Source organism: Salvelinus fontinalis, chromosome 29 (genome assembly GCF_029448725.1).
Source record: "Salvelinus fontinalis isolate EN_2023a chromosome 29, ASM2944872v1, whole genome shotgun sequence".
Lineage (NCBI taxonomy): Eukaryota > Metazoa > Chordata > Actinopteri > Salmoniformes > Salmonidae > Salvelinus > Salvelinus fontinalis.
Genome location: NC_074693.1, coordinates 7,146,581 through 7,286,636, shown reverse-complemented (window position 1 = coordinate 7,286,636; position 140,056 = coordinate 7,146,581). Strand labels below are relative to the sequence as shown.

At 49.5% G+C, this 140,056-nt stretch overlaps 2 protein-coding genes, 1 long non-coding RNA gene and 1 pseudogene across 5 annotated transcripts; 2 read left to right on the top strand and 2 right to left on the bottom strand.

The window, feature by feature from the left end:
- Window positions 1–20,227: 20,227 nt before the first annotated feature.
- On the bottom strand, window positions 20,228–51,269 carry LOC129827365 (androgen receptor-like). The gene is made up of 9 exons (XM_055888142.1): window positions 49,480–51,269; window positions 46,953–47,086; window positions 45,960–46,076; window positions 32,735–32,875; window positions 32,225–32,434; window positions 31,547–31,691; window positions 31,039–31,169; window positions 30,803–30,954; window positions 20,228–22,372 (listed from the first exon to the last, which is right to left on the bottom strand). The coding sequence occupies exons 1-9, from the start codon at window positions 50,331–50,333 to the stop codon at window positions 22,205–22,207; spliced, it is 2,052 nt and encodes a 683-aa protein (XP_055744117.1). The 5' UTR covers window positions 50,334–51,269; the 3' UTR covers window positions 20,228–22,204.
- LOC129827368 (uncharacterized) lies at window positions 22,356–43,423 on the top strand. Of its 2 annotated transcripts, XR_008755117.1 has the most exons (4): window positions 22,356–24,035; window positions 24,139–24,703; window positions 26,804–26,907; window positions 42,503–43,423. It is a non-coding gene; the product is annotated as an uncharacterized LOC129827368 (long non-coding RNA). The 2 variants fall into 2 exon arrangements; XR_008755116.1 differs by lacking the exon at window positions 42,503–43,423 and having other exon boundaries at window positions 26,804–29,507.
- Window positions 51,270–52,196: 927 nt separating the features above from the next.
- LOC129827366 (moesin-like) lies at window positions 52,197–67,848 on the bottom strand. Of its 2 annotated transcripts, XM_055888144.1 has the most exons (15): window positions 65,862–67,848; window positions 64,065–64,115; window positions 63,730–63,813; window positions 63,298–63,393; window positions 63,060–63,182; window positions 60,820–60,971; window positions 59,972–60,055; window positions 59,651–59,797; window positions 59,427–59,523; window positions 58,830–58,993; window positions 58,614–58,744; window positions 58,214–58,374; window positions 53,930–54,022; window positions 53,465–53,677; window positions 52,197–52,879 (listed from the first exon to the last, which is right to left on the bottom strand). In XM_055888144.1, exons 1-15 carry the CDS (start codon window positions 65,868–65,870, stop codon window positions 52,715–52,717), a joined length of 1,770 nt encoding a protein of 589 aa, XP_055744119.1. In that variant the 5' UTR covers window positions 65,871–67,848; the 3' UTR covers window positions 52,197–52,714. The 2 variants fall into 2 exon arrangements, with proteins under 2 accessions (XP_055744119.1, XP_055744120.1); XM_055888145.1 differs by lacking the exon at window positions 64,065–64,115.
- LOC129827367 (zinc finger C4H2 domain-containing protein-like) lies at window positions 63,109–82,726 on the top strand (annotated as a pseudogene).
- Window positions 82,727–140,056: the final 57,330 nt, after the last annotated feature.

Below are 140,056 nucleotides of genomic sequence, written 5' to 3'. Positions count from 1 at the left end.
AGCAACCAGCATGTTCCTTTTTCCTTTAAAGTACCGTTGGTGTGCTCTGTGGAAAGAGCATGACAAGGAACGTGCAAATGTTAAACCCCCCCCCCCCCCCTCTCCCTCATTTTCTACATCACTAACATAAGGTTGATGGCTTCTTTATGGAGACGGACACATGAAATTAAACATGAGCTGTGCCCCAAATGGAAACCTATTAACTATATAGTGCACTACAGAATCCTGTGGGAAGCAAAAACATGGTTGTTCATGCAGCTGCTGAAAAGTGCTCAAGCAGGGACACTCACTGTTATCTATTTGTTGTTGTTCCATTTGTACTGGGCCCGGTTGCATAAAACATCTGAAGCGTTTCTCTTAAGGATTTACCTGTAGGAATAATTTCCCCGTACCTCAGGGAATTGTTTAAGGGTGTGCATAGAGTCCCTCAACGTTTTCCCTAGGTAAGGGCATACTTGAAGGGTTTGAAGGTAGATTGAAGACATGTATGGTAGAACGAGTCTCTGGTTACCATGGAGATGACCTGATTCACTGGTCTTGTCAAAGAGGATTTATTTTGGAAGATCACAAAATAGAAGTTCTACATTCAGAACAGGAGAAACAAATTGATTCTGAAGATATTAAAACACGTTTCTTTTAGTTACTTTCTTCTCAACTTGTTTCTAGTACTTTCTAGCATGCCAAACTAACTTACAGAGTAGTTCGCTAGCTGGCCAGCTAGCTTTGTAGCCATTGATGAAATCAAATCCAATCAAATTGTATTGGTCACATACACATGGTTAGCAGATGTTATTGTGAGTGTAGCGAAATGCTTGTGTTTCTAGTTCCGACAGTGCACCAATATCTAACAAGTAATCTAACAATTCCACAACTACTACCTAATACACACAAATCTAAGTAAAGGAATGGAATAAGAATATATACATATGGATGAGCAATGACCAAGCGGCAGAGGCAAGAGATGGTATAAAATACAGTATATACATATGAGATGAGTAATGCAAGATATGTAAACATTATTAAAGTGACTAGTGATCCATTTATTAAAGTGGCCAATAATTTCAAGTCTGTATGTAGGCAGCAGCCTCTGTGTTAGTGATGACTGTTTAACAGTCTGATGGCCTTGAGATATAAGCTGTTTTTCAGTCTCTCGGTCCCAGCTTTGATGCACCTGTACTGACCTCGCCTTCTGGATGATAACGGGGTGAACAGGCAGTGGCTCAGGTGGTTGTTGTCCTTGATGATCTTTTTGGCCTTCCTGTGACATCGGGTGCTGTATGTGTCCTGGAGGGCAGGTAGTTTGCCCCCTGTGATGCGTTGTGCAGACCTCACCACCCTCTGGAGAGCCCTGCAGTTGTTGACGGTGCGGTTGCCGTACCAGGCTGTGATACAACCCAACAGGTTGCTCTCAATTGTGCATCTGTAAAGGTTTGTTAGGGTTTTAGGCAACAGGACAAATTTCTTCTGCCTCCTGAGGTTGAAGAGACGCTGTTGTGCCTTCTTCATCACACTGTCTGTGTGGCTGGAACATTTCAGTTTGTCCGTGATGTGTACGCCGAGGAACTTTCCACCTTCTCCACTGCTGTCCCGTCGATGTGAATAGGGGAGTGCTCCCTCTGCTGTTTCCTGAAGTCCACGATCATCTCCTTTGTTTTGTTGATGTTGATTGAGAGGTTGTTTCCCTGACACCACACTCCGAGTGCCCTCACCTCCTCCCTGTAGGCCGTCTCGTCGTTGTTGGTAATCAAGCCTACTACTGTTGTGTTGTCTGCAAACTGATGATTGAGTTGGAGGCGTGCATGGCCACGCAGTCGTGGGTGATCAGGGAGTACAGGAGGGGGCTCAGAACGCACCCTTGTGGGGCCCCAGTGTTAAGGATCAGCGATGTGGAGATGTTGTTTCCTACCTTCACCACCTGGGGGCGGCCCGTCAGGAAGTCCAGGACCCAATAGCACAGTGCGAGGTTGAGACCCAGGGCCTCAAGCTTAATGATGAGCTTGGAGGGTACTATGGATTTGAATTCTGAGCTGTAGTCAATGAACAGCATTCTTACATAGGTATTCCTCTTGTCCAGATGGGGAAGGGCAGTTTGTAGTGTGATGGCGATTGCGTCGTCTGTGGATCTATTGGGGCGGAAAGCAAATTGGAGTGGGTCTAGGTTATCAGGTAGGGTGGAGGTGATATGATCCTTGACTAGTCTCTCAAAACACTTCATGATGACAGAAGTGAGTGCTACGGGGCGAAAGTCATTTAGTTCAGTTACCTTTGCCTTCTTGGGTACAGGAACAATGGTGGCCATCTTGAAGAATGTGGGGACAGCAGACTGGGATAGGGAGAGAATAAATATGTCCGTAAACACACCCGCCAGCTGGCCTGCGCATGCTCTGAGGACGCTGCTAGGGATGCTGTCTGGGCTGGCAGTCTTGCGAGGGTTAACACGTTTGAATGTCTTACTCACGTCGGCCACAGAGAAGGAGAGCCCACAGTCCTTGGTAGCGGGCTGGTCAAACTAGCATTGAATAGTCCTTATCGCGGGTACATCCTGTTTGAGTTTCTGCCTATAGGAAGGGAGGAGCAAAATGGAGTTGTGGTCAGATTTGCCGAAAGGAGGTTGGGGCAGGGCCTTGTATGCAGTGATCCAGTGTTTTGCCAGCAAGAGAGCTACAATCAATATGCTGATAGAAGTTAGGTAGCCTTGTTCTCAAATTTGCTTTGTTAAAATCCCCAACTACAATAAATGCAGCCTCAGGATATATGGTTTCCAGTTTGCATAAAGTCCAGGGAAGTTCTTTGAGGGCCATCGTGGTATCGGCTTGAGGGGGGATATACTGTACACTGCTGTGACAATAACCAATGAGAATTCTCATGGGAGATAATATGGTTGGCATTTGATTGTGAGGAATTCTAGGTCAGGTGAACAAAAGGACTTGAGTTCCTGTATGTTGTTATGATCACTCCATGAGTCGTTAATCATGAAGCATACACCCCCGCCTTTCAACTTCCCAGAGAGATGTTTATTTCTGTCGGCGCGACGCACAACGAATCCCAGTGGCTGTACCGACTCCGACAGTATATACCGAGACAGCCATGTTTCCATGAAACAGGATATTACAATCCCTGATGTCTCTCTGGAAAGCAACCCTGACCCGAATTTCATCTACCTCATTATCTAGAGACTGAACATTAGCGAGTAATATAAGGGAGAAATTCACCTTAAAATGTTTTCTGAAACTGACTTAAAGTTAAGGAAACTTTAAGGGAAAAGATAAGGGGAAAAATAAATGAAGATGTTTTATGAAACCGGGCCCTGGTTTCATGGTTCCTAGCCAGAGCACAGACCTCTTAGTAGGTATCATTCAGTTTCACAGGAACCGTCTCTGCCTCAGTATTTTAACGTATAGCTTCTGCAATATATTTAACATTATCATATTAATATGCTATCTGATTATGACAAGTCATAATTGCAAATCACATTTGATGACACGCTCGCACACACGCGCACACACACACACACACACACCACAGGACGATGCAATATAAACATAATGTGGTCATATGAGTTAGATTATAATGACTTCATTGGACCATAACTGGTGAACAATACATCTCGATTTCTCAAAACTCTCTCTATTGTCCTCCTGTTAACTCATTATACTCCACTATATCTCCCTCTATTGTCCTGCTGTTAACTCATTATACTCCACTATAACTCCCTCTATTGTCCTGCTGTTAACTCATTATACTCCACTATAACTCCCTCTATTATCCTGCTGTTAACTCATTATACTCCACTATAACTCCCTCTATTGTCCTGCTGTTAACTCATTATACTCCACTATAACTCCCTCTATTATCCTGCTGTTAACTCATTATACTCCACTATAACTCCCTCTATTATCCTGCTGTTAACTCATTATACTCCACTATAACTCCCTCTATTATCCTGCCGTTAACTCATTATACTCCACTATAACTCCCTCTATTATCCTGCCGTTAACTCATTATTCTCAATATCACACAATAAAAGAAGCACATTTTTCTGCAGATGCTGCATTATCGGATTAGTATGAGGATCTTAGGAGGGTGGTATCAAATTGTATTGTCTCTGTGTGTGTGTTTGTGTGTGTGTGTGTGTGTGTGTGTGTGTGTGTGTGTGTGTGTGTGTGTGTGTGTGTGTGTGTGTGTGTGTGTGTGTGTGTGTGTGTGTGTGTGTGTGTGTGTGTGTGTGTGTGTGTGTGTTTGTGTGTGTGTGTTTGTGTGTGTGTGTTTGTGTGTGTGTGTGTGTGTGTGTGTGTGTGTGTGTGTGTGTGTGTGTGTGTGTGTGTGTGTGTGTGTGTGTGTGTGTGTGTGTGTGTGTGTGTGTGTGTGTGTGTGTGTGACTGTGTGTGTGTGTGTGTGTGTGTGTGTGTGTGTGTGTGTGTGTGTGTGTGTGTGTGTGTGTGTGTGTGTGTGTGTGTGTGTGTGTGTGTGTGTGTGTGTGTGTGTGTGTGTGTGTGTGTGTGTGTTCGAGGGCAGACGTGTGAGGATCCTGTCGGAATCACAGCTGACAAGAGACGATTGTTTTTTGCAGTCGCATTAATAATTCAATCATTTGACCCGTAAAACAATATGCTCCTCAGAGAGATAGACCGGATCCAACTAGGTGTGTGAAAATGTGTGTGTGTATGGCTCTGTTTAGACAGGCAACCCAATTCGGACCTTATTTTTTTCAATAATTTAGATTTTGACCGATCAGATCTGCCCTGGAAAAGATCTGATGTGAAAATATCTGATTTGATTGGTAAAAATACAAATAAGTGGGAAAAAAGGTCTAAACTGGGGTGCCCGTGTAAACATAGCCTGTGTGTGTTCTGATCTTCCCTGTTCAAAAGGGAGCCTAGACCTCAGACAAAGGTAAGCATATTCTGCCTCTGTTAAAATGTAAATGTGTGTTGACCCCCAAACACACACATAGTATTGTAATGATCAGCCATGCATCCTCTTGCAGTAGTAATTCTGCAGAAGGAGAATATGCAGCCAGGTCACCCGTGATACAAGTCAGTATTCGACGTCCATCTGATGATGTTGGGAGATGACGTGAAAACTGGTCACTAGGGGCAACAGAGAGCGCTGTTACTTTTAAGAAGGTTTCGGTTTTGCTAGGGTCTTAAAATACAATTGTATTTGTCACATGCCCCGAATACAATAGGTGTAGACTTTATAGTGAAATACTTACTTACGAGCCCCTAATCAACAATGCAGTAAAAAAATACGGATAAGAATAAGAAATAAAAGTAACAAGTAATTAAAGAGCAGCAGTAAAATAACAATAGCAAGGCTATATACAGGGGGTACCGGTACAGAGTCAATGTACGGGGGCACCGGTTAGTTGAGGTAATATGTACATGTAGGTAGAGTAATTACAGTGACTATGCATAGATGATAACAACAGAGAGTAGCAGCGGTTTAAAAGAGGGGGGCAATGAAAATAGTCTGGGTAGCCATTTGATTAGATGTTCAGGAGTCTTATGGCTTGGGGGTAGAAGCTGTTTAGAAGCCTTTTGGACCAAGACTTGGCGCCCCGGTACCGCTTGCCGTGTGGAAGCAGAGAGAACAGTCTATGACTAGGGTGGCTGGAGTCTTTGACAATTTTAAGGGCCTTCCTCAGACACCGCCTGGTATAGAGGTCCTGGATGGCAGGAAGCTTGGCCCAGTGATGTACTGGGCCGTTCGCACTACCCTCTGTAGTGTCTTGCGGTCGGAGGCAGAGCAGTTGCCATACCTGGCAGTGATGCAACCCGTCAGGATGCTCTCGATGGTGCAGTTGTAGAACCTTTTGAGGATCTGAGAACCCATGCCAAATCTTTTCAGTCTCCTGAGGGGGAATAGGTTTTGTCGTGCCCGCTTCATGACTGTCCTTGTGTGCTTGGACCATGTTAGTTTGTTGGTGATGTGGACACCAAGGAACCGGAATAGCATTCTCAACATAGTTGTTCCTTTTGTCCAGATGGGAAAGGGCAGTGTTGAGTGCAATAGAGATGGCATCATCTGTAGATCTGTTGGGGCGGTAAGCAAATTGGAGTGGGTCTAGGGTTTCTGGGATAATGGTGTTGATGTGAGCCATGACCAGCCTTTCGAAGCACTTCATGGCTACAGACGTGAGTGCTATGGGTCTGTTGTCATTTAGGCAGGTTACCTTAGTGTTCTTGGGCACAGGCACTATGGTGGTCTGCTTAAAACATGTATGCCTGTCGACAGGGATGGTGGATCGGCATAAGCATCTGCTTCTGATTCCAAAGGGCAAAAGGTTGAATCCAGTGATAGAAAGTAGTTTTTTATATTTTTGTTTTAAGCCTATCCCAAACCTTAACTCTTACCTTAACCATTCAGAGTTAATACCTAACCTTAACCATTCAGAGTTAATACCTAACCTTAACCATTCAGAGTTAATACCTAACCTTAACCATTCAGAGTTAATATCTAACCTTAACCATTCAGAGTTAATATCTAACCTTAACCATTCAGAGTTAATGCCTAACCTTAACCATTCAGAGTTAATACCTAACCTTAACCCTTCAGAGTTAATATCTAACCTTAACCATTCAGAGTTAATACCTAACCTTAACCATTCAGAGTTAATATCTAACCTTAACCCTTCAGAGTTAATATCTAACCTTAACCCTTCAGAGTTAATACCTAAACTTAACCATTCAGAGTTAATACCCAACCTTAACCCTTCAGAGTTAATACCTAACCTTAACCATTCAGAGTTAATACCTAACCTTAACCATTCAGAGTTAATACCTAACCTTAACCCTTCAGAGTTAATATCTAAGGGGAGGAGAGATATCTAATATCTATCATTGCATTGGTGTGTTGGTGTTGTTATTACAGTGTTTAACGCATCAGAGTCTATGCCGTGTTACATGTTATTTTTGGCACTAAACAGTCTCCATATAGACTTCCATTCATTTTCTCAACTGGTACCGGGGGACCTTCAGACCAGTCTTGTAAAGTATGAGAATATTTATTATGTATAATTTCTCCGTGTAGTAATTGAACCCACACCATCCTGTCGGATAGTTTACTCAGGGTAAATGGAGGAATGGAGGATGTGTAACCATGTACACTGAGAGTCGGGAAGCAAGTTCAGGGAGTGAATACATTTAATAAATAAATGAACAAAACAAGAAACACAAACAGCTCACCGACATGAAACAGGAACAATGACGACTGGGGAAGAAACCAAAGGGAGTGACGTATAAACAGCACACCGACATGAAACAGCAACAATGACGACTGGGGAAGAAACCAAAGGGAGGGACGTATAAACAGCACACCGACATGAAACAGCAACAATGACGACTGGGGAAGAAACCAAAGGGAGTGACGTATAAACAGCACACCGACATGAACAATGACGACTGGGGAAGAAACCAAAGGGAGTGACATATAAACAGCACACCGACATGAACAATGACGACTGGGGAAGAAACCAAAGGGAGTGACATATAAACAGCACACCGACATGAACAATGACGACTGGGGAAGAAACCAAAGGGAGTGACGTATAAACAGCACACCGACATGAACAATGACGACTTGGGAAGAAACCAAAGGGAGTGACATATAAACAGCACACCGACATGAACAATGACGACTGGGGAAGAAACCAAAGGGAGTGACGTATAAACAGCACACCGACATGAAAGAGCAACAATGACGACTGGGGAAGAAACCAAAGGGAGTGACGTATAAACAGCACACCGACATGAACAATGACGACTGGGGAAGAAACCAAAGGGAGTGACATATAAACAGCACACCGACATGACACAGCAACAATGACGACTGGGGAAGAAACCAAAGGGAGTGACGTATAAACAGCACACCGACATGACACAGCAACAATGACGACTGGGGAAGAAACCAAAGGGAGGGACGTATAAACAGCACACCGACATGACACAGCAACAATGACGACTGGGGAAGAAACCAAAGGGAGGGACGTATAAACAGCACACCGACATGAAACAGCAACAATGACGACTGGGGAAGAAACCAAAGGGAGTGACGTATAAACAGCACACCGACATGACACAGCAACAATGACGACTGGGGAAGAAACCAAAGGGAGTGACGTATAAACAGCACACCGACATGACACAGGAACAATGACGACTGGGGAAGAAACCAAAGGGAGTGACGTATAAAGGGCAGGTAATCAAGGAGGTGATGGAGTCCAGGTGAGTGTCATTATGCCCTGATGCGCGTAACACTGGTGACAGCAACCTGGCAACCTAGAGGCCGGAGAGGAAGCACACGTGACAGTACCCTGTCCCCGACACGCGGCTCCAGCCACAGAACGCCAACCACGTGACAGGATGTGTTGTCTTTAGAAAAGTTATTCTTTACCATGTGGATCATTACTGTTATAGGTCTCCGATAACACACTGAAGCTATAGGACCAATACTTCTATTGTTCAATATATGGATTTAGGAGGTGTGATAAAGTACTACAATAACAATAATAACAATATACTCCACTTAATCTAACACTTATCTAAAGTGACTTTGTAAAGTTAAGAAATACTGATATGAAAAATAAATTCTACATATTCAGTATGTTTTATTGAGCCCACAACCTATTCCCTCTCCCACTTAACTTTATTTGGCTCTCTCCATCCATCTCTTCCTCGTCTCCTTTCCCTTCCCAACCTTCCCAGTAACTGTAGCCCCAGAGGACATTCTCTCTCCAATGCGATGATGAACATGATTTTACAGTGCATTACCATCATTATCAGGACTCTCCTGATTAATCCAAGCTCTGAAACAGGCGGAAAGAGACACAGAGAGGACAGAGAGAGCGAGAGAGAGAAAGAAAGAGAGAGGGATAGATAGATGGAGAGAGAGAGGGATAGGGATAGATGGAGAGAGGGATAGATGGATAGAGAGAGAGAGATGGATAGAGAGAGATATGGAGAGAGAGAGACAAATGTATAGATTAAGAAATTCCACACTAACACATCCCCCATGTTTTATTGCATCACAAACACCCCATTCCAATAAAAACACAATTTAGAGAGGGGGGAGGGGTGTAATATCTGGTGCTGGGGGAAATTAAATCTGAAGTTCCTCGCCTCTGCTCGGGCACAAACACACACACAGACACACACGCAGACACACACACTTACTCACACACTCACGCACACACAGACGTTAATCAGCAGCCCAGAGAGAAATCTAAGACCACATCTACACCCAGTGGAGGAAATCTGATACAACCGCTGCCCTCTCTTCTCCATCTCTTCCTCAATCCCTCTCGCTCTGTCCCTTTCTTTCCTTTCATTCCATCTCTCTTTTTCTCTCCCTTTTGCTTTATTTCACTTCCTCTCTTATCTTCCTCAATCCCTCTTGCTCTCTTTCCCTTTCTTTCCTTTCCTTCCATCTCTCTTTTTCTCTCCCTTTTGCTCTATTTCACTCCCTCTCTTATCTTCCTCAATCCCTCTGACTCTCTCTCCATCTCTCTTTCTGCTGGATAACGATGTGATTATCATTCAGATATAATGCAATTTTTTCAAATGTAAGTAGCGAAACTCATCAAGAGAGAATGATAACTCCTTATTCAGTCTCCAGGCAAACATCAAACATTAAAAAACCTCAAGCCTTGAAACGTTTATTTTTTCTGCTAGTCTTCCAAACCTGTTTCAGTGCCAAACATAAACCTACTCTTACAGCTAGGAAAATAAATCATACTTTAAAGTAAAGACAAATACATGTTCCATTGGGACTTACTGAGGTCATAATGGGCCTTCTCTCTCTCCTCCCGCTCTCCCTCCTTCTCCATCTTCCCTCTCCTCCCTCCCTCTCTCTTCCTTCTCTCTCTCTCTCTATCTATCCCTCTCTCTCTCCCCATCTATCCCCCTCTCTCTCTCTTTCCTCTCTATCTCCCTACCTCTCCTCCCCCCTCTCTCTCTCTTTGAGACTGGGAGTTTCCCTGAGCTATATAGTCCTACTGTCCACCCTGATCCCAGTTCATAAAATAGGAACCAGTAAGCGAACATTCCAGTGTGAATGAGTTCGTAGGGCCTCATGCCTTTGCCCACATCCTAACGCTGTCTCAACACGCCCCAGACTGAGACCACCTGCAGAAAGCTGTCTTTCTCCTCATGTTGCAATCAGGTTGTCTCTCCAGGGTTGGGTAGGTTACTTTCTAAATGTAATCCGTTACAGTTACTAGTTACCTGTCCAGAATTGTAATCAGTAATGTCACTTTTGGATTACCCAAACTCAGTAATGTAATCTGATTACTTTCTCCTTAAGAAGCGTTAGAAGACAAAAAGCATCCATCAAACGCATTTTGTGTGTCATCATAGTGGTCTCTGATTGGTGGTTTTCATTTGGTGTGTCATCATAGTGGTCTCTGATTGGCGTGTCATCATAGTGGTCTCTCATTGGTGGTCATCATTTGGTGTGTCATCATAGTGGTCTCTGACTTGCTAAAGTGGGACAAACTTAAACTTCCGCCTTTTTGAGAAAACAGAAAGGTGTCATAATGGTTTTTTTTCTGAATTTTTTAAGTAATCCAATAAGTAATCATGTCGTTTTTGAAAACAATCTGTAATCTGATTATGATATTTTTTATAGGAACATAATTGATGACATTTTCTGTAATCAGATTACATGTAATCTGTAATCCCCAACCCTGCTCTCCATCTAATCCCCTCTATTCCCTTTCCACCTTCTCCAGACCATCTTCCCAGTCCTCTCCACCTTCTCCAGACCATTTCCCCAGTCCTCTCCACCTTCTCCAGACCATTTCCCCAGTCCTCTCCACCTTCTCCAGACCATTTCCCCAGTCCTCTCTCCCTTTTCACCTCCTCCTCCCCTCGGGACAGTAGTGGAGAAGGTGGAAAGTTTTAAATTCCTCGGCTACACTGTCACGACTTCTGCCGAAGTCGTTGCCTCTCCTTGTCCGGGCGGTGTTCGGCGGTCGACTTCACCGGTCTTCTAGCCATCATCGATCCATTTTTCATTTTCCATTGGTTTTGTCTTGTCTTCTCACACACCTGTTGTCAATCCCATTTATTACCTGTTGTGTATTTAACCCTCTGTTTCCCTTCATGTGTTTGTCAGAGATTGTTCGTTGTCTAGTGCTGTGTTGTTTGTGTATAGGTGTGCGTTGGGTATTCGTACCCAGATTTTGTATTATATTTTTCGTGAGTGTTATGGAGTTAATTACTGGGACTTCTATTAAAGTACTCCATGCTACACTCTATTTTGACTCTCCTGCGCCTGACTTCCTCTGCCACCTATACACGCCGCTGTGACAGAATCTCTGACCTTAATATATGAAGTCAGCAGGAGAGGACACGACGGCCATGGAGGTAGAAAAGCGCGTTATGGAACAAGCTAAGGAGATTGACTGTTTGAGCGCCATCATGGATCGTATTGTCCAGAATATGGATCGCTTTGAGAGACAGGGAGTTTCTCCAGCGCCTCCACTGCCACAACTGGGATTTACCGTTAACGCGTTTTCCCCACCTGAACCTAATAAAATCCATTTACCCCTACCAACGGGTTACAACGGAGATACTGCTGGCTGCCAGGGTTTCCTCCTTAAACTGAACTTATATCTGGCCACGGTCTCCCCAGTACCATCCGACCGGGAGAGGAGTTCCGCCCTCGTCTCATGCCTCACCGGGAGAGCCCGGGAGTGGGCCAGCGCTGTGTGTAGAGAGGAGAATGCGGCGTTGGACCATTTTGAGGAGTTCACCCGTTATTTCAGGAGAGTATTCGACCATCCTCCCGAAGGAAAAACGGCGGGTGAGCTTCTCTATCATCTGAGGCAGGGGACGAGGAGTGCCCAGGAGTTTGCTTTGGAGTTTAGGACCTTGGCTGCCAGCGCTGGATGGAGCGACAGGGCCCTGATCGACCATTACCATTGTAGCCTACGCGAGGACGTCCGTCGGGAGCTGGCCTGTAGAGACACCACCCTTAACTTCGACCAGCTGGTGGACATGTCCATCAGGCTGGACAACATGCTGGCTACTCGTGGACGTCTAGATCGGGGTCTGGTTGTTCCATCCTCCCGCACCCTCTCTCCCGAATCAATGGAATTGGGAGGGACGGTGCGTCGGGAGACCGGAGGGGGTACCCGCTCGAGCACCATCTATGATCGCAGAGATCACACTGCTGATCGGTGTCGGGTTGGTTCCTCTGGGAATAGAGAAGGCAGGCAGGGCACTCTGGCATCACCCCAGGTGAGTAGGCACCATACTCATCCAGAGCCCTCTGTTGCACTTATGTTTGTCTCTGTCACCTTTCCGGATTTTTCCCTGCATTCCCAGTATAAGGCGCTAGTAGATTCAGGCGCGGCTGGGAATTTCATTAATAAAAATTTTGCTCATAGTTTAGGGATTCCTGTTGTTTCTGTTGATATGCCTTTCCCTATTCATGCCTTAGATAGTCGACCAATAGGGTCAGGGTTTATCAGGGAGGTCACCGCACCTTTGTCTATGATAACGCAGGGAGGTCACAAGGAGAAGATTAGTCTTTTTCTTATTGATTCCCCTGCGTATTCTGTGGTGTTAGGCCTACCCTGGTTAACTACTCATAATCCCACTGTTTCTTGGCCACAGAGGGCTCTCACGGGGTGGTCGCGAGAGTGCTCAGGTAGGTGTGTAGGGGTTTCCGTTGGTGCTACTACGGTGGAAAGTCCAGACCAGGTTTCCACCGTGCGCATTCCCCCAGAATATGCCGATTTGGCACTCGCCTTCTGTAAAAAGAAGGCGACTCAATTACCACCCCATCGACAGGGGGATTGTGCGATAGATCTCCTGGTAGACGCTGCATATCCCAGGAGTCATGTGTATCCTCTGTCGCAAGCGGAGACAGTGGCTATGAATAATTATATCTCTGAATCCCTGCGTCAGGGGTTCATTCAGCCATCCATTTCACCCGCCTCTTCGAGTTTCTTTTTTGTGAAGAAGAAGGATGGCGGTTTACGCCCGTGCATTGATTATCGAGACCTTAATAAAATCACGGTAAAATATAGTTACCCGCTACCTTTGATTAATACAGTAATGGAGTCAATGCGCGGGGCCCGCTTCTTCACAAAATTGGATCTCAGGAGTGCGTACAATCTGGTGCGTATTAGGAAGGGTGATGAGTGGAAGACGGCATTTAGCACTACCTCAGGTCATTATGAGTACCTGGTCATGCCATATGGGTTGATGAATGCTCCATCAGTTTTCCAATCGTTTGTAGATGAGATCTTCAGGGACCTGAATGGGCAGGGTGTAGTGGTGTATATCGATGATATTTTGATATACTCTGCTACTCGCGCTGAGCATGTGTCCTTGGTGCGCAGGGTGCTTGGTCGCCTGTTGGAGCATGATTTATATGTCAAGGCTGAGAAATGCTTGTTCTTCCAACAATCCATCTCCTTCCTAGGGCATCAGATTTCCACTTCAGGAGTGGAAATGGAGAGCGACCGCATTACAGCCGTGCGTAATTGGCCGACTCCAACCACGGTAAAGGAGGTGCAGCGTTTTTTAGGGTTTGCCAATTACTACCGGAGATTTATCCGGGGTTTTGGTCAGGTTGCAGCTCCCATTACCTCACTGCTAAAGGGGGGACCGGTGCGCTTGCAGTGGTCGGTAGAGGCGAATAGGGCTTTTGGTAAACTGAAGGCTCTGTTTACCTCGGCGCCTGTGTTGGCTCATCCGGATCCCTCTTTGCCATTCATAGTAGAGGTGGACGCATCCGAAGCTGGGATAGGAGCAGTGCTCTCTCAGCGTTCGGGTGTGCCACCGAAGCTTCGCCCCTGTGCTTTTTTCTCGAAGAAGCTCAGCCCGGCGGAGCGTAACTATGATGTGGGGGACCGAGAGCTGTTAGCTGTCGTAAAAGCCTTGAAGGTGTGGAGGCATTGGCTTGAGGGGGCTAATCACCCTTTTCTCATCTGGACTGATCACCGCAATCTGGAGTACATCCGGCAGGCGAAGAGACTAAATCCTCGCCAGGCAAGGTGGGCCATGTTTTTCACTCGTTTTGTGTTTACGCTTACTTACAGACCAGGCTCCCAGAACGTCAAGGCAGACGCATTGTCTCGGCTGTATGACACAGAGGAGCGACCCATGGATCCCACTCCCATACTCCCAGAGTCGTGTTTGGTGGCGCCAGTAGTGTGGGAGCTGGACGCGGACATTGAGCGGGCGTCACGTGCAGAGCCCTCTCCTCCTGAGTGTCCAGCTGGTCGTCTGTACGTTCCGTCTGCTGTCCGTGACCGATTGATCTATTGGGCTCACACATCACCCTCCTCTGGGCATCCTGGGATAGGTCGGACGATGCGCTGTCTTGATGGGAGGTACTGGTGGCCCACTTTAGCTAAGGACGTGAGGATTTATGTTTCCTCCTGTTCGGTGTGCGCCCAGTGCAAGGCTCCTAGACACCTGCCTAGAGGTAAGCTTTTGCCTTTACCCGTTCCTCAACGGCCGTGGTCGCACCTGTCAGTGGATTTTGTGACTGATCTTCCACCTTCACAGGGTTACACCACGATCCTGGTCGTTGTGGATCGGTTCTCTAAGTCCTGTCGTCTTATCCCTTTGCCCGGTCTCCCTACGGCCTTACAAACTGCGGAGGCTCTGTTTACACATGTTTTCCGGCATTATGGGGTGCCTGAGGATATAGTGTCTGATCGGGGTCCCCAGTTTACGTCAAGGGTCTGGAAGGCGTTCATGGAACGTCTGGGGATCTCGGTTAGTCTTACCTCAGGTTTTCACCCCGAGAGTAATGGGCAGGTGGAGAGAGTTAACCAGGATGTAGGCAGGTTTCTGCGGTCCTATTGCCAGGACCGGCCAGGGGAGTGGGCGAAGTTCGTGCCCTGGGCAGAGATAGCCCAGAACTCGCTACGTCACTCCTCCACTAACCTCACCCCTTTTCAATGTGTATTAGGGTATCAGCCGGTTCTGGCTCCTTGGCATCAGAGTCAGACCGAAGCTCCTGCGGTGGACAATTGGTTTCGGCACGCTGAGGAAACTTGGGAGGCAGCCCACGTCCACCTTCAGCGTGCCATAAGGCGCCAAAAAATTGGCGCAGACCGTCGCCGCAGTGAGGCCCCGGTGTTCGTACCAGGGGACAGGGTCTGGCTCTCGACCCGAAACCTGCCCCTCCGCCTGCTCTGCCGGAAGCTGTGTCCGCGGTTTGTGGGGCCGTTTAAAGTCCTGAGGAGAGTGAACGAGGTATGTTATAGATTACAACTGCCCATTAATTACCGTATTAACCCCTCGTTCCATGTGTCTCTCCTCAGGCCGGTGGTGGCTGGCCCGCTCCAGGAGGCTGAAGTGCGTGAAGTTCCTCCGCCTCCTCTAGACATCGAGGGGGTTCCGGCGTACGCTATTCGATCCATTTTGGATTCGAGACGTCGGGCGAGGGGCCTTCAGTACCTCGTGGACTGGGAGGGGTACGGGCCGGAGGAGAGATGCTGGGTTCCGGTGGAGGACGTTTTAGATCCTTCCATGTTAAAAGAATTCCACCGCCTCCATCCGGATCGCCCTGCACCTCGCCCTCCGGGTCGTCCCCGAGGCCGGTGTCGACGCACTGCTGGAGCCGCGCGTCAGGGGGGGGGTACTGTCACGACTTCTGCCGAAGTCGTTGCCTCTCCTTGTCCGGGCGGTGTTCGGCGGTCGACTTCACCGGTCTTCTAGCCATCATCGATCCATTTTTCATTTTCCATTGGTTTTGTCTTGTCTTCTCACACACCTGTTGTCAATCCCATTTATTACCTGTTGTGTATTTAACCCTCTGTTTCCCTTCATGTGTTTGTCAGAGATTGTTCGTTGTCTAGTGCTGTGTTGTTTGTGTATAGGTGTGCGTTGGGTATTCGTACCCAGATTTTGTATTATATTTTTCGTGAGTGTTATGGAGTTAATTACTGGGACTTCTATTAAAGTACTCCATGCTACACTCTATTTTGACTCTCCTGCGCCTGACTTCCTCTGCCACCTATACACGCCGCTGTGACATACACATCACGGACAAACTGAAATGGTCCAGCCACACAGACATTGTTGTGAAGAAGGCGCAACAGCGCCTCTTCAACCTCAGGAGGCTGAAGAAATTTGGCTTGTCACCAAAAACACTCACAAACTTCTACAGATGCACAATCGAGAGCATCCTGTCAGGTTGTATCACCGCCTGGGACGGCAACTGCTCCGCCCACAACCGTAAGGCTCTCCAGATGGTAGTGAGGTCTGCACAACGCATCACCGGGGGCAAACAGGAAGGCCATAAAGATCATCAAGGACAACCACCACCCGAGCCACTGCCTGTTCACCCCGCTATCATCCAGAAGGCGAGGTCAGTACAGGTGCATCAAACACCTGTACTGACCTCGCCTTCTGGATGATAGTCAGTCTCTCTGTTTCAGGACAGAGAGACTGAAAAACAGCTTCTATCTCAAGGCCATCAGACTGTTAAACAGCCATTACTAACATTGAGTGGCTGCTGCCAACATATTGACTCATCTCTAGCCACTCTAGCCATCTCTAACCACTTTTTTCCTCTCTCCTCCTCCTCTTCTCTCCATCCAGACCATTACACCAGTCCTCTCTCATCCTCCTCCTCTTCTCTCCATCCAGACCATTACACCAGTCCTCTCTCATCCTCCTCCTCTTCCCTGCATCCAGACCATTACACCAGTCCTCTCTCATCCTCATCTTCCCTCCATCCAGACCATTACACCGGCTTCTTTATGCATCCTCCTTTAAACCACACACCCCCTCTCTCTCTCTCTCTCTCCTAGGACATCCTCCTTTAAACCACACACCCCCCCCCTCTCTCTCACTCCTAGGACATCCTCCTTTAAACCACACACTCCCTCTCTCTCTCTCCTAGGACATCCTCCTTTAAACCACACACTCCCTCTCTCTCTCCTAGGACATCCTCCTTTAAACCACACACTCCCTCTCTCTCTCTCCTAGGACATCCTCCTTTAAACCACACACTCCCTCTCTCTCTCCTAGGACATCCTCCTTTAAACCACACACACTCCCTCTCTCTCTCACTCCTAGGACATCCTCCTTTAAACCACACACCCCCTCTCTCTCACACTCCTATGACATCCTCCTTTAAACCACACACTCCCTCTCTCTCTCACTCCTAGGACATCCTCCTTTAAACCACACACTCTCTCTCTCACTCCTAGGACATCTTACTTTAAACCACACACTCTCTCTCTCTCACTCCTAGGACATCCTCCTTTAAACCACACACTCTCTCTCTCACTCCTAGGACATCTTACTTTAAACCACACACTCTCTCTCTCTCACTCCTAGGACATCCTCCTTTAAACCACACACTCTCTCTCTCACTCCTAGGACATCTTACTTTAAACCACACTCCCTCCCTATCTCTCTCCTTCCTAGGACATCCTCCTTTAAACCACACACCCTCACTCTCTCTCTCACTCCTAGGACATCTTACTTCAAACCACACACTCCCCCTCTCTCTCTCACTCCTAGGACATTCTCCTTTAAACCAAACACTCTCTCACTCCTATGACATCCTCCTTTAAACCACACACACTCCCTCCCTCTCTCTCACTCCTAGGACATCTTCCTGTAAACCACACACTCTCCCTCCCTCTCTCTCTCACTCCTAGGACATCTTCCTGTAAACCACACACTCTCCCTCCCTCTCTCTCACTCCTAGGACATTCTCCTTTAAACCAAACACTCTCTCACTCCTAGGACATCTTCCTGTAAACCACACACTCTCCCTCTCTCTCTCTCCTGGGACACCCTCTTTAAAACCCACAGTGAGATGAGAAGGGCTGTCTGGTAAAATTGTAACAGTCCGTTAATTGGTTGTTAATGGACTGGGTTGGATTAATAGTCCAGTTTATGACCATTCCACCACAGCCCTGTGAGCCCCGGCCACATAGTGTAGGGTTACACCTCTACAACTGGCTGATAAACCATGACCTTCGTCCCAAATAGCTCCCTATTCACCATATAGTGCACTACTTTTGACCAGGGCCCATTGGTGCACTATATAGTGAATAGGCTGCTATTTCTGACACACCCAATATGTTGTGTAATTCAGTGTGTAGATGTTAATCTTAGTATTGTTTTATGTGCTGCTGCTTTGGTTTATAATTGCTTTTTTTTTGTGCCCCAAGTCAAGTCGCCCAAGGGTTGACCACGTTGTGTAGTGAGATTTACTATCCTAAGCATTCCCCTAATCAATTATGTCGTGGAACATTCTGTTAGTACAACGCCTACAATAGCCCAACCGCACAGGAAATCTCACAGGAATGGGACTTGTGACAATCTTATATAACAATCATTTTTCTGCAACAACAACAAAAAATAATATACAACTGTTGTACATTGAAATGGAACATATGAAATGGAACATGAGACCATGTTGCAACCTAACGCATAACCAGTCAGGACTACTCCTTGGATATAAATGTGGACATTGATTCTGTTTCTACTGTATGTTCTACTCTGGTGTGCAGAGGGGGAGAAATATAGATCCGGTAGGAATGTAAATGACTTGGGCTATTTGTGACTGTGATGTCGCAAGCCTCGTCTCTACTCCCCAGTTCTTACACTACAGTGGAAATATAGTGATGTACAAATGACTGGAAAGTCACAAACACACACAAATCAAATGGAATCACATCTAAAAGTTCAAATGTCGACGTCAACACATGCATTTTTGATCATTTCAAATGTGGAAAACGCCAGTCCTTTTTAAGTCAAACCACAAGAGCAATGTTGCAGATAATATATTTAGAGAAGTGATATTTGAGCTCTCGATCACTCAGTTCTACGTCATTTATGAGGAGACATAGTTGTTAAGAGAGTTGGTTAGAGCAGGAACTGAGTATGTGTGTGTGTGTCTATGTATGTGTGTGTGTGTGTGTATATGTGTATGTGTGGGTGTATGTATGTGTGTATGTATGTGTGTGTATATGTGTGTATGTATGTATGTGTGTGTGTGTGTGTGTGTGTGTGTGTATGTGTGTACTTAACATGGCCGCAGTGCAGGATGTTACGCAGACAGATCTGGGCTTTTTACAGTCGGGTCTTTCAGACGTCCAATACAATGAACTCAATTAGACTCACTGTGGAGAGATGTACTAAAACAGTCAGAGTCATGTCACTCCTCACTGTGGAGAGATGTACTAAAACAGTCAGAGTCATGTCACTCCTCACTGTGGAGAGATGTACTAAAACAGTCAGAGTCATGTCACTCCTCACTGTGGAGAGATGTACTAAAACATTTCACTAACGGGATGTTTTTCATTTTTTATACAACCAGATAATCTAGATGGAATGTTTATAAAACCCACAGGAATCAGAGCGATTCAATGTGACATTGGTTCTGGTTTAGACGGGTCAGAGGTTACGTCCCAAATTAGACCATATTCACAAATTAGACCATATTCACAGTGCATTACTTTAACCAGAGGCCTAGGGTAAGTAGTGCACTATAAAGGGTTCCATTTGGGACAACACCTTGTAGACAAAGTGCCTGTTGAACTAGACTATTTAGGCCCTGTTCCAATCTCTATACTACCATACCACTTTGAGTACATGCTTCATACTAAGTGTCGTACTAGTGTGGACATTGGAATACAGTTTAGGGGTTGAGCCAGCCCTAAACCATATTCTTATCCGGTTTCATCAACATGTGAGGATTTCAACATAAAACATTGAGGGAAAGACAGATTGTTGAGGCATGTTCAAGAATAACACATTAAGAAAGTTATGAGATCAGAAAAGACAGTTTTCATTATAAAGAGTTCATCATTTCTCATTCCTCTGCCCAGCACGAGGATAAAAGATTGTTCCAGCATGTAGAACTAATGTGGTTGGTATCAACGTGGCAGACTGTCTGTCGTAACCCAGTCCTACATCACTGCCAGCTGGTCTTCAGTCGCCGCTTGTTGCAGTAACAGGGCCGTCCACTAGATGGCTGTAGTTGAACACTGAACTGCTCTATTCAGTTGTTGTTAATCATGTTTGCTGCGGGCTCTTTTTGGGCTGAGAAATAAAAACTACAAGACCCATAAGCAGATGATCACTGGGTTCTGTTCAGGATGCAACCTTTCCCCCCAGAAAGAGATAGAGATGTATTGTGTTTCTCAAGTAGAATAGGGAATTGTGTTGGCTTGGTTTGCTTTCTGCAACGTCGTGAACATATAACCTCACTGAATAGAACACACCTTTTGGAATAGTGAGGTACGGTATTTATTTGGTAAGTAGACATGTGAACTCAGATAGGATAAAGTATTGACGAAGCTCAATACTTCTATAGATGGTAACACCTTACCTGAGGGAGAAATATAAGGTTTTTATGGAAAATTACTGTGATTGAGTTAGAAATTGGCACCATATTCCCTATATAGTGCACTAGTTTTGACCAGAGCCCTATGGGTCCTACTCAAATGTGGTGCACTAAAAGGAATAGGATGTCATTTTGGATACACCCTGTGTGTCTGTTTCCCTCTCACTTAGAACACTTCGATACAAATCACATGATGCTAAATAAGCCCTCAGTGATGTGGAATATAGGTTGTTAAATTTGTTAGAACTTTGAAGTATGATTTGTTTTTAATAGAATATGCAATGTATAATGCATTTTATATTTACAGATATTGTGTTATATATAAATGTCTGTAGAGTATGAATGATGTGTTATTCAGAAGAATGATGTCTTATTTTGACAGTGTTAAATATACTACTACATCTACTGAAACTATGAAAGAGTATACAACAGTAAACTGAAAAGAGAAAAACAGTCTGAAATGTACATTCAGGATCAAACCCTAGCTTGAGATCAGAGGGTCTAACGTAATCAACACAAAGGAAGAGTATGGGTTGGGAGACCAACTGACCCTCCCTCTTCATGAAGCCATGAAGTTCAAGGCCGAGTGCGGTACTGAAGGCTGTAGTTTCTAGAAAGCAGGATCTCCCAGTATAGTGAATGGGAAAATGGCAATCTTCGTCGTCAATATTAGAGAGAGAAAAAAAAATAGCATTCAGAAACAACCATGTTACCAATAATTGCTTATATTAGAACAGATGTATGTTCTTGAACCGATTATATATTAAAAAAAAAAAATTGTACAAAGGATAATATAAGGATAATTGAGTTGCTATGGTAGCCTGCAGTACCCCGGTCGGCCTTCAACTTGAGATACTCAAGTTGGTTGCAGGCAGCACTGAGCTAGCCTGCAACGTCCCTTCCTGGAGTAGCTCACACTGTGCATGTTATGTCCACATACATATCCCCATGAGACGCCATTTTAGCAAGCTAAAACCGATTTCCTAACCTTCAAATGCGACATTGAGTCTTCACATAGGAATTAATGGTGTGACATCATTGACGGCTTTGTCCAATCATGTACAGTCAATGGTTGGTCCTCTAGGAAGGTGTTTTGTGATATATTGAACCAGGGCTGGCCCTAGATTTTTGGGGCCCCACACCATGCGGGTAAAACATTTTAGTGGTCCCCCTCTTGACAACAAAGATAAAGCAAATTTAAGTTTTAAAGTACATTTCCTGAAATTCAACACATTTAGCTATGGGGCGTAGAGAAAATGTTGTGGTTTTAAATCACATTTTCTGAAATTCTACACATTTTTCTTCAAATGGGGCAGCCAGAAAATATTGTCAGGGGGTGGAGAGAAATGATCAGTTTTAAAGCAAATTTCCTACAATTCTACACATTTTGCCATGACTTATGCCATGTTCATATGATATCTGAGTGAGAGTGACTGACAAAATCAATGGAGGCCCTCTGGAGGTCAGACGCCTGGATACATGCGAGCCTGGTCAATAGTTGGCCATGATTACTACAAGGTGGCTAGGCTAACTTACCAATCTAAATAAATGTTTGCTGACATGGGCTAATTGAGTACATTTCAGAGACTGACATTACAAAAGAAAAACTGCTGAAGCACAAACAAATTAAAATATGTTCTACTTTAACTCTCAACATAAAGTTGAGACCCCAACTAAGTCCCCCCCCCCCCCCATTAAAAAAAAGTAACTTGTGCCTAGGGCCTGCCCTGGGTTGAACCTGTAGCAGGAAGCTTTGTGATATGTTGAACCTGTAGCAGGAAGTTTTGTCATAGGATGAACCTGTAGCAGGAAGTTTTGTGATAGGTTGAACCACTTGCAGGTTGTTTTGTGATAGGATGACCCTCTAGCAAGGTGCATTGTGAAAGAGGATTGGCTGAACTATGCCTGTGAGTATCTTGGGCACGTGAACGCTGACGATCTCAGAGATCATCTCTGGATAGCTGACTCTGGTGGGCTGAGACTGGGCCTGGATAAACAGATCATAGGTGAACTGGTGCAGCTTCCTCACAATCTGAGAGCGAGAGAGAGAGAGTGAGGGGGGAGAGAGCGAGAGAGAAAGTGAGGGGGGAGAGAAAGAGAACAGGTCAGGGGTTAGTGGTTAGGGGTTAGTGGTTAGGGGTGGAAGCAGGGCCGGCCCTGGGCATAGGCGACATAAGCGGTTGCTTAGGGCCCCTGGCCGCTACGGCCCCCAACCCCCAAAAATACTTTAGGAACTCAGTCGGGGTCTAAACTTACTGTTGAGAGTTGTAATAGTAGAACACGCAAGAGCTGTTGCTAGAACGTGCAAAATTCTGACCGGATTACGTAACGAACCAAAGCGTCCGTTGCTATGCTGGTTGTTTGTTCTCTATTTTACCTCGTAACGGTCGCGTCATATTAGGGTGTCTAGCTATAAGTTAAACCTGATCAATCAAATGGATAGGTGTAAGCAATTATGGTTATTCCAAATGCCCTTAACTAGGTGTCTTCGCTAGACAGACACAGAGAGGGGGAGGAGGAAAGTGAGAAGAGAGAGGTGGGAAAAGAATAGAAGACAGACAGAGAGACAGACGAAGAGAAACAGCGAGAAAAACAGCAGTGTAAATGTACTTAGACTAGAGTATTTCAACACCTCTTCTCTTCCAACTTGTTAAGCAATCATAACCATATCTATGGCCAGCCGCACAGGAGGATGGCCAGCCACACAGGAGGGTGATCTTTACCAAGGAGGAGGAGGCGGCCGTGCTGACCAAGATGCATGCTGGGCATTTCGGAGTGAAGCGCATGATTGCCAAAATCAACCTACGCTTCTTCTGACAGGGAATTGTCAAGGAGGTGTGAAATAACCTTTTGTCTATCAATCACATTCTATTATATCAGAAATGATTATGATTTCAATGAATGTCATATCAGAGAGCACACAATGTTTCAATTTGTCACTTTGTGCTTAAAGGTCAGTACCCCGTCTAGTCAGGTCAGTACCCCGTCTAGTCAGGTCAGTACCCCGTCTAGTCAGGTCAGTACCCCGTCTAGTCAGGTCAGTACCCCGTCTAGTCAGGTCAGTACCCCGTCTAGTCAGGTCAGTACCCCGTCTAGTCAGGTCAGTACCCCGTCTAGTCAGGTCAGTACCCCGTCTAGTCAGGTCAGTACCCCGTCTAGTCAGGTCAGTACCCCGTCTAGTCAGGTCAGTACCCCGTCTAGTCAGGTCAGTACCCCGTCTAGTCAGGTCAGTACCCCGTCTAGTCAGGTCAGTACCCCGTCTAGTCAGGTCAGTACCCCGTCTAGTCAGGTCAGTACCCCGTCTAGTCAGGTCAGTACCCTGTCTAACCTGCCAGAAGTTTGAGAGGGCGAAGACTGTGGCGCCGGAGTTGAAGCACATCAAAGCTGTTTCACCATGGCACGTGATCGGTGAGTGTCCCAATTCAAATTTTGCCCTGATAAGTTGTTCTGTAATGGTTGCTTTATTTGATCACAACAGTATTATAGAATGTGTGTGTATGTGTGTCCTTACAAATATGCACATCTGCATACTGTATGAAACAGATATGGGTCAGAATAAAGTCATCTTCTCTCTAACACTTTATATGTTGGAGGTGGACCTCATTGGACCCTTCACGAAATCCAGGAATGACAACAGCTGCTGTCTAACGGCGACCGATCACTTTACCAAGAGGGTGGAGGCAATACCCATTAAGGTCAGTACAGGAAGAGTATGTGCTCTCAATTCCCTTCTGTAACCCATTAAAAAAGGTGCTTGGAACCAAAAATAGATTTTTGTTTTGTATGATACCAATCAAGGACGAGACTGGCGAGGCCAACTCCAAGGCGATGACGGACATCTTCAACACCCAGACCGAGGTCATGAACACTGGAACAGGTTACGGATGTTATAGATTATATTCTGTCACCAATTTTTTGTTTTGTTTATTTTTTACAATTTGTTTTTCCGTGGTACATAAACAGACATATTTCAATATCTTCCATTGTAGATAGATATCCGTTTCCTCCAGGTTTGGTGAATGGATCAACCAGACCCACAAGACTGTCATGGGCAAGTCCCTTGACTGGTACCAGGAAGGTTGGGAGAACTACTGGATGGTCCCTTTGCACACAGCAGCAGCCTGCAGGCCTCCACCGAGTACGGACGGGAGTCGCAGCTGTTGACTGACGTAAAACAATGCAATTCTATATACAATTATTGCATATACTGTTGTTGTTTGTCTATTGCTATTTCTATATCAGGTACTTTCAGATCACTGAAACCCCACCTGATGTGGTGGCAGCTGTCGAACCAGATCAGAACGCTCAAGGACTACAGTACCTTCAGGCACGGACCGAGGAGGATGTGGATGGTTTTGACCAGGTAAAAATGATTGTCCGCTGTCAACTTATGTTCTGTCCCTCCAAGAGATATGTAAGAAATGTATTTGTAATACGAAATAGAATAGCATTTATTCCTGTTATCAATCAATGTGAGACTGAACATGGACAAGGCGCAGGAGAAACAGAAGGAGAAACAGGAGAAACAGGAGAAACAGAAGGAGAAACAGGAGAAACAGAAGGAGAAACAGGAGAAACAGGAGAAACAGAAGGAGAAACAGGAGCAACAGAAGGAGAAACAGGAGAAACAAAAGGAGAAACAGGAGAAACAAAAGGAGAAACAGGAGAAACAAAAGGAGAAACAGGAGAAACAAAAGGAGAAACAGGAGAAACAAAAGAAGAAACAGGAGAAACAGGAGAAACAGAAGGAGAAACAAAAGGAGAAACAGGAGAAAGAAAAGGAGAAACAGGAGAAACAAAAGGAGAAACAGAAGAAACAAAAGGAGAAACAGGAGAAACAAAAGGAGAAACAAAAGGAGAAACAGGAGAAAAAAAAGGAGAAACAGGAGAAACAAAAGGAGAAACAGGAGAAACAGGAGAAACAAAAGGAGAAACAGGAGAAACAAAAGGATAAACAGGAGAAACAGAAGGAGAAACAGAAGGAGAAACAGGAGAAACAAAAGGAGAAACAGGAGAAACAAAAGGAGAAACAGGAGAAACAAAAGGATAAACAGGAGAAACAGAAGGAGAAACAGGAGAAACAGATAGAGAAACAGAAGAAACAAAAGGAGAAACAGGAGAAACAGGAGAAACAGAAACAGGAGAAACAGAAGGAGAAACAGGGGAAACAGAAGGAGAAACAGAAGGAGAAACAGAAGGAGAAACAAAAGGAGAAAGAGGAGAAACAGAAGGAAAAACAGAAGGAGAAAAAGGAGAAACAGAAGGAGAAACAGAAGGAGAAACAGGAGAAACAAAAGGAGAAACAGGAGAAACAGGAGAAACAAAAGGAGAAACAGGAGAAACAGAAGGAGAAACGGGAGAAACCGAAGAAACAGAAGGAGAAACAGAAGGAGAAACAGGAGAAACAGAAGGAGAAACAAAATGAGAAACAGGAGAAACAAAAGGAGAAACAGAAGGAGAAACAGAAGGAGAAACAGAAGGAGAAACAGGAGAAACAGAAGGAGAAACAGGAGAAACAGAAGGAGAAACAGAAGGAGAAACAGGAGAAACAGGAGAAACAGAAGGAGAAACAGGAGAAACAGAAGGAGAAACAGGAGAAACAGAAGGAGAAACAGAAGGAGAAACAGGAGAAACAGAAGGAGAAACAGGAGAAACAGAAGGAGAAACAGGAGAAGCAGAAGGAGAAACAAAAGGAGAAACAGAAGGAGAAACAGGAGAAGCAGAAGGAGATTTAAAAGGAGAAACAGGAGAAACAAAAGGAGAAACAGGAGAAACAGAAGAAACAGAAGGAGAAACAGAAGGAGAAACAGGAGAAACAGAAGGAGAAACAGGAGAAACAGAAAGAGAAACAGGAGAAACAGAAGGAGAAACAGGAGAAACAGAAGGAGAAACAGAAGGAGAAACAGGAGAAACAGAAGAAACAGGAGAAACAGAAGGAGAAACAGGAGAAACAGAAGGAGAAACAGGAGAAACAGAAGGAGAAACAGGAGAAACAGAAGGAGAAACAGGAGAAACAGAAGGAGAAACAGAAGGAGAAACAGAAGGAAAAACAGAAGGAGAAACAGAAGGAGAAACAGGAGAAACAGAAGGAAAAACAGGAGAAACAGAAGAAACAAAAGGAGAAACAGGAGAAACAGAAGGAGAAACAGGAGAAACAGAAGGAGAAACAGGAGAAACAGAAGGAGAAACAGGAGAAACAGAAGGAGAAACAGAAGGAGAGCTACCGGAGCAGAATCAAGAAGGGGACTAAGTGCTATGACATCAGGGCGAATTACCAGGTTTGTAAGATGGACGAAAGGAAGGTGAGACCTGGGAAACCTCGCTGCTCTTTCGCTCCTAGCTGGGGTCACCATCAGTTAGAGTGAATATAGAACATCTCAGATAACTATTTGCATTTGCACACAAAATAACTTGAAGCTAGTTTTAGTTCCCCTAACAGTGATATTTTTCTCTGTCTTCCTAGGGTTACCTCGGTGGAAGACAACAATCTTCTACAGTCGGAGCACTTGGACGGTCGACCACTGAAAGCACTGACGCCCTACACTTCAGTGAAGCCCAATAGACAAAGTATGTTCAGCTTTGGTTGACAGAAACAAGAAGAAAATAAATAGTAGTTATGCTAAACCTATAGAAATGTACTTCCCAATATCCTACTCTATCCTACACTATCATTCTCTATCCTACACTATCATTCTCTATCCTACACTATCATTCTCTATCCTACTCTATCATACTCTATCATACTGGGCACATAATATGTGAGATACACAGACTAACTAAAAACACTAGCACTTGCAGAACACTCAGAACAAAGAGAGCATCAGCGCCTAGACTTTGCAGTCTCCCTCTTCAAGTCTCCCTTCCGAGACTGACTGTCTGTTGAGAACAGGTGACAGGCAGAACCTCCCACCCATACAGCAACCCCTCCTCTATATTCCACACACCAGAAGTCACTATTTTAGTCTATGATTGCCATGTTAGTGTACAAAGAAATCTGTGAAGATAAATGAATGACACAACTCTACCAAAAACTATCGAAGTTTATGTATTAAAATCTTAAATCTTGCCAGGTTGGTTTTCACGGCTGTTTCACAAGGTGTTCATTATTGTAAGTTGTAAGATATGCTTTGATGTTATTTATTTGTTCCACATTATTCATTGTTGTGTCCTAGGACCTACAATAGATACATATATATTCAACCACAAGGGTGTACTAATGAGCTATGTGAGATATATTATTTCAGCTCAGATAAGGGAAGGGCAGGATCAAATTAAAACATGACGGCCAGACAAGCCAGTGTATGAACCAAATGGATTTGCATATGAATGGAGTGGAAATTAGCTGACTTCCTGGTCTGTAAGGTAAGTAATTTTAATGTGTCAAGCAGATTACACATTTTATTTGACTTTTCCAAAACGTAGTAATGTTTAAGACATGGATTTCATGTTGTAATGTTAACAAGGTACCCAAAAGTAGTTTGAATTAATGTTTTCATTTTGTCAGCTAAATTAAACTTGTTTAACTTCTCTTGGGTAGGGGGCAGCATTCGGAATTTTGGATGAAAAGCATGCCCAAATTAAACTACCAGCTACTCATCCCCAGAAGATAAGATATGCATATTATTAGTAGATTTGGATAGAAAACACTCTGAAGTTTCTAAAACTGTTTGAATCATGTCTGTGAGTATAACAGAACTTATTTAGCAGGCGAAACCCAGAGGACAAACCATTCAGAATTTTTTTTTTGAGGTCACTCTCTTTCCAATGAGTTTTCATTGGGAAACCAGATTTCTAAAGGGACGTTCTTGTAGTTCCTACCGCTTCCACTGGATGTCAACAGTCTTTAGAAATTGGTTGAGGTTATTCCTTTGTGTAATGAAGAAGTACGGCCAACTTGAAGGAGGGTCACTCGAAGTGTCCTGTTTGTTAGAAGCGCGTGACCAGAAAGCTAGCTACAGTTGGTTTTAATCCTGTATTGAACACAGATCATCCCGTCTTCAATTTTATCGATTATTTACGTTAAAAAATACCTAAAGTTGTATTACAAATGTAGTTTTAATTTTTTTGGCAAAGTTTACAGGTAACCTTTGAGATATTTTGTAGTCACGTTTCACAATTTGGAACCGGTGTTTTTCTGGATCAAACGTGCCAAATAAATGGACATTTTGGATATATATCGACGGAATTAATCGAACAAAAGGACCATTTGTGATGTTTATGGGACATATTGGAGTGCCAACAACAGAAGCTCGTCAAAGGTAAGGCATGAATTATATTCTTATTTCTGCGTTTTGTGTCGTGCCTGCAGGGTTGAAATATGCTTCTCTCACTTTGTTTACAATGGTGCTATCCTCAGATAATAGCATCGTTTGCTTTCGCCGAAAAGCCTATTTGAATTCTGACATGTTGGCTGGATTCACAACCAGTGTAGCTTTAATTTGGCATCTTTCATGTGTGATTTAATGAAAGTTAGATTTTTATAGTAATTAATTAGAATTTGGTCGCTCTGCATTTTCTCTGGCTTTATGCCAAGTGAGACAGTAGCGTCCCGCCTAAACTCTGATTTTTGGTTATAAATATGAACTTTACCGAACAAAACATACATTTATTGTGTAACATGAAGGCCTATGAGTGACATCTGATGAAAATCATCAAAGGTTAGTGATTCATTTTATCTCTATTTCTGCTTTTTGTTACTCCTCTCTTTGGCTGGAAAAATGGCTGTCTTTTTCTGTGACTTGGCTCTAACCTAACATAATCGTTTGGTGTGCTTTTGTCGTAAAACCTTTTTGAAATCGGACACTTTGGCTGGATTTACAACAAGCGTATCTTTAAAATAGTGTAAAATACTTGTATGTTTGAGGAATTTAAATTATGGGATTTCTGTTGTTTTGAATTTGGCGCCCTGCAGTTTCACTGGCTGTTGACGAAGTGGGACGCTACCGTCCCACATACCCTTGTGAGGTTAAACAGTGAAATTGCTGCGGAAATCCGCCTTGTTTGCATAGCGATGATGAAAAGAACGTAATTTAGGCTGTAATTAGGTAATCCCACCGTTGATATAGCAACGGACGCTAATAGTTTATCGAATTCCATTGTGACGCAGAAGGGGACACTATTTGGCCAGGGGACATTATTTGCCATGACATATCCCCAAAAAGCTAGGCTGGCCCTTAGTAGTAGGTCTATATTACCAGGGGAAGGTAGTCCACTGGCTGGGTTAGCTGGAACAGGTGTTGTGTACGGGTTACGGGTCAGAGGTCAGGGATAGGTCCGTTCTGTGGCTGCCATGGCGCAGAGAGCTCTGTAAATATTGTACATATTTGAAGTTTTAGTTTTCTTTTTTAATCAACTTTTTATTTTGTTAGCTAAGTAAGTTTTGATTGTATATATTGTAGCAACCCTGGGTTTATAAGGATATCGTTAGCTAAGTAAGTTCTGACTGCATATATTGTAGCAAAGCTGAGTTTATAAGGATATCGTTAGCTAAGTAAGTTCTGACTGTATATATTGTAGCAAAGCTGAGTTTATAAGGATATCGTTAGCTAAGTAAGTTCTGACTGTATATATTGTAGCAACCCTGAGTTTATAAGGATATCGACTGCAAGATGAGCATGTTTTAACCTCTGGGCTTCGGGCCAGAAGGTTGAGGGTTCGAGCAGCACTTCCTGCCTGATTCTTTAACAATATATTGATCCACGGCAGTGCAAGACCAGCAAGTCAGTTATTTTACCAACTGAACTGAGAAGCTAGCTATTTAGCTACCAACTTTATTTGAAACAACGAGAGATGGCAGAGGCTTGGAAATATTTGAAGATAGCAGAGGATCTCTAAGGTTTTCCACAGTAGTTTAATTCAAGGTGGACTATGGCTTTTGACTGTAGTGAGCTTCATGCCATAAAGCTTAGCGGCTGCATTGCTTCACCCAGGTTGGTGCTACATATTTTTCAGAGGAGTTTACCAAGGGAAGAGGTGACCTGACTTCTAACTTGTTTCCCCCCTGGATCTAAGCATCGTTTCACCCCTGCTTAACCCACATCTCGGCCAGTCCTTCATCTGGGCTTAAACCCTCCACCTGGGCCTCATCTCTTCATCTGGGCCTCAACCCTTCATCTGGGCTTCAACTCTTCATCTGGGCCTCGACTCTTCACCTGGGCCTCGACTCTTCACCTGGGCCTCAACTCTTCACCTTGGCCTCAAACTTATCTGGACCTCAAACTTATCTGGGTCTCAAACCTTCACCTGGGCCTCAACCCTTCATCTATGCCTCAACTCTTCATCTGGCCCCGACTCTTTTTTTAAATTACCGGACGTAGCTGTGTTAGCTGGAACAAACGTTGGTTAGGGATTAGAGGTCAGGGTTAGTGTATATTACCGGGTGTTGGAAGTCCAGTAGCTGTGTTAGCTGGAACAGACATTGTGTACGGGTTAGGGGTTAGAGGTCAGGGTTAATGTATATTACCGGGTGTAGGAAGTCGAGTAGTTGTGTTAGCTGGAACAGACGTTGTGTGTGGTGTTTTTCTCCGTGTTGGCTGGCCAGACGAACCAGCTCCTTGATGTAAGAGATCCTCAGCTCGTCAAAACACTTCTGATTCCTCAGACCCTCCACAGGGACTAAAAGACACAAAGCAATAAGCAAATATTGACCCAGATAATGATACAGTCACTTAGTTTCAGTGTGTCAGTGATGAGACTCACTGATGCTGAAGAGGAGCAGAGCCTTCATACAGAGGAACTCTTCCTGGGTGACTCTGAGCATACAGAACCTCTGGGACAGCAGACGGAATTGGACACAGTGCTCATACATACTGGACACACGCATCCTCTGACTGGGGGGGTGGAGAGAGGAGAGAGACAGACAGACGGAGAGAAAGCGAGGGAGAGAAAGAGGGTGAGGAGAGAGAGAGTAATGTTTACTAATGTTTCTCTTGTTTATTTCCATTTTTTAAATGATCTATTCCATTTGGTAATATGTGTTTCCCATGCTAATAAATTGAATTGAGAGGGAAAGAAGGAGAGAGGGAGTTAGGATGAGAGGGAGTTAGGATGAGAGGGAGTTAGAATGAGAGGGAGTGAAATTGATTGAGAGTGTTGTTATATAACCAATAATACAACATTTCAAATTTCAAACATTTCCCTTGTTTATTGTCTAGAGACAGAGAGAGATTGTCATCAATATTATATTCAGCAAGACAATAGTACTCACTCGTTGAAGATGAGGTCAGGAGCGAAGTAGAGCTCTCTAGCGTCTGTGTTTGTGTAAGACCTCCAGCCCAGAGCGAAAACCATCAACCCCAACCATGAAGACTGGATCACTGACATCTGGTCTTCTACATGCAGCTCTCTGAAACCTACACAGAGAGAACATCATCAATACCAGCCATGAAGACTGGATCACTGACATCTGGTCTTCTACATGCAGCTCTCTGAAACCTACACAGAGAGAACATCATCAATACCAGCCATGAAGACTGGATTACTGACATCTGGTCTTCTACATGCAGCTCTCTGAAACCTACACAGAGAGAACATCATCAATACCAGCCATGAAGACTGGATCACTGACATCTGGTCTTCTACATGCAGCTCTCTGAAACCTACACAGAGAGAACATCATCAATACCAGCCATGAAGACTGGATCACTGACATCTGGTCTTCTACATGCAGCTCTCTGAAACCCACAGTGCAGGAAGAATAAAATAGGTTATGAGTAGAGCCCCCTCTGGTGGGAAGGACATAGAAACTAGAACCGAGGCTACAGCACTGGTATCAGTCACACACAGACCAGCTGTTTGTACCCCAGCTCTCTCTATCACACCTGGGTTAGTGGGTTGGTACCATGTAGTAGTTAGGTAACAGTAGGATACAGGAAGAGTGGTTTACCTGGCATGGCTTTAGCCCAGTTCACCACAGACACCAGTTGTCTCTCTCCCAGCTCGTTGAGGCTGGACAGTAGGGAGGCGAAACAGTCTGGCTGGGAGGTGTCATGGCCTGCGTTGACCACTCCTGGCTCGATGGAACTCAGGACGTTGAGGAGGGAGGGGCGCAGGCTGGGGGAGAGGCCAAGAGCGGGAGCCTGCCAGGCAGCACAGCCTGCAGAGAGGGACATTACATTACATTACATTTAAGTCATTTAGCAGACGCTCTTATCCAGAGCGACTTACAAATTGGTGCATTCACCTTATGACATCCAGTGGAACAGAGATGAGACAAGGTGAATTAAGACATGAGATGAGAGACCAAATGAGACCAGACTGAATATGTGCTGCCTTGCATCCAGGGTTGGTGTAAATTCTGAATTGAGTTGTAACTGCTTTCTTAGTCAGGGCTCACTTGAAAAAATAGCATTCTGGTTATGAAAAATATTTTACATATGGTAATATTGATCCTCACATTTAGCCTGTGGGGAAACGGTGGATAACTGTAATCCCCCAGTCCTCTCTCCTCCCCTCTCTCCAGTCCTCTCTTTGCCGGGTGCCTGTGTTCCCCCCTCCACTACTCCTTTCAGCGGGCCAGCTCCCCTCAGCTTCCGGCCTGAAATGCACCACACACAGAAGTAGAACAGAGAGAAAGGCCCCATTACCACTAGGAGATAGGAAGGAGTCTGAGGAGCAAGGCGGAGAAAAAGAAAGCTATTTTTCCATTCACATTACATCATTGCCTTAACATTTCGTTGTGGCTGGCCATGTGACATTCTTCGTCTGCAGCTCAAATTAACCGTAAATATCACAGTAGCCACTAGCCAGAAGGTACAAACTATTTAACAATGACAGACTTTTCTTCAGAAATATTACACTACTTGATAATGCAACAATTCACAAGCATGTACAGAGCACCCAGAAAGAATTCAGAATTACTTATTCTAAAATGGATTAAATATTTTTTTCCCTCAACATTCTACACACAATACCCCATAATGACATAGCGAAAATGGGTTTTTAGAAATGTTTGCAAATGTATTAAAAAATAAATAAAAACTGAAATACCTTATTTACATATGTTTTCAGACCCTTTGCTATGAGACTCTAAATTCTGCTCAGGTTGATCCTGTTTCAATTAATCATCCTTGAGATGTTTCTACAACTTGATTATAGTCCACCTGTGGTAAATTCAATTGATTGGACATGATTTGGAAAGGCACACACCTGTCTATATAAGGTCCCACAATTGACAGTGCATGTCAAAGCAAAAACCAAGCCATGAGGTCAAAGGAATTGTCCGTAGAGCTCCGAGACAGGATTGCGTCGAGGCACAGATCTGGGGAAGGGTACCAAAACATTTCTGCAGCATTGAAGGTCCCCAAGAACACAGTGGCCTCCATCATTCTTAAATGCAAGAAGTTTGGAACCACCAAGACTCTTCCTAGAGCTGGCCGCCCAGCCAAACTGAGCAATCGGGGGTGAAGGGCCTTGGTCAGGGAGGTGACCAAGAACCTGATGGTCACTCTGACAGAGCTCCGGAGTTCCTCTGTGGAGATGGGAGAACCTTCTAGAAGGACAACCATCTCTGCAGCACTCCACCAATCAGGCCTTTATGGTAGAGTGGCCAGACGGAAACCACTCTTTAGTAAAAGGTACATGACAGCCCGCTTGGAGTTTGCCAAAAGGCACCTAAAGACTCTCAGACTATGAGAAACAAGATTATTTGGTCTGATGAAACCAAGATTGAACTCTTTGTCCTGAATGCCAAGCGTCACGTCTGGAGGAAATCTGGCACCATCCCTAAGGTGAAGCATAGTGGTGGCAACATCATGCTGTGGGGATGTTTTTCAGCGGCAGGGACTGGGAGACTAGTCAGGATCGAGGGAAAGATGAACGGAGTAAACTACTGAGAGATCCTTGATGAAAACCTGCTCCAGAGCGCTCAGGACCTCAGACTGGGGCGACGGTTCACCTTCCAACAGGACAACAACCCTAAATACACAGCCAAGACAACGCAGGAGTGGCTTTGGGACAAGTCTCTGAATGTCTTTGAGTGGCCCAGCCAGAGACCGGACTTGAACCCGATCGAACATCTCTGGAGAGACCTGAAAATAGCTGTGCAGCAACGCTCCCCATCTAACCTGACAGAGCTTGAGAGGATCTGCAGAGATGATCGGGAAAAACTCCCCAAATACAGAGGTGCCAAGCTTGTAGTGTCATGCCCAAGAATACTCGAGGCCGTAATTGCCCAATGTGCTTCAATAAAGTACTGAGTAAAGGGTCTGAATACTTATGTAAATGTGATATTTCCAGTTGTTTTTCTAAATAAATTTGCAAAAAAAACATTTTTTTTGCTTTGTCATTATGGGGTATTGTGTGTAGATTGATGAGGGGGGGAAAACAATTCATCATTTTTAGAATAAGGCTGTAACGTAACAAAATGTGGAAAAATTCAAGGGGTCTGAATACTTTCCGAATGCACTGTATGTGCAGACAACTAAAAGGTTTATTTTCTTGTCTGTAGGCTACACTCATTGCAATTTAGCTTCAAGACAAAAGTGCAGAGTTGCTCTACCCACTTGTTTTTATTAAGTACTGTAAACATATAAAAAATGAAGGATTAACCCTCTCATACAATATAAAAGTTCAAAAGGCCTACTTTACAACTAATCAGGCTTAATTTTGTATCAATATCATGCAAATCATTACATGTGGCAAAGGCAAATTGTGACTGAAATATCAGTGACTCCGCTGCAATGAGCTGTTTTATATGGAAGCCCATACCTGCCACCCAAAAATACAATTTGAATGCCTCTTGATTTGTCAACGTGCACAATTAATGTGATCAACTTTAGCCTACTGATAACAACCACAGCTGCAGGTGGGTGATTGTCATGGAATCAGTTTTAAACATGTCTGTAACAAATTGAATTACAAAACCTTGATGCATCTGCAAAAATCAACTATCATTCTGAGGACTAAGATGTCTAGTTTTTAATACATTTTTGCCTGAATTGTAACGGCAGCCTTCCCTCTCTTCACTATAAGAGAGGGTGAAACAGGGATCGGACCAACACGCAGCGTAGCCAGTGCTCAACATGTTTAATTAAACAAAAACAGTGAACACTTACAACGAACAAAATAACAAAATGTGGCAAACCGAAACAGTCCTATCTGGTGCAGACCACAAACACAGAGACAGGAAACAACCACCCACAATCCCCAACACAAAACAAGCCACCTATATATGATTCTCAATCAGGGACAACGATTGACAGCTGTCTCTGATTGAGAACCATATTATGCTGGACACAGAAACAGACTAACTAGACACACAACATAGAATTCCCACCCAGCTCACTGGCCAACACTAAACAAGCAAAACACATAAGAACTCTGGTCAGGACGTTACATGAATGTTGTAAATTTTTCCATATTCTCATTACCGCAATGCATCTGGATTAAATTATTGGGTCATTTTATAAAATTGTACTTTAGAAAAAGATTTGAATAAAACACAAAATATGTCGCTGCAGTTTGTCCATAAATAGGGTTGCAAAGGGTCGGAAACTTCCCGGTATATTTCCAGAAATTTTCCGTGGGAAGTTAAGCCCGGGAATTTTGCTTAAATTCATCAAAAGAGTTAGCTCATAAAACAGTGAACCTTTTTTGTGGGATACACATAAGGCAATTCTAGGTCTCGTGGCACATTTTGGTTAAACTATCCCCAATTCAATGGAATTGCAACCCTCTGCATGCACAGTGCATTCTTCCACCACATGTACAGTGCACTCCATCACATGTATGGCTGATTCTCAAGATCTTGCACACTAATGGGATGCTATTGAGCCCACACTACTACACTGTCTGAGCCAAGGACTACATGCTTTCTGGTAAGTTTTGATTACAATACTGGGTCGGGGTGAATATACACTACCTTTCAAACGTTTGGGGTCAGTTAGAAATGTCCTTGTTTTTGAAAGAAAAGCTATTTTATTTTTCATTAAAATAACAGTGTAGACATTGTTTAATGTTGTAAATGAGTATCGTAGCTGGAAACGGCAGATTTTTTATGGAATATCTACATAGACGTACAGAGGCCGAAAATTCAGCAACCATCACTACTGTGTTCCAATGGCACGTTGTGTTAGCTAATCCAAGTTTATCCTTTTAAAAGGCTAATTGATCATTAGAAAACTCTTTTGCAATTATGTTTGCACAGCTGAAAACTGTTGCCCTTATTTATTTATTACAAAAAAAACACAAGGGGTAACATTAAAGTATTAGAACATGAAGGACAAACAATACAGCATCAAGACACTATCAAACATATATCAGGCTTTCCACAACAGAGCCATCCTTATGTGTGAGGGTGCATGTGCATGGTAGTGATATAAAATATATGTCATAGTTTCCTTTTTCATGATCACAGTCTTGTGAAACCCGAACCCTCCAAGATCCCCCCACAGTTCCCCAATAGCTGTCCCTCAACCATTCCAGACCCCTCCCACAGTTCCCCAATAGCTGTCCCTCAACCATTCCAGACCCCTCCCACAGTTCCCCAATAGCTGTCCCTCAACCATTCTAATGCCTTTTCAAAATCCGCTATAAATACCATTCCTGGCTTCTTAGATGTTTCATGATGTTCTATTATTTCTAGTAGTTGTCGTATATTATCTCCAATGTATCGTCCATGTAAAAAAAACCTGTCTGATCAGGATGAACAATACCTGGTAAAACCCTTATAATTCTGAGTGCTATGCATTTTGCTAGTATTTTTGTATCACAACATTGAAGTGTAAGGGGCCTCCAATTTTTTAGATAGACTGGGTCTTTATATTTGCCATCTGGGTCTTGTTTTAATAATAGAGAAATCAGACCTTCCTGCTGAGTACCTGACAGACTACCATTTCTATAGTAGTTAAAACAATCTAACCATTGAGCTTTTTTATATCAAAAAATACTTGATATACCTCTACCGGTATGCCATCAAGCCCTGGGTTTTTTCCAGACTGAATGGATTTAATAGCCTCAAAAGTTATTCCTGTGTAATTTGGCCTTCGCACTGATCTTTCTGTACATTTGTTCATTTTCCATTTTTTATATTATTTGGAAAGAATTCCTTACCGTAATCTTCATTCATTGGGAGAGGATGAGATGGAAAAGAGAACATCTGCCTACAATAATTTGCTCCCTCTTTTAAAATATCATTCAGAGAATCACAGTTTCTGCAAATTCTTTTTGTTTGCGTTCCTGTATTGGAGATTCAGGAAGAATTTTGTGCATTTTTCTCCATATTCCATCCAGTTTACTTTATTTGTAATAGATTACATTAGATCATTCTTGAATAAGTTCCTCAAGTTCCTTTTGTTTTTCCTCTAACTTATTTTGTATCTCTGTAGTATCGTTTTTATTGCCATCTACCTGTACTACTAGTTCATGGATTTCCCTTGTTAGTCTTGCTTCTTTAGCCAGAAACGTTTTTTATTTTTTTATTATTGATGTATATTGAATTGAATGACCCCTGAAGGTACATTTAAAGGTATCCCAAACAATAAGGGGATTTGCTGAACCTATATTATACTGGAAAAATTAAGTTATAATAATTTTTTCTTAGTTAAAAATAAGTTGTCCTCCAGTGAATTGTTATTAAATTTCCAATATCCTCGTCCACGTGGAAAATCTATAAGTTATGTGAATGCCAATTAGATGATGATCCGATCGCATTCTGTCTCCTATTCAAACTGTTTTAACCTTTGATGCAAGAGAGAAAGAGACAATAAGGTAGTCAAGACGACTAGCTTGATTAAGTCTCCTCCATGTATATCTCACTAGGTCGGGGGTTTTTTAGTCTCCAAATATCCACTATTTCTAATGTGTCCATAATATTTGTGATTTCCTTAAGGGCACGGTGATGATAGTTTGTAGAGTGATTACCTAACGGTCCATTGATGTACTTAACACTGTGTTATGGTCTCCTACCATAATGATTAGATCATTTGTTGCCTGTAAGTTCAATAAATTGGTATAAATGTTTTCGAAGACGTGTGTATCATCCTGATTTGGACCATATAAATTAATGAGCCAAAGCTCTTTTTCGTCCACTTTCATATTCAAAAGGATCCCCCTTCCTTGCGGGTGATTCCTGACTATTTGCACATTCAGATCAACATTTTTGTTAATTAATATCATCACACCCTTTGAGTTCCTTTGTCCATGACAGAAAATTATTTCACCACCCCATTCCTTTTTTTCACACAACTTCATCTAAGGATGTAGAGTGAGTTTCCTGTAAACAGTATATGTTATATTCCTTTTCTTTTAGCCATGTAAAAACTGATCTTTTTTTAAATAATCTGCCAAACCATTACAATTATAACTAGCTATACTTATTTCACCCCTTACCATAACTAGACACTATTCTCAGGCTAAATTGACCATAGTTAGTGCTTGTAAAGTTACTGCCATCAGAGGTATTGTGAAAGTCACAACTACAGCTTTCTAATGTCTGATTTTTACAATTCAAAAAATAGGTTCTAGTAATATTTTTTTTGTTCCCTTGCCTGTTTGCCTGTGAGCCAATGCCACAGATACTAGAAAATTTAGACAAATTATGTTTGTAACAAATCTGAGTAGGTTGATGAGTATGATATTGGATGTGATTTAGTGAGAGTGTGTACGATGTCTGTGTAAGAGTAAGACTATAATGTGTGATGTCCAAATAAATAATAACTCTGCCAATTTGCATGGTTGAGTGTCTATGTGTGTAACATGTAGTGCGTATAGCCTTAATATTCATAATTGTAATCCATATCGTATCACCATCATAGTTGCATCATAATTACCTTTAACATAATTGAAAAACACATCCCAGCATTTCCATAGCAATTGACGTTTCACATGATCATGAAAGAGACCTTGCATTACTCTAGAGACTTCACTACAGTACAAATGTATTCCGTACAATATGTTATTATTCCCCAATGCCCCTATTCTGATATCTTCCCCTTGCTTGTTGTAAACATATATAAACTTGTAGACAAATACATAAAATAGACAAACAATAAACACATTAAATTATAAAACAGTTCTCGACAATAGAGAGAGGGAGAGAAGAGAGGAATAGAGAGAAGAGAGTGAGATCAGGTGTGTGTGTGTGTGTGTGTGTATGTATAAGTCTGTATGTGTAAGCAAGCATGTAGTTGAGTACGTGTGTGTTCATATCCACTTCATAATGTTCAGATAATTTAAACAGTTCCCATACGTTCTTTTTTTTCGTAACCTGAAGTCCCTGTAGTATTTAGTACAGCCACAGTGTTATGGAGCTGTCTCGGAATAGCTGTCCATCTATAAAGAGTTTGTCCAGAACGATAAAGGCACGCCTACCATCCTTCCTTTGTTGTCTTTGTACCGGATACAGTCTCTTACGAAGTTTGTTTATCTCCTTTGGAAATTGGTCATTGAGACCGAATTTGGTCCCTTTAAGCTCCCTTCCTCTGCTTTTGATCAGCTCCTTTTGTTGGTAGTGTTCAAATTTTGCGATGATCGGTCGGGGACCCTTGGTCTTGTCGCTCCGAGCTCCAAGTCTGTGTACTCGGTGGAAAGCCACCTTGTTGACAGTCTCTATAGGAAGTATCAAGGCGGATTGCATGAATTCTCTGATCACTCCCTCTGGATTATTGGATGCGTCCTCAGGAATACCAGACAATATTAGATTTTCACGCATGCTACGACTTTGTACGTCTGGTAGCGACTCCTTCATCACTCGGTTTTCCCTGAGTAGACCATCCATGTTGGAATCGTGTATTTTTACCCTTGGCTGTGAGTGTCTTGTTTTCTCTTTGGAGCTTGAGAATTTCACTCTGTCTGAACTCCAAACTCCCCCTCAGCCCTGCTACCTCCTCACACAACCTTTCCATTGTTGCATGGATTCCAGCCAGAGCACTAGCCTCTACCTCAGTGGTAAATCGTCCGTGTCTGTAGATTAATCTGTTTTTCTTTTTTTTGTCAGGTTAAAGTTATTTTGTGAGGTGGTCGGATTTTTCCACGAAGGAGTATGTTGTTCCTCCATAGCGTAAAGCTGTTGGTACTCGTCGATTTCCCTCAGGATCTGCTTGGTATCCAGATTGGCTCTATACTGCAACCAGTTGTTTTACGAAAAGATAACAATGAGTCTTTACCACGACATATGACAGGTGTCTGTAGTACAGCCAGCTAGCACTCGCGGAATCCACGCAATAAAATGAACACAAACTTGCAGTCCCAGCCGTAAAGGCTAACCGCATTGTGGAATCCTTAGTAACAAAACTTTAGTTTGGATTAAAATCGATTTAATGAAAAGGTTTTAATGTAAACAACAAACCGAGTGTAGACAGTCCAGTGTCCTGTTGCGCGCTCTGATACAGTGTCCTGTTGCACGCTCTGATACAGTGTCCTGTTGCACGCTCTGATACAGTGTCCTGTTGCGCGCTCTGATACAGTGTCCTGTTGCACGCTCTGATACAGTGTCCTGTTGCGCGCTCTGATACAGTGTCCTGTTGCACGCTCTGATACAGTGTCCTGTTGCACGCTCTGATACAGTGTCCTGTTGCACGCTCTGATACAGTGTCCTGTTGCGCGCTCTGATACAGTGTCCTGTTGCGCGCTCTGATACAGTGTCCTGTTGCACGCTCTGATACAGTGTCCTGTTGCACGCTCTGATACAGTGTCCTGTTGCACGCTCTGATACAGTGTCCTGTTGCACGCTCTGATACAGTGTCCTGTTGCGCGCTCTGATACAGTGTCCTGTTGCGCGCTCTGATACAGTGTCCTGTTGCACGCTCTGATACAGTGTCCTGTTGCACGCTCTGATACAGTGTCCTGTTGCGCGCTCTGATACAGTGTCCTGTTGCGCGCTCTGATACAGTGTCCTGTTGCACGCTCTGATACAGTGTCCTGTTGCACGCTCTGATACAGTGTAGTTATTCCCTCCGCAAGGCAATCAAACAAGAGAAATGTCGGTTTAGGGACAAAGTGGAGTCGCAATTCAACGGCTCAGACACAAGACGTATGTGGCCTGTTGTCCTTATTAAAGAAGCAATAAAACTGGCCTTCTTCAGACTAGTTGAGTATCTGGAGCATCAGCATTTGTGGGTTCGATTACAGGCTCAAAATGGCCAGAAACAAAGAACTTTCTTCTGAAACTCGTCAGTCTACTCTTGTTCTGAGAAATGAAGGCTATTCATTGCGAGAAATTGCCAAGAAACTGAAGATCTCGTACATCGCTGTGTACTACTCCATTCACAGAACAACTCAAACTGTCTCTAACCAGAATAGAAAGAGGAGTGGGAGGCCCCGGTGCACAACTGAGAAGGAGGACAAGTACATTAGAGTGTCTAGTTTGAGAAACAGATGCCTCACAGGTCCTCAACTGGCAGCTTCATTAAATAGTACCTGCAAAACATCAGTCTCAACGTCAACAGTTAGGAGGCGACTCTGGGATGCTGGCCTTCTAGAGTTGCAAAGAAAAAGCCATATCTCAGACTGGCCAATAAAAAGAAAAGATTAAGATGGGCAAAATAATACAAACACTGGACAGAGGAAGATTGGAAAAAAGTGTTATGGACAGACGAATCTAAGTTTGAGGTGTTCAGATCACAAAGAAGAACATTCGTGAGACGCAGAAAAAATGATGGCTTGACGCCATCTGTCAAGCATGGTGGAGGTAAAGTGATGGTCTGGGGGTGCTTTTGTGGTGGTAAAGTGGGAGATTTGTACAGGGTGAAAGGGATCTTGAAGAAGGAAGGCTATCAATCCATTTTGCAACGCAACTCAATTATTATTTCAATTTAAAATCATTATTTATAACCTTGTCAACGTCTTGACTATATTTCCTATTCATTTTGCAACTCATTTCATGAATGTTTTCATGGAAAACAAGGACATTTCTAAGTGACCACAAACCTTTGAATGGTAGTGTATGTTATATGACATGATTTTTTGTTAACTATTAAATAGTAGCCTACAGAAAAGTGTGTTTAAATCATTTCTAACTTGTTAACAAATTCTGCTAGTTAGTTTTTGCTACCATGTGCGTTTTAGCTTGCTTGAGCCTGCTAACTGAGGAGTGTTAATACACCTGTTCCATACTTCTTTCATTTTAAAACCTGTATCTTACAAAAGGAGTTGTTTAATCTGATTATTTATCTGTACATTGAATTGTATTTGGGGTTTTTTTACTCATTTTTTCTAATCTTTACAGGAAAATGCCATGGGCACTATCTGATGTGTGGAGACATTTCACTGCAGCTAATGTAGAAGGAAAAGCTGAGTACATTTGCAAATACTGTGCCAAATCATATGTGAAGAATGCAACAAAGATGCAGACTCATCTGGCCAAGTGCATAACTGTCCCTCCCTGACAGTGAAGATGGCGCCTCAGAGTCTGATGTTCAAGAGGTGGACATTGAGGAGGTCCAGGGAGAAGACATAGAAGGCTGAGAGGAAGACAACCAAAGCTGTATGTATGCTGAAAATGCTTTTGGTGCGATGCAATGAATCATTGGGGATCATTCATTATTCCCTTTATTTTGTTGTTCAGTGAAATCATCCCATGTGAAGAGTCAACTAATTTAATTAAAGTTCAATGAGAAACTAAATGTATTTTATTTTTTTCTATTGGAAGGATTTAATCATTTGCAATTATGTCTACTTATGATAAGGTAAAAGGTTTATGTTTCTGTCTCCATATGATATGGTAAATATATCCAATGCAGAAAAACGTCTACATTTAAATGGTTTGCATATATTTCCGTTAATTCCCATATATTCCAGTTAATTTCCACGGAAAGTTTCCACCTCTGAAATTACCCCAAAATGTGCATCCCTATCCATAAATCATAAACATTTTATACCAGTTGAAGTTTACATTAAACTATAATATTTATTACGTGCAAATCATTACCGTAACACTTTTTCAACTTCCTGTAGAAACTCCATAAAGCTTTATTCACCCATGATTCATATCTAGAGGAGTAGTAGAATTTAATTTATCTACTTATATGCCTTCAGAATGAGGTTCTAATTCTCAAACAACCACTTTACCCCATTTGGCCTTTTCATTACTGAAATGGCTAACAAGCTCAAATTTAGAAAAAAGTCAAATTTAATTGAATTATAATTGTCAATTTAATTTTGTATATTTTTATTTTAAGTGTTATTTTTTTTTTAAATCAGGCATTTTCATTCGGGAAGCAATGTAAAAAATATTGGCAATTGATTTGTTTATTACTTTTTTGGGATTGTTGCGGTGATGAGAATTTTGTGGAATTTGTGGTAAAATGCATAATATCTGATAAAACAACATAATGATAATTATGAAATATGTAAGTACTGATCCAGGTAGCCTAGCACAGCAACTGAGACTGGCTGGGAGTCCAACAAAGAGGGTCTTTAACACACACACAGGGCCTTTCAACCAGACTGCGCCTGTACAGATTCATTTTGTATCGCTCAGAAAGATGGCAGGAATATGAGCATTTGTGATTTCAGACTTTTTTGTTATGATACTTATTTTTAAGACTTGATAACTAAGACTTGATAACTTAACTTAATTGTATTAAAACATAAGTTAGTTGAAATCAAATAATTTAAATACAGTAAGACAGTTAGTTTTGCAAAAAAAGCCTATGCCCTCTGATCCCATCTGAGCCGGGGGAAACGTACATGTTTTTATAGCCTAAGCTATGCATCTATAGCCTAAAATAGGCCAATTTATTTGTGTTCTGAGAAAATGTGAATGTGATCAAAATTTTGTGTAGGCTACCTAAGGCCTTTTTAATCCAAAATGATTGGCTTGAATTAATCAATTAACACAATAGTGATGACACTGTATGAGTATCTTTTTAATTACAGATGTAAAGGCCATACAACACCATACACAGCCAGCTCAGCCCTGTTAGTCTCTGTACAACCCAGTTGTTCTCTATGTGCAAAGGGTTTTCATCCTTCCTAGGGCCGGGAGTTTTTCCAGGAGTTGTTTTAATGACCTTACAGCTGATTTATTACTATGACATCCACTAGAACTAGCGATCTGGAGTTGTTTTAATGACCTTACAGCTGATTTATTACTATGACATACACTAGAACTAGGGATCTGGAGTTGTTTTAATGACCTTACAGCTGATTTATTACTATGACATACACTAGAACTAGGGATCTGGAGTTGTTTTAATGACCTTACAGCTGATTTATTACTATGACATACACTAGAACTAGGGATCTGGAGTTGTTTTAATGACCTTACAGCTGATTTATTACTGTGACATACACTAGAACTAGGGATCTGGAGTTGTTTTAATGACCTTACAGCTGATTTATTACTATGACATACACTAGAACTAGGGATCTGGAGTTGGTTAAGTTTACTACAAACTCCACTCCGTTGATCTACTTGCGTGTACGTGGGTGGAGCAGAATTTTAGTTTTGTAAAAAAAAACTAAATATGATTAATAATACAAAAATATACCCAGGTAATATTCTTCTACTTGCCGGTGTAACCTTAAACCTTATCCCTGTTGGATACGCTGCTTGTGTATTTACTTCCATATCAACTAAAAATAGAAGTGCATGTTTTGATCAAGGAGAAGAAAGCTAGAGGACTGGAGTAGCCTACAGCAGTTTCTACCATTTCACAATAACCTGTAATCACAAGTTATTACTGCTAAACAAAATACCTTTTTGGGTAGATTCTATCAAGGCTACAATGTTGTTTGGTTTATTGTTTGAACAGTAGCTTAGATTATATTTTCTTATCAATGGAAAATAGGCTTCTTTGATGCATATCCTATAGCCTTTACTATTGATCAGATCAAGGAACCAAGCAAACTTCATTACCTACACAACACTGCCCCCGCAGGAGGGGTACGTCGAATGTCAGTGCGCACTACAAGGAGCCTCCCCTTTAATAACAAAAAAGCAACGTCGAGACACTATGCTACGTCGCCACCATTTCAGATTTCTGTGTAGTACCCTTTAGGTTAGCCGACTACCAGATCAGGAAAACTCTGAGCCCCAGGAAACCCCCCCCCCCCCCCCCCCGCCACTCTGAGACCTGTGGTGCCACATCTGAAATCACTACACAGTGTTACAAACAGTGTTGCCAACTATTGTTCAGTGATATCTGCTATTGGCCCCTTGAGTTCTCTCTAGATGACGTTTTGCTGTTGCCACGACGACTTCACAGCACCATTTTGCCTTGCTGCGGCACAGCTGCACTCCCCGACATAACGTTTTCCCCTCCTCTCTCACCGCACACCCCCTCCCCTGGTGCTTCTCTGTCTGTGTGTGCACCATTGCTGTGACTTCTTTTGCACAGAGCGCTTCTCCCACTCTTGTGTGTGGCAGAATTGAGAAAAGTAGCTACATGCTGTCAAAACTCCCCAAAGGCAGCCTGAAAAGCAGCTGAGTTTGTCGCTCAAAACTTCTACCAATGAAAGTCACTGGATACTGAGTAAAACACATGGTAAATTAAAACCTACCTAAAGCCCTAGTCATGATTCCTGCTTTTTCAAAGCCCCTGTAACCTAAATACAAGTAGGTGTGTCTAGCCTTCCTCCCCTCTTTATCTCTGCTCCCCTCTTCTCCCCCTCTTTTTCATGATCTCTTTCTCTCCCTCTCCCCATTTAACAGTCATGTATGTTATAGTAAAAGTTGTTACCTTTGAGGCTCATTCCAGACCGGAAGCATCTGTTGAGACGACAGGAAGGACAGTTCTTCCTCCTCAGCTTGTCGATGGTGCAGTCGTTACGGCTGGCGCACAGGTGATTCTGCTTACCTGGGAACACAATAACAAACAAGGCCGCTACAGGGGAATTGGATATCCCATTTCCTGTATGTGTGTGTGAGTGCGCCTGCCAGGGTGTTTTTAGGTTTTACTATCCTTGTGGGGACCAGAAGTCCTTGTGGGGGACCAGAAGTCCTTGTGGGGGACCAGAAGTCCTTGTGGGGGACCAGAAGTCCTTTTTGGGGACCAGAAGTCCTTGTGGGGACCAGAAGTCCTTGTGGGGGACCAGAAGTCCTTGTGGGGACCAGAAGTCCTTTTTGGGGACCAGAAGTCCTTGTGGGGGACCAGAAGTCCTTGTGGGGGACCAGAAGTCCTTGTGGGGACCAGAAGTCCTCACAAGGATAGTAAAACAAGGACAATTCAGATGTGGGGACATTTCTCCAGTACCCACAAGAGAAAAGGCTATTTTAGGGGTTAGGGGTTAGGTGTAAGAGTTACAGTTAGGGAACATAGGATTTTGAATGGGAATCAATTGTTTGGTCCCCACAAGGATAGTAAAACAAACGTGTGTGTGTGTGTGTGTGTGTGTGTGTGTGTGTGTGTGTGTGTGTGTGTGTGTGTGTGTGTGTGTGTGTGTGTGTGTGTGTGTGTGTGTGTGTGTGTGTGCATGGGGCTCCCGAGTGGTGCAGCGGTCTAAGGCACTGCTTCTCAGAGGCGTCACTACAGACCCTGGTTCGATTCCAGGCTGTATCACAACCGGCTGTGATTGGGAGTCCCATAAGGCGGCGCACAATTGGCCCAGGGTTGTCCGGGTTAGGGTTTGGCATCATTGTAATTAAGAATGTGGTCTTAACTGACTAGCCTAGTAAAATGAATGTAAACAAAGTGATATATGTGAGTCCATGCATGTGTGTGTGTATGGCTCACCCTCTGCAGCCCTCTTGAAGAACACCTTGCAGCTCCCACAGGTAACAGCTCCATAGTGACAGCCTGACGCCTCGTCTCCACATACCTTACACACCCTCCGGTCAGAGAAATACACTGGCAACATATCCTCACATCTGAAACACACACACATCTGTAAACACCTAACACCTGTAAACACACACACATCTGTAAACACACACACACCTGTAAACACACACACACATCTGTAAACACACACACACCTGTAAACACACACACATCTGTAAACACCTAACACCTGTAAACACACACACACCTGTAAACACACACACATCTGTAAACACCTAACACCTGTAAACACACACACACATCTGTAAACACACACACACATCTGTAAACACACACACATCTGTAAACACCTAACACTCTTTCAGATCTTACAGATACTCTCACTTGCAACATATACACACATCTGTAAACACACACACACCTGTAAACACACACACACCTGTAAACACACACACATCTGTAAACACACACACACCTGTAAACACACACACACACACACATCTCTGTAAACACACACACACACCTGTAAACACACACACACACACCTGTAAACACACACATATCTGTAAACACACACCTAACATGTGGGTAACTCTCTTTTAGATCTTACAGCTTCACTTCATAACCACACACACACAGACACACACACAGACACACACACACAGACATACACACACAGAAACACACACAGATGTACACACATACATTGACCTGAAATCACCCAACACACACCTAACACTATTTCAGATCTTACAGCTACACCCTCACATCTGAAACGCACCTACCTGCCTATACCTGCCTATATGCACATACCTGCCTATTGATGTGGGATTGAGTCATGCAGGTTCTTTCTAATTCTGTTAGCAGCAAAATCTGTTAACCAGATGGTGTGGAATACGGGCTCAGATCAACAATACACTACTTTTGAGGTATAACAAATCTGACAAACTTTACATTTTAAATTAGCCAGCTACCCGTTTAAAAGGCGACAGCACTTCCTCATTTGGCCTCGTTTTAAATTTGGTTAATTAAAATATGCTAGGGACCATGACTGAATTCAAACGTGAGTTGGTTTCGGGGTGTGGTTTGATGTGGGTACCTGGTGTGTGTTTGCAGGTGGAAAGAGGGAGACAAATTATTTTGCCAATTACTGTCAGTAAGCTGGTGTGCGACTGTGTCAAAGTTGGTTTGACCTTGGATAGCCTTTCTATAAATGAAATGGTCCTTGAATGTGAATTAATTCAACTTGATCAATATCCGCTACTAGATCTTTGACGGATCCATCACCCCACAGTCTTGGCAAAAAGTCTGATATTATCATTAAAGCTGTAATATATAACTTTTTGGGCAACCCGACCAAATTCACATTGAAATGTAAGTTATAGATCTGTCATTCTCATTGAAAGCCAGTCTAAGAAGCGGTAGATCTGTTCTATGTGTACTATTTCTATGCTTCCCGTTCTTAAGTTTCGTTTTTGTGCACCAGCTTCAAACAGCTGAAAATACAATATTTATGGTTCTGGAAAACATATTTCACAGCGGTTTAGATGGTACAGTTATTCTCTACACTTTACTCGCTTGTTTTATCACATTAACTGAAATTAAGCAAACTTCTGAATTAAGCGATTTCTGCATAGTGCATCTTTAAATGGTGAGTGTTGCCTAATGTCCTACTGGGCCTTGTGGATTGAGACTAAATACATTTCACCTGGTTAGTTGAAGGCCAGAGGAAAGTCCGCTGGAAGCCTATTACTCTAATACTCATTAAATAAACACTGGTTAGGAAGGTAAAAGGTGGTGTCAGAGCCAGACACACTGCTGAGTAGTAGTCATGAGACCGGCCATGCTGGAAAGGACAGTGGCAATAACCTATCACTTGCAGTCTGTCCTCTCCAGCATGGGGATATTGTAGTGAGTCTCTGGCAGCTGGTGCAGGGAATTAGGTCATTATAACAGATAGCATAAATGTTATTATAACCTGGGTGGTTTGAGCTCTGAATGCTGATTGGCTGACAGGCATGGTATCAGACAGTATACCATGGGTATGACAAAACGTTTATTTTTTACTGCTCAGGAGTTTGCGAATATTTATTTACCTAGGCAAGTCAGTTAAGAACAAATTCTTATTTTCAATGACGGCCTAGGAACAGTGAGTTAACTACCTTGTTCAGGGGCAGAACGACAGATTTGTATCTTGTCAGCTCGGGGATTCGATCTTGCAACCGTTCAGTTACAAATCCAACGCTCTAACTCTAACCAGATATGGCCAATATACCACAGCTAAGACCATATACCACACCCCCTCGTGCCTTTTTGCTTCATTGAATTTGACATATTATAACATCTGATATTACTGTTGTTTTGTTATGATTACATAGTTAGAGAAGCTCCCATTGACTTGCCTCTGGTCCGCTTGGTCTTATGTGAAAACAAACAAAGAAACAATTGAAATAAAATGTCTTATAAAGAGTATATCTACCTCAGTCTGGAGTCAGCACCCACCCATCCAGAACTCTCCTTCTTGATAGCGGAGTGATACACTTGTTGAAGACCGCTTTCATGCATCACACTTTGGTAACTTTGCTCCTGGACATGACCCTCTTGTGACATCCCATGGTCATAGTCCTGATAGTTAAACCCAGGGGGACAGACTTTGCGTGCTCCACAAGACATGCAATTTCCGTTGTCCAAATATTTACAGAACCAAGATCCACCCGCCACCGGACAGGGTCCCTCGTGCCCTGGTTCGGTTTTGTTAAGGCTGCTTTTGATGAGGCCATTGACGGTCGATGGATCCGTATAATCCCTACCGAATAACGTGTCTGGGGCGTCTTTACTGAATGAAGAACTTAAAGGTAACAGTTCGTCAAACTGAGAGGGCACGGAGAGCGCATTAGCGTTATCCAGATTCACGAACATGTCCGAGTTTTTACGGAGACCTCGGGCCATTTCCAACTCGTGCATAGGCCTCGTCACCTTCCATGCGCTGTCCCTTTCGCGCTCCAGGGTCTGTAAAAAACCGACATAATTTTGTCCACAAATGTCTTGATGTACCTCGAACGATGGCCTGAGTTCATTTGATTTAAGTATCGTTTTCCTCTGCATCTGGGTGGTTAACTCTGAGGTCATACTTGTGCCAGCTCCAAACTCTGGAGATGACTCCTCGGAGACTGAAAAATGGTTTCCATGATTTGGCCCGCTGTCTGCAGAGAAGGCAGGGCCGCTCCGTCCATTATCCACTATCTCGTTTAACTGCGAACTCAAACCTAAAGACACTGACACCGCGTCACATAACTCCTTGGCTGTATCTGATATATTGGTGCCACTCTGCATTGTTGTTTTGGTTTCTTCCTAGGCGCGGACAGATCCAAAATAAGACGCGCTCTCGAGGTCTTCGGTTTTCACAGTAGGCCTAAAGCACGAGGAGCTACTACATTTTTTCCCGTGGGGAGAGTAGACGCAACTACGTTAAATCGTAACGTAACCGTGTAACCAGAGACTCCTGTTATGTCGGGCCACCACCTATAACCTCCCCGAGCTGAACTACGGGAGACTACAGTACATGAACAACAAATCCCTTCTACGCCTCTGCGTTTCGCTCATTCGTTGTGACCTCGGGGAGGGAAACGCTGGCGCGTGTCCAAGTTGTGACTCGTGTAGGGTAAAGTGCATTCTCTACCGTGTTATTATTGTGTGTTTATAACACCGTGTTCTACATCTATCAGTTACTTATTTGACCGTTACAATTCTAACTGTAAAGTATATTTAAAATATTAAATTTAAGGTTGTAGAGAGACTGGGTGTTGTTGCTGGTTCGTCTAATCTCACAGTCAAAACAGACGTGTGCACTCTTCCTCTTCCTCTTCCTCCAGTGCAATAACACAACAATAGTAAGTTGTCCGTGTTTTTCTGACCCACAGACACTCCTGTAATCTGTTTAGAAACAGTGAATGAGCGCTATGGCACATCCGTTGTTCTGTTTGTGTCACATGACAGCAACGTGTCAGCTGTCATAAGATGACTAACAATTATATGGCATCTGTTATGACAGCATTTTGAACTTATGTAGCCTATCTTACAACGTAACTTATTTTCCTGAAAAATGTACTTACTATGACTGCAACTGGTTGTCCCACCTAACTATATGTGCTCTTGAGTGGCGCAATGCGTCACTACAGATCCTGGTTCGATCCCGGGCTGTATCACAACCGGCCGTCATCGGGAGTCCCATAGTGCAGCGCACAATTGGCCCCGCGTCGTCCAGGTTAGGGGAAGGTTTAGGCCGTCATTGTAAAATAAGATTTTTTTCTTATCTGACTTGCCTAGTTAAATAATGGTTAAATATTAAACAATTTTAAGATGAATTCACTAACTGGGAGTCTGCTCTTGTAACTGAGCTGTTCAATGGCCTACTTCCCACAGAAGATAACTGTATTTTCCCCAGAGAGGGATCTTGTCTTCCAGCGTAGTAGACCTCAGATTTCATAACACTTTAAAAAACTAAAAGACAATGTTGATTCAACGTCGGGCAGCCAGCTACAATAGGATTGTGAGTTTTGCTCGAGAACATTCTTGTTGAACAAACTCACAATCCTATTGCAGCTGGTTGCCTTACAATTCTACGTCGAATCAAAATATATATCTTTTTTTTTTTTTACAGCGCTTACTGTTTACTATCAGTCATAACAGGCCTACTGAAAAACACACACTCCTTACAAACAAATGTCACACACATACTGCAGACACAAACACAAACACATGACACACACACACACACACACACACAAACACATGACACACACTGCAGACAAACACATGACACACACACTGCAGACACACAAACACACACAGGTCAATCATAACAGCCTATAACAGATGACGAGAGTGACAATCATAACAGCCTATAACAGATGACGAGAGTGACAATCATAACAGCCTATAACAGATGACGAGAGTGACAATCATAACAGCCTATAACAGATGACGAGAATGACAATCATAACAGCCTATAACAGATGACGAGAGTGACAATCATAACAGCCTATAACAGATGACGAGAGTGACAATCATAACAGCCTATAACAGATGACGAGAGTGACAATCATAACAGCCTATAACAGATGACGAGAGTGACAATCATAACAGATGACCAGAGTGAGACAGTAGCTATATGCACAGCATGCAACACATATTCAATGTTGGTTAATGGTATTTATTTGACTCATAGCAAAACACTTAACAAATTTGGTGCTCATTTATATCTGCGAAATGACATCCGTTTGTAAATATTGTAAATAACCTCAAATCGTTCCTCTCACTAAACTATGCATACAGAAAAATATGTTTTCTATTAGTGTATCAGCTAAGGATTATTTTGCATAGATGCATTTCAAGATTGCAAAAACCAAAAGCAGCAGAAATGACGATGTAGTAATAATATAATCACTCACTTTGATTGTTGTACTAGTCGCCTACAGTCTGTAGTCGACAGAATTTGACTTTAGCAAACATAAATGTAATACGTTACAGCCAGTAGATGGCAATCTTTAGTCACGGTAGACAAAACGCTACTGGGGAGAGGCAGTGGGTGCTTACAAAGTCAATAAAGCAATGTTGACGTTATAATTACACTGTACCTGCCTATATGACTTCCATTCAAATACATATATTCAGTACAGACTCTTGTTCTCTCTCATTCACTCATTCTCTCTCTCTCACATGGACTCGAACTCGTCGATGCGTTGCTTGGTGTTGCCTTGTCGTATCTGACGGAGGGTCCTGTACTTGTCCCGGCCGGCCTTAACGTTCTCCGCGTGGATCAGGTCGTTGGGAGTGTTCTTACTGTCGTCTCGAGCGCTGGCCAACTCACTACTCAGGGCCTGAGGACAAACGGACAACAAGGACACAAAGAAACTGGTGGAGCATCAACATAATGTACTAAAACATTGGAAGGAATGTGTAGGACATGTGTAGGACATGTGTAACGCATGTGGTCTCAGAACCATATCTCTCAGCTCAGAGCTCAGAGCGGGAGGACATTTTTAAATTTAGTCAGGATGGAACCCAACCAGGTATAAAGGGTTATTGTTAGGTTAGGGTCATAGGTTATATGTTAAGGTAGGGTCTGACCTTTGTATAGCCATTCATTCTTCTGGGCCTCTGTTATGGTCATGAATTAGGGTCATGGGTTAGGGTTAAAGTTCATGGGTTAAAGGGGAACTCCACTCAAAAACTATCTTGTGGTATTTGTTTCATTAGTCCACTGATGATACAGTTCCAAAATGATTAGCATGTCAGCAACCAAGTTTTCAAGATATTGGACTTTCAGGAAGCAGTGTTCACGTCATCACGATGATGTGTACCAGTGACACTTTGCTTCTTGAAAACCTGACTACTGACAATGCAAAACATTTTGTGGGACTAATGGGAAAAAAGTTCCTAGAGTTCCCCTAGGTGTTTCTGACCTTGAGGTGTTTCTGTAGCCGTTTGTTCTTCTGAGCCTCCGTCATGCGTTGCTCCTCGCTGCGGTCTCTGACCATGCCTGGTGATGTCAGCTCGGCGCTGGCCTCGGCGCTGCTCTCGTCGGTCTCGTCGTGGTCCCCCTGCACACAGTCCTGGATGTCTTTAGTCTTCAGAACTTCTTTGGCTCGCTCCAAATCGACCTCCACCATGACCGTCTGACGACAAACACACACACATGACCGCTCACAGTGGATTACCCTATCACACACACACACACACCACTCACACCACTCACACCACACACACACACACACACACACACACACACACACACACACACACACACACACACACACACACACACACACACACACACACACACACACACATGGTCGCTCAAATTGAAGGACTGTGGTTAGATAGAGGGTTGCGCCAACACACACACACATTCATTTATTCTCTCTCACCCTTTTCTGCCACCTCTTTGTATCGTCGTCCTTCTCCTTCTTTACGTCCTCCAGAAGGGAAATGTTAGGGGTCAGCTCAGCCAGCTCAGTGGCCTGGAAAGAGAACCTTAGAATAATACAGGAGCCTCCTAAGCTAGCCAGCTTGCCACCGAATAGCAGCATTGTAGAAACGAGTGCATTACAACGGAACGACTTGATCAGTGTAGTGTTGGCTGACTACACAGTTGTCTTTGCTATCTTTGATTTGTATTTGTTCGATCTTAGCTAGCTACTTAGCTGGCTCCATAGCCGTCTTTGTATCGGTGATACTTGTGTAGTTATCAAGGTTCGCTGAGGTTCGCTAGCCAGGTATTCTCGCCCTAACGTAACGTAACGTAGTCAACCCTGCTAACTAGCCAGCTAGCCACCGATTAGCAGCACGGTAGAAACGATTACATTACAACGGAACGACTTGACTTGTGTAGTGTTAGCTAGCTACATAGTTTTCTTTGCTATCTTTTTTATCTAAGATAATTGTGTAGCTTTGAGTAATTATCGGTTAGCTAGCCAGCTATTTTTCGCCTGCCGCGCTGCCGTCCTCCTACCTAGCCAACACTGCTAGCTAGCCAACTTCTACCGAATAGCAGCACTATAGAAACTTACACTACAACGGGACGACTTGATTAGCGTAGTGTTAGCTAGTTGTCTTTGCTGTCCTTGTATCCATGATAATTGTGTAGTTTAGAGAAATTTAGTGAAATTGTCGAGGTTACCTAGCCAGCTTCACTTTCAACAACGTAGCCACTGCTAGCCAGGCTACTTCACCAGCCAGCAGTACTATATCATTTTAGTCAATAAGATCTTGTATTTTATTTTTATCTTTTTGCAACGTAAGCTTAACTTTCTGAACATTCGAGACGTGTAGCCCACTTGTCATTCTAATCTCCATTGCATTAGCGTAGCCTCTTCTGTAGCCTGTCAACCATGTGTCTGTCTATCCCTGTTCTCTCCTCTCTGCACAGACCATACAAACGCTTCACACCGCGTGGCCGCGCCCACCCTAACCTGGTGGTCCCAGCCCGCACGACCCACGTGGAGTTCCAGGTCTCCGGTGGCCTCTGGAACTGCCGATCTGCGGCCAACAAGGCAGAGCTCATCTCAGCCTATGCGTCCCTCCAGTCCCTCGACTTCCTGGCACTGACGGAAACATGGCTCACCACAGATAACACTGCTACTCCTACTGCTCTCTCTTCGTCTGCCCATGTGTTCTCGCACACCCCGAGACCTTCTGGTCAGCGGGGTGGTGGCACCGGGATCCTCATCTCTCCCAAGTGGTCATTCTCTCTTTCTCCCCTTACCCATCTGTCTATCGCCTCCTTTGAATTCCATGCTGTCACAGTTACCAGCCCTTTCAAGCTTAACATCCTTATCATTTATCGCCCTCCAGGTTCCCTTGGAGAGTTCATCAATGAGCTTGATGCCTTGATAAGCTCCTTTCCTGAGGACGGCTCACCTCTCACAGTTCTGGGTGACTTTAACCTCCCCATGTCTACCTTTGACTCATTCCTCTCTGCCTCCTTCTTCCCACTCCTCTCCTCTTTTGACCTCACCCTCTCACCTTCCCCCCCTACTCACAAGGCTGGCAATACGCTTGACCTCATCTTTACTAGATGCTGTTCTTCCACTAACCTCATTGCAACTCCCCTCCAAGTCTCCGACCACTACCTTGTATCCTTTTCCCTCTCGCTCTCATCCAACACTTCCCACACTGCCCCTACTCGGATGGTATCGCGCCGTCCCAACCTCCGCTCTCTCTCCCCCGCTACTCTCTCCTCTTCCATCCTATCATCTCTTCCCTCTGCCCAAACCTTCTCCAACCTATCTCCTGATTCTGCCTCCTCAACCCTCCTCTCCTCCCTTTCTGCATCCTTTGACTCTCTATGTCCCCTATCCTCCAGGCCGGCTCGGTCCTCCCCTCCCGCTCCGTGGCTCGACGACTCATTGCGAGCTCACAGAACAGGGCTCCGGGCAGCCGAGCGGAAATGGAGGAAAACTCGCCTCCCTGCGGACCTGGCATCCTTTCACTCCCTCCTCTCTACATTTTCCTCTTCTGTCTCTGCTGCTAAAGCCACTTTCTACCACTCTAAATTCCAAGCATCTGCCTCTAACCCTAGGAAGCTCTTTGCCACCTTCTCCTCCCTCCTGAATCCTCCTCCCCCTCCCCCCCCCTCCTCCCTCTCTGCAGACGACTTCGTCAACCATTTTGAAAAGAAGGTCGACGACATCCGATCCTCGTTTGCTAAGTCAAACGACACCGCTGGTTCTGCTCACACTGCCCAACCCTGTGCTTTGACCTCTTTCTCCCCTCTCTCTCCAGATGAAATCTCGCGTCTTGTGACGGCCGGCCGCCCAACAACCTGCCCGCTTGACCCTATCCCCTCCTCTCTCCTCCAGACCATTTCCGGAGACCTTCTACCTTACCTCACCTCGCTCATCAACTCATCCTTGACCGCTGGCTACGTCCCTTCCGTCTTCAAGAGAGCGAGAGTTGCACCCCTTCTGAAAAAACCTACACTCGATCCCTCCGATGTCAACAACTACAGACCAGTATCCCTTCTTTCTTTTCTCTCCAAAACTCTTGAACGTGCCGTCCTTGGCCAGCTCTCCTGCTATCTCTCTCAGAATGACCTTCTTGATCCAAATCAGTCAGGTTTCAAGACTAGTCACTCAACTGAGACTGCTCTTCTCTGTATCACGGAGGCGCTCCGCACTGCTAAAGCTAACTCTCTCTCCTCTGCTCTCATCCTTCTAGACCTATCGGCTGCCTTCGATACTGTGAACCATCAGATCCTCCTCTCCACCCTCTCCGAGTTGGGCATCTCCGGCGCGGCCCACGCTTGGATTGCGTCCTACCTGACAGGTCGCTCCTACCAGGTGGCGTGGCGAGAATCTGTCTCCTCACCACGCGCTCTCACCACTGGTGTCCCCCAGGGCTCTGTTCTAGGCCCTCTCCTATTCTCGCTATACACCAAGTCACTTGGCTCTGTCATAACCTCACATGGTCTCTCCTATCATTGCTATGCAGACGACACACAATTAATCTTCTCCTTTCCCCCTTCTGATGACCAGGTGGCGAATCGCATCTCTGCATGTCTGGCAGACATATCAGTGTGGATGACGGATCACCACCTCAAGCTGAACCTCGGCAAGACGGAGCTGCTCTTCCTCCCGGGGAAGGACTGTCCGTTCCATGATCTCGCCATCACGGTTGACAACTCCATTGTGTCCTCCTCCCAGAGCGCTAAGAACCTTGGCGTGATCCTGGACAACACCCTGTCGTTCTCCACCAACATCAAGGCGGTGGCCCGTTCCTGTAGGTTCATGCTCTACAACATCCGCAGAGTACGACCCTGCCTCACACAGGAAGCGGCGCAGGTCCTAATCCAGGCACTTGTCATCTCCCGTCTGGATTACTGCAACTCGCTGTTGGCTGGGCTCCCTGCCTGTGCCATTAAACCCCTACAACTCATCCAGAACGCCGCAGCCCGGCTGGTGTTCAACCTTCCCAAGTTCTCTCACGTCACCCCGCTCCTCCGCTCTCTCCACTGGCTTCCAGTTGAAGCTCGCATCCGCTACAAGACCATGGTGCTTGCCTACGGAGCTGTGAGGGGAACGGCACCTCAGTACCTTCAGGCTCTGATCAGGCCCTACACCCAAACAAGGGCACTGCGTTCATCCACCTCTGGCCTGCTCGCCTCCCTACCACTGAGGAAGTACAGTTCCCGCTCAGCCCAGTCAAAACTGTTCGCTGCTCTGGCACCCCAATGGTGGAACAAACTCCCTCACGACGCCAGGACAGCGGAGTCAATCACCACCTTCCGGAGACACCTGAAACCCCACCTCTTCAAGGAATACCTAGGATAAAGCAATCCTTCTGCCCCCCCCCCCCCCCCCCCCCCCCCCTTAAAAGATCTAGATGCACTATTGTAAAGTGGCTGTTCCACTGGATGTCATAAGGTGAATGCACCAATTTGTAAGTCGCTCTGGATAAGAGCGTCTGCTAAATGACTTAAATGTAAAAATGTAAATGTAATGTGTCTGTGTGTGGTGTCTGTCTGTCTGTGTGGCTGTCTGACTGTCCGTGTGTGTGTGTGTGTGTGTGTGTGTGTGTGTGTGTGTGTGTGTGTGTGTGTGTGTGTGTGTGTGTGTGTGTGTGTGTGTGTGTGTGTGTGTGTGTGTGTGTGTGTGTGTGTGTGTGTGTGTGTGTGTGTGTGCGTGCGTGTGTGTGCGTGTGTGTGTGTGTACCAGGTTCTCCTGGTTCTTCATCTGGCTCTCTGACTGCTGTAGGAGGGATGCCTTGGCCTCTTCCGCTGCCTTGCGCTCCTTCTCCAGACGCTCTGCCTCCTCCTGAGCAAACGTCCTCTCCTTCTCCAGGTCCACGGCCCTGCGAGTCTGCTCCTCCAGCTCTACACACACACACACACACACACACACACACACACACACACACACACACACACACACACACACACACACACACACACACACACACACACACACACAGAGAGAGAGAGAATAAACACACACACACACACACACATAGAGAATAAACACACACACACACACAGACAGAATATGAACACACCCAAGCATGCATGCACACCCATACAGCACACACACTGTCAGACGACAGAAAGAGTCTGACCTTCCTGAGCTTTCTTGGTCTCTTTCTCAATCTGTTTCAGTCTGCCCATCAGCTCCATGGTTTCTCTGGCGATCTTCTCTGTCTCCTTCTCCGCATTCTCTCTCTTCTTCTTCTCGCCCTCAAGCAGAGCTCTGGAACGAGGGATATGAGGGATGAGTAAACACCTGCTACCAACATTATCACTCTCTCTCTCTTTCCCCCTCTCTCTGTCCTCACTTCTCCATCTGTCTCTTAGTCTTCTCCTCGCGGGCCTGGGCCTTCATCTGCTGGACCTCGATGGAGTCTGGCTTCCTCCTCCTCATGTACAGGTCGTGGTTCCCCATGCACAGCACCAGGATACGCTTGTTGATCCGTAGACGAGGGGCGTAGAACACAACATCCTGTAACAGACCCAGTCACCACAAATGTACTTATCAGTGCCTCTTGTACTTATCAGTGCCTCTTGTACTTATCAGTGCCTCTTGTACTTATCAGTGTCTCTTGTACTTATCAGTTCCTCTTGTACTTATCAGTGTCTCTTGTACTTATCAGTGTCTCTTGTACTTATCAGTGCCTCTTGTAGTTATCAGTGCCTCTTGTACTTATCAGTGCCTCTTGTACTTATCAGTGTCTCTCGTACTTATCAGTGTCTCTTGTACTTATCAGTGCCTCTTGTACTTATCAGTGCCTCTTGTACTTATCAGTGCCTCTTGTACTTATCAGTGCCTCTTGTACTTGTAAAGTGACCTTTATTCTGTAATTAACAAACAGGTACTATCAGAGGTTTGAACTATAACCAAATATACAGCAGACAAAGAAACAGAGGTGATGTACCGGTGCTTTCTTGTCAATGGGCTTTATAACAAACTTCTTGTCGTTGAAAGAAATGTTTCTGATCTCACTCCATGGGAAGCCGATCTTAGGGGTCATCCTATAAAGAAAACACTGTAGGATAGTTCACTCCAAAATCAAAGTTCCTCCAATGTTTTCAGACTTAAAAAGTAGTCTAATATCATGATGAACATATGGGGAATTCAGATCTAGTTAAAGGTTCCTACCTGTCAGTGTTCTGGTATATGTTGAGGCCCAGAGCGTCTACCCCCAGCCACAGCTCTGAACCCTTCTTGTTCTTGATGCTGAAGTAGTTGACTCCATACATCTCTAGATCCTGAGCTATCTTCAGATACTCCACCATGGCATCCTCCCTGGGGACAGACCGATACAAACACATGTACAGGACCAGATACAGACACACACAGACAATCAGTGAGAATGCAGCTAACGTAATACTTAGCACATTCTACATACAATCAGTGCAATATAAGTAAGCCAGTGTTAACTTGGATTGGACTGTGAGTAGAGAGGACATGTGATCTTACCTCAGCACCCCCTTGTGCTCCTCATGCCACACCTTTATCCTGTTCTCCCACTGCTCTTTGTTCAGCTTGTGCTGCTCCAGAACCCTGGGGGTAGAGGACACGAGAAGGGTCAATTAGGGGGTAGAGGACACGAGAAGGGTTCAATTAGGGGGGTAGAGGACACGAGAAGGGTTCAATTAGGGGGTAGAGGACACAAGAAGGGTCAATTAGGGGGGTAGAGGACACGAGAAGGGTCAATTAGGGGGTAGAGGACACGAGAAGGGTCAATTAGGGGGTAGAGGACACGAGAAGGGTCAATTAGGGGGTAGAGGACACGAGAAGGGTCAATTAGGGGGTAGAGGACACGAGAAGGGTCAATTAGGGGGTAGAGGACACGAGAAGGGTTCAATTAGGGGGGTAGAGGACACGAGAAGGGTTCAATTAGGGGGGTAGAGGACACGAGAAGGGTTCAATTAGGGGGTAGAGGACACGAGAAGGGTCAATTAGGGGGGTAGAGAGAGGACGGTAGACTAGCGGTTAAGAACGTTGGGCCAGTAACTAAAACGTAGCTGTTTCAAATCTCGACTAGGTGAAAAAATATGTTGATGTGCCCTTGAGAAAGGCACTTAACCCTATTGCTCCTGTAAGTCTCTCTGTATAAGAGTGTCTGCTAAATTAAATGGAATTGACCCCAACACTGATCTAAGTATGGGAGACAACAATCAGAGGAACGTTCAGAGAGACTTGGAATAGATCTCTCTTCAAAATGATCATAGAAGATCAACAAATTCAGTGGACCGTTTCACCAGTTTAGCTTCTGTTTGTGGGCTGAGGTATGTCACACAGGGAGACGGGGAGAAACGACACACCTCTGGGGAAGCAGCTTGTCCCTGCTGAGGTAACCAGGGAAGTGGTAGTCCTTCTTGTAGTCTCCATGTTTGGTCTGAACAGAGTAGGAGGCCAACAGCACAGCCGTCTCAGGAGGACAGTAGATATCATCATTCAGGATGCCCTCCTTTACCTGCAGTGACAAACAGTGTGACCAGCTCCTGTGTGTGTCTGACCTGGGTACATCCTTATACACATACATGTATGTGTAGGGGAGAGTGGGGTAAGTGGAGCCACCCTTGTTTCTAGGAAACCATACATAAAATGAATCATGTGACCAAATATTTAAGAAGAGGTCATCATTTCATGGAGTCTGTGAAGTAAGAAACCACATGGAAAAAGTGGTAAGCAAGTTAGGTCCCTAATTTATTTTGCACAAAGTCAAATGTAAATATTGTGTTAGAGGTTTCATGATGCTTGTAATCTAAACCAAAATAGATTGTTTTAAGATGTTCTATAGATCAGTTGGGGGTCTCTATAAGCTACAATATGAGGTCCTAAACCTGGCATGAAAGTGCATCCTTGTAGCTGTATGGGTTAATATAGTCAAAATGTTTGCCTTAGGGTAAGTTGAGCCAATGGTCATGGAGTAAGTTGAGCCAATGGCCACCGTACCCCATACAAATGATGATTACATTTTGTCCGTTTTATGTATAATGTGCATAGTATTTTTGCAATGTATCATGCATATGAACTCAAATAGTATTTTTTTTTATTGTTAAAGAGCAAACATCCTCATGCCCCGTGTATACAAACATAAAACAAGCAGAGTTCTAGTCCCCCTTGAGGTTCTTCAGAGAACAGCCAAGGAAATGAGAGAAGGGAAGAAGTCCATTAGAGCAGCAGCAAGGGATAAAAACATAGACTGAATGACATTGAAGAGGTACTATGATGGAGAAATTACAAGATTATGTTGCATCGAGTGGTTGTTTTATGCAATAGCATAGGCTTCTATTAGTACTCGCTCATCTGTGTCTGTGTGACCTGAGGGGAGCCTCTGAGGCTTATTCGCTGACAATTGATTTAATGGGTTGGTGATAAAATGAGTTGGTGTTTGTGTTCTGTAAGGTACCGGGGAGAGAGTTCTGTAAGGTACCGGGGAGAGACGGCTCGGGTATGAGAGGATAGTGATGAGGAACCTTGTCTCAGAGGCCAAACTCTGGTTTCTATACAATAAGAACAGTCTTCACAGCAAATGCTATCTGGCTGGGGGAAACTCCTTTCTCATATATCAAGTCTCACATTTTGACCCATTCCACACATCTGTTGTTTGTCATGTAGACTAAGAGTGTGTATCTTTGCTATAAAAGATATTTGTATTCATTCGTTCTATGTCAGAGCTACTCAAAAGTGTTGGGTCGACCAGCCTCACTCGCTGTTTTATTCATATCTTTTGAGTAAAGTAATATCCTGATTGGTGATTGACCTTGTCTCTCCTCATTAGTGATTAAAATTCCACAACAGTACATTGCCAAAAAAGATAACGAACATGTACCTGGGCCTCAATATGAATGTAGGTATACATTTAAGATATACCATACACCACACCACCATTCCATGAATTCAACTTTGACCTACCAGCAACCACTGTCACAGGACACCATCACCGACTTACCCCCAAGGCGGCTCAACGTCCCCTGTCCCTATGCTCAACATACCCCATAAGTTGTGCCAAGAGGTCAACTCCAATGTTTACATGAATTCTGATTATTTACAACAGAGATGGGCAACTTTGAGAGCCGGCCCTGGGCTTTTGAGGGTCCTAAATTACATTTAGTTGTTTTAAATGTTCCTAAGTGAAATGTTGTGTAGACCCTTCTTGACAGCGGAGAGAAAATGGGACATTTTAGTAGAGAAATGCTGTAGTGAAATGCTGTAATTCTACACATTTTGCCATGGGGCAAAGAAGATTTAGCAATTGTATAACTAATTCCATGCAATTCTTCACATTTTGTCATAGGGTGGGGAGAAATGCTTGCAGTTTTTAATATGATATCTGAGTGAGAGTGACCTAGTATTGACTCAGTGCTCTTTAAAAGAGCCTATTTTGGATTTTCTATTTCTTTACCTTTGATATTGAACATCGCATTGTTGAGGAAGAGCTTGTAAGTAAACATTTCTATGTAGTGTTCACACCTGTTGTATCCTGTGAACGTGACAAATAAACTTTGATTTGTGTGTGTGTCTGGCCAGCTCGTGTGTGTGCGCTTGTGTGTATGACCTGCAGGAAGAAAAGTCGTTGCGTGGCCTCTTGGATCAGTTCCTCAGCTACGTCTTCAGGGTAGAACTTGGCCCTGAACTTTATCAACAGAGGGTTCTCCCTGCGTACATCCTGAGCTGTCACCTGGGAACATTGCAACAACATGAGTGAGTAAATAAGTGAATGAATGAACGTGGAAGTGTGTGAGACAGTTCTGTATGTTGTTACTGTCTGAGCAGAGTAGTGAGGATGTACTCACCCTCTTGTTGAGTTTGAGCCAGGTAGAGAAGCCTTTGCTGTCCTGGTACTGTAGGCCAAAGAACCAGGTCTCTCTCAGCCCGATGGTTTTCACTATCTACACAACAATGAAGAAGAAGAAAATTGTCCGTAGTGCAGGAAATAGAAATTTGTCTGTCTATCTGTACGTCTGCCTGTCCACCAGTCTGTCTGTTCGTCTGTCTGTCAGTCTGTCCGTTCTTCTGTCTGTCTGTCTGCCCGCCAGTCTGTCCGTTCGTCTTTCTGTCTGTCTGTCCGTCCATCAGTCTGTCCGCCAGTCTGTCTGTCAGTCCGCCAGTCTGTCCGTCAGTCCGCCAGTCTGTCTGTCCACCAATCTGTCTGTCCGCCAGTCGGTCTGTCCGCCAGTCGGTCTTTCTGCCAGTCGGTCTGTCCGCCAGTCTGTCTGTCCATGTACCTGGTTGAAGAGTTGTTTGCCAGTGGTGCTGTGCAGGATGGCGAACTCCAGCTCAGCGTCCATGGTGGTGACGCGAACATTGATCTACCAGAGGGCATTCACATAGACACAAACTGGAGTATGAATGGGAGGAGAGAGAACTTAATAGCCTATTAAAATACATAGCTAGAGTAATGGTTAGTATAATGGGTAGTATGGCTTATAATAGGGGACAGGCATGCAATGTACTAAGGGGCTAAGCGAATTGTATGTCTCTTACTGTGATTGTAAAATGGTGTGCTAGGTTTTTTGTGAGGTAAAAGGCCCCAAAAATATAATATAATTATGTTTCTTACATTTTTCTGTTCAACCTGCAGGATCATCCAATCGCAAGTGGTCGTAGGCGACTACAATCAAAACATGAAGCCCACAAGGTATTTTTAAACGTGAAATATTGTTTAGGGAGAATTCTCAGAACAAAATCGAGTTGAGTATTCTCAGAACAGAATAGAGCTGAGAGTATTCTCAGAACAGAATAGAGCTGAGAGTATTCTCAGAACAGAATAGAGCTGAGAGTATTCTCAGAACATAATAGAGTTGATAGTATTCTCAGAACAGGATAGAGCTGAGAGTATTCTCAGAACAGAATCGAGTTGAGAGTATTCTCAGAACAGAATCGAGCTGAGAGTATTCTCAGAACAGAATAGAGTTGAGAGTATTCTCAGAACAAAATAGAGTTGAGAGTATTCTCAGAACAGAATATAGTTGAGAGTATTTTTAGAACAGAATAGAGTTGAGAGTATTCTCAGAACAGAATCGAGTTGAGAGTATTCTCAGAACAGAATTGAGCTGAGAGTATTCTCAGAACAGAATAGAGTTGAGAGTACTTTCAGAACAAAATAGAGCTGAGAGTATTCTCAGAACAGAATAGAGTTGAGAGTATTCTCAGAACATAATAGAGTTGAGAGTATTCTCAGAACAAAATAGAGTTGAGAGTATTCTCAGAACAGAATCGAGTTGAGAGTATTCTCAGAACAGAATAGAGCTGAGAGTATTCTCAGAACAGAATAGAGTTGAGAGTATTCTCAGAACAAAATCGAGTTGAGAGTATTCTCAGAACAGAATCGAGCTGAGAGTATTCTCAGAACATAATAGAGTTGAGTATTCTCAGAACATAATAGAGTTGAGAGTATTCTCAGGACAGAATAGAGTTGAGAGTATTCTCAGAACAGAATTGAGTTAAGAGTATTCTCAGAACCGAATAGAGTTGAGAGTATTCTCAGAAGAGGGGAAGGTTTATTCTAGGATCCCATGACCCACACAGAACTGTAGTGTAGGTTTCTATTCTGGCGGTCATTGTTTTAATGTCAATCATGTTAGTGAAAGTTCCCACATTGTGTGGAGAATAACGTTTTTCTAATACATTCTAATCTACCCCAGGTAACCACCGCTAGGGTTTCTGAGGTGGTTTTTAACACTGATTATGGAGCAAACTGGAATAAAGTTACGAAACAGCAGAGATCAGAGCGGGCCAGGCCAACTAGGGAGGCCCATAAGTAGTCCAATTCTCATATGTTTAATGTTGATCATATCGGTCTATTCTGGCCAGAATACTTCAACCACAAAAAAGATGGAATGTTTCTACAAGTAAAATGTTTATATTACTCAAAAGTGCTAAGATATAAAAGATACAAAATTGAGTGAAATCACTGTACTACAAGTATCACACAGAATGACGTACTGTTGTGTTGAAGCTCAAACTTCTAAAAAACATTTGTGTCTGATTTGAGTGGTTAACAAACAAACACTTAACTTTTAACAAACACGGCATAACTCAGGGTAGTAACATGGTAAGCCTTTAAAATGGCTGAAAATCACAACTCACAAATCCATCAAACAACAAAAACAGTCAAGAAACTAAGCACTGTGTCCAGAACAGATCTGTCCTAGAATAAACCTTTCTAGACCATTATTCTGTGTCACAGAGAAACAGAGACATGACCATGGGAAAAAGTTGGCCTTGTCTCACTATCAAATGCTAAATGTACACAATCTCACACTAATCTTACACATACAGCCACATCTTACACAGACAGCCACATCTTAATTTCAAACCAGATGGTGTAGGATAAAGAGAATAAATGGATACTTACAGAAGACATTTGTAGATCTTTAATCTACTATGTTATTAAGTTCCTGAGAGGTCCTTCTTTAGGCATTAGCTTCCTCTCCACATAGTCATATGAAAGTGCTTGCAATATTCACTGGGATTATGGTGAATTTAAAAAATCCATTGTTGTGTTCTCAGGAATAATCCAATGGCAGCCCAGGAATCTACCTCAAGGTGGATTAGGGCGGTGTACTAACACTTGACCCTCACAAGCCCACCGCAAAATGATACCCAAGGCACTGATTTTATATCCACCTTTAGAATACAATAATTTCGAATGAGATATATGATAAGACAATGTTGATAATATACTGTAGTACTGCCTTAACACTAGACCACATTGCCACTAGCCAAGGTAAAACTACTAACTAAACCCAACACTCAAGGCATTTATTCCTAGTTCTATGTACAGTTGAAGTCGGAAGTTTACATACACTTAGTTTGGAGTCATTAAAACTCGTTTTCAACCACTCCACAAATTTCTTCTTAAACAAACTACAGTTTTGGCAAGTCGGTTAAGACATCTACTTCGTGCATGACACAAGTAATTTTCCCAACAATTGTTTACAGATGTCACGACTTCCGCCGAAGTCGGCTCCTCTCCTTGTTCGGGCGGCGTTCGGTGATCGACGTCACCGGCTTTCTAGCCATCGCCGCTCTATTTTTAATATGTCCATTTGTTTTGTCTTGTCCCATACACACCTGGTTTTCATTCCCTAATCACTCTACATGTATTTAGCCCTCTGTTTCCTATCATGTCTTTGTGTGTAATTGTTACTACCGGAGATTTATCCGGGGTTATGGCCAGGTTGCTGCTCCCATTACCTCACTGCTGAAGGGGGTCCTGTACGGTTGCAGTGGTCGGCTGAGGCGGACAGGGTTTTTGGGCAGCTAAGAGCTCTGTTTACTTCGGCTCCCGTACTGGCCCATCCGGATCCCTCTTTGGCATTCATAGTGGAGGTGGACGCGTCCGAGGCTGGGATAGGAACCGTGCTCTCTCAGCGCTCGGGTACACCACCGAAACTACGCCCCTGTGCTTTCTTTTCGAAGAAGCTCAGCCCAGCGGAGCGTAACTAGGATGTGGGGGACCGGGAGCTGTTGGCTGTGGTTTAAGCGTTGAAGGCGTGGAGACATTGTCTTGAGGTGGCTAAACACCCTTTCCTCATCTGGACTGACCACCGCAACCGGGAGTACATCCGGGCAGCGAGGAGACTAAATCCTCGTCAGGCAAGGTGGGCCATGTTCTTTACCCGTTTTGTGTTTACCCTATCCTACAGACCAGGTTCCCAGAATAAGAAGGCAGACGCACTGTCCCGGTTGTATGACACAGAGGAGCGGCCCATGGATCAGACTCCCATTCTACCGGCCTCCTACCTGGTAGCGCCGGTCGTGTGGGTGCTGGACGCGGACATTGAGCAGCCGTTGCGTACAGAGCCCGCTCCCCCCCAGTGTCCCGTTGGGCGTATGTACGTTCCGTCTGCTGTCCGTGACCAGTTGATCTATTGGGCCCACACGTCTCCCTCCTCTGGTCATCCGGGGATCGGTCGGACAGTGCGCTGTCTGACTGGGAAGTACTGGTGGCCGACCTTGGAAAAGGACGTGAGGGTTTATGTTTCCTCCTGCTCGTTGTGTGCCCAGTGCAAGGCTCCGAGAGACCTGCCCAGAGGTAAGTTACATCCCTTACCCGTTCTACAATGACCTTGGTCACATCTGTCAGTGGATTTCCTAACAGATCTTCCTCTTTCACAGGGAAACACTGCGATCCTGGTCGTTGTGGATCGTTTTTCTAAGTCCTGTTGTCTCCTCCTTCTGCCCGGTCTTCCTATGGCCCTACAGACTGCGAAAGCCCTGTTTACTCACGTCTTCCGGCACTACAGGGTGCCTGAGGATATAGTGTCGGATCCGGGTCCCCAGTTCACGTCGAGAGTTTGGAAGGCGTTCATGGAACGTTTGGGGGTCTCGATCAGCCTTAGGTCAGGTTGAAGGGGTAAGGGATGTAACTTACCTCTGGGCAGGTGTCTCGGAGCCTTACACTTACATTATTTTACTTATAATTCACTGCATCACAATTCCAGTGGGTCAGAAGTTTACATACACTAAGTTGACTGTGCCTTTAAACAGCTTGGAAAATTCCAGAAAATAATGTCATGGCTTTAGAAGCTACTGATTGGCTAATTGACATCATTTGAGTCAATTGGAGGTGTACCTGTGGATGTATTTCAAGGCCTAACTTCAAACTCAGTGCCTCTTTGCTTGACATCATGGGAAAATCAAAAGAAATTAGCCAAGACCTCAGAAAAAAAATTGTAGACCTCCACAAGTATGGTTCATCCTTAGGAGCAATTTCCAAATGCCTGAAGGTACCATGTTCATCTGTACAAACAATAGTACGCAAGTATAAACACCATGGGACCACGCAGCCGTCATACCGCTCAGGAAGGAGACGCGTTCTGTCTCCTAGAAATTAAATTACTTGGTGCGAAAAGTGCAAATTAATCCCAGAAAAACAGCAAAGGACCTTGTGAAGATGCTGGAGGAAACAGGTACAAAAGTGTTTATATCCACAGTAAAGCGAGTCTTATATCGACATAACCTGAAAGGCCGCTCAGCAAGGAAGAAGCCACTGCTCCAAAACCGCCATAAAAAAGCCAGACTACGGTTTGCATCTGCACATGGGGACAAAGATCGTACTTTTTTGGAGAAATGTCCTCTGGTCTGATGAAATAAAAATAGAACTGTTTGGCCATAATGACCATCGTTATGTTTGGAGGAAAAAGGGGGAGGCTTGCAAGCCAAATGGCAGCATCATGTTGTGGGGGTGCTTTGCTTCAGGAGGGACTGGTGCACTTCACAAAATAGATGGCATCATGAGGAGGGACAATGATGTGGATATATTGAAGCAACATCTCAAGACATCAGTCATGGAGTTAAAGCTTGGTCGCAAATGGGTCTTCCAAATAGACAATGACTGCAAGCATACTTCCAAAGTTGTGGCAAAATGGCTTAAGGACAACAAAGTCAAGGTATTGGAGTGACCATCACAAAGCCCTGACCTCAATCCCACAGAAAATTTGTGGGCAGAATGGAAAAAGTGTGTAGCGTGGTATGCGTACAATCTTCTTTTATTAAAGAAAGAACACTGAACAAACTAACAAAACAACAAAACTAACAAAACGTGAAGCTATATGAATAGTGCAGACAGGCAACTAAACATAGAATAAGAACCCACAAACACCAAAGGGGAAATGGCTACCTAAATATGATCCCCAATCAGAGACAACGACAAACAGCTGCCTCTGATTGGGAACCATATCAGGCCACCATAAACATACAAATACCTAGATCTACAAAACCCTAGACATACAAAACCCTAGACAATACAAAACCCCTAGACAATACAAAAACTAGCGTATCCACCCTAGTCACACCCTGACCTAACCAAAATATAAAGAAAACAGATATCTCAGGTCAGGGCATGACAGAGGCCTACAAACCTGAATCAGATACACCAGCTCTGTCAGGAGGAATGGGCCAAAATTCACCCAACTTATTGTGGAAAGCTTGTGGAAGGCTACCCGAAACGTTTGACCCAAGTTAAACAATTTAAAGGCAATGCTACCAAATACTAATTGAGTGTATGATAACTTCTTGTTAGGTGGAGCAGCACAGTGGAACCCAAGAACAGACTCAGACCAATAAACAGGGATGAATGAACCAAGGTATTTATTGTAACACAGGGAGATATGGAGTGCAGATCCGGGGAAGCTCAGATGAGTGGTAGGAAACTAGATGTGGAGACTGAGGTTGAAGTGAGCTGGGTTGGAACAGGGTAAACAGGTCCGCAGAGGAATCCAATGGAGTGGTGGTGTGGTGAATCCAGAACAGGGTAGCAGGGTGGTGAGATGTGGAACAGGAGACAGTAGCCAGAGTCAGAGCAGCAAAACTGCAGTGAGAGGATAAACAGTGTCAGGCAGGGAAACGGACACAGCAGGGTAACAGGATCTTGAATAATCACAAATAGCTAGAATCATAAACTGACTGAGCAGAGATTACGATCTGGCAGAGTGGAAGTACTGAGTATTTGTAGAGGTCTTGATTATGGAATGGGTTGCAGCTGGTGAGGTTCCGCTCTGGCTCCAGCACACCTGTCTCCAACCACACAATCACAAACAAACAGAAAGGGAGGGAGAGAGAGGGAGTGTACTGGAGGAGTGGCTGCAGGTCAAGGAGACACCGGATGTCCACTAGGGTGTGTGGCAGAAGCAGATGTGACACTTCTGACCCACTGGGAATGTGATGAAAGAAATAAAAGCTGAAATAAATCATTCTCTCTACTATTATTCTGACATTTCATATTCTTAAAATAAAGTTGTGATCCTAACTGACCTAAAACTGGGAATTTTTACTAGGATTAAATGTCAGGAATTGTGAAAACTGAGTTTAAATGTATTTGGCGAAGGTGTATGTAACCTTCCGACTTCAACTGTATCTCTCTTTCATTGTTCTTTTTTAAACTCTACGGGATCGGTTGAACTAACGCGCTAATGTAATTTGCATAACGCTTTAAGTAACAAGAACATTTCCCCAGGACATATGGGCAGAAAGCTTAAATTCTTGTTAATCTAACTGCACTGCTCAATTTACAGTAGCTATTACAGTGAAACAAGTACATGCTATTGTTTGAGGAGAGTGCACAACAACAACAAAATACATGTTTCACGGTAACTGGTTTGATACATACCCATCTGAAGGTAAATAATGTACTTCAGTAATCTTGCTCTGATTTGTCATCCTGAGGGTCCCAGAGATAAAAATGTAGCATAGTTTTTTGTCTGTTAAAATCCATTTTCATATTCGAATGTAGGAACTGGGTTCTACAGTTTGAACCCTTGCTGTGTCTGCCCCCCCCCCCCCCCCCCCCCCCCATCTAGATGTGTGAAGGTTAGTGTCTTTTCCAAATGGAAGCTAATTATCCATCATTTATGACATTCCTGGGAGAGTGTAAACTATAAAAATGTATGTTCTCTATAGTTACGTACTTGAAAATGTATCAATTTACCAATTCGGCACATTTGGGCAGATACAACATTTTGAACAGCAATGCGATGGTTCATTGGAATAGTCTAAAACTTTGCACATACACTGCTACCATCTAGTGGCCAAAATCTAAATTGCACCTAGATTCCTAAGTTATATAATGGCCTTTCTCTTGCATTTCAAAGATGGAGATTATTTTTTGGGGAAAACGCATGTTTTTGTCATTGTATTATCTTTTACCAGATCTAATGTGTTATATTCTCCTACATTAATTTCACATTTCCACGAGCTTCAAGGTGTTTCCTTTCAAATGGTATCAAGAATATGCATATGCTTGCTTCAGGTCCTGAGCTACAGGCAGTTAGATGTGGGTATGTATTTTAGGCGAAATTTTCTTTTTTTAAAGAGTCCGATCCTTACAACATGTAGTTGTTATTTTGTAAAGAAATATATATATATATATAAGCACCTTTACCCTATGAGTAATGTAGAGTTTAGACAGTTTACACCATCAACAAGGGGATTACATTCAAACACTGCAACCGTTTCTATTAAAAGGCTATAACAACAATGTAACCGTTTTTATCAGTACCAGTTTCCAGCTGTGGTCACTGAAGTACAATACACTCAGCCCCGCGCATGCGTGGTGCTTCACGGCGAATGTTACAGCTGACGTTACTGTTTTTATTAGCTGGAAGGCAGACCACCCTGGCCTTTCATTAAGATCTAATTTATCAGGGTTTAAAGACAAAACCATGGGGGACGAACAAGACATAATGTGCAAACTAGAAAATATTATGGAAATACGGTAAAAAAAATAAAAAAAGTATATATTTTCTTCTTCAAAGAAACCACATCTGGTAAATGTTGCTGGATGGCTCAGGAAAAGATCAGAGAGAAGAATTGTCTCGCCAGCTGGTATTAGCATCTTGGCTTTGTTATTGGGCGAGGAAGCTAGCTATATGTGCCGACATAGCCTCGAGCAGGGTTAGCAAGAGGAGGTGACCGTTCTACTGTTGTTTTGAAGGAACTGCAAAAAACACGTTACAGAATAGCTTGCTAGATGTGCATTATATATAATCAATCCAGCTGTTTGCATCAACAAAAATCCATCTGCTTTGCCAGATTAGCGGCTATCTGGCTACCTAGCTAGCTAGCTTTCTGTCATTAGCCAGGTAGTTAATTGGCTAACCATGGTTCATTCTGTTAGAACCAGTTACAAATGTACACATTGTTGAACGGATGTGCCGCTGTATAGCTTCGCATCAGTAACATCAATAGAAAAAAATTATAAATTACACCAGTTATAACAATGTCATCTGGTGCACGTCCATCACTATGTCGGATATACATGCATTATATTACTTATTCCCATGACAAATATAATCTCTCCTTATTTCACAATAAACTAATCGATTGCAACAGAAAACAGGTCTCTTGAAAAATAGATATTTATCTGAAGAGACTAACCAGGTTAAATAATGTAGAAACAATAGAAGATGACTTAGGGCACTTGGTTTCTTAAGCATGATTGAGTAACAGGAAGTTGAACTGACAGAACGTTGTCTTTGTGCCCTCTGCCCTGTAATCAAAATAAGTGCATTAGTAAGTAGCCCAGTGGTAGGTAACTACCTAATGTTGTGTAATTGGTAACTAGTGCATTAGTAAATAGCCCGGTGGTAGGTTAACTACCTAATGTTGTATAATTGGTAACTAGTGCATTAGTAAATAGCCCGGTGGTAGGTAACTACCTAATGTTGTATAATTGGTAACTAGTGCATTGGTAATAACTACTGTGTAACATTGGTAACTACTGTTTTAGTGATAATTAACTAGTAATGCATTGGTTAAACTGTGTTTTCTGTCATTTCAGGAATAAGACGGTACAGATGCAGAAGATCAAGTCTCGTCTGAAGTCAGAGTTTGAGTCCCTAGAGTCTGAGGAGAAACATCTGAAGGAATACAAACAGGAGATGGACCTCCTAATGTAGGAGAAGATGGCCCATGTAGAGGAGCTACGACTTATACACGCTGATATCAATGTGGTGGGTAGAGAGAGAGAGAGAGAGAGAGAGAGTGTGTGAAAGTGTGTGAGAGGGAGAGAGAGAGAGTGTGTGAGAGGGAGAGAGCGAGAGAGAGAGAGAGAGAGAGAGAGAGAGAGTGTGTGTGAGAGAGAGAGAGTGTGAGAGGGAAGGAGAGGCAGAAACCACTATTTGACTAGTTTATTTTCATGGAAAACCATATGTTTTACGTGTAGTTATAGTAAAACACACCGATTCAGTTCTTAATTTTTAAGTTCATTGCAATAGTGATATACACTGGGTGAACAAAACATTAAGAACACCTTCCTAATGTTGAGTTGCACCCCGCCACACTTTTGCCCTCAGAACAGCCTCACATTTTCTGGCATGGACATTAAGTGTCGAAAGCGTTCCACAGGGATGCTGGCCCATGTTGACTCCAATGCTTCCCACAGTTGTGTCAAGTTGGCTGGATGTCCTCTGGGTGGTGGATCATTCTTGATACACACGGGAAACTGTTGATCGTGAAAACCCCTGCAGCATTGCAGTTCTTGACACAAACCGGTGCCCTTGGCACCTACTACCATACCCCGTTCAAAGGCATTTCAATCTTTTGTCTAACCCTCTGAATGGCACACATTCACAATCCATGTCTCAGTTGTCTCAAGGCTTAAAATCCTTCTTTAACCTGTCTCCTCCCCTTCATCTACACTGATTGAAGTGGATTTAACAAGTTACATCAATAAGGGATCATAGCCTTCACCTGGATTCACCTGGTCAGTCTGTGTCATGGAACGAGCGTAATGTTCATCATGTTTTGTACACTCAGTGTATTTTGGTCTTTTAGTAGTAAATATAGTTTGTTTTCACCCCTAGCGGTTCAATTCTACCACTGGAATCGTGATGTAGAGGCACCTTGAGAAGGTTCCTATACATCATCTCAAGGGAGGGGTTTGTTATGAAAGACACTCCCTTCTAGATGTGCTGGGTGGTACCACCTCGAGGGAGGGGTTCAGTATGAAGTACACTCCCTTCTAGATGTGCTGGGTGGTACCACCTCGAGGAAGGGGTTCAGTATGAAGTACACTCCCTTCTAGATGTGCTGGGTGGTACCACCTCGAGGAAGGGGTTCAGTATGAAGTACACTCCCTTCTAGATGTGCTGGGTGGTACCACCTCGAGGAAGGGGTTCAGTATGAAGTACACTCCCTTCTAGATGTGCTGGGTGGTACCACCTCGAGGAAGGGGTTCAGTATGAAGTACACTCCCTTCTAGATGTGCTGGGTGGTACCACCTCGAGGAAGGGGTTCAGTATGAAGTACGCTCCCTTCTAGATGTGCTGGGTGGTACCACCTCGAGGAAGGGGTTCAGTATGAAGTACGCTCCCTTCTAGATGTGCTGGGTGGTACCACCTCGAGGAAGGGGTTCAGTATGAAGTACACTCCCTTCTAGATGTGCTGGGTGGTACCACCTCGAGGAAGGGGTTCAGTATGAAGTACACTCCCTTCTAGATGTGCTGGGTGGTACCACCTCGAGGCTCACTATAAAAGCAGGTGACAGTTTGCCTTATTTGGCAATGGTCTTGGTAAGTGGAGTGTGCAAATTTTTTTAGCATGTGATGCTTCCTTGACCAGACTACTGACGTTACACAACTTTCAAAAGGCAGTAAGGCACATTTCCGCATATGACCAAATTCTATGTTTTTGTTTACCGTTTCATTACACATCTATATGCTTTTATGAATAAAAAAAATGATGTACAGTGGCAAGAAAAAAAGTATGTGAACCCTTTGGAATTAGCTGGATTTCTGCATAAATCGGTCATCAAATTTGGTCTGATCTTCATTTTAGTCTTAACAATAGACAAACAGTCTGCTTAAACTAGTAACACACAAATTATTGTATTTTTCTTATCTATATTGAATACATAATTTAAACATTCACAGTGTAGGTTGGAAAAAATATGTGAACCTCAAGGCTAATGACTTCTCCAAAAGCTAATTGGAGTCAGGAGTCAGCTAACCTGGAGTCCAATCAATGAGACGAGATTGGAGATGTTGGTTAGAGCTGCCTTGCCCTATAAAAAACTCATTAAATTAGAGTTTGCTATTTACAATAAGCATTGCCTGATGTGAACCATACCTCGAACAAAAGAGATCTCAGAAGACCTAAGATTAAGAATTGTTGACTTGCATAAAGCTGGAAAGGGTTACAAAAGTATCTCTAAAAGTCTTGATGTTCATCAGTCAAATCAAATCAAATTTATTTGTCACATACACATGGTTAGCAGATGTTAATTCCGACAATGCAGTAATAACCAACAAGTAATCTAACCTAACAATTCCACAACTACTACCTTATACATACAAGTGTAAAGGGATAAAGAATATGTACATAAAGATATATGAATGAATGATGGTACAGAACGGCATAGGCAAGATGCAGTAGATGGTATAGAGTACAGTCTATACATATGAGATGAGTAATGTAGGGTATATAAACATAAAGTGGCATAGTTTAAAGTGGCTAGTGATACATGTATTACATAAAGATGGCAAGATGCAGTAGATGGTATAGAGTACAGTATATACATATACATATGAGATGAGTAATGTAGGGTATGTAAACATTATATTAAGTAGCATTGTTTAAAGTGGCTAGTGATACATTTTTACATAATTTCCATCAATTCCCATTATTAAAGTGGCTGGAGTTGAGTCAGTATGTTGGCAGCGGCCACTAAATGTTAGTGGTGGCTGTTTAACAGTCTGATTGCCTTGAGATAGAAGCTGTTTTTCAGTCGGTCCCTGCTTTGATGCACCTGTACTGACCTCGCTTTCTGGATGATAGCGGGGTGAACAGGCAGTGGCTCGGGTGGTTGTTGTCCTTGATAATCTTTATGGCCTTCCTGTGACATCGGGTGGTGTAGGTGTCCTGGAGGGCAGGTAGTTTGCCCCTGGTGATGCGTTGTGCAGACCTCACTACCCTCTGGAGAGCCTTACGGTTGTGGGCGGAGCAGTTGCCGTACCAGGCGGTGATACAGCCCGACAGGATGCTCTCGATTGTGCATCTGTAGAAGTTTGTGAGTGCTTTTGGTGACAAGCCGAATTTCTTCAGCCTCCTGAGGTTGAAGAGGCGCTGCTGCGCCTTCTTCACAACGCTGTCTGTGTGGGTGGACCAATTCAGTTTGTCCGTGATGTGTACACCGAGGAACTTAAAACTTTCCACCTTCTCTACTACTGTCCCGTCGATGTGGATAGGGGGTGCTCCCCCTGCTGTTTCCATGAAGTCCACAATCATCTCCTTTGTTTTGTTGACGTTGAGTGTGAGGTTATTTTCCTGACACCACACTCCGAGGGCACTCACCTCCTCCCTGTAGGCCGTCTCGTCGTTGTTGGTAATCAAGCCTACCACTGTAGTGTCATCCGCAAACTTGATGATTGAGTTGGAGGCGTGCATGGCCACACAGTCGTGGGTGATCAGGGAGTACAGGAGAGGGCTCAGAACGCACCCTTGTGGGGCCCCAGTGTTGAGGATCAGCGGGGTGGAGATGTTGTTACCTACCCTCACCACCTGGGGGCGGCCCGTCAGGAAGTCCAGGACCCAGTTGCACAGGGCGGGGTCGAGACCCAGGGTCTCGAGCTTGATGACGAGTTTGGAGGGTACTATGGTGTTAATTGCTGAGCTGTAGTCGATGAACAGCATTCTCACATAGGTATTCCTCTTGTCCAGATGGGTTAGGGCAGTGTGCAGTGTGGTTGCGATTGTGTCGTCTGTGGACCTATTGGGTCGGTAAGCAGATTGGAGTGGGTCTAGGGTGTCAGGTAGGGGGGAGGTGATATGGTCCTTGACTAGTCTCTCAAAGCACTTCATGATGATGGAAGTGAGTGCTACGGGGCGGTAGTCGTTTAGCTCAGTTACCTTAGCTTTCTTGGGAACAGGAACAATGGTGGCCCTCTTGAAGCATGTGGGAACAGCAGACTGGGATAAGGATTGATTGAATATGTCCTTAAACACACCAGCCAGCTGGTCTGCGGATGCTCTGAGGACGCGGCTGGGAATGCCGTCTGGGCCTGCAGCCTTGCGAGGGTTAACACGTTTAAATGTTTTACTCACCTCGGCTGCAGTGAAGTAGAGCCCGCAGGTTTTGGTAGCGGGCCGTGTCAGTGGCACTGTATTGTCCTCAAAGCGAGCAAAAAAGTTATTTAGTCTGTCTGGGAGCAAGACATCCTGGTCCGTGACGGGGCTGGTTTTCTTTTCGTAATCCATGATTGACTGTAGACCCTGCCACATACCTCTTGTGTCTGAGCTGTTGAATTGCGACTCTACTTTGTCTCTATACTGGCACTTAGCTTGTTTGATTGCCTTGCGAAGGGAATAGCTACACTGTTTGTATTCGGTCATGTTTCCGGTCACCTTGCCCTGGTTAAAAGCAGTGGTTCGAGCTTTCAGTTTCACGCGAATGCTGCCATCAATCCACGGTTTCTGGTTTGGGAATGTTTTAATCGTTGCTGTGGGTACGACATCGTCAATGCATTTCTAATGAACTCGCTCACCGAATCAGCGTATTCGTCAATGTTGTTGTTGGACGCAATGCGGAACATATCCCAATCCACGTGATCGAAGCAGTCTTGAAGCGTGGAATCAAATTGATCGGACCAGCGTTGAACAGACCTGAGCGCGGGAGCTTGCTGTTTTAGTTTCTGTTTGTAGGCTGGAAGCAACAAAATGGAGTCGTGGTCAGCTTTTCCGAAAGGAGGGCGGGGGATGGCCTTAAATGCGTTGCGGAAGTTAGTATAACAATGATCCAAGGTTTTACCAGCCCTGGTAGCACAATCGATATGCTGATAGAATTTAGGGAGTTTTGTTTTCAGATTAGCCTTGTTAAAATCCCCAGCTACGATGAATGCAGCCTCAGGGTGTTTGGTTTCCAGTTTACATAAAGTCAGATAAAGTTCGTTCAGGGCCATCGATGTGTCTGCTTGGGGGGGAATATATACGGCTGTGATTATAATCGAAGAGAATTCCCTTGGTAGATAATGCGTTCGACATTTGATTGTGAGGAATTCTAAATCAGGTGAACAGAATGACTTGAGTTCCTGTATGTTGTTATGATCACACCACGTCTCGTTAATCATAAGGCATACACCCCCGGCCCCTCTTCTTACCAGAAAGATGTTTGTTTCTGTCGGCGCGATGCGTGAAGAAACCAGCTGGCTGCACCGACTCCGTTAGCGTCTCTCGAGTGAGCCATGTTTCCGTGAAGCAAAGAATGTTACAATCTCTGATGTCTCTCTGGAATGTTACCCTTGCTCGGATTTCATCAACCTTGTTGTCAAGAGACTGGACATTGGCGAGTAGTATGCTAGGGAGTGGAGCGCGAGTGGAGCCATCTCTGTCGGCGCCGGAAGTAGGTTGTCCACGGTACAACACAGTGGCCGTCCTGCAAAGATGACTGCAAGAGAACAGCGCAGAATGCTCAATAAGCTTAAGAAGAATCTTTGCGTGTCAGCTAAAGACTAACAGAAATCTCTGGCAGAAATCTCAGGAACATCTCTGTTGACGAGTCTACGATACGTAAAACACTAAACAAGAATGGTGTTCATGGGAGGACACCACGGAAGAAGCCACTGTTGTCCAATAAAAACATTGCTGCACATCTGAAGTTTGCAAAAGAGCATTTGGATGTTCCACAGCGCTACTGGCAAAATATTCTGTGACAGATAAAGCTACAGTTGAGTGGTTTGGAAGGAACACACAACACTATGTGTGGAGAAGAAAATGCACAGCACACCAACATCAAAACCTCATCACAACTGTAAAGTATGGTGAAGGGAGCATCATGGTTTGGGGCTGCTTTGCTGCCTCAAGGCTTGGACAGCTTGCTATCATCGATGGAAAAATGAATTCCTAAGTTTATCAAGACATTTTGCACGAGAATGAAAGCCTATCTGTCCACCAATTTAAGCTCAACAGAAGTTGGGTGATGCAACAGGACAACGAGCCAAAACACAGAAGTAAATCAACAACAGAATGGCTTCAACAGAAGAAAATACACCTTTTGGAGTGGCCCAGTCAGAGTCCTGACCTCAACCCGATTGAGATGCTGTGTCATGACCTCAAGAGAGCAGTTCACCCCAGACATCCCAAGAATATTGTTGAACTGAAACAGTTTTGTAAAGAGGAAGTTTTGTAAACAGTTTTGTAAAGAGGAATTCCAAAATTCCTCCTGACCGTTGTGCAGGCCTGATCCGCAACTACAGAAAACATTTGGTTGAGGTTATTGCTGCCAAACAAGTTATTAAATCGAAGGGTTCACATACTTTTCCCACCCTGCACTGTGAATGTTTACACAGTGTTTTCAATAAAGACATGAAAACTTAATTGTTTGTGTGTTATTAGTTTAAACAGACTGTGTTTGTCTATTGTTGTAACTTAGATAAAGATCAGATACAATTTTATTACCAATTAATGCAGAAATCCAGGTATTTTCAAAGGGTTCACATACTTTTTCTTGCCACTGTAGGCTATGAAAAACATGTTTATATTCGTAGCTACAGCCATCGTAACAAGAAATAGATGACAATGGTGGTCACATCAACTCATTGTCATTTTCCCCAACTGCTACGGCTGGTTGGCCTTGCAGCCTGCTAAAACAGTTGGCTCATAGTTCAATGGTTGTGAGCAGTAATCTCACAAGGGGCAGATTTGTTTATTTACAATAGTCATCCCATGCCCACATACTTCCAATATTGAAAAGTGAAAGCGTACCTGTGAGAGGGGTCACCCTGGTAGTAGTTTTGGGATTTTATACAGTACTCAAAACCAATTTGTGAGTTAATTTGACCATTGGAAAAGAGCTAATGGGTAAATACCGCAATGCGGGTTTGATTGAATTGAGCCTCTAATCTTCATTTTCAAGATGATGCACTTTTCTCCCCAGCACTTCAATAAATGTGAGTCCACATTTCAATTATTTATTTTGCACCCAATGGGGAATTCAAATTTACACCGTAAGTGGTACTAGATGTCAGGAACTCTGCACCTCAACACCATCAGATAACTGTCCAGAGTTGTGTTTGGTAGTAGATGTCGGGAACTCTGCTCCTCAACACCATCAGATAACTGTCCAGAGTTGTGTTTGGTAGTAGATGTCGGGAACTCTGCTCCTCAACACTGTCAGATAACTGTCCAGAGTTGTGTTTGGTAGTAGATGTCGGGAACTCTGCTCCTCAACACCATCAGATAACTGTCCAGAGTTGTGTTTGGTAGTAGATGTCGGGAACTCTGCTCCTCAACACCATCAGATAACTGTCCAGAGTTGTGTTTGGTAGTAGATGTCAGGAACTCTGCACCTCAACACTGTCAGATAACTGTCCAGAGTTGTGTTTGGTAGTAGATGTCAGGAACTCTGCACCTCAACACTATCAGATAGCTGTCCAGAGTTGTGTTTGGTAATAGATGTCGGGAACTCTGCACCTCAACACTGTCAGATAACTGTCCAGAGTTGTGTTTGGTAGTAGATGTCAGGAACTCTGCACCTCAACACTGTCAGATAACTGTCCAGAGTTGTGTTTGGTAGTAGATGTCAGGAACTCTGCACCTCAACACTGTCAGATAACTGTCCAGAGTTGTGTTTGGTACTAGATGTCAGGAACTATGCTCCTCAACACCGTCAGATAACTGTCCAGAGTTGTGTTTGGTAGTAGATGTCAGGAACTCTGCACCTCAACACTGTCAGATAACTGTCCAGAGTTGTGTTTGCTCACAATGCACAGAATTTTATTCTCAGATTGGTTCAATGGACTTCTGGCAATTACACTTTAGTGAGAAAGTGTTGGGATCAGGTACAACTACGTTTACCCACCCCCAAAACGAATATTCATGAACAACTCCCTCACCCACAACTTCTCACCTCAAAGCATTTTTGGAAAATGTGAAGCGATTGGGCAAAGGCTGAAATTGGGTTGAGATTTACAGAAAAATAACAAACTATTAAAGGTTCTTTCTCCTCTCTCTCTCTCTACCTCCTCTCTCTCCCCTTCTCCTCCCTCCTTCTCCTCCTTCCTTCTCGCCCCCATTCCCTCCTTCTCCTCTCCCCTTCCATCTCTCTCCTTCTCCTACCCAGATGGAGAGCACTATAAAGCAGTCGGAGAACGACTTGAACAAGCTGCTGGAGACGACGCGGAGGCTCCATGATGAGTACAAACCCCTGAAGGAACATGTAGACGCCCTGAGGATGACCCTGGGCCTTCACAGACTGCCCAACCTCAACGAAGAGGAGGAGAAACTCTCTCTGGAGTCAGTACACATATTATACACACACACACACACACACACACACACACACACACACACACACGGTCGCACAGGTCCTCACACACACATCAACTTGTTCTCTGTGCTATCTTCTATCTCTGTTGCCATAGTTACTTTGAGAAACAGAAGGCTGAGTGGCAGAAGGAGCCTCATGAGCCCACAATCCCAGAATCGCTTGCAGCAGCAGCTGCCGCGGCCCAACAGCTCCAGGTCTCCCGGAAACAAGATGCCCGCCAGACTGCCACTTTCAGACAACAGCCCCCTCCCATGAAGGTACACAATACACACCCTCCTATGAAGGTACACATTACACACCCTCCCATGAAGGTACACAGTACACACCCTCCTATGAAGGTCCACAGTACACACCCTCCCATGAAGGTACACAATACACACCCTCCCATGAAGGTACACAGTACACACCCTCCCATGAAGGTACACAATACACACCCTCCTATGAAGGTACACAATACACACCCTCCCATGAAGGTACACAGTACACACCCTCCCATGAAGGTACACAATACACACCCTCCCATGAAGGTCCACAGTACACACCCTCCCATGAAGGTACACAATACACACCCTCCCATGAAGGTACACAATACACACCCTCCCATGAAGGTACACAATACACACCCTCCCATGAAGGTACACAATACACACCCTCCTATGAAGGTCCATAGTACACACCCTCCTATGAAGGTCCATAGTACACACCCTCCCCCGTCTACCTACTCAATAATGACACTGTACTGACGTCTGTATGGACATAGTAATGACACACTATAACATGTCTGTCCTCTCGGTCACCTCTCTAGGCCTGTCTGTCATGCCACCAGCAGATCCATCGTAACGCTCCCATCTGTCCACTGTGTAAGGCCAAGAGTCGCTCCCGCAACCCCAAGAAACCCAAGAGGAAGCCTGACGAGTAGACACACACACACACACACCTCGTATTGCTACATTTCACATCTGGAATTCAGTAATACATATGTCCATAACCTTCTCCATGCCATGGAACCTACGTTTAGTATTATCTTCATTATCCTAAGTGTTGTGTTATTTTAATGGTGCTAAAGTGTTGAAATGTAACTGTTAAGGTTTAATAGACCTTAACCATGTTATATCCAATAGGACAAACCATTATACTGTAACTGTACCCATGTTGTGATTGGTTCAGGCATTAGACATGTAAAACTGACTGAATGTACTTGTTACTCTGTATTTAGTATGTCTGCATGGCATGAACACTTTCCATGGCTGAGCTATAATGACTGTGTTGTAACTGTTTGTGATGATATGAAAGTGGGTTCATTGTTGCAGTGTATGACCCAGGAAGTTGTTCTAATGTTTACCGTACACATAAGGGACGGTCAAGGACTGACAAAACCATGACGCTGATTTGCTTTTAACAGTGTTGTAATGTGAAACTTTTAATACAAGAATTCAGAAATAAATGGCTGTTTTGTACTCCAGTTGGAATTGTATTTCTTCTTGACGAAGATGAATCTCATTATAATACAGGGTCACACACAGGGCTCTGATCAGAAGTAGTGCACTATATGGGGAATATTTCAGATATGTCCGCATGGTGATAGTGCCAGTACGAAGGTACCTTCAGCTCAGTTCTTGTACTGTCGTCAAGAAGTCGTCAGGGTAACATTCTGGGCCTTCAGGGAAATTCTTTATTGACATTCTGTTGGCAGGTTACAGCCAGATTCCTGTTCCGTCTCCAAGGTAACCCCAGGTTTCTGTGATTCCCTGTGGCCTGCTGGGGGTCAGAGGTCATGGGGAGGCTCCTCAGCAGCTCACCCAAATTGCACCCGGGGAGAATCTCATTTGCATTCTCCTGGCGTCCTCTCTCCTTGCCTCCTCAAAACACATTGGATGAGAAAGCCAGAGGTCTCTCCCCTCTGACCTCCTCCAATTGGTTTAGAGAAGGAGGCGAGGAGAGAGGACGTGAGGAGTATGCAGATGAGATTCTCCCTCGGCGTCCTACAACACATGAGAACACAGATTCATTGACCTAAATGAGGGACATTCTGTTCTCATAGGGCTTCTGGTTCTTGGGACTGTTTGCAGTTCAGAGAGCCGTTTAAGTGTACAGGAACATGAGGCCAGAAACTGATTCTAATAACATAGAAGGCAGCAGCTACAGGATCTAAACAGAAAAGAACACAGATACTATGAGCGGTCTGTACTGTACCGAGGTGTGTTGTACCCTGTTGCAGAGGTGTGTTGTACCCTGTTGCAGAGGTGTGTTGTACCCTGTTGCAGAGGTGTGTTGTACCCTGTTGCAGAGGTGTGTTGTACCCTGTTGCAGAGGTGTGTTGTACCCTGTTGCAGAGGTGTGTTATACCCTGTTGTAGAGGTGTGGTGTTGTACCCTGTTGCAGAGGTGTGTTGTACCCTGTTGCAGAGGTGTGTTATACCCTGTTGTAGAGGTGTGTTGTACCCTGTTGCAGAGGTGTGTTATACCCTGTTGCAAAAGTGTGTTATACCCTGTTGCAGAGGTGTGGTGTTGTACCCTGTTGCAGAGGTGTGTTATACCCTGTTGCAAAGGTGTGTTATACCCTGTTGCAGAGGTGTGTTATACCCTGTTGCAGAGGTGTTGTGCCCTGTTGCAGAGGTGTGTGGTGTGTTGTACCCTGTTGCAGAGGTGTGTGGTGTGTTGTACCCTGTTGCAGAGGTGTGTGGTGTGTTGTACCCTGTTGCAGAGGTGTGTTGTTTATCCTCCAGTGTTTTAGTGTCTAGTTGAGTCGTTTTCCTCCTGATGAAGGTGTTCAGGGCTGCCTGCTGCTACATCCACTCCACACAGTGATGGATCATGTAGCTGTGTCCACAGTCTACACACACACACACACACACACACACACGCGTCAGTAAATTACTCAGCCAGTAGAGACATGCAGCTCAAAAGATAAGAGTCAGTTATGTGACGAGAAAGATGATTTTACCCGTCTCATCTCCTCTGTGAATGTCTGGAGCTTCAGGGCAGAGATGATCTGTAGGGGGACCAGCTGGGTCCTAGTCTGGAGCTTCAGGGCAGAGCTGATCTGTAGGGGGACCAGCTGGGTCCCAGTCTGGAGCTTCAGGCAGAGATGAGCTGTAGGGGGACCAGCTGGGTCCCAGACTGGGCAGCAGGGCAGAGATGATCTGTAGGGGGACCAGCTGGGTCCCAGTCTGGAGCTTCAGGGCAGAGATGATCTGTAGGGGGACCAGCTGGGTCCCAGTCTGGGCAGCAGGGCAGAGATGATCTGTAGGGGGACCAGCTGGGTCCCAGTCTGGGCAGAGATGAGCTGTAGGGGGATCAGCTGGGTCCCAGTCTGGAGCTTCAGGCAGAGATGAGCTGTAGGGGGACCAGCTGGGTCCCAGACTGGGCAGCAGGGCAGAGATGAGCTGTAGGGGGACCAGCTGGGTCCCAGTCTGGGCAGCAGGGCAGAGATGAGCTGTAGGGGGACCAGCTGGGCCCCAGTCTGGGCAGCAGGGCAGAGATGATCTGTAGGGGGACCAGCTGGGTCCCAGTCTGGGGCTTCAGGGCAGAGATGATCTGTAGGGGGACCAGCTGGGTCCCAGTCTGGGCAGCAGGGCAGAGATGATCTGTAGGGGGACCAGCTGGGTCCCAGTCTGGGCAGCAGGGCAGAGATGATCTGTAGGGGGACCAGCTGGGCCCCAGTCTGGGCAGCAGGGCAGAGATGATCTGTAGGGGGACCATCTGGGTCCCAGTCTGGAGCTTCAGGCAGAGATGAGCTGTAGGGGGACCAGCTGGGTCCCAGACTGGGCAGCAGGGCAGAGATGATCTGTAGGGGGACCAGCTGGGTCCCAGTCTGGGGCTTCAGGGCAGAGATGATCTGTAGGGGGACCAGCTGGGTCCCAGTCTGGGGCTTCAGGGCAGAGATTATCTGTAGGGGGACCAGCTGGGTCCCAGTCTGGGCAGCAGGGCAGAGATGATCTGTAGGGGGACCAGCTGGGTCCCAGTCTGGGCAGTAGGGCAGAGATGATCTGTAGGGGGACCAGCTGGGTCCCAGTCTGGGCAGCAGGGCAGAGATGATCTGTAGGGGGACCAGCTGGGTCCAAGTCTGGGCAGCAGGGCAGAGATGAGCTGTAGGGGGACCAGCTGGGTCCCAGACTGGGCGCAGGGCAGAGATGATCTGTAGGGGGACCAGCTGGGTCCCAGTCTGGGCAGCAGGGCAGAGATGATCTGTAGGGGGACCAGCTGGGTCCCAGTCTGGGCAGAGATGATCTGTAGGGGGACCAGCTGGGTCCCAGTCTGGAGCTTCAGGGCAGAGATGATCTGTAGGGGGACCAGCTGGGTCCCAGTCTGGAGCTTCAGGCAGAGATGAGCTGTAGGGGGACCAGCTGGGTCCCAGACTGGGCAGCAGGGCAGAGATGATCTGTAGGGGGACCAGCTGGGTCCCAGTCTGGGGCTTCAGGGCAGAGATGATCTGTAGGGGGACCAGCTGGGTCCCAGTCTGGGGCTTCAGGGCAGAGATTATCTGTAGGGGGACCAGCTGGGTCCCAGTCTGGGCAGTAGGGCAGAGATGATCTGTAGGGGGACCAGCTGGGTCCCAGTCTGGGCAGCAGGGCAGAGATGATCTGTAGGGGGACCAGCTGGGTCCAAGTCTGGGCAGCAGGGCAGAGATGAGCTGTAGGGGGACCAGCTGGGTCCCAGACTGGGCGCAGGGCAGAGATGATCTGTAGGGGGACCAGCTGGGTCCCAGTCTGGGCAGCAGGGCAGAGATGATCTGTAGGGGGACCAGCTGGGTCCCAGTCTGGGCAGCAGGGCAGAGATGAGCTGTAGGGGGACCAGCTGGGTCCCAGTCTGGGCAGCAGGGCAGAGATGATCTGTAGGGGGACCAGCTGGGCCCCAGTCTGGAGCTTCAGGGCAGAGATGATCTGTAGGGGGACCAGCTGGGTCCCAGTCTGGGCAGCAGGGCAGAGATGATCTGTAGGGGGACCAGCTGGGTCCCAGTCTGGGCAGCAGGGCAGAGATGAGCTTTAGGGGGACCAGCTGGGTCCCAGTCTGGGCAGCAGGGCAGAGATGATCTGTAGGGGGACCAGCTGGGTCCCAGTCTGGGCAGCAGGGCAGAGATGATCTGTAGGGGGACCAGCTGAGTCCCAGTCTGGGCAGCAGGGCAGAGATGATCTGTAGGGGGACCAGCTGGGCCCCAGTCTGGGCAGCAGGGCAGAGATGAACTGTAGGAGGACCAGCTGGGTCCCAGTCTGGAGCTTCAGGGCAGAGATGATCTGTAGGGGGACCAGCTGGGTCCCAGTCTGGGCAGAGATGATCTGTAGGGGGACCAGCTGGGCCCCAGTCTGGGCAGCAGGGCAGAGATGATCTGTAGGAGGACCAGCTGGGTCCCAGTCTGGAGCTTCAGGCAGAGATGAGCTGTAGGGGGACCAGCTGGGTCCCAGACTGGGCAGCAGGGCAGAGATGATCTGTAGGGGGACCAGCTGGGTCCCAGACTGGGCAGCAGGGCAGAGATGATCTGTAGGGGGACCAGCTGGGTCCCAGTCTGGGCAGCAGGGCAGAGATGAGCTGTAGGGGGACCAGCTGGGCCCCAGTCTGGAGCTTCAGGGCAGAGATGATCTGTAGGGGGACCAGCTGGGTCCCAGTCTGGGCAGAGATGATCTGTAGGGGGACCAGCTGGGTCCCAGTCTGGAGCTTCAGGGCAGAGATGATCTGTAGGGGGACCATCTGGGTCCCAGTCTGGAGCTTCAGGCAGAGATGAGCTTTAGGGGGACCAGCTGGGTCCCAGACTGGGCAGCAGGGCAGAGATGATCTGTAGGGGGACCAGCTGGGTCCCAGTCTGGGGCTTCAGGGCAGAGATGATCTGTAGGGGGACCAGCTGGGTCCCAGTCTGGGGCTTCAGGGCAGAGATTATCTGTAGGGGGACCAGCTGGGTGCCAGTCTGGGCAGCAGGGCAGAGATGATCTGTAGGGGGACCAGCTGGGTCCCAGTCTGGGCAGCAGGGCAGAGATGAGCTGTAGGGGGACCAGCTGGGTCCCAGTCTGGGCTGCAGGGCAGAGATGATCTGTAGGGGGACCAGCTGGGTCCCAGTCTGGGCAGCAGGGCAGAGATGAGCTGTAGGGGGACCAGCTGGGTCCCAGACTGGGCAGCAGGGCAGAGATGATCTGTAGGGGGACCAGCTGGGTCCCAGTCTGGGCAGCAGGGCAGAGATGATCTGTAGGGGGACCAGCTGGGTCCCAGTCTGGGCAGCAGGGCAGAGATGAGCTGTAGGGGGACCAGCTGGGTCCCAGTCTGGGCAGCAGGGCAGAGATGATCTGTAGGGGGACCAGCTGGGCCCCAGTATTGTGCTTCAGGGCAGAGATGATCTGTAGGGGGACCAGCTGGGTCCCAGTCTGGGAAGCAGGGCAGAGATGATCTGTAGGGGGACCAGCTGGGTCCCAGTCTGGGCAGCAGGGCAGAGATGATCTGTAGGGGGACCAGCTGGGTCCCAGTCTGGGCAGCAGGGCAGAGATGATCTGTAGGAGGACCAACTGGGTCCCAGTCTGGAGCTTCAGGCAGAGATGAGCTGTAGGGGGACCAGCTGGGTCCCAGACTGGGCAGCAGGGCAGAGATGATCTGTAGGGGGACCAGCTGGGTCCCAGACTGGGCAGCAGGGCAGAGATGATCTGTAGGGGGACCAGCTGGGTCCCAGTCTGGGCAGCAGGGCAGAGATGAGCTGTAGGGGGACCAGCTGGGCCCCAGTCTGGAGCTTCAGGGCAGAGATGATCTGTAGGGGGACCAGCTGGGTCCCAGTCTGGGCAAGGATGATCTGTAGGGGGACCAGCTGGGTCCCAGTCTGGAGCTTCAGGGCAGAGATGATCTGTAGGGGGACCAGCTGGGTCCCAGTCTGGAGCTTCAGGCAGAGATGAGCTGTAGGGGGACCAGCTGGGTCCCAGTCTGGGCAGCAGGGCAGAGATGATCTGTAGGGGGACCAGCTGGGTCCCAGTCTGGGGCTTCAGGGCAGAGATGATCTGTAGGGGGACCAGCCTGGTCCCAGTCTGGGGCTTCAGGGCAGAGATGATCTGTAGGGGGACCAGCTGGGTCCCAGTCTGGGCAGCAGGGCAGAGATGATCTGTAGGGGGACCAGCTGGGTCCCAGTCTGGGCAGCAGGGCAGAGATGAGCTGTAGGGGGACCAGCTGGGCCCCAGTCTGGGCAGAGATGATCTGTAGGGGGACCAGCTGGGTCCCAGACTGGGCAGCAGGGCAGAGATGATCTGTAGGGGGACCAGCTGGGTCCCAGTCTGGGCAGCAGGGCAGAGATGATCTGTAGGGGGACCAGCTGGGTCCCAGTCTGGGCAGCAGGGCAGAGATGAGCTGTAGGGGGACCAGCTGGGTCCCAGTCTGGGCAGCAGGGCAGAGATGATCTGTAGGGGGACCAGCTGGGTCCCAGTCTGGGCAGCAGGGCAGAGATGATCTGTAGGGGGACCGGCTGGGCCCCAGTCTGGGCAGCAGGGCAGAGATGATCTGTAGGGGGACCAGCTGGGCCCCAGTGTGTGCAGCAGGGCTGAGATGAACTGTAGGAGGACCAGCTGGGTCCCAGTCTGGAGCTTCAGGGCAGAGATGATCTGTAGGGGGACCAGCTGGGTCCCAGTCTGGGCAGAGATGATCTGTAGGGGGACAAGCTGGGCCCCAGTCTGGGCAGCAGGGCAGAGATGATCTGTAGGAGGACCAGCTGGGTCCCAGTCTGGAGCTTCAGGCAGAGATGATCTGTAGGGGGACCAGCTGGGTCCCAGTCTGGGGCTTCAGGGCAGAGATGATCTGTAGGGGGACCAGCTGGGTCCCAGTCTGGGGCTTCAGGGCAGAGATGATCTGTAGGGGGACCAGCTGGGTCCCAGTCTGGGGCTTCAGGGGAGTGATTATCTGTAGGGGGACCAGCTGGGTCCCAGTCTGGGCAGCAGGGCAGAGATGAACTGTAGGGGGACCAGCTGGGTCCCAGTCTGGGCAGCAGGGCAGAGATGAGCTGTAGGGGGACCAGCTGGGCCCCAGTCTGGGCAGAGATGATCTGTAGGGGGACCAGCTGGGTCCCAGTCTGGGCAGCAGGGCAGGGATGATCTGTAGGAGGACCAGCTGGGTCCCAGTCTGGGCAGCAGGGCAGAGATGAGCTGTAGGGGGACCAGCTGGGTCCCAGTCTGGGCATCAGGGCAGAGATGAGCTGTAGGGGGACCAGCTGGGCCCCAGTCTGGGCAGCAGGGCAGAGATGATCTGTAGGGGGACCAGCTGGGTCCCAGTCTGGGGCTTCAGGGCAGAGATGATCTGTAGGGGGACCAGCTGGGTCCCAGTCTGAGAAGCAGGGCAGAGATGATCTGTAGGGGGACCAGCTGGGTCCCAGTCTGGGCAGCAGGGCAGAGATGATCTGTAGGGGGACCAGCTGGGCCCCAGTCTGGGCAGCAGGGCAGAGATGATCTGTAGGGGGACCAGCTGGGCCCCAGTCTGGGCAGCAGGGCAGAGATGAACTGTAGGAGGACCAGCTGGGTCCCAGACTGGGCACCAGGGCAGAGATGATCTGTAGGGGGACCAGCTGGGTCCCAGACTGGGCAGCAGGGCAGAGATGATCTGTACGGGGACCAGCTGGGTCCCAGTCTGGGCAGCAGGGCAGAGATGAGCTGTAGGGGGACCAGCTGGGCCCCAGTCTGGAGCTTCAGGGCAGAGATGATCTGTAGGGGGACCAGCTGGGTCCCAGTCTGGGCAGAGATGATCTGTAGGGGGACCAGCTGGGTCCCAGTCTGGAGCTTCAGGGCAGAGATTATCTGTAGGGGGACCAGCTGGGTCCCAGTCTGGAGCTTCAGGCAGAGATGAGCTGTAGGGGGACCAGCTGGGTCCCAGACTGGGCAGCAGGGCAGAGATGATCTGTAGGGGGACCAGCTGGGTCCCAGTCTGGGGCTTCAGGGCAGAGATGATCTGTAGGGGGACCAGCTGGGTCCCAGTCTGGGGCTTCAGGGCAGAGATTATCTGTAGGGGGACCAGCTGGGTCCCAGTCTGGGCAGCAGGGCAGAGATGATCTGTAGGGGGACCAGCTGGGTCCCAGTCTGGGCAGCAGGGCAGAGATGAGCTGTAGGGGGACCAGCTGGGCCCCAGTCTGGGCAGAGATGATCTGTAGGGGGACCAGCTGGGTCCCAGTCTGGGCAGCAGAGCAGAGATGAGCTGTAGGGGGACCAGCTGGTCCCCAGTCTGGGCAGCAGGGCAGAGATGATCTGTAGGGGGACCAGCTGGGTCCCAGTCTGGGGCTTCAGGGCAGAGATTATCTGTAGGGGGACCAGCTGGGTCCCAGTCTGGGCAGCAGGGCAGAGATGATCTGTAGGGGGACCAGCTGGGTCCCAGTCTGGGCAGCAGGGCAGAGATGAGCTGTAGGGGGACCAGCTGGGTCCCAGACTGGGCAGCAGGGCAGAGATGATCTGTAGGGGGACCAGCTGGGTCCCAGTCTGGGCAGCAGGGCAGAGGTGATCTGTAGGGGGACCAGCTGGGTCCCAGTCTGGGCAGCAGGGCATAGATGAGCTGTAGCGGGACCAGCTGGGTCCCAGTCTGGGCAGCAGGGCAGAGATGATCTGTAGGGGGACCAGCTGGGCCCCAGTCTGGAGCATCAGGGCAGAGATGATCTGTAGGGGGACCAGCTGGGTCCCAGTCTGGGCAGCAGGGCAGAGATGATCTGTAGGGGGACCAGCTGGGTCCCAGTCTGGGCAGCAGGGCAGAGATGATCTGTAGGGGGACCAGCTGGGTCCCAGTCTTGGCAGCAGGGCAGAGATGATCTGTAGGGGGACCGGCTGGGCCCCAGTCTGGGCAGCAGGGCAGAGATGATCTGTAGGGGGACCAGCTGGGCCCCAGTCTGGGCATCAGGGCAGAGATGAACTGTAGGAGGACCAGCTGGGTCCCAGTCTGGAGCTTCAGGGCAGAGATGATCTGTAGGGGGACCAGCTGGGTCCCAGTCTGGGCAGAGATGATCTGTAGGGGGACCAGCTGGGCCCCAGTCTGGGCAGCAGGGCAGAGATGATCTGTAGGAGGACCAGCTGGGTCCCAGTCTGGAGCTTCAGGCAAAGATGAGCTGTAGGGGGACCAGCTGGGTCCCAGACTGGGCAGCAGGGCAGAGATGATCTGTAGGGGGACCAGCTGGGTCCCAGACTGGGCAGCAGGGCAGAGATGATCTGTAGGGGGACCAGCTGGGTCCCAGTCTGGGCAGCAGGGCAGAGATGATCTGTAGGGGGACCAGCTGGGTCCCAGTCTGGGCAGCAGGGCAGAGATGATCTGTAGGGGGACCAGCTGGGTCCCAGTCTGGGCAGCAGGGCAGAGATGAGCTGTAGGGGGACCAGCTGGGCCCCAGTCTGGGCAGAGATGATCTGTAGGGGGACCAGCTGGGCCCCAGTCTGGGCAGCAGGGAAGAGATGAGCTGTAGGGGGACCAGCTGGGCCCCAGTCTGGGCAGCAGGGCAGAGATGATCTGTAGGGGGACCAGCTGGGTCCCAGTCTGGGCAGCAGGGCAGAGATGAGCTGTAGGGGGACCAGCTGGGTCCCAGTCTGGGCAGCAGGGCAGAGATGAGCTGTAGGGGGACCAGCTGGGCCCCAGTCTGGGCAGCAGGGCAGAGATGATCTGTAGGGGGACCAGCTGGGTCCCAGTCTGGGGCTTCAGGGCAGAGATGATCTGTAGGGGGACCAGCTGGGTCCCAGTCTGGGCAGCAGGGTAGAGATGATCTGTAGGGGGACCAGCTGGGTCCCAGTCTGGGCAGCAGGGCAGAGATGATCTGTAGGGGGACCAGCTGGGCCCCAGTCTGGGCAGCAGGGCAGAGATGATCTGTAGGGGGACCAGCTGGGCCCCAGTCTGGGCAGCAGGGCAGAGATGAACTGTAGGAGGACCAGCTGGGTCCCAGTCTGGAGCTTCAGGGCAGAGATGATCTGTAGGGGGACCAGCTGGGTCCCAGTCTGGGCAGAGATGATCTGTAGGGGGACCAGCTGGGCCCCAGTCTGGGCAGCAGGGCAGAGATGATCTGTAGGAGGACCAGCTGGGTCCCAGTCTGGAGCTTCAGGCAGAGATGAGCTGTAGGGGGACCAGCTGGGTCCCAGACTGGGCAGCAGGGCAGAGATGATCTGTAGGGGGACCAGCTGGGTCCCAGACTGGGCAGCAGGGCAGAGATGATCTGTACGGGGACCAGCTGGGTCCCAGTCTGGGCAGCAGGGCAGAGATGAGCTGTAGGGGGACCAGCTGGGCCCCAGTCTGGAGCTTCAGGGCAGAGATGATCTGTAGGGGGACCAGCTGGGTCCCAGTCTGGGCAGAGATGATCTGTAGGGGGACCAGCTGGGTCCCAGTCTGGAGCTTCAGGGCAGAGATGATCTGTAGGGGGACCAGCTGGGTCCCAGTCTGGAGCTTCAGGCAGAGATGAGCTGTAGGGGGACCAGCTGGGTCCCAGACTGGGCAGCAGGGCAGAGATGATCTGTAGGGGGACCAGCTGGGTCCCAGTCTGGGGCTTCAGGGCAGAGATGATCTGTAGGGGGACCAGCTGGGTCCCAGTCTGGGGCTTCAGGGCAGAGATTATCTGTAGGGGGACCAGCTGGGGCCCAGTCTGGGCAGCAGGGCAGAGATGATCTGTAGGGGGACCAGCTGGGTCCCAGTCTGGGCAGCAGGGCAGAGATGAGCTGTAGGGGGACCAGCTGGGCCCCAGTCTGGGCAGAGATGATCTGTAGGGGGACCAGCTGGGTCCCAGTCTGGGCAGCAGGGCAGAGATGAGCTGTAGGGGGACCAGCTGGTCCCCAGTCTGGGCAGCAGGGCAGAGATGATCTGTAGGGGGACCAGCTGGGTCCCAGTCTGGGGCTTCAGGGCAGAGATTATCTGTAGGGGGACCAGCTGGGTCCCAGTCTGGGCAGCAGGGCAGAGATGATCTGTATGGGGACCAGCTGGGTCCCAGTCTGGGCAGCAGGGCAGAGATGAGCTGTAGGGGGACCAGCTGGGCCCCAGTCTGGGCAGAGATGATCTGTAGGGGGACCAGCTGGGTCCCAATCTGGGCAGCAGGGAAGAGATGAGCTGTAGGGGGACCAGCTGGGCCCCAGTCTGGGCAGCAGGGCAGAGATGATCTGTAGGGGGACCAGCTGGGTCCCAGTCTGGGGCTTCAGGGCAGAGATTATCTGTAGGGGGACCAGCTGGGTCCCAGTCTGGGCAGCAGGGCAGAGATGATCTGTAGCGGGACCAGCTGGGTCCCAGTCTGGGCAGCAGGGCAGAGATGAGCTGTAGGGGGACCAGCTGGGTCCCAGACTGGGCAGCAGGGCAGAGATGATCTGTAGGGGGACCAGCTGGGTCCCAGTCTGGGCAGCAGGGCAGAGATGATCTGTAGGGGGACCAGCTGGGTTCCAGTCTGGGCAGCAGGGCAGAGATGAGCTGTAGGGGGACCAGCTGGGTCCCAGTCTGGGCAGCAGGGCAGAGATGATCTGTAGGGGGACCAGCTGGGCCCCAGTCTGGAGCTTCAGGGCAGAGATGATCTGTAGGGGGACCAGCTGGGTCCCAGTCTGGGCAGCAGGGCAGAGATGATCTGTAGGGGGACCAGCTGGGTCCCAGTCTGGGCAGCAGGGCAGAGATGATCTGTAGGGGGACCGGCTGGGCCCCAGTCTGGGCAGCAGGGCAGAGATGATCTGTAGGGGGACCAGCTGGGCCCCAGTCTGGGCAGCAGGGCAGAGATGAACTGTAGGAGGACCAGCTGGGTCCCAGTCTGGAGCTTCAGGGCAGAGATGATCTGTAGGGGGACCAGCTGGGTCCCAGTCTGGGCAGAGATGATCTGTAGGGGGACCAGCTGGGCCCCAGTCTGGGCAGCAGGGCAGAGATGATCTGTAGGAGGACCAGCTGGGTCCCAGTCTGGAGCTTCAGGCAGAGATGAGCTGTAGGGGGACCAGCTGGGTCCCAGACTGGGCAGCAGGGCAGAGATGATCTGTAGGGGGACCAGCTGGGTCCCAGACTGGGCAGCAGGGCAGAGATGATCTGTAGGGGGACCAGCTGGGTCCCAGTCTGGGCAGCAGGGCAGAGATGATCTGTAGGGGGACCAGCTGGGTCCCAGTCTGGGGCTTCAGGGCAGAGATGATCTGTAGGGGGACCAGCTGGGTCCCAGTCTGGGGCTTCAGGTCAGAGATTATCTGTAGGGGGACCAGCTGGGTCCCAGTCTGGGCAGCAGGGCAGAGATGATCTGTAGGGGGACCAGCTGGGTCCCAGTCTGGGCAGCAGGGCAGAGATGAGCTGTAGGGGGACCAGCTGGGCCCCAGTCTGGAGCTTCAGGGCAGAGATGATCTGTAGGGGGACCAGCTGGGTCCCAGTATGGGCAGAGATGATCTGTAGGGGGACCAGCTGGGTCCCAGTCTGGAGCTTCAGGGCAGAGATGATCTGTAGGGGGACCAGCTGGGTCCCAGTCTGGAGCTTCAGGCAGATATGAGCTGTAGGGGGACCAGCTGGGTCCCAGACTGGGCAGCAGGGCAGAGATGATCTGTAGGGGGACCAGCTGGGTCCCAGTCTGGGGCTTCAGGGCAGAGATTATCTGTAGGGGGACCAGCTGGGTCCCAGTCTGGGCAGCAGGGCAGAGATGATCTGTAGGGGGACCAGCTGGGTCCCAGTCTGGGCAGCAGGGCAGAGATGAGCTGTAGGGGGACCAGCTGGGCCCCAGTCTGGGCAGAGATGATCTGTAGGGGGACCAGCTGGGTCCCAGTCTGGGCAGCAGGGCAGAGATGATCTGTAGGGGGACCAGCTGGGTCCCAGTCTGGGCAGCAGGGCAGAGATGATCTGTAGGGGGACCAGCTGGGTCCCAGTCTGGGCAGCAGGGCAGAGATGATCTGTAGGGGGACCGGCTGGGCCCCAGTCTGGGCAGCAGGGCAGAGATGATCTGTAGGGGGACCAGCTGGGCCCCAGTCTGGGCATCAGGGCAGAGATGAACTGTAGGAGGACCAGCTGGGTCCCAGTCTGGAGCTTCAGGGCAGAGATGATCTGTAGGGGGACCAGCTGGGTCCCAGTCTGGGCAGAGATGATCTGTAGGGGGACCAGCTGGGCCCCAGTCTGGGCAGCAGGGCAGAGATGATCTGTAGGAGGACCAGCTGGGTCCCAGTCTGGAGCTTCAGGCAAAGATGAGCTGTAGGGGGACCAGCTGGGTCCCAGACTGGGCAGCAGGGCAGAGATGATCTGTAGGGGGACCAGCTGGGTCCCAGACTGGGCAGCAGGGCAGAGATGATCTGTAGGGGGACCAGCTGGGTCCCAGTCTGGGCAGCAGGGCAGAGATGATCTGTAGGGGGACCAGCTGGGTCCCAGTCTGGGCAGCAGGGCAGAGATGATCTGTAGGGGGACCAGCTGGGTCCCAGTCTGGGCAGCAGGGCAGAGATGAGCTGTAGGGGGACCAGCTGGGCCCCAGTCTGGGCAGAGATGATCTGTAGGGGGACCAGCTGGGTCCCAGTCTGGGCAGCAGGGAAGAGATGAGCTGTAGGGGGACCAGCTGGGCCCCAGTCTGGGCAGCAGGGCAGAGATGATCTGTAGGGGGACCAGCTGGGTCCCAGTCTGGGCAGCAGGGCAGAGATGAGCTGTAGGGGGACCAGCTGGGTCCCAGTCTGGGCAGCAGGGCAGAGATGAGCTGTAGGGGGACCAGCTGGGCCCCAGTCTGGGCAGCAGGGCAGAGATGATCTGTAGGGGGACCAGCTGGGTCCCAGTCTGGGGCTTCAGGGCAGAGATGATCTGTAGGGGGACCAGCTGGGTCCCAGTCTGGGCAGCAGGGTAGAGATGATCTGTAGGGGGACCAGCTGGGTCCCAGTCTGGGCAGCAGGGCAGAGATGATCTGTAGGGGGACCAGCTGGGCCCCAGTCTGGGCAGCAGGGCAGAGATGATCTGTAGGGGGACCAGCTGGGCCCCAGTCTGGGCAGCAGGGCAGAGATGAACTGTAGGAGGACCAGCTGGGTCCCAGTCTGGAGCTTCAGGGCAGAGATGATCTGTAGGGGGACCAGCTGGGTCCCAGTCTGGGCAGAGATGATCTGTAGGGGGACCAGCTGGGCCCCAGTCTGGGCAGCAGGGCAGAGATGATCTGTAGGAGGACCAGCTGGGTCCCAGTCTGGAGCTTCAGGCAGAGATGAGCTGTAGGGGGACCAGCTGGGTCCCAGACTGGGCAGCAGGGCAGAGATGATCTGTAGGGGGACCAGCTGGGTCCCAGACTGGGCAGCAGGGCAGAGATGATCTGTACGGGGACCAGCTGGGTCCCAGTCTGGGCAGCAGGGCAGAGATGAGCTGTAGGGGGACCAGCTGGGCCCCAGTCTGGAGCTTCAGGGCAGAGATGATCTGTAGGGGGACCAGCTGGGTCCCAGTCTGGGCAGAGATGATCTGTAGGGGGACCAGCTGGGTCCCAGTCTGGAGCTTCAGGGCAGAGATGATCTGTAGGGGGACCAGCTGGGTCCCAGTCTGGAGCTTCAGGCAGAGATGAGCTGTAGGGGGACCAGCTGGGTCCCAGACTGGGCAGCAGGTCAGAGATGATCTGTAGGGGGACCAGCTGGGTCCCAGTCTGGGGCTTCAGGGCAGAGATGATCTGTAGGGGGACCAGCTGGGTCCAAGTCTGGGGCTTCAGGGCAGAGATTATCTGTAGGGGGACCAGCTGGGGCCCAGTCTGGGCAGCAGGGCAGAGATGATCTGTAGGGGGACCAGCTGGGTCCCAGTCTGGGCAGCAGGGCAGAGATGAGCTGTAGGGGGACCAGCTGGGCCCCAGTCTGGGCAGAGATGATCTGTAGGGGGACCAGCTGGGTCCCAGTCTGGGCAGCAGGGCAGAGATGAGCTGTAGGGGGACCAGCTGGTCCCCAGTCTGGGCAGCAGGGCAGAGATGATCTGTAGGGGGACCAGCTGGGTCCCAGTCTGGGGCTTCAGGGCAGAGATTATCTGTAGGGGGACCAGCTGGGTCCCAGACTGGGCAGCAGGGCAGAGATGATCTGTAGGGGGACCAGCTGGGTCCCAGACTTGGCAGCAGGGCAGAGATGATCTGTACGGGGACCAGCTGGGTCCCAGTCTGGGCAGCAGGGCAGAGATGAGCTGTAGGGGGACCAGCTGGGCCCCAGTCTGGAGCTTCAGGGCAGAGATGATCTGTAGGGGGACCAGCTGGGTCCCAGTCTGGGCAGAGATGATCTGTAGGGGGACCAGCTGGGTCCCAGTCTGGAGCTTCAGGGCAGAGATGATCTGTAGGGGGACCAGCTGGGTCCCAGTCTGGAGCTTCAGGCAGAGATGAGCTGTAGGGGGACCAGCTGGGTCCCAGACTGGGCAGCAGGTCAGAGATGATCTGTAGGGGGACCAGCTGGGTCCCAGTCTGGGGCTTCAGGGCAGAGATGATCTGTAGGGGGACCAGCTGGGTCCAAGTCTGGGGCTTCAGGGCAGAGATTATCTGTAGGGGGACCAGCTGGGGCCCAGTCTGGGCAGCAGGGCAGAGATGATCTGTAGGGGGACCAGCTGGGTCCCAGTCTGGGCAGCAGGGCAGAGATGAGCTGTAGGGGGACCAGCTGGGCCCCAGTCTGGGCAGAGATGATCTGTAGGGGGACCAGCTGGGTCCCAGTCTGGGCAGCAGGGCAGAGATGAGCTGTAGGGGGACCAGCTGGTCCCCAGTCTGGGCAGCAGGGCAGAGATGATCTGTAGGGGGACCAGCTGGGTCCCAGTCTGGGGCTTCAGGGCAGAGATTATCTGTAGGGGGACCAGCTGGGTCCCAGTCTGGGCAGCAGGGCAGAGATGATCTGTAGGGGGACCAGCTGGGTCCCAGTCTGGGCAGCAGGGCAGAGATGAGCTGTAGGGGGACCAGCTGGGCCCCAGTCTGGGCAGAGATGATCTGTAGGGGGACCAGCTGGGTCCCAATCTGGGCAGCAGGGAAGAGATGAGCTGTAGGGGGACCAGCTGGGCCCCAGTCTGGGCAGCAGGGCAGAGATGATCTGTAGGGGGACCAGCTGGGTCCCAGTCTGGGGCTTCAGGGCAGAGATTATCTGTAGGGGGACCAGCTGGGTCCCAGTCTGGGCAGCAGGGCAGAGATGATCTGTAGCGGGACCAGCTGGGTCCCAGTCTGGGCAGCAGGGCAGAGATGAGCTGTAGGGGGACCAGCTGGGTCCCAGACTGGGCAGCAGGGCAGAGATGATCTGTAGGGGGACCAGCTGGGTCCCAGTCTGGGCAGCAGGGCAGAGATGATCTGTAGGGGGACCAGCTGGGTTCCAGTCTGGGCAGCAGGGCAGAGATGAGCTGTAGGGGGACCAGCTGGGTCCCAGTCTGGGCAGCAGGGCAGAGATGATCTGTAGGGGGACCAGCTGGGCCCCAGTCTGGAGCTTCAGGGCAGAGATGATCTGTAGGGGGACCAGCTGGGTCCCAGTCTGGGCAGCAGGGCAGAGATGATCTGTAGGGGGACCAGCTGGGTCCCAGTCTGGGCAGCAGGGCAGAGATGATCTGTAGGGGGACCGGCTGGGCCCCAGTCTGGGCAGCAGGGCAGAGATGATCTGTAGGGGGACCAGCTGGGCCCCAGTCTGGGCAGCAGGGCAGAGATGAACTGTAGGAGGACCTGCTGGGTCCCAGTCTGGAGCTTCAGGGCAGAGATGATCTGTAGGGGGACCAGCTGGGTCCCAGTCTGGGCAGAGATGATCTGTAGGGGGACCAGCTGGGCCCCAGTCTGGGCAGCAGGGCAGAGATGATCTGTAGGAGGACCAGCTGGGTCCCAGTCTGGAGCTTCAGGCAGAGATGAGCTGTAGGGGGACCAGCTGGGTCCCAGACTGGGCAGCAGGGCAGAGATGATCTGTAGGGGGACCAGCTGGGTCCCAGACTGGGCAGCAGGGCAGAGATGATCTGTAGGGGGACCAGCTGGGTCCCAGTCTGGGCAGCAGGGCAGAGATGATCTGTAGGGGGACCAGCTGGGTCCCAGTCTGGGGCTTCAGGGCAGAGATGATCTGTAGGGGGACCAGCTGGGTCCCAGTCTGGGGCTTCAGGTCAGAGATTATCTGTAGGGGGACCAGCTGGGTCCCAGTCTGGGCAGCAGGGCAGAGATGATCTGTAGGGGGACCAGCTGGGTCCCAGTCTGGGCAGCAGGGCAGAGATGAGCTGTAGGGGGACCAGCTGGGCCCCAGTCTGGAGCTTCAGGGCAGAGATGATCTGTAGGGGGACCAGCTGGGTCCCAGTATGGGCAGAGATGATCTGTAGGGGGACCAGCTGGGTCCCAGTCTGGAGCTTCAGGGCAGAGATGATCTGTAGGGGGACCAGCTGGGTCCCAGTCTGGAGCTTCAGGCAGATATGAGCTGTAGGGGGACCAGCTGGGTCCCAGACTGGGCAGCAGGGCAGAGATGATCTGTAGGGGGACCAGCTGGGTCCCAGTCTGGGGCTTCAGGGCAGAGATTATCTGTAGGGGGACCAGCTGGGTCCCAGTCTGGGCAGCAGGGCAGAGATGATCTGTAGGGGGACCAGCTGGGTCCCAGTCTGGGCAGCAGGGCAGAGATGAGCTGTAGGGGGACCAGCTGGGCCCCAGTCTGGGCAGAGATGATCTGTAGGGGGACCAGCTGGGTCCCAGTCTGGGCAGCAGGGCAGAGATGAGCTGTAGGGGGACCAGCTGGTCCCCAGTCTGGGCAGCAGGGCAGAGATGATCTGTAGGGGGACCAGCTGGGTCCCAGTCTGGGGCTTCAGGGCAGAGATTATCTGTAGGGGGACCAGCTGGGTCCCAGTCTGGGCAGCAGGGCAGAGATGATCTGTAGGGGGACCACCTGGGTCCCAGTCTGGGCAGCAGGGCAGAGATGAGCTGTAGGGGGACCAGCTGGGTCCCAGACTGGGCAGCAGGGCAGAGATGATCTGTAGGGGGACCAGCGGGGTCCCAGTCTGGGCAGCAGGGCAGAGATGAGCTGTAGCGGGACCAGCTGGGTCCCAGTCTGGGCAGCAGGGCAGAGATGATCTGTAGGGGGACCAGCTGGGCCCCAGTCTGGAGCTTCAGGGCAGAGATGATCTGTAGGGGGACCAGCTGGGTCCCAGTCTGGGCAGCAGGGCAGAGATGATCTGTAGGGGGACCAGCTGGGTCCCAGTCTGGGGCTTCAGGGCAGAGATGATCTGTAGGGGGACCAGCTGGGTCCCAGTCTGGGGCTTCAGGGCAGAGATTATCTGTAGGGGGACCAGCTGGGTCCCAGTCTGGGCAGCAGGGCAGAGATGATCAGTAGGGGGACCAGCTGGGTCCCAGTCTGGGCAGCAGGGCAGAGATGAGCTGTAGGGGGACCAGCTGGGCCCCAGTCTGGGCAGAGATGATCTGTAGGGGGACCAGCTGGGTCCCAGTCTGGGCAGCAGGGCAGAGATGATCTGTAGCGGGACCAGCTGGGTCCCAGTCTGGGCAGCAGGGCAGAGATGAGCTGTAGGGGGACCAGCTGGGTCCCAGACTGGGCAGCAGGGCAGAGATGATCTGTAGGGGGACCAGCTGGGTCCCAGTCTGGGCAGCAGGGCAGAGATGATCTGTAGGGGGACCAGCTGGGTTCCAGTCTGGGCAGCAGGGCAGAGATGAGCTGTAGGGGGACCAGCTGGGTCCCAGTCTGGGCAGAGATGATCTGTAGGGGGACCAGCTGGGTCCCAGTCTGGGCAGCAGGGAAGAGATGAGCTGTAGGGGGACCAGCTGGGCCCCAGTCTGGGCAGCAGGGCAGAGATGATCTGTAGGGGGACCAGCTGGGTCCCAGTCTGGGGCTTCAGGGCAGAGATTATCTGTAGGGGGACCAGCTGGGTCCCAGTCTGGGCAGCAGGGCAGAGATGATCTGTAGCGGGACCAGCTGGGTCCCAGTCTGGGCAGCAGGGCAGAGATGAGCTGTAGGGGGACCAGCTGGGTCCCAGACTGGGCAGCAGGGCAGAGATGATCTGTAGGGGGACCAGCTGGGTCCCAGTCTGGGCAGCAGGGCAGAGATGATCTGTAGGGGGACCAGCTGGGTTCCAGTCTGGGCAGCAGGGCAGAGATGAGCTGTAAGGGGACCAGCTGGGTCCCAGTCTGGGCAGCAGGGCAGAGATGATCTGTAGGGGGACCAGCTGGGCCCCAGTCTGGAGCTTCAGGGCAGAGATGATCTGTAGGGGGACCAGCTGGGTCCCAGTCTGGGCAGCAGGGCAGAGATGATCTGTAGGGGGACCAGCTGGGTCCCAGTCTGGGCAGCAGGGCAGAGATGATCTGTAGGGGGACCAGCTGGGTTCCAGTCTGGGCAGCAGGGCAGAGATGATCTGTAGGGGGACCAGCTGGGTTCCAGTCTGGGCAGCAGGGCAGAGATGATTTGTAAGGGGACCAGCTGGGTCCCAGTCTGGGCAGCAGGGCAGAGATGATCTGTAGGGGGACCAGCTGGGCCCCAGTCTGGAGCTTCAGGGCAGAGATGATCTGTAGGGGGACCAGCTGGGTCCCAGTCTGGGCAGCAGGGCAGAGATGATCTGTAGGGGGACCAGCTGGGTCCCAGTCTGGGCAGCAGGGCAGAGATGATCTGTAGGGGGACCGGCTGGGCCCCAGTCTAGGCAGCAGGGCAGAGATGATCTGTAGGGGGACCAGCTGGGCCCCAGTCTGGGCATCAGGGCAGAGATGAACTGTAGGAGGACCAGCTGGTTCCCAGTCTGGAGCTTCAGGGCAGAGATGATCTGTAGGGGGACCAGCTGGGTCCCAGTCTGGGCAGAGATGATCTGTAGGGGGACCAGCTGGGCCCCAGTCTGGGCAGCAGGGCAGAGATGATCTCTAGGAGGACCAGCTGGGTCCCAGTCTGGAGCTTCAGGCAGAGATGAGCTGTAGGGGGACCAGCTGGGTCCCAGACTGGGCAGCAGGGCAGAGATGATCTGTAGGGGGACCAGCTGGGTCCCAGACTGGGCAGCAGGGCAGAGATGATCTGTAGGGGGACCAGCTGGGTCCCAGTCTGGGCAGCAGGGCAGAGATGATCTGTAGGGGGACCAGCTGGGTCCCAGTCTGGGCAGCAGGGCAGAGATGATCTGTAGGGGGACCAGCTGGGTCCCAGTCTGGGCAGCAGGGCAGAGATGATCTGTAGGGGGACCGGCTGGGCCCCAGTCTGGGCAGCAGGGCAGAGATGATCTGTAGGGGGACCAGCTGGGCCCCAGTCTGGGCATCAGGGCAGAGATGAACTGTAGGAGGACCAGCTGGGTCCCAGTCTGGAGCTTCAGGGCAGAGATGATCTGTAGGGGGACCAGCTGGGTCCCAGTCTGGGCAGAGATGATCTGTAGGGGGACCAGCTGGGCCCCAGTCTGGGCAGCAGGGCAGAGATGATCTCTAGGAGGACCAGCTGGGTCCCAGTCTGGAGCTTCAGGCAGAGATGAGCTGTAGGGGGACCAGCTGGGTCCCAGACTGGGCAGCAGGGCAGAGATGATCTGTAGGGGGACCAGCTGGGTCCCAGACTGGGCAGCAGGGCAGAAATGATCTGTAGGGGGACCAGCTGGGTCCCAGTCTGGGCAGCAGGACAGAGATGATCTGTAGGGGGACCAGCTGGGTCCCAGTCTGGGGCTTCAGGGCAGAGATGATCTGTAGGGGGACCAGCTGGGTCCCAGTCTGGGGCTTCAGGGCAGAGATTATCTGTAGGGGGACCAGCTGGGTCCCAGTCTGGGCAGCAGGGCAGAGATGATCTGTAGGGGGACCAGCTGGGTCCCAGTCTGGGGCTTCAGGGCAGAGATGATCTGTAGGGGGACCAGCTGGGTCCCAGTCTGGGGCTACAGGGCAGAGATGAGCTGTAGGGGGACCAGCTGGGTCCCAGTCTGGGCAGCAGGGCAGAGATGATCTGTAGGGGGACCAGCTGGGTCCCAGTCTGGGCAGCAGGGCAGAGATGATCTGTAGGGGGACCGGCTGGGCCCCAGTCTGGGCAGCAGGGCAGAGATGATCTGTAGGGGGACCAGCTGGGCCCCAGTCTGGGCATCAGGGCAGAGATGAACTGTAGGAGGACCAGCTGGGTCCCAGTCTGGAGCTTCAGGGCAGAGATGATCTGTAGGGGGACCAGCTGGGTCCCAGTCTGGGCAGAGATGATCTGTAGGGGGACCAGCTGGGCCCCAGTCTGGGCAGCAGGGCAGAGATGATCTGTAGAAGGACCAGCTGGGTCCCAGTCTGGAGCTTCAGGCAGAGATGAGCTGTAGGGGGACCAGCTGGGTCCCAGTCTGGGCAGCAGGGCAGAGATGATCTGTAGCGGGACCAGCTGGGTCCCAGTCTGGGCAGCCGGGCAGAGATGAGCTGTAGGGGGACCAGCTGGGTCCCAGACTGGGCAGCAGGGCAGAGATGATCTGTAGGGGGACCAGCTGGGTCCCAGTCTGGGCAGCAGGGCAGAGATGATCTGTAGGGGGACCAGCTGGGCCCCAGTCTGGGCATCAGTGCAGAGATGAACTGTAGGAGGACCAGCTGGGTCCCAGTCTGGAGCTTCAGGGCAGAGATGATCTGTAGGGGGACCAGCTGGGTCCCAGTCTGGGCAGAGATGATCTGTAGGGGGACCAGCTGGGCCCCAGTCTGGGCAGCAGGGCAGAGATGATCTGTAGGGGGACCAGCTGGGTCCCAGTCTGGGGCTTCAGGGCAGAGAATATCTGTAGGGGGACCAGCTGGGTCCCAGTCTGGGCAGCAGGGCAGAGATGATCTGTAGGGGGACCAGCTGGGTCCCAGTCTGGGCAGCAGGGCAGAGATGAGCTGTAGGGGGACCAGCTGGGCCCCAGTCTGGGCAGAGATGATCTGTAGGGGGACCAGCTGGGTCCCAGTCTGGGCAGCAGGGCAGAGATGAGCTGTAGGGGGACCAGCTGGTCCCCAGTCTGGGCAGCAGGTCAGAGATGATCTGTAGGGGGACCAGCTGGGTCCCAGTCTGGGGCTTCAGGGCAGAGATTATCTGTAGGGGGACCAGCTGGGTCCCAGTCTGGGCAGCAGGGCAGAGATGATCTGTAGGGGGACCACCTGGGTCCCAGTCTGGGCAGCAGGGCAGAGATGAGCTGTAGGGGGACCAGCTGGGTCCCAGACTGGGCAGCAGGGCAGAGATGATCTGTAGGGGGACCAGCTGGGTCCCAGTCTGGGCAGCAGGGCAGAGATGAGCTGTAGCGGGACCAGCTGGGTCCCAGTCTGGGCAGCAGGGCAGAGATGAGCTGTAGGGGGACCAGCTGGGTCCCAGACTGGGCAGCAGGGCAGAGATGATCTGTAGGGGGACCAGCTGGGCCCCAGTCTGGGCATCAGGGCAGAGATGAACTGTAGGAGGACCAGCTGGGTCCCAGTCTGGAGCTTCAGGGCAGAGATGATCTGTAGGGGGACCAGCTGGGTCCCAGTCTGGGCAGAGATGATCTGTAGGGGGACCAGCTGGGCCCCAGTCTGGGCAGCAGGGCAGAGATGATCTGTAGGAGGACCAGCTGGGTCCCAGTCTGGAGCTTCAGGCAGAGATGAGCTGTAGGGGGACCAGCTGGGTCCCAGACTGGGCAGCAGGGCAGAGATGATTTATAGGGGTACCAGCTGGGTCCCAGACTGTGCAGCAGGGCAGAGATGATCTGTAGGGGGACCAGCTGGGTCCCAGTCTGGGCAGCAGGGCAGAGATGATCTGTAGGGGGACCAGCTGGGTCCCAGTCTGGGGCTTCAGGGTTAGAGATGATCTGTAGGGGGACCAGCTGGGTCCCAGTCTGGGGCTTCAGGGCAGAGATTATCTGTAGGGGGACCAGCTGGGTCCCAGTCTGGGCAGCAGGGCAGAGATGATCTGTAGGGGGACCAGCTGGGTCCCAGTCTGGGCAGCAGGGCAGAGATGAGCTGTAGGGGGACCAGCTGGGCCCCAGTCTGGGCAGAGATGATCTGTAGGGGGACCAGCTGGGTCCCAGTCTGGGCAGCAGGGCAGAGATGATCTGTAGCTGGACCAGCTGGGTCCCAGTCTGGGCAGCAGGGCAGAGATGAGCTGTAGGGGGACCAGCTGGGTCCCAGACTGGGCAGCAGGGCAGAGATGATCTGTAGGGGGACCAGCTGGGTCCCAGTCTGGGCAGCAGGGCAGAGATGATCTGTAGGGGGACCAGCTGGGTTCCAGTCTGGGCAGCAGGGCAGAGATGAGCTGTAGGGGGACCAGCTGGGTCCCAGTCTGGGCAGAGATGATCTGTATGGGGACCAGCTGGGTCCCAGTCTGGGCAGCAGGGAAGAGATGAGCTGTAGGGGGACCAGCTGGGCCCCAGTCTGGGCAGCAGGGCAGAGATGATCTGTAGGGGGACCAGCTGGGTCCCAGTCTGGGGCTTCAGGGCAGAGATTATCTGTAGGGGGACCAGCTGGGTCCCAGTCTGGGCAGCAGGGCAGAGATGATCTGTAGGGGGACCAGCTGGGTTCCAGTCTGGGCAGCAGGGCAGAGATGAGCTGTAAGGGGACCAGCTGGGTCCCAGTCTGGGCAGCAGGGCAGAGATAATCTGTAGGGGGACCAGCTGGGCCCCAGTCTGGAGCTTCAGGGCAGAGATGATCTGTAGGGGGACCAGCTGGGTCCCAGTCTGGGCAGCAGGGCAGAGATGATCTGTAGGGGGACCAGCTGGGTCCCAGTCTGGGCAGCAGGGCAGAGATGATCTGTAGGGGGACCAGCTGGGTTCCAGTCTGGGCAGCAGGGCAGAGATGATCTGTAGGGGGACCAGCTGGGTTCCAGTCTGGGCAGCAGGGCAGAGATGAGCTGTAAGGGGACCAGCTGGGTCCCAGTCTGGGCAGCAGGGCAGAGATGATCTGTAGGGGGACCAGCTGGGCCCCAGTCTGGAGCTTCAGGGCAGAGATGATCTGTAGGGGGACCAGCTGGGTCCCAGTCTGGGCAGCAGGGCAGAGATGATCTGTAGGGGGACCAGCTGGGTCCCAGTCTGGGCAGCAGGGCAGAGATGAACTGTAGGGGGACCGGCTGGGCCCCAGTCTGGGCAGCAGGGCAGAGATGATCTGTAGGGGGACCAGCTGGGCCCCAGTCTGGGCATCAGGGCAGAGAGATGAACTGTAGGAGGACCAGCTGGGTCCCAGTCTGGAGCTTCAGGGCAGAGATGATCTGTATGGGGACCAGCTGGGTCCCAGTCTGGGCAGAGATGATCTGTAGGGGGACCAGCTGGGCCCCAGTCTGGGCAGCAGGGCAGAGATGATCTCTAGGAGGACCAGCTGGGTCCCAGTCTGGAGCTTCAGGCAGAGATGAGCTGTAGGGGGACCAGCTGGGTCCCAGACTGGGCAGCAGGGCAGAGATGATCTGTAGGGGGACCAGCTGGGTCCCAGACTGGGCAGCAGGGCAGAGATGATCTGTAGGGGGACCAGCTGGGTCCCTGTCTGGGCAGCAGGGCAGAGATGATCTGTAGGGGGACCAGCTGGGTCCCACTCTGGGGCTTCAGGGCAGAGATGATCTGTAGGGGGACCAGCTGGGTCCCAGTCTGGGGCTTCAGGGCAGAGATTATCTGTAGGGGGACCAGCTGGGTCCCAGTCTGGGCAGCAGGGCAGAGATGAGCTGTAGGGGGACCAGCTGGGTCCCAGACTGGGCAGCAGGGCAGAGATGAGCTGTAGGGGGACCAGCTGGGTCCCAGTCTGGGCAGCAGGGCAGAGATGAGCTGTAGCGGGACCAGCTGGGTCCCAGTCTGGGCAGCAGGGCAGAGATGATCTGTAGGGGGACGAGCTGGGCCCCAGTCTGGAGCTTCAGGGCAGAGATGATCTGTAGGGGGACCAGCTGGGTCCCAGTCTGGGCAGCAGGGCAGAGATGATCTGTAGGGGGACCAGCTGGGTCCCAGTCTGGGCAGCAGGGCAGAGATGATCTGTAGGGGGACCAGCTGGGTCCCAGTCTGGGCAGCAGGGCAGAGATGATCTGTAGGGGGACCGGCTGGGCCCCAGTCTGGGCAGCAGGGCAGAGTTGATCTGTATGGGGACCAGCTGGGCCCCAGTCTGGGCATCAGGGCAGAGATGAACTGTAGGAGGACCAGCTGGGTCCCAGTCTGGAGCTTCAGGGCAGAGATGATCTCTAGGAGGACCAGCTGGGTCCCAGTCTGGGCAGAGATGATCTGTAGGGGGACCAGCTGGGTCCCAGTCTGGGGCTTCAGGGCAGAGATGATCTGTAGGGGGACCAGCTGGATCCCAGTCTGGGGCTTCAGGGCAGAGATTATCTGTAGGGGGACCAGCTGGGTCCCAGTTTGGGCAGCAGGGCAGAGATGATCTGTAGGGGGACCAGCTGGGTCCCAGTCTGGGCAGCAGGGCAGAGATGAGCTGTAGGGGGACCAGCTGGGCCCCAGTCTGGGCAGCAGGGCAGAGATGATCTGTAGCGGGACCAGCTGGGTCCCAGTCTGGGCAGCAGGGCAGAGATGAGCTGTAGGGGGACCAGCTGGGTCCCAGACTGGGCAGCAGGGCAGAGATGATCAGTAGGGGGACCAGCTGGGTCCCAGTCTGGGCAGCAGGGCAGAGATGATCTGTAGGGGGACCAGCTGGGTTCCAGTCTGGGCAGCAGGGCAGAGATGAGCTGTAGGGGGACCAGCTGGGTCCCAGTCTGGGCAGAGATGATCTGTAGGGGGACCAGCTGGGTCCCAGTCTGGGCAGCAGGGAAGAGATGAGCTGTAGGGGGACCAGCTGGGCCCCAGTCTGGGCAGCAGGGCAGAGATGATCTGTAGGGGGACCAGCTGGTTCCCAGTCTGGGGCTTCAGGGCAGAGATTATCTGTAGGGGGACCAGCTGGGTCCCAGTCTGGTTAGCAGGGCAGAGATGATCTGTAGCGGGACCAGCTGGGTCCCAGTCTGGGCAGCAGGGCAGAGATGAGCTGTAGGGGGACCAGCTGGGTCCCAGACTGGGCAGCAGGGCAGAGATGATCTGTAGGGGGACCAGCTGGGTCCCAGTCTGGGCAGCAGGGCAGAGATGATCTGTAGGGGGACCAGCTGGGTTCCAGTCTGGGCAGCAGGGCAGAGATGAGCTGTAAGGGGACCAGCTGGGTCCCAGTCTGGGCAGCAGGGCAGAGATGATCTGTAGGGGGACCAGCTGGGTTCCAGTCTGGGCAGCAGGGCAGAGATGAGCTGTAAGGGGACCAGCTGGGTCCCAGTCTGGGCAGCAGGGCAGAGATAATCTGTAGGGGGACCAGCTGGGCCCCAGTCTGGAGCTTCAGGGCAGAGATGATCTGTAGGAGGACCAGCTGGGTCCCAGTCTGGGCAGCAGGGCAGAGATGATCTGTAGGGGGACCAGCTGGGTCCCAGTCTGGGCAGCAGGGCAGAGATGATCTGTAGGGGGACCAGCTGGGTTCCAGTCTGGGCAGCAGGGCAGAGATGATCTGTAGGGGGACCAGCTGGGTTCCAGTCTGGGCAGCAGGGCAGAGATGAGCTGTAAGGGGACCAGCTGGGTCCCAGTCTGGGCAGCAGGGCAGAGATGATCTGTAGGGGGACCAGCTGGGCCCCAGTCTGGAGCTTCAGGGCAGAGATGATCTGTAGGGGGACCAGCTGGGTCCCAGTCTGGGCAGCAGGGCAGAGATGATCTGTAGGGGGACCAGCTGGGTCCCAGTCTGGGCAGCAGGGCAGAGATGAACTGTAGGGGGACCGGCTGGGCCCCAGTCTGGGCAGCAGGGCAGAGATGATCTGTAGGGGGACCAGCTGGGCCCCAGTCTGGGCATCAGGGCAGAGAGATGAACTGTAGGAGGACCAGCTGGGTCCCAGTCTGGAGCTTCAGGGCAGAGATGATCTGTATGGGGACCAGCTGGGTCCCAGTCTGGGCAGAGATGATCTGTAGGGGGACCAGCTGGGTCCCAGTCTGGGCAGCAGGGCAGAGATGATCTCTAGGAGGACCAGCTGGGTCCCAGTCTGGGCAGAGATGATCTGTAGGGGGACCAGCTGGGTCCCAGTCTGGGGCTTCAGGGCAGAGATGATCTGTAGGGGGACCAGCTGGGTCCCAGTCTGGGGCTTCAGGGCAGAGATTATCTGTAGGGGGACCAGCTGGGTCCCAGTCTGGGCAGCAGGGCAGAGATGATCTGTAGGGGGACCAGCTGGGTCCCAGTCTGGGCAGCAGGGCAGAGATGAGCTGTAGGGGGACCAGCTGGGCCCCAGTCTGGGCAGAGATGATCTGTAGGGGGACCAGCTGGGTCCCAGTCTGGGCAGCAGGGCAGAGATGATCTGTAGCGGGACCAGCTGGGTCCCAGTCTGGGCAGCAGGGCAGAGATGAGCTGTAGGGGGACCAGCTGGGTCCCAGACTGGGCAGCAGGGCAGAGATGATCTGTAGGGGGACCAGCTGGGTTCCAGTCTGGGCAGCAGGGCAGAGATGAGCTGTAGGGGGACCAGCTGGGTCCCAGTCTGGGCAGAGATGATCTGTAGGGGGACCAGCTGGGTCCCAGTCTGGGCAGCAGGGAAGAGATGAGCTGTAGGGGGACCAGCTGGGCCCCAGTCTGGGCAGCAGGGCAGAGATGATCTGTAGGGGGACCAGCTGGGTCCCAGTCTGGGGCTTCAGGGCAGAGATTATCTGTAGGGGGACCAGCTGGGTCCCAGTCTGGGCAGCAGGGCAGAGATGATCTGTAGCGGGACCAGCTGGGTCCCAGTCTGGGCAGCAGGGCAGAGATGAGCTGTAGGGGGACCAGCTGGGTCCCAGACTGGGCAGCAGGGCAGAGATGATCTGTAGGGGGACCAGCTGGGTCCCAGTCTGGGCAGCAGGGCAGAGATGATCTGTAGGGGGACCAGCTGGGTTCCAGTCTGGGCAGCAGGGCAGAGATGAGCTGTAAGGGGACCAGCTGGGTCCCAGTCTGGGCAGCAGGGCAGAGATGATCTGTAGGGGGACCAGCTGGGCCCCAGTCTGGAGCTTCAGGGCAGAGATGATCTGTAGGGGGACCAGCTGGGTCCCAGTCTGGGCAGCAGGGCAGAGATGATCTGTAGGGGGACCAGCTGGGTCCCAGTCTGGGCAGCAGGGCAGAGATGATCTGTAGGGGGACCAGCTGGGTTCCAGTCTGGGCAGCAGGGCAGAGATGATCTGTAGGGGGACCAGCTGGGTTCCAGTCTGGGCAGCAGGGCAGAGATGAGCTGTAAGGGGACCAGCTGGGTCCCAGTCTGGGCAGCAGGGCAGAGATGATCTGTAGGGGGACCAGCTGGGCCCCAGTCTGGAGCTTCAGGGCAGAGATGATCTGTAGGGGGACCAGCTGGGTCCCAGTCTGGGCAGCAGGGCAGAGATGATCTGTAGGGGGACCAGCTGGGTCCCAGTCTGGGCAGCAGGGCAGAGATGATCTGTAGGGGGACCGGCTGGGCCCCAGTCTGGGCAGCAGGGCAGAGATGATCTGTAGGGGGACCAGCTGGGCCCCAGTCTGGGCATCAGGGCAGAGATGAACTGTAGGAGGACCAGCTGGGTCCCAGTCTGGAGCTTCAGGGCAGAGATGATCTGTAGGGGGACCAGCTGGGTCCCAGTCTGGGCAGAGATGATCTGTAGGGGGACCAGCTGGGCCCCAGTCTGGGCAGCAGGGCAGAGATGATCTCTAGGAGGACCAGCTGGGTCCCAGTCTGGAGCTTCAGGCAGAGATGAGCTGTAGGGGGACCAGCTGGGTCCCAGACTGGGCAGCAGGGCAGAGATGATCTGTAGGGGGACCAGCTGGGTCCCAGACTGGGCAGCAGGGCAGAGATGATCTGTAGGGGGACCAGCTGGGTCCCTGTCTGGGCAGCAGGGCAGAGATGATCTGTAGGGGGACCAGCTGGGTCCCAGTCTGGGGCTTCAGGGCAGAGATGATCTGTAGGGGGACCAGCTGGGTCCCAGTCTGGGGCTTCAGAGCAGAGATTATCTGTAGGGGGACCTGCTGGGTCCCAGTCTGGTTAGCAGGGCAGAGATGATCTTTAGGGGGACCAGCTGGGTCCCAGTCTGGGGCTTCAGGGCAGAGATGATCTGTAGGGGGACCAGCTGGGTCCCAGTCTGGGGCTTCAGGGCAGAGATGAGCTGTAGGGGGACCAGCTGGGTCCCAGTCTGGGCAGCAGGGCAGAGATGATCTGTAGGGGGACCAGCTGGGTCCCTGTCTGGGCAGCAGGGCAGAGATGATCTGTAGGGGGACCGGCTGGGCCCCAGTCTGGGCAGCAGGGCAGAGATGATCTGTAGGGGGACCAGCTGGGCCCCAGTCTGGGCATCAGGGCAGAGATGAACTGTAGGAGGACCAGCTGGGTCCCAGTCTGGAGCTTCAGGGCAGAGATGATCTGTAGGGGGACCAGCTGGGTCCCAGTCTGGGCAGAGATGATCTGTAGGGGGACCAGCTGGGCCCCAGTCTGGGCAGCAGGGCAGAGATGATCTGTAGGAGGACCAGCTGGGTCCCAGTCTGGAGCTTCAGGCAGAGATGAGCTGTAGGGGGACCAGCTGGGTCCCAGTCTGGGCAGCAGGGCAGAGATGATCTGTAGCGGGACCAGCTGGGTCCCAGTCTGGGCAGCAGGGCAGAGATGAGCTGTAGGGGGACCAGCTGGGTCCCAGACTGGGCAGCAGGGCAGAGATGATCTGTAGGGGGACCAGCTGGGTCCCAGTCTGGGCAGCAGGGCAGAGATGATCTGTAGGGGGACCAGCTGGGCCCCAGTCTGGGCATCAGGGCAGAGATGAACTGTAGGAGGACCAGCTGGGTCCCAGTCTGGAGCTTCAGGGCAGAGATGATCTGTAGGGGGACCAGCTGGGTCCCAGTCTGGGCAGAGATGATCTGTAGGGGGACCAGCTGGGCCCCAGTCTTGGCAGCAGGGCAGAGATGATCTGTAGGGGGACCAGCTGGGTCCCAGTCTGGGGCTTCAGGGCAGAGATTATCTGTAGGGGGACCAGCTGGGTCCCAGTCTGGGCAGCAGGGCAGAGATGATCTGTAGCGGGACCAGCTGGGTCCCAGTCTGGGCAGCAGGGCAGAGATGAGCTGTAGGGGGACCAGCTGGGTCCCAGACTGGGCAGCAGGGCAGAGATGATCTGTAGGGGGACCAGCTGGGCCCCAGTCTGGAACTTCAGGGCAGAGATGATCTGTAGGGGGACCAGCTGGGTCCCAGTCTGGGCAGCAGGGCAGAGATGATCTGTAGGGGGACCAGCTGGGTCCCAGTCTGGGGCTTCAGGGCAGAGATGATCTGTAGGGGGACCAGCTGGGTCCCAGTCTGGGGCTTCAGGGCAGAGATTATCTGTAGGGGGACCAGCTGGGTCCCAGTCTGGGCAGCAGGGCAGAGATGAGCTGTAGGGGGACCAGCTGGTCCCCAGTCTGGGCAGCAGGGCAGAGATGATCTGTAGGGGGACCAGCTGGGTCCCAGTCTGGGGCTTCAGGGCAGAGATTATCTGTAGGGGGACCAGCTGGGTCCCAGTCTGGGCAGCAGGGCAGAGATGATCTGTAGGGGGACCACCTGGGTCCCAGTCTGGGCAGCAGGGCAGAGATGAGCTGAAGGGGGACCAGCTGGGTCCCAGACTGGGCAGCAGGGCAGAGATGATCTGTAGGGGGACCAGCTGGGTCCCAGTCTGGGCAGCAGGGCAGAGATGAGCTGTAGCGGGACCAGCTGGGTCCCAGTCTGGGCAGCAGGGCAGAGATGAGCTGTAGGGGGACCAGCTGGGTCCCAGACTGGGCAGCAGGGCAGAGATGATCTGTAGGGGGACCAGCTTGGCCCCAGTCTGGGCATCAGGGCAGAGATGAACTGTAGGAGGACCAGCTGGGTCCCAGTCTGGAGCTTCAGGGCAGAGATGATCTGTAGGGGGACCAGCTGGGTCCCAGTCTGGGCAGAGATGATCTGTAGGGGGACCAGCTGGGCCCCAGTCTGGGCAGCAGGGCAGAGATGATCTGTAGGAGGACCAGCTGGGTCCCAGTCTGGAGCTTCAGGCAGAGATGAGCTGTAGGGGGACCAGCTGGGTCCCAGACTGGGCAGCAGGGCAGAGATGATTTATAGGGGTACCAGCTGGGTCCCAGACTGTGCAGCAGGGCAGAGATGATCTGTAGGGGGACCAGCTGGGTCCCAGTCTGGGCAGCAGGGCAGAGATGATCTGTAGGGGGACCAGCTGGGTCCCAGTCTGGGGCTTCAGGGCAGAGATGATCTGTAGGGGGACCAGCTGGGTCCCAGTCTGGGGCTTCAGGGCAGAGATTATCTGTAGGGGGACCAGCTGGGTCCCAGTCTGGGCAGCAGGGCAGAGATGATCTGTAGGGGGACCAGCTGGGTCCCAGTCTGGGCAGCAGGGCAGAGATGAGCTGTAGGGGGACCAGCTGGGCCCCAGTCTGGGCAGAGATGATCTGTAGGGGGACCAGCTGGGTCCCAGTCTGGGCAGCAGGGCAGAGATGATCTGTAGCTGGACCAGCTGGGTCCCAGTCTGGGCAGCAGGGCAGAGATGAGCTGTAGGGGGACCAGCTGGGTCCCAGACTGGGCAGCAGGGCAGAGATGATCTGTAGGGGGACCAGCTGGGTCCCAGTCTGGGCAGCAGGGCAGAGATGATCTGTAGGGGGACCAGCTGGGTTCCAGTCTGGGCATTAGGGCAGAGATGAGCTGTAGGGGGACCAGCTGGGTCCCAGTCTGGGCAGAGATGATCTGTAGGGGGACCAGCTGGGTCCCAGTCTGGGCAGCAGGGAAGAGATGAGCTGTAGGGGGACCAGCTGGGCCCCAGTCTGGGCAGCAGGGCAGAGATGATCTGTAGGGGGACCAGCTGGGTCCCAGTCTGGGGCTTCAGGGCAGAGATGATCTGTAGGGGGACCAGCTGGGTCCCAGTCTGGGCAGCAGGGCAGAGATGATCTGTAGGGGGACCAGCTGGGTCCCAGTCTGGGCAGCAGGGCAGAGATGATCTGTAGGGGGACCAGCTGGGTTCCAGTCTGGGCAGCAGGGCAGAGATGATCTGTAGGGGGACCAGCTGGGTTCCAGTCTGGGCAGCAGGGCAGAGATGAGCTGTAAGGGGACCAGCTGGGTCCCAGTCTGGGCAGCAGGGCAGAGATGATCTGTAGGGGGACCAGCTGGGCCCCAGTCTGGAGCTTCAGGGCAGAGATGATCTGTAGGGGGACCAGCTGGGTCCCAGTCTGGGCAGCAGGGCAGAGATGATCTGTAGGGGGACCAGCTGGGTCCCAGTCTGGGCAGCAGGGCAGAGATGAACTGTAGGGGGACCGGCTCGGCCCCAGTCTGGGCAGCAGGGCAGAGATGATCTGTAGGGGGACCAGCTGGGCCCCAGTCTGGGCATCAGGGCAGAGAGATGAACTGTAGGAGGACCAGCAGGGTCCCAGTCTGGAGCTTCAGGGCAGAGATGATCTGTATGGGGACCAGCTGGGTCCCAGTCTGGGCAGAGATGATCTGTAGGGGGACCAGCTGGGCCCCAGTCTGGGCAGCAGGGCAGAGATGATCTCTAGGAGGACCAGCTGGGTCCCAGTCTGGAGCTTCAGGCAGAGATGAGCTGTAGGGGGACCAGCTGGGTCCCAGACTGGGCAGCAGGGCAGAGATGATCTGTAGGGGGACCAGCTGGGTCCCAGTCTGGGCAGCAGGGCAGAGATGAGCTGTAGGGGGACCAGCTGGGTCCCAGACTGGGCAGCAGGGCAGAGATGATCTGTAGGGGGACCAGCTGGGTCCCAGTCTGGGCAGCAGGGCAGAGATGAGCTGTAGCGGGACCAGCTGGGTCCCAGTCTGGGCAGCAGGGCAGAGATGATCTGTAGGGGGACCAGCTGGGCCCCAGTCTGGAGCTTCAGGGCAGAGATGATCTGTAGGGGGACCAGCTGGGTCCCAGTCTGGGCAGCAGGGCAGAGATGATCTGTAGGGGGACCAGCTGGGTCCCAGTCTGGGCAGCAGGGCAGAGATGATCTGTAGGGGGACCAGCTGGGTCCCAGTCTGGGCAGCAGGGCAGAGATGATCTGTAGGGGGACCGGCTGGGCCCCAGTCTGGGCAGCAGGGCAGAGTTGATCTGTATGGGGACCAGCTGGGCCCCAGTCTGGGCATCAGGGCAGAGATGAACTGTAGGAGGACCAGCTGGGTCCCAGTCTGGAGCTTCAGGGCAGAGATGATCTGTAGGGGGACCAGCTGGGTCCCAGTCTGGGCAGAGATGATCTGTAGGGGGACCAGCTGGGTCCCAGTCTGGGGCTTCAGGGCAGAGATGATCTGTAGGGGGACAACTGGGTCCCAGTCTGGGGCTTCAGGGCAGAGATTATCTGTAGGGGGACCAGCTGGGTCCCAGTCTGGGCAGCAGGGCAGAGATGATCTGTAGGGGGACCACCTGGGTCCCAGTCTGGGCAGCAGGGCAGAGATGAGCTGAAGGGGGACCAGCTGGGTCCCAGACTGGGCAGCAGGGCAGAGATGATCTGTAGGGGGACCAGCTGGGTCCCAGTCTGGGCAGCAGGGCAGAGATGAGCTGTAGCGGGACCAGCTGGGTCCCAGTCTGGGCAGCAGGGCAGAGATGAGCTGTAGGGGGACCAGCTGGGTCCCAGACTGGGCAGCAGGGCAGAGATGATCTGTAGGGGGACCAGCTTGGCCCCAGTCTGGGCATCAGGGCAGAGATGAACTGTAGGAGGACCAGCTGGGTCCCAGTCTGGAGCTTCAGGGCAGAGATGATCTGTAGGGGGACCAGCTGGGTCCCAGTCTGGGCAGAGATGATCTGTAGGGGGACCAGCTGGGCCCCAGTCTGGGCAGCAGGGCAGAGATGATCTGTAGGAGGACCAGCTGGGTCCCAGTCTGGAGCTTCAGGCAGAGATGAGCTGTAGGGGGACCAGCTGGGTCCCAGACTGGGCAGCAGGGCAGAGATGATTTATAGGGGTACCAGCTGGGTCCCAGACTGTGCAGCAGGGCAGAGATGATCTGTAGGGGGACCAGCTGGGTCCCAGTCTGGGCAGCAGGGCAGAGATGATCTGTAGGGGGACCAGCTGGGTCCCAGTCTGGGGCTTCAGGGCAGAGATGATCTGTAGGGGGACCAGCTGGGTCCCAGTCTGGGGCTTCAGGGCAGAGATTATCTGTAGGGGGACCAGCTGGGTCCCAGTCTGGGCAGCAGGGCAGAGATGATCTGTAGGGGGACCAGCTGGGTCCCAGTCTGGGCAGCAGGGCAGAGATGAGCTGTAGGGGGACCAGCTGGGCCCCAGTCTGGGCAGAGATGATCTGTAGGGGGACCAGCTGGGTCCCAGTCTGGGCAGCAGGGCAGAGATGATCTGTAGCTGGACCAGCTGGGTCCCAGTCTGGGCAGCAGGGCAGAGATGAGCTGTAGGGGGACCAGCTGGGTCCCAGACTGGGCAGCAGGGCAGAGATGATCTGTAGGGGGACCAGCTGGGTCCCAGTCTGGGCAGCAGGGCAGAGATGATCTGTAGGGGGACCAGCTGGGTTCCAGTCTGGGCATTAGGGCAGAGATGAGCTGTAGGGGGACCAGCTGGGTCCCAGTCTGGGCAGAGATGATCTGTAGGGGGACCAGCTGGGTCCCAGTCTGGGCAGCAGGGAAGAGATGAGCTGTAGGGGGACCAGCTGGGCCCCAGTCTGGGCAGCAGGGCAGAGATGATCTGTAGGGGGACCAGCTGGGTCCCAGTCTGGGGCTTCAGGGCAGAGATGATCTGTAGGGGGACCAGCTGGGTCCCAGTCTGGGCAGCAGGGCAGAGATGATCTGTAGGGGGACCAGCTGGGTCCCAGTCTGGGCAGCAGGGCAGAGATGATCTGTAGGGGGACCAGCTGGGTTCCAGTCTGGGCAGCAGGGCAGAGATGATCTGTAGGGGGACCAGCTGGGTTCCAGTCTGGGCAGCAGGGCAGAGATGAGCTGTAAGGGGACCAGCTGGGTCCCAGTCTGGGCAGCAGGGCAGAGATGATCTGTAGGGGGACCAGCTGGGCCCCAGTCTGGAGCTTCAGGGCAGAGATGATCTGTAGGGGGACCAGCTGGGTCCCAGTCTGGGCAGCAGGGCAGAGATGATCTGTAGGGGGACCAGCTGGGTCCCAGTCTGGGCAGCAGGGCAGAGATGAACTGTAGGGGGACCGGCTCGGCCCCAGTCTGGGCAGCAGGGCAGAGATGATCTGTAGGGGGACCAGCTGGGCCCCAGTCTGGGCATCAGGGCAGAGAGATGAACTGTAGGAGGACCAGCAGGGTCCCAGTCTGGAGCTTCAGGGCAGAGATGATCTGTATGGGGACCAGCTGGGTCCCAGTCTGGGCAGAGATGATCTGTAGGGGGACCAGCTGGGCCCCAGTCTGGGCAGCAGGGCAGAGATGATCTCTAGGAGGACCAGCTGGGTCCCAGTCTGGAGCTTCAGGCAGAGATGAGCTGTAGGGGGACCAGCTGGGTCCCAGACTGGGCAGCAGGGCAGAGATGATCTGTAGGGGGACCAGCTGGGTCCCAGTCTGGGCAGCAGGGCAGAGATGAGCTGTAGGGGGACCAGCTGGGTCCCAGACTGGGCAGCAGGGCAGAGATGATCTGTAGGGGGACCAGCTGGGTCCCAGTCTGGGCAGCAGGGCAGAGATGAGCTGTAGCGGGACCAGCTGGGTCCCAGTCTGGGCAGCAGGGCAGAGATGATCTGTAGGGGGACCAGCTGGGCCCCAGTCTGGAGCTTCAGGGCAGAGATGATCTGTAGGGGGACCAGCTGGGTCCCAGTCTGGGCAGCAGGGCAGAGATGATCTGTAGGGGGACCAGCTGGGTCCCAGTCTGGGCAGCAGGGCAGAGATGATCTGTAGGGGGACCAGCTGGGTCCCAGTCTGGGCAGCAGGGCAGAGATGATCTGTAGGGGGACCGGCTGGGCCCCAGTCTGGGCAGCAGGGCAGAGTTGATCTGTATGGGGACCAGCTGGGCCCCAGTCTGGGCATCAGGGCAGAGATGAACTGTAGGAGGACCAGCTGGGTCCCAGTCTGGAGCTTCAGGGCAGAGATGATCTGTAGGGGGACCAGCTGGGTCCCAGTCTGGGCAGAGATGATCTGTAGGGGGACCAGCTGGGTCCCAGTCTGGGGCTTCAGGGCAGAGATGATCTGTAGGGGGACAACTGGGTCCCAGTCTGGGGCTTCAGGGCAGAGATTATCTGTAGGGGGACCAGCTGGGTCCCAGTCTGGGCAGCAGGGCAGAGATGATCTGTAGGGGGACCAGCTGGGTCCCAGTCTGGGCAGCAGGGCAGAGATGAGCTGTAGGGGGACCAGCTGGGCCCCAGTCTGGGCAGAGATGATCTGTAGGGGGACCAGCTGGGTCCCAGTCTGGGCAGCAGGGCAGAGATGATCTGTAGCGGGACCAGCTGGGTCCCAGTCTGGGCAGCAGGGCAGAGATGAGCTGTAGGGGGACCAGCTGGGTCCCAGACTGGGCAGCAGGGCAGAGATGATCAGTAGGGGGACCAGCTGGGTCCCAGTCTGGGCAGCAGGGCAGAGATGATCTGTAGGGGGACCAGCTGGGTTCCAGTCTGGGCAGCAGGGCAGAGATGAGCTGTAGGGGGACCAGCTGGGTCCCAGTCTGGGCAGAGATGATCTGTAGGGGGACCAGCTGGGTCCCAGTCTGGGCAGCAGGGAAGAGATGAGCTGTAGGGGGACCAGCTGGGCCCCAGTCTGGGCAGCAGGGCAGAGATGATCTGTAGGGGGACCAGCTGGGTCCCAGTCTGGGGCTTCAGGGCAGAGATTATCTGTAGGGGGACCAGCTGGGTCCCAGTCTGGGCAGCAGGGCAGAGATGATCTGTAGCGGGACCAGCTGGGTCCCAGTCTGGGCAGCAGGGCAGAGATGAGCTGTAGGGGGACCAGCTGGGTCCCAGACTGGGCAGCAGGGCAGAGATGATCTGTAGGGGGACCAGCTGGGTCCCAGTCTGGGCAGCAGGGCAGAGATGATCTGTAGGGGGACCAGCTGGGTTCCAGTCTGGGCAGCAGGGCAGAGATGAGCTGTAAGGGGACCAGCTGGGTCCCAGTCTGGGCAGCAGGGCAGAGATGATCTGTAGGGGGACCAGCTGGGCCCCAGTCTGGAGCTTCAGGGCAGAGATGATCTGTAGGGGGACCAGCTGGGTCCCAGTCTGGGCAGCAGGGCAGAGATGATCTGTAGGGGGACCAGCTGGGTCCCAGTCTGGGCAGCAGGGCAGAGATGATCTGTAGGGGGACCAGCTGTGTTCCAGTCTGGGCAGCAGGGCAGAGATGAGCTGTAGGGGGACCAGCTGGGTTCCAGTCTGGGCAGCAGGGCAGAGATGAGCTGTAAGGGGACCAGCTGGGTCCCAGTCTGGGCAGCAGGGCAGAGATGATCTGTAGGTGGACCAGCTGGGCCCCAGTCTGGAGCTTCAGGGCAGAGATGATCTGTAGGGGGACCAGCTGGGTCCCAGTCTGGGCAGCAGGGCAGAGATGATCTGTAGGGGGACCAGCTGGGTCCCAGTCTGGGCAGCAGGGCAGAGATGATCTGTAGGGGGACCGGCTGGGCCCCAGTCTGGGCAGCAGGACAGAGATGATCTGTAGGGGGACCAGCTGGGCCCCAGTCTGGGCATCAGGGCAGAGATTAACTGTAGGAGGACCAGCTGGGTCCCAGTCTGGAGCTTCAGGGCAGAGATGATCTGTAGGGGGACCAGCTGGGTCCCAGTCTGGGCAGAGATGATCTGTAGGGGGACCAGCTGGGCCCCAGTCTGGGCAGCAGGGCAGAGATGATCTCTAGGAGGACCAGCTGGGTCCCAGTCTGGAGCTTCAGGCAGAGATGAGCTGTAGGGGGACCAGCTGGGTCCCAGACTGGGCAGCAGGGCAGAGATGATCTGTAGGGGGACCAGCTGGGTCCCAGACTGGGCAGCAGGGCAGAGATGATCTGTAGGGGGACCAGCTGGGTCCCTGTCTGGGCAGCAGGGCAGAGATGATCTGTAGGGGGACCAGCTGGGTCCCAGTCTGGGGCTTCAGGGCAGAGATGATCTGTAGGGGGACCAGCTGGGTCCCAGTCTGGGGCTTCAGGGCAGAGATTATCTGTAGGGGGACCAGCTGGGTCCCAGTCTGGGCAGCAGGGCAGAGATGATCTGTAGGGGGACCAGCTGGGTCCCAGTCTGGGGCTTCAGGGCAGAGATGATCTGTAGGGGGACCAGCTGGGTCCCAGTTTTTTGGCTTCAGGGCAGAGATGAGCTGTAGGGGGACCAGCTGGGTCCCAGTCTGGGCAGCAGGGCAGAGATGATCTGTAGGGGGACCAGCTGGGTCCCAGTCTGGGCAGCAGGGCAGAGATGATCTGTAGGGGGACCGGCTGGGCCCCAGTCTGGGCAGCAGGGCAGAGATGATCTGTAGGGGGACCAGCTGGGCCCCAGTCTGGGCATCAGGGCAGAGATGAACTGTAGGAGGACCAGCTGGGTCCCAGTCTGGAGCTTCAGGGCAGAGATGATCTGTAGGGGGACCAGCTGGGTCCCAGTCTGGGCAGAGATGATCTGTAGGGGGACCAGCTGGGCCCCAGTCTGGGCAGCAGGGCAGAGATGATCTGTAGGAGGACCAGCTGGGTCCCAGTCTGGAGCTTCAGGCAGAGATGAGCTGTAGGGGGACCAGCTGGGTCCCAGTCTGGGCAGCAGGGCAGAGATGATCTGTAGCGGGACCAGCTGGGTCCCAGTCTGGGCAGCAGGGCAGAGATGAGCTGTAGGGGGACCAGCTGGGTCCCAGACTGGGCAGCAGGGCAGAGATGATCTGTAGGGGGACCAGCTGGGTCCCAGTCTGGGCAGCAGGGCAGAGATGATCTGTAGGGGGACCAGCTGGGCCCCAGTCTGGGCATCAGGGCAGAGATGAACTGTAGGAGGACCAGCTGGGTCCCAGTCTGGAGCTTCAGGGCAGAGATGATCTGTAGGGGGACCAGCTGGGTCCCAGTCTGGGCAGAGATGATCTGTAGGGGGACCAGCTGGGCCCCAGTCTTGGCAGCAGGGCAGAGATGATCTGTAGGGGGACCAGCTGGGTCCCAGTCTGGGGCTTCAGGGCAGAGATTATCTGTAGGGGGACCAGCTGGGTCCCAGTCTGGGCAGCAGGGCAGAGATGATCTGTAGCGGGACCAGCTGGGTCCCAGTCTGGGCAGCAGGGCAGAGATGAGCTGTAGGGGGACCAGCTGGGTCCCAGACTGGGCAGCAGGGCAGAGATGATCTGTAGGGGGACCAGCTGGGCCCCAGTCTGGAACTTCAGGGCAGAGATGATCTGTAGGGGGACCAGCTGGGTCCCAGTCTGGGCAGCAGGGCAGAGATGATCTGTAGGGGGACCAGCTGGGTCCCAGTCTGGGGCTTCAGGGCAGAGATGATCTGTAGGGGGACCAGCTGGGTCCCAGTCTGGGGCTTCAGGGCAGAGATGATCTGTAGGGGGACCAGCTGGGTCCCAGTCTGGGCAGCAGGGCAGAGATGATCTGTAGGGGGACCAGCTGGGTCCCAGTCTGGGCAGCAGGGCAGAGATGATCTGTAGGGGGACCGGCTGGGCCCCAGTCTGGGCAGCAGGGCAGAGATGATCTGTAGGGGGACCAGCTGGGCCCCAGTCTGGGCAGCAGGGCAGAGATGATCTGTAGGGGGACCAGCTGGGTCCCAGTCTGGGGCTTCAGGGCAGAGATGATCTGTAGGGGGACCAGCTGGGTCCCAGTCTGGGCAGCAGGGCAGAGATGATCTGTAGGGGGACCAGCTTGGTCCCAGTCTGGGCAGCAGGGCAGAGATGAGCTGTAGGGGGACCAGCTGGGCCCCAGACTGGGCAGCAGGAAAGAGATGATCTGTAGGGGGACCAGCTGGGTCCCAGTCTGGGCAGCAGGGCAGAGATGATCTGTAGGGGGACCAGCTGGGTCCCAGTCTGGGCAGCAGGGCAGAGATGAGCTGTAGGGGGACCAGCTGGGTCCCAGTCTGGGCAGCAGGGCAGAGATGATCTGTAGGGGGACCAGCTGGGCCCCAGTCTGGAGCTTCAGGGCAGAGATGATCTGTAGGGGGACCAGCTGGGTCCCAGTCTGGGCAGCAGGGCAGAGATGATCTGTAGGGGGACCAGCTGGGTCCCAGTCTGGGCAGCAGGGCAGAGATGAGCTGTAGGGGGACCAGCTGGGTCCCAGTCTGGGCAGCAGGATTGGTCCTGTCCTCGCTCTTGCAGGGTCCAAAGACTCTCTCGGTCTACACTGCCTACTCTTCTGCAGGTCTTACTCCTGTGTCTCCCTCTATCCTTCAGGGTTGGGGGGCTTCCCTCTGTCCTTTAGGGTTGGGGGGCTTCCCTCTGTCCTTTAGGGTTGGGGTCTTCCCTCTGTCCTTTAGGGTTGGGGGCTTCCCTCTGCAGGTCTTTCTCCTGTGTCTCCCTCTGTCCTTTAGGGTTGGGGCGCTTCCCTCTGTCCTTCAGGGTTGGGGGGCTTCCCTCTGTCCTTTAGGGTTGGGGGGCTTCCCTCTGTCCTTTAGGGTTGGGGGGCTTCCCTCTGTCCTTTAGGGTTGGGGGGCTTCCCTCTGTCCTTTAGGGTTGGGGGCTTCCCTCTGCAGGTCTTTCTCCTGTGTCTCCCTCTGTCCTTTAGGGTTGGGGCGCTCCCCTCTGTCCTTTAGGGTGGGGGGCTCCCCTCTGCAGCGTTTTCTCCTGTGTCTCCCTCTGTCCTTTAGGGTTGGGGCGCTCCCCTCTGTCCTTTAGGGTGGGGGGCTCCCCTCTGTCCTTTAGGGTGGGGGGCTCCCCTCTGTCCTTTAGGGTGGGGGGCTTCCCTCTGTCCTTTAGGGTTGGGGCGCTCCCCTCTGTCCTTTAGGGTGGGGGGCTTCCCTCTGTCCTTTAGGGTTGGGGCGCTCCCCTCTGTCCTTTAGGGTGGGGGGCTCCCCTCTGCAGCGTTTTCTCCTGTGTCTCCCTCTGTCCTTTAGGGTTGGGGGGCTTCCCTCTGTCCTTTAGGGTTGGGGGCTTCCCTCTGCAGGTCTTTCTCCTGTGTCTCCCTCTGTCCTTTAGGGTTGGGGGCTTCCCTCTGCAGGTCTTTCTCCTGTGTCTCCCTCTCTTGGTTCTGTTTTCTGTGTACTTGTATGATCATCCTCCTACAGGTCTCACTCTGCAACCCCCACCCCCCTCTGAGGGCTGCTCCCCCCCCCCCCCCCCCCCCCCTCTCCTTCTGGCTCTAAATTAAATTAAAGGACTTCATTGGCATGGGAAACATATGTTAACATTGCCAAAGCAAGTGAAGTAGAAAATAAACAAAAGTGAAATAAACAAAAATTAACAGTAAACATTACACTCACAGAAGTTCCAAAAGAATAAAGACAGGTCAAATGTCATATTATGTATATGTACAGTGTTGTAACAATGTGCAAATAGTTCAAGTACAAAAAAAAGCTTTCTCTCCACTCCCTTTCTCCTGCAGTTTCTGGGTTCAGTTGATTGTTGTCCTGTGTTATTCTCCTGCTGTAGATCTCCTGTGCTTTGTTCTCCTCCGTGCCTAGGGCCAAGAAAGGGCCCCTTTCACGCCGCCGGAAATGCCACTTCCAGTCTAGGGAACACAACATCCGCCAACATGGCACCGCATTTGTTTACGAGGTCGCTAACGTAACTTATTTGAGTAAAAATGGCAACGGGCTATGAATGCAAAGCTTCAATAGCCTAAATGTACCCTTACATGAGTAATAAGGTATTGCGAGACAGTACTGAAAACAGTGTTTTGAAACAGGCTCAAAATCGTTCAGTTCCTCTGCTGGGAAAAATACCAACACAAATAATAACGGACAAAAAATAATCAGTACCATGTCAAACCTGCTGAAATGGTGAAAACAGTACAAAGTATGAACATAAGAGAATCAAATGGAGCGGTTCTTCAAGTCTTATAGACATGGACGACCCCACTACAAGAGCACATTACGACCCATCCTGTGGCTAGTTTTGACGCCAGGCTGAACATCAAATCACAAACTTTAACACTGTCGATTTCAGCAAAGCCAGGAATGTAGGCCTCCAGCATTTCTGCAACTCAAATGTTCTCCAAAAGGTTTGCACACGCAAAACTCCACCATAATGACTTATTTTCCTTAGAGAGTTGAGCTGTTAACAACAATCTCTTACCGCCACCTAGCGTACTGGAGAGGAACTAGATCAAGAAGATGGACCAAAAAAGAAACAATTGAGATTTTGCGTATATTATATCATATTACCCAAGTTTATGTAAAAATATAACCTGCACGTGTCTTTTTCTACTAGCACTTACTTTGCTGAAAACTACTTTAAGGGAAAATGTATTTACTACGACTGTGATGCGGTTGTATCACCTAGCCGTTTTAAAATTAATGCTCTGAATAAGATAAATGCTAAATGACTAAAATGGCCTGTCTGTCATGCCACCAGCAGATCCATCGTAACGCTCCCATCTGTCCACTGTGTAAGGCCAAGAGTCGCTCCCGCAACCCAGAGAGGAAGCCTGAAGACACACACTCTCCTACTACCACCTCGTATTGCTACATTTCACATCTGGAATTCAGTAATACATATGTCCATAACCTTCTCCATGCCATGGAACCTACGTTTAGTGTGAACTTCATTATCCTAAGTATTTTCTTTTTTAATCAGTGCTTGAGTGTGAAATGTAATTGTTAACCTTGTATTAGGTTTGATATTCCCTAGCCATGTTTACTTCCATAATAAAACATTCATTTTTACATTTTAAATGTAACCTTTATTTAACTAGGCAAGTCAGTTAAGAACAAATTCTTATTTACAATGACGGCCTAACCCGGTCAAACCTGGACGACGCCAATTGGGACTCCCAATTACGGCCGGATGTGATACAGCCTAGATGTTAACATTTAAATACTGTAACTGTACTCGTGTTGCTATAGCTGAGGAATGCTCAACTCCGTTCACTTATATCGATGCGGAGTCCAGTTTTGATGCTTACCTGTACCTATGTTTGTCCTGTACAACCGCGGTCCATCCGCAGTGGGCCGAGATTCATACTTTGAATAAAAACTTTTAGCGACCCTCAACGTTTTCCTAATTTATGTTGCCCATACTACGTAAACTGACATTCAATTGGCATTTGCGCGGAGTTGAACAATGCAAATGAGCAAAAAGTCAGTGGTTGTATTTTATAAAAGTTTTTTCTTACAAGGTATACATTTCAGCACCCTGTGGAAAGACCGCAGATGTGCCAACAGAGGTACAGGTACAGCGCATTCCGAAAGTATTCAGACCCCTTGACTTTTTTCACATTTTGTTACATTACAGCCTTATTCTAAAAATGATTAAATATTTTTTCCCCTCATCAATCTACACACAATACCCCATAATGACAAAGCGAAAACAGGTTTTTCAAAATGTTTTGCTAATTTATAAAAAAATAACAGAAATACCTTACTTACATAAGTATTCAGACCCTTTGCTATGAGACTCGAAATTGAGCTCAGGTGCATCCTGTTTCCATTGATCATCCTTGAGATGTTTCTACACTTGATTGGAGTCCACCTATGGCAAATTCAATTGATTGGACATGATTTGGAAAGACACACACCTGTGGTCCCACAGTTGACAGTGCAAAAAAAACAGATTACGTTTGGAGCCACCAAGACTCTTCCTAGAGCTAGCCTCACAGCCAAACTGAGCAATCGGGGGAGAAGGGCCTTGGTCAGGGAGGTGACCAAGAACCCAATGGTCACTGACAGAGCTCCAGAGTTCCCCTGTGGAGATGGGAGAACCTTCCAGAAGGACAACCATCTCTGCAGCACTCCACCAATCAGGCCTTTGTGGTAGAGTGGCCAGACGTAAGCCAATCCTCAGTAAAAGGCACATGACAGCCCACTTTGAGTTTGCCAAAAGGCACCTAAAGAACTCTCAGACCATGAGAAACAAGATTCTCTGGTCTGATGAAACCAACATAGAACTCTTTGGCCTGAATGCCAAGAGTCACGCCTGGAGGGAACCTGGCACCATCCCTACGGTGAAGCATGGTGGTGGCAGCATCATGCTGTGGGGGTGTTTTTCAACGGCAGGAACTGGGAGACTAGACAGGATCAAGGGAAAGATGAACAGAGCAAAGTACAGAGAGATCCTTGATGAAAACCTGCTCCAGAGCGGTCAGGACCTCAGATTGGGGTGAAGGTTCACCTTCCAACAGGACAACGACTCTAAGCATACAGCCAGGACAACACAGGAGTCTCTGAATGTCCTTGAGTGGCCCGGAATTGAACCAAATCGAACATCTCTGGAGAGACCTGAAAATAGCTGTGCAGCCATGCTCCCCATCCAACATGACAGAGCTTGAGAGGATCTGCAGAGAAGAATGGGAGAAACTCCCCAAATACAGGTGGCCCAAACGTGTAGGGTCATACCAAGGAAGACTCAAGGCTGTAATCGCTGCCAAAGGTGCTTCATCAAAGTATTGAGTAAAGGGTCTGAATACTTATCTAAATGCAATCAGTTATTTCTTTGGTTTATAAAATTGCCAACATTTCTAAAAACCTGTTTTTGCTTTGTCATTATGGGGTATTGTGTGTACATTGACGAGGGTAAAAAAAACTATTTAATCCATTTTACAATAAGGCTGTAACGTAACAGAATGTGGATAAAGTCAATGGGTCTGAATAATTTCCGAATGCACTGTAAGCCTTTTCAGAATTTAAATTTAAGTATCGACTGATGGTGACTCAATTTTGTTGCTAGCAAATTGCGCAACCAGTTATCAAAACTCAACTCCGCTTCGATGTAAGCGAACGGAGTTCAGCATTCCTCCGCTAATGTTGTGATTGGTTCAGGCATTAGACATGTAAAACTGACTGAATGTACTTGTTACTCTGTATTTAGTATGTCTGCATGGCATGAACACTTTCCATGGCTGAGCTATAATGACTGTGTTGTAACTGTTTGTGATGATATGAAAGTGGGTTCATTGTTGCAGTGTATGACCCAGGAAGTTGTTCTAATGTTTACTGAACACATAAGGGACGGTCAAGGACTGACAAAACCATGACGCTGATTTGCTTTTAACAGTGTTGTAATGTGAAACTTTTAATACAAGAATTCAGAAATAAATGGCTGTTTTGTACTCCAGTTGGAATTGTATTTCTTCTTGACGAAGATGAATCTCATTATAATACAGATGATCAGTGGCACAGTAGGTCACATGCTGCAGTCCACTTCCCCATTGGGCTGTCTCGATGCAAAAGAAGTTCATTACACAGGGAAATGGGTGTGATTTCTGATATGCTCAGTCACACGGCCAGCATGGAGTTGCCTTTAGCTCAGTTATTGTACTGTCGTCAGGGTAACCCCAGATTCCTGTTCTGTTGCCAAGGTAACCCCAGGCTGCTCTGTGCTCTCCCCCTGGCATGCAGTTGTTCCCATATCCTACTTGGGGCGTCAGAGGGCTTGGGGAGGCCCTTTAGCAACTCTCGGAACAGAATGGGAATGTATTGACAAGACAGAAGCAGGATGGAGCACTACATATGAAGAGGCTTTACTCTATGTGCAGTCTGTCTTCCTCTGTTGTACCCTGTTGTAGAGGTGTGGTGTTATACCCTGTTGTAGAGGTGTGGTGTTATACCCTGTTGTAGAGGTGTGGTGGTGTACCCTGTTGTAGAGGTGTGGTGGTGTACCCTGTTGTAGAGGTGTGGTGTACCCTGTTGTAGAGGTGTGTTATACCCTGTTGTAGAGGTGTGGTGGTGTACCCTGTTGTAGAGGTGTGGTGGTGTACCCTGTTGTAGAGGTGTGTTGTACCCTGTTGTAGAGGTGTGGTGTACCCTGTCGTAGAGGTGTGGTGTACCCTGTCCTAGAGGTGTGTTGTACCCTGTCGTAGAGGTGTGTTGTACCCTGTCGTAGAGGTGTGTTGTACCCTGTTGTAGAGGTGTGTTGTACCCTGTTGTAGAGGTGTGTTGTACCCTGTTGTAGAGGTGTGTTGTACCCTGTTGTAGAGGTGTGTTGTACCCTGTTGTAGAGGTGTGTTGTACCCTGTTGTAGAGGTGTGTTGGACCCTGTTGTAGAGGTGTGTTATACCCTGTTGTAGAGGTGTGTTGTACCCTGTTGTAGAGGTGAGTTATACCCTGTTGTAGAGGTGTGTTGTACCCTGTTGTAGAGGTGTGGTGTACCCTGTCCTAGAGGTGTGTTGTACCCTGTTGTAGAGGTGTGTTGTACCCTGTTGTAGAGGTGTGTTGTACCCTGTTGTAGAGGGGTGTTGTACCCTGTTGTAGAGGGGTGTTGTACCCTGTTGCAGAGGTGTGTTATACCCTGTTGTAGAGGTGTGTTGTACACTGTTGCAGAGGTGTGTTGTACCCTGTTGTAGAGGTGTGTTGTACCCTGTTGTAGAGGTGTGTTGTACCCTGTTGTAGAGGTGTGTTGTACCCTGTTGTAGAGGTGTGTTGTACCCTGTTGTAGAGGTGTGTTGTACCCTGTTGTAGAGGTGTGTTGTACCCTGTTGCAGAGGTGTGTTGTACCCTGTTGTAGAGGTGTGTTGTACCCTGTTGTAGAGGTGTGTTGTACCCTGTTGTAGAGGTGTGTTGTACCCTGTTGTAGAGGTGTGTTGTACCCTGTTGTAGAGGTGTGTTATACCCTGTTGCAGAGGTGTGGTGTTGTACCCTGTTGCAGAGGTGTGTTGTACCCTGTTGCAGAGGTGTGTTGTACCCTGTTGCAGAGGTGTGTTGTACCCTGTTGCAGAGGTGTGTTGTACCCTGTTGTAGAGGTGTGGTGTTGTACCCTGTTGTAGAGGTGTGGTGTTGTACCCTGTTGTAGAGGTGTGTTATACCCTGTTGTAGAGGTGTGTTATACCCTGTTGTAGAGGTGTGTTATACCCTGTTGTAGAGGTGTGTTGTACCCTGTTGTAGAGGTGTGTTGTACCCTGTTGTAGAGGTGTGTTGTACCCTGTTGTAGAGGTGTGTTGTACCCTGTTGTAGAGGTGTGTTGTACCCTGTTGTAGAGGTGTGTTGTACCCTGTTGTAGAGGTGAGTTATACCCTGTTGTAGAGGTGTGTTGTACCCTGTTGTAGAGGTGTGGTGTACCCTGTCCTAGAGGTGTGTTGTACCCTGTTGTAGAGGTGTGTTGTACCCTGTTGTAGAGGGGTGTTATACCCTGTTGCAGAGGTGTGTTATACCCTGTTGTAGAGGTGTGTTGTACACTGTTGCAGAGGTGTGTTGTACCCTGTTGTAGAGGTGTGTTGTACCCTGTTGTAGAGGTGTGTTGTACCCTGTTGTAGAGGTGTGTTATACCCTGTTGTAGAGGTGTGTTGTACCCTGTTGTAGATGTGTGTTGTACCTTGTTGCAGAGGTGTGTGTTGTACCCTGTTGTAGAGGTGTGTGTGTTGTAGGGCTGCACACACACACACACACACACACACACACACACAGTGCCTAGGGCCAAGAAAAATACCCTTTTCACGCCGCCGGAAATGCCACTTCCAGTCTAGGGAACACAACTTCTGGCAACATGGATTTGTTTAACAGTACGAGTTCTTTAACGTGACTTTGTCTTTCAAAGGTTTGAATAACCGATCTCATATCAAAAACAGTGGCCACTATGTGATATTACTTTCAGGATTTTCTGATCAACTGACGTACAACTGAATGACGTAACGAGAGGCGTTGACAAAAGTTGGATTGACGCTAGCTAGCTAGCTTTACTGCTGCTGACGTTTGTTATTATATATATTTTTTTACATCTAACGTTTAGCCGCAACGAATATAGTAAAGTGCACAAAACGACAACGTACAAGTACAAATCTAACCTTGTACGTGAAAGAATGAAAATGTTGACGCAATTGTGTATCCCCAAACTTTGTGATGAATTAGCTAGCTATTAGAAAAAAAATACTTTAGCTAGCTAGCCACACACCCAAAACTACAACAGAAGCAACCAATTTCTTCTTGCGAGCGCAGTGCCGCTAACAATGATTATTCACCGCCACCTGGTGTAGTGTAGTGGGATAGATGAAGCGGGTCCAAAACATGAGTTCAGTTATAAGGACAAAGTCATCTAAGCTATAAGAAAGCAATGGTTACATCAAATCATTTCCCTCCCTGTGTTTTTTGAGAGGCGGAAACAAATTTCACCTCCCAAAATGGAATGTGTAGATCTAGTGGTATGCTGGAAAATAATGCAAGATGCATGCCATACCTGTGCAGAGCTCTTCTTGATCATGGTTCTGAGGGCAGGGCAGGGCTGTGTGAACAACTGATCATGGTTCTGAGGGCAGGGCAGGGCTGTGTGGACAACTGATCATGGTTCTGAGGGCAGGGCAGGGCTGTGTGAACAACTGATCATGGTTCTGAGGGCAGGGCAGGGCTGTGTTGTTACGCACGCCTCTGAGAAGAGGGAACGCAACTCCCTGCTACAACTCAACTCTCTGAAGTGCAAGAGGTATGGACTGTAGGTGCGAGTAAGGATGACACAAAAGCAGAATTTACCGTTTACTAAAATTTATTTTCTTACACGGTAATATGGGGAAAAGGGGCTGGACGGAACCAAAGCAAAGAAAGTAAATATCAAAATTCCCCCTCTCCTATCTAACCTGCCTACCCACTTAACTTACCTAACTTAACACCGCCTGGTGCCCTAACCAAAATACAGGGGGTGGTCCGCCCAGGTCTTACCTAGTGTGCCTAGACAGTAAATATACTACGGGTATATGTATGCCCGCGGGCCTCTTGCCTAAGCACTCCCAAAGTGCCTTCTCCTTCCCCCCTGGGAACAAATGAAACAGTAATTATTAATGATTTCACAAACACAGGACATAGAAAAACTGCTACCAACAACAGTACATACCACACTTTCTGATACACAACCCACACTATATCACAATCTAATTTTTCTCTCTCAATCTCCAAATCTCTACTCCAAATCTCATCTCCTCTCTCTCCTCTCTCTCCTCTCTTGGGCAGAACACTGGCTTTTATCTTCAGGTGGCAATGGTGATTAGTGTCAGCTGCTTCTTGACGAGGGGGCGGGGTCAGCTCCAATCACCAATTAGCCTGGGGTAGACCAATCAGCTGGTTGGGGAGTACTTCCGGAAGCCACCTCCTGACACACACACTCAAATACAAAACAGAACATAGAAACTGGGGAACGTAACACGCCCACCACAAAAATTGCAAACATACAGTTTGTAATAACAAAAACCAACGCTTCCCCAGTTAGTAAACCCGTGATAGAGCGTCAGCAACCACATTCGCTGAGCCCTTCACATAGGCTATCTGTACATTATATACTTGTACAATCAGAGCCCACCGCATAAGGCGGCGGTTCTGATTGTACATTTGCTTTAAGAACACTAAAGGATTATGGTCCGTGAAGACCATTACAGGCAAGGCACTGGATCCCACATATACTTCAAAGAACTGTAAGGCTAGCAATAAAGCTAGTGTCTCTTGTTCAATTGTGGAGTACCTTGACTGACACGAGTTGAACTTACGGGAAAAGAAACTGACGGGCCGATCCACTCCATCTTCATCTTCCTGTAAGAGAACCGCACCCACCCCCACTATACTAGCGTCAACCTCCAACTTAACCTGTTGGGGATGGGGGCGCTGTTTAGACTATTTATGCTAATGTGGCTAATTTTTTAAACGGCTTCCCACAAAATCCTTGATCGTACAATATGCATATTATTATTATTATTGGATAGAAAACAGTCTATAGTTTCTATAGGAGTTGAAATTTTGTCTCTAAGTGGAACAGAGCCCATTCTACAGCAATTTCCCTGACATGGAGTCAGATTTGAGAAACGTTGGCCACTTTTCTGAAGTCATTTAAACGGGCACTGTCGTTGCTATGACTATACGGACACTTCTTACGTCTTCCCCTGGATGCCTTTACGTGATGACGATTCCAACGGGCTCGATTGCTCGTTCACAGGCCCTACAAATGAAAAAAACCTTTAGCTAGCAAGTCTTTTCTTGCTGCGTAACGCGCGTGGAAGACACCGACCCTCTCCTGTTCCAAGCGTTAGTTTAGCCTGTTATATTTCTCCGGTCATCTTTTCACTCGTTATAGGAGTTACAAACATCACAAAGTAGTTAATTTAAAGCGTTTTATAGCAATTTATATCCGTTTAGTGCGATTTTGGGACATTTATTTTTGCAACGATGTGAAAAGTTGGGCACGCTTTTCAGTTCATCCCGAACGTAGTTGACATTTCCACATGGCAAGAGGACAGCTTTCCACCAAAAGACGATTTCTCCCAAGAAAGGATCCTTTGCCCAAGATACTGATGGAAGAACAGCTCAAGGTAGGACATTTTTATTATGATAAATCGTGTTTCTGTCGAAACATTTTAGTGGCTTAGGACGCCATGTTTTTTGACGTAGCTTCGCTTGGCGCAAACTGTATTGAAAAGTAAGGATAAATTAAAAAATGTAATAACGCAATTGTATTAAGAATTAAATTGTCTATCAATCCCTGTCCACCCTATATTTTTTAGTCACGTTTATGAGTATTTATGTATAAGAGTAGATCACTGTCTAAGTGGCGCAAGGACGTTTTCTTTACCAGCTTGTCTACATTTCACATTGTCTAACCATGATTTTGGTGGCTAAATATAAACATTTTCGATCAAACTGTATATGCATGTTGTAATGTGATGTTACAGGAGTGTCATCGGAAGAATTCTGAGAAGGTTAGTGAAAAAATTAATATCTTTTGGCGATGTTGACTTTTATCGCTCACTTTGGCTAGAATCAATGCTGGGCTGCTAATTGCTATGTGCTAAGCTAATATAACGATTTATTGTGTTTTCGCTGTAAGACACTTAGAAAATCTGAAATATTGTCTGTATTCACAGGATCTGTGTCTTTCGATTCGTGTATGCTGTGTATTTTTACGAAATGTTTGATGATTAGTAGTTAGGTAAACACGTTGCTCATTGTAATTATTCTAGTCCATTTGTGATGGTGGGTGCAATTGTAAACTATGCCATATACCTGAAATATGCACTTTTTTCTAACAAAACCTATCCCATACCATAAATATGTTATCAGACTGTCATCTAATGAGTTTTTTTGTTGGTTAGGGGCTATAAATATCTTAGTTTAGCCGAATTGGTGATGGCTACTGGTGTTGGTGGACAAATAAAAGATGGTGGATTATGCTAATGTGTTTTTAGGTAATAGATGTACATCTTTACATATTGTGTCTTCCCTGTAAAACATTTTAAAAATCGGAAATGTTGACTGGATTCATAAGATCTGTGTCTTTCATTAGCTGTATTGGACTTTAATGTGTGAAAGTTAAATATTTTAAAAAAATATTTTTTTTGAATTTCGCGGCACTGGTTTTTCAGTGGGGGGGGGGGGGGAGTGCCGCTAGCGCCACGCTGATCCTAGACAGGTTAAAAGGTTTGTCAAAGTTGGGGGCGGCAAGCACTGGGGCACTACAAAGTAGCGCTTTAGCGGACTCAAACGCATGGTTACAGTCCTTGGACCACCTAAATGGTACCTTGGGACTAAGCAGAGATGAAAGGGAAGCTACTACCATCGAGAAATTCTTACAGAATGTACGATAGTACCCTACCATCCCTAGGAATCTGCGCAACTGGCGTCGAGTCGTGGGAGCAGGAAAAGCAACAATTGCCTCCACCTTGCCAGTTACTGGGCGCACTTGACCTCGTCCCACTTGTTTCCCTAAGTAAGTCACCGTAGCCTTCCCAAACTCACACTTGGCCAAATTGAGGGTTAACGAAGCATTCTCCAACCGCTGAAACACACTTTTCAAAGTGGAGAGATGATCAGACCAAGTAGACGAATGGATCACCACATCATCAAGGTATGCAGTACAATTTGGCACATCTGCAAACACAATGTTAACTAGACGCTGAAAAGTAGCAGGTGCATTACACATGCCAAAGGGCATCACAGTGTATTGTACAAAGTTATCAGGCGTAACAAAAGCCGATATGTCAGAAGCTCGAGAGGTCAGAGGCACCTGCCAATAACCTTTTAACAAATCTAACTTACTAACGTAAGCAGCAGAGCCAACTCTATCAATGCAGTCATCTAATCGAGGTAGAGGAAAAGAATCAGACTTTGTAACTGCATTTACTCGACGATAGTCCGTGCATAAGCGGGACGTACCGTCAGGCTTAGGAACAAGAATACATGGGGAACTCCAGGAGCTGTTACTGGGTTTTGCCATGTCATTCTGTAATAAATAAGCTACCTCACTTTTCATTACCTCCCTTTTCTTTGCATTAACCCGGTACGGATGCTGACGTATAGGAGCAGCATTGCCCACATCCACGTCATGTTCCAAGATGGACGTGCGACTTGGAACGTCCTGAAACACACTGAGAAAACTGTTTATCAATAGGATAAGGTCCTTAGTTTGATCGCTATCCAAATGTTCCATTTGAGAGGGTAACTTCTTCAGCATCTCTGAATTACATATGCGTTCACACTGCTGTAACGTATGGCGTAACTCCAACCCATCCTCCTTATCCTCCTCTAGGTCCCAGCCAGGCTTCAGCACCACCGCAGCCACACTGGAGACGGCGGGCTGGACCGGCTTACTTGAGGAGCTGTCTGGAGAGTCACGTACATAATATTCTTTTAGCATGTTAACATGACACACACGGGAAGAACGCCTTCGATCTGGGGTCTTTATCACATAGTTTGTGTCACTGAGTTTCTTTTCCACCAGATATGGTCCAGAAAAACGTGCTGACAGAGATGAGCCAGGAATTGGCAACAAAACTAAAACTTGATCCCCTGGTGCAAAAGAACGGCCAACAGCCTTTTTGTCATAATGCACCTTCATGCGTTTTTGCGAAGAGGAAAGAGACTTTTGGGCCAACGCACATGCGGCGTGCAGTCTCTCCCGCATCTTACTGACATAATCCAACACATTTTTAGGGGCGCTACTGGGTGTAGGAGATAAGATATGCTCCTTCAACACTTTCAGCGGACCCCTTGGGGTATGTCCAAACACAAGGTCAGCAGGGCTAAACCCTAAGGACTCTTGTATCGTTTCCCTAATAGCAAATAGGACAAAGGGCACCCCCTCATCCCAATCGGTACTGGTATCCATACAATACTTGCGTAGCATTGCCTTCAGCGTCTGATGCCAGCGTTCGAGAGCCCCTTGACTCTCTGGATGATACGGACTTGAGACCTGATGGGAAATACACAATGTCTTTAACACATTTGAAAACATTTTGGACATAAAGTTGGATCCCTGATCAGTTTGGATTACTTTAGGGAGTCCAAACGTAGAGAAGAACTTCACCAGTGCCTTCACCACAGTCTTAGCCGTAATAGTACGGAGAGGAATAGCCTCTGGGTATCGAGTAGCACTGCACATTATTGTTAATAGGAACTGGTTACCTGACCTGGTTTTCGGCAACGGACCTACACAATCAACTATCACTCTTTCAAACGGTTCCCCCACCACAGGAATCGGGTAGAGCGGTGCTCTAGGAACTGTTTGATTCGCTTTCCCAGTGAGTTGACATACGTGACATGTTTTACAAAATTGGACCACGTCAGACTTCAAACCTGGCCAGAAAAAATGACGAAGGACCCGGTTATAAGTCTTTGTGATCCCCAAATGTCCAGACCACGCCTGGTCATGGGCGAGTGACAGCACCTGCTGTCGGAACGGTGTAGGAACAACCACTTGACACACTTCACTCCAGTCATTAACGGTGTCATGAGCTGCCCATTTACGCATCAAAACTCCTGCTTCCATAAAGTAGGCAGTCTCTAGTTTTAGCTTCCTCAATGGAAATTACCGAAGCAAAACACTTACGAAGACTGATGTCTCCTTTTTGACATTCAATCACCTTCTCAGGGGTGACAGACAAAAGAATGTCATGTAATTGGGGCGCGATTTCGCAGTCCCCTTAGTTTTTACAGGAGTAAAAACTGTCGGACTTGCAGAAGGAATACTCGGTGCATTGTCTTCTACTTCAACATTCTCAAAAATGGAACTAGCCAAATCCACCACGTCGCCAAACTTGCGAGATTGTGCCCTTGTTAACACACAAGCAGGACAAACATGGGGAAAGGCTTGAACCAATTTCTCATCTGTAGTTCTGATTTCTGGGTTGTCTACTACCTCTAACACAGGAGTAACGTTACCACCAGCAATATCATTCCCTAATAGCAATGTGACTCCTTGTACTGGCAGTGTAGACACTACACCAACACGGAAACGTCCTGATACCAAGTCTGACACTAAGTGGACCCAGTGTAATGGTACAGGTACTGTTTTTGTCTCTATCCCCTGTAATATGACATGCGAGCCACAATACGTTTCAGGAGACCAGGGTAAAGCATCAGTAATAATTACTGACTGCGCCGCCCCGGTGTCTCGTAAGATTTTAATTGGCTTTTGATCAGCTTGTTCTCCAGTTAAGGAAACACAACCGGCAGAAATAAACGGAGCATAAACAGGATCCGGTTTCTCAAATGCTGAATCAATACCTCGGACCAACGGACGAGCCAAAGACTTGACTAAACCCAAACTTTTCCTTTTTGGGGACAGTGACTGGGACTGTTTCGGTTTATTTTTCAAAACTGGGCAGTCCGCAATCACGTGACCCTTTTGGTGACAGTAAAAACATTCACGGATCTCATGAAAAGGCTTGTCAGAGGAAAAGCGACCTGAATGAGGCACTGATGACGTAATCAGTCTACCTTCAAAACGAGGTGCACCAAAGACAGTCTTGTGTGTCAAAGCGTACTCATCTGCCAACACTGCTGCCTGGGCCAATGTCACCACTTTCTGTTCATTTAAATGAACTACAATTCTATCTGGGAGGTTGCTTTTAAAATCCTCCAACAGCATCAACTCCCGAATATCAGCAAATGTGTTAGCTTTGCTGGCGGAACACCATCGATTAAACAGAGACTCTTTGTCCCTAGCAAACTCAACAAAAGTACGGTGAGAGGGTTTCTTGTGGTTCCTGAAGCGCTGTCTATAAGCTTCAGGCACCAACTCATAAGCCCGCAACACGGTAGTTTTAACTGTTTCGTAATGTAAACTGTCTTCCAGCGAGAGAGCAGCTACTACTTCCTGGGCTTTCCCAGACAATTTACATTGCAACAGGAGCGGCCAAACCTCGAGTGGCCAATGCAGCGCAGCGGCCACACGCTCAAATGCAGAAAAATAGGAATCCACTTCCGACTCTCGGAATGGTGGGACTAAAGCTATATTTTTACTTACATCAAAGTGGGCTTGATGCTGAGCAGCTTTTGGAGTCGTACCGGAGCCAGCTTCTATCTCCAGTTGTCGGATCCTCACCTCCTTGTCGGCTTCTATTTTCCTAATTTCAAGGTCAAAATGCATTTGTCTCTCTTTATCTTTTTGCTCCATTTCTAACCGGGCCAGCCTCACCTTTAGCCTAGCGGTCCCGTCTGAACGGCCTGAAGCAGAAGATAAAGGATCGAATCGAGGTAATGTAAAGGGGGTACGAGCAACCCCTTCCTCTGCCCTGTCCTCCGACTTGGCATCGGAAAGTCTACCCGTCTCCTCTCCTTTCAATGAGAGAATTCTTTCTCTCACTAAACCCTCCCTGACTAGCACCAAAAGCTCAGCCTTTAGGGCTTTCTCAGGGATAACAAATCCATAATGGTCAGCTATAGCTATAAGGTCTACTTTCGAAACCTCACCAAACAATCAATAGAGGGCGCTTCAATGAACTTGGAGATGGCTGAGGCAGCCATCTTGTACACAACAATCTACTGAACACACAAACTAAACAAGTCATCCAAACTCACAACCAACCATCACACCTCAATCACTAACCACAGAGAGCTCAGTGCAGCAGGGTCCGGTGGGTTTAATGGGATCCCGGATGAGCCCCCATTATGTTACGCACGCCTCTGAGAAGAGGGAACGCAACTCCCTGCTACAACTCAACTCTCTGAAGTGCAAGAGGTATGGATTGTAGGTGCGAGTAAGGATGACACAAAAGCAGAATTTACCGTTTACTAGAATTTATTTTCTTACACGGTAATATGGGGAAAAGGGGCTGGACGGAACCAAAGCAAAGAAAGTAAATATCAAAATTCCCCCTCTCCTATCTAACCTGCCTACCCACTTAACTTACCTAACTTAACACCGCCTGGTGCCCTAACCAAAATACAGGGGGTGGTCCGCCCAGGTCTTACCTAGTGTGCCTAGACAGTAAATATACTACGGGTATATGTATGCCCGCGGGCCTCTTGCCTAAGCACTCCCAAAGTGCCTTCTCCTTCCCCCCTGGGAACAAATGAAACAGTAATTATTAATGATTTCACAAACACAGGACATAGAAAAACTGCTACCAACAACAGTACATACCACACTTTCTGATACACAACCCACACTATATCACAATCTAATTTTTCTCTCTCAATCTCCAAATCTCTACTCCAAATCTCATCTCCTCTCTCTCCTCTCTCTCCTCTCTTGGGCAGAACACTGGCTTTTATCTTCAGGTGGCAATGGTGATTAGTGTCAGCTGCTTCTTGACGAGGGGGCGGGGTCAGCTCCAATCACCAATTAGCCTGGGGTAGACCAATCAGCTGGTTGGGGAGTACTTCCGGAAGCCACCTCCTGACACACACACTCAAATACATTTACATTTACATTTAAGTCATTTAGCAGACGCTCTTATCCAGAGCGACTTACAAATTGGTGCATTCACCTTATGGCATCCGGTGGAACAGCCACTTTACAATAGTGCATCGGATCTTTTAAGGGGGGGGGGGGGGGGGGCAGAAGGATTGCTTTATCCTAGGTATTCCTTGAAGAGGTGGGGTTTCAGGTGTCTCCGGAAGGTGGTGATTGACTCCGCTGTCCTGGCGTCGTGAGGGAGTTTGTTCCACCATTGGGGGGCCAGAGCAGCGAACAGTTTTGACTGGGCTGAGCGGGAACTGTACTTCCTCAGTGGTAGGGAGGCGAGCAGGCCAGAGGTGGATGAACGCAGTGCCCTTGTTTGGGTGTAGGGCCTGATCAGAGCCTGAAGGTACTGAGGTGCCGTTCCCCTCACAGCTCCGTAGGCAAGCACCATGGTCTTGTAGCGGATGCGAGCTTCAACTGGAAGCCAGTGGAGAGAGCGGAGGAGCGGGGTGACGTGAGAGAACTTGGGAAGGTTGAACACCAGACGGGCTGCGGCGTTCTGGATGAGTTGTAGGGGTTTAATGGCACAGGCAGGGAGCCCAGCCAGCAGCGAGTTGCAGTAATCCAGACGGGAGATGACGAGTGCCTGGATTAGGACCTGCGCCGCTTCCTGTGTGAGGCAGGGTCGTACTCTGCGGATGTTGTAGAGCATGAACCTACAGGAACGGGCCACCGCCTTGATGTTGGTGGAGAACGACAGGGTGTTGTCCAGGATCACGCCAAGGTTCTTAGCGCTCTGGGAGCAGGACACAATGGAGTTGTCAACCGTGATGGCGAGATCATGGAACGGACAGTCCTTCCCCGGGAGGAAGAGCAGCTCCGTCTTGCCGAGGTTCAGCTTGAGGTGGTGATCCGTCATCCACACTGATATGTCTGCCAGACATGCAGAGATGCGATTCGCCACCTGGTCATCAGAAGGGGGAAAGGAGAAGATTAATTGTGTGTCGTCTGCATAGCAATGATAGGAGAGACCATGTGAGGTTATGACAGAGCCGAGTGACTTGGTGTATAGCGAGAATAGGAGAGGGCCTAGAACAGAGCCCTGGGGGACACCAGTGGTGAGAGCGCGTGGTGAGGAGACAGATTCTCGCCACGCCACCTGGTAGGAGCGACCTGTCAGGTAGGACGCAATCCAAGCGTGGGCCGCGCCGGAGATGCCCAACTCGGAGAGGGTGGAGAGGAGGATCTGATGGTTCACAGTATCGAAGGCAGCCGATAGGTCTAGAAGGATGAGAGCAGAGGAGAGAGAGTTAGCTTTAGCAGTGCGGAGCGCCTCCGTGATACAGAGAAGAGCAGTCTCAGTTGAGTGACTAGTCTTGAAACCTGACTGATTTGGATCAAGAAGGTCATTCTGAGAGAGATAGCAGGAGAGCTGGCCAAGGACGGCACGTTCAAGAGTTTTGGAGAGAAAAGAAAGAAGGGATACTGGTCTGTAGTTGTTGACATCGGAGGGATCGAGTGTAGGTTTTTTCAGAAGGGGTGCAACTCTCGCTCTCTTGAAGACGGAAGGGACGTAGCCAGCGGTCAAGGATGAGTTGATGAGCGAGGTGAGGTAAGGGAGAAGGTCTCCGGAAATGGTCTGGAGAAGAGAGGAGGGGATAGGGTCAAGCGGGCAGGTTG

Bases quoted from the DNA above. Each gene is read 5' to 3' on its own strand.
- LOC129827365 (XM_055888142.1), bottom strand. From the start codon at position 50,333: ATGCAGAGTGGCACCAATATATCAGATACAGCCAAGGAGTTATGTGAC. The intron at 31,692-32,224 runs GTAAACCACTCT...CTCTCTGTGTAG, and splicing joins CTGGGCTAAAGCCATGCCAG to GTTTCAGAGAGCTGCATGTA. The intron at 31,170-31,546 runs GTGAGTACTATT...CCACCCCCCCAG, and splicing joins CCTGACCTCATCTTCAACGA to TCAGAGGATGCGTGTGTCCA.
- LOC129827366 (XM_055888144.1), bottom strand. The intron at 63,814-64,064 runs GTAAGAAACATA...GCCCTCTGGTAG, and splicing joins TGCAGGTTGAACAGAAAAAT to ATCAATGTTCGCGTCACCAC. The intron at 63,183-63,297 runs GTGAGTACATCC...CAATGTTCCCAG, and splicing joins GGCTCAAACTCAACAAGAGG to GTGACAGCTCAGGATGTACG.